General features: G+C 42.8%; 15 protein-coding genes across 16 annotated transcripts; 8 read left to right on the plus strand and 7 right to left on the minus strand.

Moving 5' to 3' along the window:
- The first annotated feature begins 23,482 nt into the window (after positions 1–23,482).
- On the plus strand, positions 23,483–28,047 carry LOC128306172 (elongation of very long chain fatty acids protein 4-like). Its single transcript, XM_053043730.1, has 4 exons — positions 23,483–23,720; positions 23,796–23,958; positions 24,933–25,104; positions 27,530–28,047. The coding sequence occupies exons 1-4, from the start codon at positions 23,536–23,538 to the stop codon at positions 27,871–27,873; spliced, it is 864 nt and encodes a 287-aa protein (XP_052899690.1). The 5' UTR covers positions 23,483–23,535; the 3' UTR covers positions 27,874–28,047.
- Positions 28,048–29,378: 1,331 nt separating this feature from the next.
- LOC128306156 (dehydrogenase/reductase SDR family member 7) lies at positions 29,379–31,910 on the plus strand. The gene is made up of 6 exons (XM_053043729.1): positions 29,379–30,044; positions 30,126–30,275; positions 30,345–30,700; positions 30,783–30,896; positions 30,983–31,149; positions 31,315–31,910. Exons 1-6 carry the CDS (start codon positions 29,918–29,920, stop codon positions 31,367–31,369), a joined length of 969 nt encoding a protein of 322 aa, XP_052899689.1. The 5' UTR covers positions 29,379–29,917; the 3' UTR covers positions 31,370–31,910.
- A 566-nt stretch (positions 31,911–32,476) lies between these two features.
- Positions 32,477–43,356, minus strand: LOC128299215 (serine/arginine repetitive matrix protein 2-like). Its single transcript, XM_053035106.1, has 5 exons — positions 42,567–43,356; positions 35,654–42,503; positions 35,508–35,575; positions 35,301–35,429; positions 32,477–35,230 (listed from the first exon to the last, which is right to left on the minus strand). The coding sequence occupies exons 2-5, from the start codon at positions 42,273–42,275 to the stop codon at positions 35,060–35,062; spliced, it is 6,990 nt and encodes a 2,329-aa protein (XP_052891066.1). The 5' UTR covers positions 42,276–42,503; positions 42,567–43,356; the 3' UTR covers positions 32,477–35,059.
- A 1,961-nt stretch (positions 43,357–45,317) lies between these two features.
- On the plus strand, positions 45,318–47,581 carry LOC128296856 (WD repeat-containing protein 43). Its single transcript, XM_053032363.1, has 4 exons — positions 45,318–46,598; positions 46,664–46,899; positions 46,970–47,119; positions 47,196–47,581. Exons 1-4 carry the CDS (start codon positions 45,414–45,416, stop codon positions 47,506–47,508), a joined length of 1,884 nt encoding a protein of 627 aa, XP_052888323.1. The 5' UTR covers positions 45,318–45,413; the 3' UTR covers positions 47,509–47,581.
- A 415-nt stretch (positions 47,582–47,996) lies between these two features.
- LOC128297250 (probable global transcription activator SNF2L1) lies at positions 47,997–50,296 on the minus strand. Its single transcript, XM_053032861.1, has 2 exons — positions 49,854–50,296; positions 47,997–49,775 (listed from the first exon to the last, which is right to left on the minus strand). The coding sequence occupies exons 1-2, from the start codon at positions 50,294–50,296 to the stop codon at positions 48,197–48,199; spliced, it is 2,022 nt and encodes a 673-aa protein (XP_052888821.1). The 3' UTR covers positions 47,997–48,196.
- A 1,683-nt stretch (positions 50,297–51,979) lies between these two features.
- On the plus strand, positions 51,980–54,079 carry LOC128298893 (probable global transcription activator SNF2L1). The gene is made up of 2 exons (XM_053034705.1): positions 51,980–52,422; positions 52,501–54,079. Exons 1-2 carry the CDS (start codon positions 51,980–51,982, stop codon positions 54,077–54,079), a joined length of 2,022 nt encoding a protein of 673 aa, XP_052890665.1.
- An 82-nt stretch (positions 54,080–54,161) lies between these two features.
- LOC128298902 (probable global transcription activator SNF2L1) lies at positions 54,162–56,255 on the minus strand. The gene is made up of 2 exons (XM_053034713.1): positions 55,813–56,255; positions 54,162–55,734 (listed from the first exon to the last, which is right to left on the minus strand). Exons 1-2 carry the CDS (start codon positions 56,253–56,255, stop codon positions 54,162–54,164), a joined length of 2,016 nt encoding a protein of 671 aa, XP_052890673.1.
- Positions 56,256–56,794: 539 nt separating this feature from the next.
- LOC128306188 (chromatin-remodeling complex ATPase chain Iswi-like) lies at positions 56,795–61,141 on the plus strand. The gene is made up of 3 exons (XM_053043731.1): positions 56,795–57,013; positions 57,245–59,827; positions 59,895–61,141. Exons 1-3 carry the CDS (start codon positions 56,960–56,962, stop codon positions 60,345–60,347), a joined length of 3,090 nt encoding a protein of 1,029 aa, XP_052899691.1. The 5' UTR covers positions 56,795–56,959; the 3' UTR covers positions 60,348–61,141.
- A 1,027-nt stretch (positions 61,142–62,168) lies between these two features.
- LOC128299455 (chromatin-remodeling complex ATPase chain Iswi-like) lies at positions 62,169–66,276 on the plus strand. Its single transcript, XM_053035431.1, has 3 exons — positions 62,169–62,307; positions 62,602–65,184; positions 65,252–66,276. Exons 1-3 carry the CDS (start codon positions 62,254–62,256, stop codon positions 65,693–65,695), a joined length of 3,081 nt encoding a protein of 1,026 aa, XP_052891391.1. The 5' UTR covers positions 62,169–62,253; the 3' UTR covers positions 65,696–66,276.
- Positions 66,276–68,634, minus strand: LOC128299456 (proton-coupled amino acid transporter-like protein CG1139). Its single transcript, XM_053035432.1, has 7 exons — positions 68,574–68,634; positions 68,394–68,456; positions 68,155–68,305; positions 67,965–68,086; positions 67,583–67,909; positions 67,291–67,503; positions 66,276–67,214 (listed from the first exon to the last, which is right to left on the minus strand). Exons 1-7 carry the CDS (start codon positions 68,603–68,605, stop codon positions 66,797–66,799), a joined length of 1,326 nt encoding a protein of 441 aa, XP_052891392.1. The 5' UTR covers positions 68,606–68,634; the 3' UTR covers positions 66,276–66,796.
- Positions 68,635–70,592: 1,958 nt separating this feature from the next.
- On the minus strand, positions 70,593–75,929 carry LOC128298312 (proton-coupled amino acid transporter-like protein pathetic). Its single transcript, XM_053034062.1, has 6 exons — positions 75,853–75,929; positions 75,082–75,313; positions 72,560–72,681; positions 71,633–71,959; positions 71,341–71,553; positions 70,593–71,263 (listed from the first exon to the last, which is right to left on the minus strand). Exons 1-6 carry the CDS (start codon positions 75,927–75,929, stop codon positions 70,831–70,833), a joined length of 1,404 nt encoding a protein of 467 aa, XP_052890022.1. The 3' UTR covers positions 70,593–70,830.
- Positions 75,930–84,758: 8,829 nt separating this feature from the next.
- Positions 84,759–86,076, minus strand: LOC128298266 (uncharacterized). 2 transcript variants are annotated; one of them, XM_053034011.1, is made up of 4 exons: positions 85,970–86,076; positions 85,780–85,908; positions 85,458–85,553; positions 84,759–85,380 (listed from the first exon to the last, which is right to left on the minus strand). In XM_053034011.1, the coding sequence occupies exons 1-4, from the start codon at positions 85,983–85,985 to the stop codon at positions 85,010–85,012; spliced, it is 612 nt and encodes a 203-aa protein (XP_052889971.1). In that variant the 5' UTR covers positions 85,986–86,076; the 3' UTR covers positions 84,759–85,009. The 2 variants fall into 2 exon arrangements, with proteins under 2 accessions (XP_052889971.1, XP_052889973.1); XM_053034013.1 differs by lacking the exons at positions 85,780–85,908; positions 85,970–86,076 and adding an exon at positions 85,652–85,701 and having other exon boundaries at positions 85,458–85,574.
- A 403-nt stretch (positions 86,077–86,479) lies between these two features.
- On the plus strand, positions 86,480–89,409 carry LOC128309378 (ATP-dependent RNA helicase ddx24). Its single transcript, XM_053045748.1, has 5 exons — positions 86,480–86,732; positions 86,811–87,368; positions 87,430–88,019; positions 88,076–88,245; positions 88,319–89,409. Exons 1-5 carry the CDS (start codon positions 86,532–86,534, stop codon positions 89,317–89,319), a joined length of 2,520 nt encoding a protein of 839 aa, XP_052901708.1. The 5' UTR covers positions 86,480–86,531; the 3' UTR covers positions 89,320–89,409.
- Positions 89,354–90,854, minus strand: LOC128309379 (sister chromatid cohesion protein DCC1). The gene is made up of 3 exons (XM_053045749.1): positions 90,838–90,854; positions 90,081–90,755; positions 89,354–89,999 (listed from the first exon to the last, which is right to left on the minus strand). The coding sequence occupies exons 1-3, from the start codon at positions 90,852–90,854 to the stop codon at positions 89,432–89,434; spliced, it is 1,260 nt and encodes a 419-aa protein (XP_052901709.1). The 3' UTR covers positions 89,354–89,431.
- An 8,354-nt stretch (positions 90,855–99,208) lies between these two features.
- Positions 99,209–103,793, plus strand: LOC128298911 (mucin-2-like). The gene is made up of 2 exons (XM_053034723.1): positions 99,209–100,540; positions 102,255–103,793. Exons 1-2 carry the CDS (start codon positions 99,209–99,211, stop codon positions 103,791–103,793), a joined length of 2,871 nt encoding a protein of 956 aa, XP_052890683.1.
- Positions 103,794–141,038: the final 37,245 nt, after the last annotated feature.

The following is a 141,038-nucleotide window of genomic DNA, read 5'->3' on the forward strand; positions in this document are numbered from 1 at the left end:
GGCACTGCTTTGCTTGTTTTGGAGATAGATCACTTTTGGACGCGTGTACTAGAACCACCTAGAAGGAACGATATTCACCGGGTTATTAGCACGAGCTCGAGTCCTCCTCCTCGGGCGGCATTCATTCTCAACTAATCGTCACTTCCGATGGATGTCAATGTAAGGCGACGCGCTTCGCTGTAGCCTGAGATCGCCACAGCACGTGTCGGAAATGGACGCTAATCAAGTCGCGTACTGCACTGCCCATGGTCACACTTGCAGGGCAACGGTTTATCATTGCTGCTCTGAAGTTTGCCGACTCTTCTAACTTGCACTTTGCTGCCCGCATCCAATTTATGCACGACCTGCCCACTGGCTGGTCGATGCGCCGTCCCAGCTACAGACACGACGAAGGAGTTGTGCACCGTCGTCGATCTACATCTCACACTGGCCGATCATGATGGGAATAGACGATAAACGTTGACATGACATCTGTTACGTAGCGACGGCCTGCTTACATTCTCCTCCTCATAAACACTAGACGCGTTGTTTATACTGCACCGGCCGATGATGAAGCACGGAGACACTGCTTTCGCACTGCCAAACGAAATCATACGTGTATTACGACTTCTGCTCCCATCGCTGACAAACGACCAGTGACGCTACCAAACGACACCTTTTTTGCCGTGCTCGCACAGTGGCAAAGTGAACATTTGCATAATTTATCGTCGCGCTAGACACAGACGGGTAAATAATAACGAGGATGTCCCTAGGGTGTCCTTGTCCATTAAAAAAAAAACAACCGGTTGATGACCAGTTTGGTCGTTGGGCGATGTTGGTCTGTCGTGCAGGTTGAGAAAATGAAGTGGTGTGAAGTATTGACAATTAACCCAACCCTATGCAACAGGTACTGGACGTACTCATCTCCAGACATTGGGCGGAGAGTTTACGAACTCCTTGACACATCCCACAGCAAAAGCGAGTTAGTGCCACCAGAGGATGTTGAACAAATTTGTTAATTATTTGGAATTTATTGGATCACACTGGGATTGCGTGCCCGATGGAGATGGAACACTCGTACTCAAGGTGCGGTTGTACAGGTGTGATCGTATGAGAACGTTGGAACAGACGCCTACTTGGTTCATATTTTATTTTGCCCATCGGTTCGACCGGTTACCCTTTTTGGATTTAGTTTGGTTTGACGTGAAACGTCATGATTCCTTTATGATTTTATAAGCCATTTTGTTAGTCACGTTGAAGACTGTAAAAAACCCGAACTAATGGCGTCATTTACCGTGTTTTATTTCACCAAACGTTTTTTTTAAATCATGCTCCTAGCAATTGTTCATAACCTTTAAACATCTACACCGAGTTTGTAAGGAGTTATTTTTAGTCGTAATCGTTTGGCCATTCATTATCTCACGTATGTGCGTACAACATCCATATTCCAATGCCATCCTTTAAAAGAACGACCAGCTACGTGACTCTTAAGCCCTTGTTTTGACCAAAGGAAAACTTCCAATAACTTCCTTCCAATGGGATGCTACAAGCTGTAGACTGGGGAAGCAAAACCACAACACGCTTTCATTGTTGGGACATGTGTTTTTGCCTTTACAACCGCCAATAAGATGTCGTCCGCCCCAACTACCCAGGCACGCAACGCCTTAAGTTATGCAATGTGGTTGTATTAAATGGTTGAAGCCATCTCTATTAAGGAACATTTTAGCGGGTTAGTAGTGGCAATTTATTATCTTAAAATTAGTTAAATTAGTTAAATTAGTAAAATTAGTCTTAAAATTAATAAGATTCGATTATGCATTTTGTTATAATTTAATGATAAATTATAATTCATTTCGTGGCTTTGTCAATGTTGCGCGCCAGCAAAATATAAACGAAATAAAAAGCAACAAAAAAACCCCCAAATCATTCCAGATCAAAACGTAACCAAAAATGTGGAATAATCCATCACCTTTTAGATGATTTGCCTCACACTTTGCTGAAGCTTCCCGCTTCACAGTGTCTTCAATTTCTAACGCTAATTATATCCCAGGAGATTGCTTTCTTGCCTGCTCGTACCCCGTTCTGCCAAAGGATAGCAGCACAGTTTCCACTGCTTGCGAGCCAGTGCAAGCCGCCAAACACAAACCACTCTTATCGAATGACAAACCAATGGTCGATAGCTTAAGGGAAAAAAAGGATGTAGAGTACACGATGGAAGCGACAAATCGGCAACGACCTTTTTTTTTTGTTCGATTCCTCTCGATGTCTCGACAAGCAGGACAGCAAATCGTTGGATCTATTTATCCTTTAGCGAATTGAGGGGAATCGAGTGCTACACACTAAAGACACTTGATTTATCTCACTTGAATTAAAATCATTAGCCAAAAAACAATGTGCTTCTACTCGCTTTAAAGTAACGTAATGATAATGATGACACTGGTTGTTTTTTCCCTCGATCGATTAACGTTACAGCTTTGTAATGTTTGTTTGTTTTGTTAGATGGAGTTTTTACAATTCTGTGACGGTTACAACGGCCACTAACTCTAGCGGAAGGTAACCGATCCGGAAACACATACAACACGCAGGGAAAAATAAAAGGGAAACAATAGCAGCAACAAAGCAAAACAACACAAAAACCCGCACATCCGGAATTATCGAATCGGGTGCCTGGGAGAAAGGTCCAGCAGCACGGCAAACCATGGTCCCTATTTATAGTGCACCAATCAATACTTATTATATCAAATGGTATCCCATTTTGCGTTCGATGCACTATTCTGCATTCGGTCGACGATTTTAGGCGGCCGTTTGCCGATTGCGTTGCGTTATACACATTTCTTGGTCTTTTGTATGAGAAAATGTATCGATAACGATGTAAAAAATTAGAATTTAAATGTGAAGCGTGTCAGTGGAACATTATTTCAGTTCGAAAAATGTACCAAAAGGGTAAAAAACGTTAAAATGAGCTTATAATATTTTAAAAAATTTAAATTTAATAAAGGATATATTTGTTTTTTAAATTTTACGTTACAATAAAAATTATCAAACGTTGTCTTTTTTATGCATTTTTGCTCTTTTTTTCCTCCATTTTGCTTAATGATTGTAGAGATACCCGTTTTTAGCATAAACATTAAGTGTCATTAGCGGCATATTTAGGTTTATCCGTTTTAAATTAGGTTTCCGCTCGTAATTCCATGATTAGCAACGCAACAACGAACAAATAAAACACCAACCACCAGCAGCAAAGGGTAAACTGTGAACAAATCGCTAGACAAACGCGCCTTTTTTATGGACCTTTAGCCGGAAGTAGGTTTCGCGCCTCAACACCCATTTATCGACGGCCTGTAGTTCCTTTACCCTCTTTTGTATCATCCCATTTCCCACCGTTTCACCGTTCGGAGTTCGGGGATTAATAAGGCGAGGGAAAGCAAACGCCTCGGCTGTGGCCGGAAGTTCTCAAGCACGGTTCATCAAACAAAACACGCATCCGTATGGTTTACCGCTGAATACACACCACAAGGAAATGGAGGGAAAAGCAACCTTTGGTCAGCGAACGAAATCACACCGGTCAAACGCACCAGGCGCCTCCATCAACCACGAATGGCACGAATCGATGATAATATTTAATTACCGCCTGCCGCTGACATGCGAAGGTGATCAGCGAGTGGGTTTGATTTTCATAATCCGCTCACTTATATCCACCATGTACATATATACGCACACACACACACACAATGATAAAAACCAAACACGCGTCACGAGAAATTATTTTCCATCCGATGGCAACAAAGCTGTATAACATATTAATAACAACAAATAACCACCCCCCCCCCCCCTACAGGGTTCGTTGTTTTTCACACACAAAAACACGCGCACACACATACACACAAGCACACATACGATAACACACTGAAGAACTGTGCGCGCTCGATTTCCGAACGGATAAAACGTGCGAACCACCCGACGTACGGCCAACGACTGAAAAAAAGCTTCGCTAGTGTTTGTTGTTTCAGCGCGAAAAGTCGATCGGGTTTTGCAAACTTCGGCACTCACTTCGTGAAGGACCGGGTCGGATCGGGTCCCGCTGATGGAAAATTTTCCCACGCACACGCGATCAGTCGCCGCCGTTGGTTCGTTCGTTGCTTGTGTTTGTTATTTATTTATCATTCCTTTACCATTTTGTGTCGGTGGTGCAGAGACCCCGTGCAAAATGTCGTTTGATCGTTTGGCACAACGAAACGGCTGCAGGTGGAATTCGAAGCAATGGCTGGTGCACGCTTCAAAAGTGCATCAACTTGTGAATAGGGGAAATTTTAGACTGAATCTTGTTTTTTTTTTCTTGTATTAGGTTTGTTTGGGTCTTTTAATACAACGGCACGTCCTTGCTAGGTAAGCAAGGTAAGCACAGGGTTCGTGCTGGCAATGCTAACAGCAGCAAGCCCGTAGGACCTCGCCGTACCCTGTGTCATGAATGAAAAATGTCCCACAATGTGACCATCGCAAATGGCCATCGATTACTGTCAGCCGGGCTGGGGCTGCTCCGTTTCGTGCATAATGCGCTACGGGCACACAGCAGAAGGGAGAATAGGCAAAGCACAACGAAGACACATTATCATCAAGCTTATTGATTACGATCAGCTGACCCACGGAACAGAACGACCCCAAACCGACTCACTCGCTAGCTGTGGTCTTGATTTTCTTTTTGTGCCAGCCCTTATGCACGTACCTTAGCAGCATTGATTGGGAACAAATGGGGAGACAGCCTGGCGTCGGATGGAATGACATTGCGTGACTCCATGTACACAACGGATCCTCTTCCGTATTTTAATAAGCATTTGAACTGCCAACCGTATGGCGGGACGATAACATGGCCGCCACTTAGCGCCAAGTCGGAAAGGTAAACAAAATACCGGGCTGAATTTGATTAATTATGAAGTCATGATAAACAAATCACGATTGGGGTGGTAACGAGTGAGAAGAAACGAATTATGTATTGCATCATCATAAGCTTGTTCACAATCCAATCATTTAGCTGTATTTGCCTTGTGTGCGTGTGTGTGTGTGTTTTCGTGTGGACCATTTGAATAAATCTACAATCAATTAAATCTCCGTTGCAAAGTAAACGAAAGAAAACAATTACAATTACCCCTGCAACTGCACTGATCCGTTTTCCGTCAGCATACCCAAAGAGAACAATTAGACTTTCAACGGCCAAAATTAAAGAGTGCTCTTTCTAACCGCTGTTGCTCTCCTGCTTGCTCTCTCGCCGAATCGAAAGCTCGCTCGATGACTGAACGATATTCTCATGCTGTTCGCTTCTTCGGCGTCATGCGCTCTCGCTCGTGCTCATTATTGGATATTGCGCACACACATGTGCATTTTCTTCGTCAAATTTGCCGTGTGCAGGAGTACATTTTTGCACCGGTTTTTGATATGAGGAACTGGATGATTTTGCAAGCGCGCTGATGTTTCGGATGAAAATCCTGTCATAAGTTATATGGAACGATGTGTAGAAGAAGGTTTAATGTATAATTTTTACTATTCCAAACATTTATGCTTGTAACACTAAACGGTGCCATTATTACAACGAGGTCATTATGGCAACGAACGGTACCGCCATGTATATCACAAAAGGATCGGTTGCTTTAAATTGAAGGATCTGTATTTTGCATCATCCGAAAAAACAAGACACTACACAAGCAACCAACTCCAGTGATTACATCGCAAGTGTTCAAACGTTTTTATTTTATCAACATGAGTGATTTGAACCGCAACGCCGGCACTATCGACTAGCTGCAGTCTGTCTCGGATGGCACGGATGGTATATGACACGAACAATATGCCCCGTACATATCCGTACGTATCCGATGCCTCCCTACTCCATTCGTTTCAGAATGCTGGGAATTGAAGATCTAAAATCACTCCTCTCACATGCGCAAGCTATTTTCATCGCTAAGATTCTCCTCAACAAAATATATGCCCCATCCTTACTATCTATATTCATTCCGGCGGGCCTTACCCTATACGGCCAAAATTATCCTTTTCTGCGAGCTATGAAATCATTCAACTGCTTTTTTATCATTTCGATTATAACATCTCGATATCTGCTTTTCGGGCCCGACTAATTAATGACTCCTTATAATTATTAGATTTAAGATTAGACTATAAGATTCCTTTTGTGAAGCCTTCTGAGCGGACAAATTATTTTCCGTATATGTCTGAACAAATTATTTCCTCTTAACACTATACAATCATTGTATATCGAGCAAAGGATAAACCCGTGACCTGTCGAACGGTGCTGATCTTCTGTGTTTGACCAGTTCACTTTTGTGTCACTGCTTCACACTGTTCAGGACGACTGAAGGGACGTCCTCAGTCTGGTAGTTGGCGGTCAACTGCAGTGGCGGAAATAACATTGGAATCTTACGTATTTTCTGGCCAAACATAACATGTTACTTTGCGCACAAATATGTACACATTTACATTAGCTGGAGACCACAGCAACGTGGTCGCAACGGTGCGTTTGTGAACGCACCATTCATCTGTTGCTACATTGTAATATCTAGAACATAATAAAACTATCTTTGAGATTGTCTGAAATATCTTAAACCACAACAACTACAAAATGCAATTGTTTTTTGTTCAAGTTCCCATAGCTGGGGTTTGTTAAATAAATGATAGAGTTCAGTTATGGGTTGTTTTCTGAAAAATGGTTTGCTGAACAACAAATCGACCGCCTGATGCAGATCGGTAGAATATCGTGCCATAGATGTCGTTATGTAGCCTCGCGCTTCGTATTATACCTTCCAAGGATTATTAAGTCTGCGCGAAGAATTTACCGGCGCAAAAACTTCTCTACTTGTGGCTTGTACTCCAAATTTACATTTAGGTCTTGATCAAAATTCTCTAGCTGTTCCTCCGTTTCTAGCCGTGCTAATTCAAAATCCGAACGAGGGAGAAGCCCTTCATCTGGCCTGGTTGATGTTGCAAATTCTTCATTCGCCTGTCTTTGCGAGCAGCGCCTCTTTTAATACGGTTGTTCTAGAAACGATCCATCTTCCACAATAATCCACGGAACGCCGTTGACAAAAACAGTTTTTATTTCCATTTCGACAATTTCACAACAGAACACAACCAACTCGAAACTCAAGGAATACACTAAAAAAAGACAACAATTGAAAAAACCACAATAAAACAATATCATTTGACTAACTACAAAATCGCAACATATTATTGCGCACACACATTACGCAACATTTTGATGCATCCTCGAACCAAAACCATGACTTCAACGCAGCGGATTAAGATTAAAGTTTCACGCGCTGCGCGTAGAATAAAACGCAGTAGTTAGCAACTCTCTGACACGCTATCGCCGTAGCATCATCTTCAGACGAGCGCCGCAAACACTCATGGTAAGAATCCGTTCAATTCCGCTTTCTCTTCGATGGTTTCCTTACAGAAATACAGACCTGAGCAGGTTGGCAAATATCACAATAATGTATTCCCTTCACTTTCCCCACACACAGCTGTGATATGTGGTAGCAGTAGCAGGACGACAGAAGGGCACATTCCAAGCCAAAGAATAAATGCTAGGGCGAAGAGTAGAGTAAAAAGGACAAATAGTACTGATAGACACGTGTATCACCTCCTCCACCACCTTAATTTATTTTTTTGCCTTTCGCTAAATTTCCGTTCGTTAAATTTTGCAAAAGCTAAAAAAAGCGCTTTAGCCAAGCCACACACCTCAAAACGCGACCGAGTTGAGGTCAAACCTGCTTCCTTTGGCACATAATCAAGACCGAAACGCGACGTCTAAAAACGGTCGCGATTAGTTCCAAGTTTTGGGTCGCGCGACCTTTTGGGTAAAAACGGTCGCGATTATAGTTCCAAGTTTTGGGTCGCGCGACCTTTTGGGCACTCTTTAATTTTGGCCGTTGAAAGTCTAATTGTTCTCTTTGGGCATATTCAAAAGCTTCCATGCAAAGCACGCATGCAAAGTTTCGTGCAGCTTTGAAAGCTGTCAAACTGCTCGAACGTACTCGACTCGAACATGCGTGTGGCAGTGGTGTCAAACGTGTAATAGATTTCTATTCATTTTTTTCGGTGATAAATACGGTGGTTTTTTATGATAAATATAAAATCATATTTATAAAGAATACTTTAGTGAAACAAAGAAAACGTATGACAAAAAAAAATTAATATGATTCGGTTATCTTACGTAGCGAGGGTTTACCAAAGGATTGAGCAGGCGAAGAAAAATCACAGGTTTTTTCGAGTAACGAGACAAAAATCAAATTGATGGTGGCACCATCAGCGGCCCTGCTAACAAATCTTGACTTACGCTGGAGGGATGTACAGATACATGATCAAACTTTCAAAGTTGTAAAAAAATTCAATTTTTCCTTACATTTTTGCTTTGTCTGTGCTTGCATCGATTTCAATACTTTTGTATTAAGATGTATTCTTACCGAAGATCTACCAGGGGCGCTTTTCGGTGCTTTTTGGAGCACGGGCTTTAATTTTGACACGGATCATGATAGTTAATAGTCACAATTTATTTTAATATTGGCTCTAGAGTATTTAAAATAAATCCAAAATGAAGAGTAATTCATTTAAAATCTGGATAGGGAAAATTCATACATCTTCATTCTACAATTTGTCATTATTTGAACTTAAAGTTTAAACTGACTGATCTGCTAAAGGGCCCCAAAAACTGACAGCACCAAACTGGGCTGTTAGAAGTTCTGTTAGTGTTGAGAACGAGACGATATTTCTGTTACGAAACTCATTTTGATTATTTTGATTTGAAAGCAATGCGCTTAACTTGTAACTTGTGGAAGGATCGTTATCGTTTGCCTAAATAAACATATGAGCATCGAAAGGCACGATTCACGAAACCGGAAACAAACGCGCGTGCATAAGGTAATGGGAAAATAGCGCAAAAGCAAGAGCAACGCAATGAACCAAACCATACGAATGCAATAGCTACATGTGGTCAAGCCATAAAAATAGGTAACGAATGTTTACAGGATCGGCCATAAAAGAGGCTCGTTCAGGCAAAACAAATTGCTAGACAGATAGGATATGTGCTTCTAACACATGTTTAGGCAAAACACTGAATCCTTGATGGTTTATCAACCAGATAGCACTTGACTTAGGCTAATTATTTGTTTAGGATCAAAATAAGAATATCGCAGGAAAGAAAAGTCACGATCGACTTCACCAATACGTTTCAAAGTTTCAATACTACATTTACCAATACATTGTTATCAAACTAGTATATAAGAAACGAAATTTTAGAATAAATCATCCTTTTTACACCAGACACAGAACGATCGACTTCGTCTTTGATTTGGTAGAGATCTTGACAGGATTCGAGAACGGATGTTTGCCCGATGCAAGTTGCACTTGGTCTTCTCCGAAGTAATCCATTGAAAGAAACCTCCGCCTGTTTAAAGCGTTTAGTCTTGGTTGGAAATTGGTTGTAACCAACAAGGGTTCATGAACGGATGTTTGCCCGAGACGCACTGCGTTTTGGTCTTCTCTGAAGTAACCCTCGAAAGTTACAATCTTTTGAGTCTCGAGAAAGGGATCCGTTTTCGCGATAAACGTACGCGACCGAAGTACCTTCGCACTGTAGGTCGCAAACTAACAGTTAGTATCCTTTTGACTACACCCTATGCAATATAATCCATCGCATTAGGGTCCGACGAGCTGGGTGGCTTAACATTTTATACTACTGCAGTTATAAAAGTCCCCGGAAAACCATTTTTGTTCCAGAGGGTTTCCAGAGGTTTGGCTCATTCATATATTCCTTATTCAGTTAAATTCTCATGATTATTTGTTTTTATAATGCGCCATACCATATCCAGTTATAACAAATCATTAAAGATTTTTGTGTTTCACTATCAACATCCCAACCCTCAAAAGAGATTTTACATGCAATCCGGCACGATGTACCAAAATGCGTTTGACATCACTGGTTAAAAGCGTTTTGAAATTTGGATGCATGCCACTGTCCTTTGCAGTGTTGCTAAAAAGAAAATTAAATTCTAATTGCAAAAATATGCATGAGATGATACATTAAATTTATTCACAAATGGTTTACGTAAGAGCTTAATTGTTATTATTATCATTTAATCTATTATATCAGTTCTTCACCGTATTATTAGCCGCCTATGGCAAGAAAAGGGTTACATTTTCTCGAGGCATTTACTCCATGTCTTTATACAAATACTAAACCAATAAAATCTTCCTCCGATTCAACACATTTATGGCCGTATGCTGCTTCCTTCCTCCTCTTGCAATAGACTGTCACGACGAAAGTAATACCGGCCCGTTGGTAAAAGTACAAACACAGCTGACCCGCTGACAAATGGGAATCAAACCGTCGTGACTCGGCACCCATTTCGCACTGAACATCGCTTGAACGCCACTTTAGCACGTCGGCTGGCTGGCCGGTGTACACATTTGCATGACCGAATGCAAATTTGTTCTGCCGTCGAAGAAAGTGACCGACGGCTGGACCGATCTGTGTAATCTGCGGTTCGTTTCGAGTGGTGAAAACAGAGCGAATTCCACTCCATTGTACTGGGAGGTTGCAGAGCACGATTGAGAGTGTAGCTGTTTCTGCTTATGTTTATGTTTCACCCGCACGCATTCAAGATGCAAGCTGTAATTTGATGCAACAAACAAAAAAACGGTGAGCGAGGGAAAAGCTATTGAATGAGATGCAGTTTTTTTTATTGCTATTCCCATTTCCATCAATAAGTGAAAGATTTATCAATGAAAATATTAACTTTAATTCTCCTCCATGCAATATTATTTTAATTATGTTAAAAGTGTATATACCAGAAGTTATATACCTTTGCTTTGTTATAACAAAGTGCATTTTTTCTTTACGAGACTTGACGGTGCATTTCAGTGTATATGAATAATGAATGATGGGGTTTTCTTCTAATTATCTCTCGCTTCATACCAAGTTTATCATCAAAACGCTGATCTGTCGTTTTAATTTGTCCAGCTGATCCACCAACGACAGACAGCGACTTCCTATAACTTTCCCTGTTCGAAACGAATGACATCCACTTCCGGCGCGCAATGAGTTGGTGTCGATCGAATGCCGTCAAAAGCGTCCCATTGAAAAGAGACCCACGGACAAAAGAAAGGCAAGAAAATCCGCACCCACCGAAGAGAAACGCCACACATGTTGTGCACATTCGTTTGTCCGAAGGAGCGTTGGGACTTTGTTAGTTTCGCGGGCAGCTGACGTTGCCTGGCGGTGCATTCGGCTGTGGACACAGGCCAACATTTCAGGTACCTGCCACTACATGATGCTAGAGAAAATCAATCATGAGACTTTACTAATGGATCTGTCGGGGAGCATCCCACCGCCCCATCGCACGTAACCAATTTGAAGGCACAAAAGCTGTGCGAATGAGCCGCGGATGACGTGGACAAGAGGATCGGAGCAAGTCTCATGGGAAAACCCAAGGGGACTATTACAAAAAAGTTGTGAAAAACATATTTTCATAGATTGAAAAGATAGTAGAAAAAGGACGTTTAGCTCATTAATCGTTGCATTAATATAAAAATTATATTGTTGTTTCCAGAAGAGGACCTTCAAACTCCTAAAAGCCATGTAATTGTAAGTCTAAACACTGATAAGAGTTCCGATGGTGGTAGGTGGGTTTGTATAAATGAAGAATGAATGTTTATCGATGATTGAAAGGCCACTTGGATGTGAAATAGAGTTGGATTACATTAATTAAACCTTCTTTTAAAAGAACAAACGAGCGAAACATCTAACTATGCTACTGCAGTTCGTGAATAGTCCCTAGGATTAAATATCTATATAGAAAGGTCATTTTAATTATGCTTAATTAATTTAGTAACAGTAACGCAGGTTGAATGCAAGGTAACGCAGTTTAAGCGGAATGTAACGTCGGTGAAGCGAACTAGAACTGCTGGTTGAGTGAACTTCTCGTCGCATGTAGAAGTATTTAGGAGCAACGATCTAGAGCGGAAATTTGAACGACCTACATGAACGAGAGCAATGATGAGAGAATCATTTTTCCATGAATGACAAAAGAACGTTCGTTCGTTCAGTTCTTCGTAGTGAACGGATCACTTTGCTCATATTCTATCAACGCTAATAATTGTTCCAATTGTGTGGAATCGAAGCACATTTTAACTCAAGATGGTCAAACAGTCAAAAGTCAATAATACAGAGGGAAACGATACTTTTGTTAATCCTATGCCATTATTTCTGTATATTCAAATTAAACTTTGAAGACGTAAAATTGTAACAAATAAAATAAAAGAAAAATTACTCCATTTAATTACCATTTATAAAAAAATTACTAAGTAACTCCAATGAATTCATTTCATTTATTACTGCGTTATGACGGCATTTACCGTATGTGCCATACGGTTTCTACTGGATTTTGAATAATTCGTGCGTGGCATTTCTCCTTTGCATTTTGCCTTATCCCGAGCTCAGTAATAGTTCCGATCAATACCGCGCTAAAAGTTAACTTTTCTCTTTTTTAACATAACTGCAAAAATCCTACAAAAATTAATGCAAAACAGAAACAATCGAGCGGCATACTATGCACCGGCGTATACCACCCCGATCTTGGCGTAATTATTTTGCATTTAACCTTTCGCACTTGATGCGCACTTGATGCCATATTGATTCAATACCAAGCCACCGGCGCTGTCCTTTCGCATTACAGGCGGTTCACACATTCACTCGATTGCACTTGAACTTCCGAACTTGTACGCCTTCATCCACCATCCTTGTCTTCAAAGACCACATGTCCCTAAGCGTCCACATGGGGAGAGAGATAGAAAGAGAGAGAGAGAGAACGTTAAAGAGAAGGTATCTCTTTCCGAATTGTGCTGCACAGATGCACAAATGCATTGCGGACGGTAATGCCCACGACCCACGCCCGTTAACCACCCATCAATCATTGACCCAATCCCGGAGTGCCCAGTGCCTGCAATGGAGATATACAAATTGCTCTCCGCTGTGCTGTGGTTCTTGTAAAGCCACCGGTTTCCTCGACCCCACGGTCCGGATGGTTCAAGTGCAAGTGGTGAAGGAATCGGTTTCGATCGTGACGCGTGTCAAGCTAAAAGGGGAATTATTTCTCTAGCGTAATGTGGCACCCGTAGGCGTTTTGTGGAATGTGTCATTGAAGATGGACGACAGGTGAAGAATGTACAGATCATTAGTTCGTAGTGCAATTAATAATTATTCAATTTTCTGGGCAAGAAATACATTTAGATTAATGTATAGTACATCTTTGAATTTTTGTGAAGATAAAACTAAAAAGTGATCGCTTAGTGATTATTTTTATGAAATAATTTCAATTTGATTACATAGAAACATGCAACAATCTATTTAATAGCATTTATGTTTGTTGCTGTGAACTTTCGAGTGGCTGTTCATGTAGAATAGCTTCAACCATTTCCTGCATAATGATTTGCTATTATGTTCAATCTGTTGCAAAGTTGTGCTGATAAGGAAGACGTGTTTAGACATTTCCTTTTGTTAGACAATCAAACCGTTGACCACTGTGGTAGGATATAGAAAACAACACCCACCCCGCAGCAGCATCTTATGGTAGCAAAACATATTTCCTTTCTGCCTGACATAACGAACGGCACCATACATTGTGCACGGAGTCTTCCGAACCATCGATCAAAGCAATCTGCTTTGCCGTTTCCATCGAGAGTGAATCAAAACAGTCCACTTTTTGCGGTGCGGGCTACCACTATGCAATTGTGAAACCGCATGTGAAACACACAAAGCTTTTAACCATTTCCCATCACTTTCTTTTGATTTTGTGTACGTAAACAATCGAATCAAGGAACTACCTCGTTTCAAACAAACGAGGTTCGTTGCCTTCCCGGTCGTTGAAGTTTTTTGTTGTTATCATTACTGCTTCAAACGCGCGCGCGCGCACACACGCACACACACATACAAAGTGAAGGTCGACCACTGTGCAGGAAGATGAAAATTAGTCTTATGCTTCGATTAGTCGCGAAACTACCATTAATCGAATCGTAATCTCGACAAGCATCAAGCCCTGCATATGGCTGATTGTCGCCGAACGTCCGCTTGCATAATGCAACCAGCCCGCTAGTATGCGTGAGGGGAGTTATTTTTTTGTGTTTGCAGCTTTATTACCCTGCCAGGAGATTTGTGTGCTCGTTTGAAGTTTCTTCGTTTGTTAGCCTTCTGCTTTAACTCTTCTAACGCTTTCAGCACTCTGGCCGAGTAGTAACCTTGCATGCGATAATCTCTAATGCAGCGTACGAAGAATCACAGCACGGGGGTGTACGTTGTCTCCGCCGTTGCACCGGGTACTGTTGATGAAGGTATTTAGTGATCATTTGCTTGCTTCCTTCTCTCGATCCTGCTCGGATAATGATAGCGCGCACGTCGTGTAGTCCTTCAATTAAAAACAATACGTACAGCATGTTACTGGTGGTGTTGCCGAGTGTAACGAGGAAGAAGGCAGGCATGAACAAGCTTACGGTAAGAACAAAAACTGCCACCTCCATATCAAACCAGTTTCGCCCAACGATGGTAACTCTCACCAGCAAAGGGGGTGGGGAAATAAAGACTTAAGTCGAACTGCTCAAGGCAATGCCGATATCAATCAAAATCTCGTCAAACGATGAAGCAGCATGGTTGTACATGGGTTGTTGTTTTTTAATTGTGTTTTGTGCAGGGTTCAATCGATTTGCTTCATATGTCAGCACACCTAACATTGTCTCGTTCATTATGGACCAGTTTTGGACCACCTGGTTTTCACAGGAAATTATGTACATAAAAATCAATAAAAGCTTTGACGGATGTTTTAAACCAACGAACTAACTTGTGTTATCTACCATCTACTGATCTTGTTGATCCCAATGATCCAGTGGTATTCTCATGAGGTCATCATCGTACACGTTTAGTCCTTTTAAACGAGCTCATTTCACGCTTTTTTTTATCGTACTTTAAAATTGAGCAATAAAAAAGCCAAATGTTATCATTTGTTGAGCTATTTTTGACTGCTGACCGTGACAGCTCATAATACAGGATGTCTAGATAGTCCCACCAATAGTATGACATCCAACATCTTGCTAATGGAGCTTTGATTTACATGGCTGACTAAGATGTTCGATGCAGGGTTCGTTTTTAATAGTAATCGTTGAACATCAAGGATTAAGGATCTGTCAGGCTCCCTTGCTTTACGCAGCTATCACATAGATCACGGGTTCGAATTTTCAGGACACTTCACGGAATCAGTGTCAGGTCTCCATCAGGAAGATGGAGCAACAGTGTTAAAATAAATGCCTCAAAGGAACTCTACTGTCCATGCTATCAAAGACAACACTACATATACCCCTAAACGGGACGCAAAGTCCTGCCGCATCTGCTGAACATAGATTCCATAAAACCGAGGAGTGTGGTGAGAACAGCCAAGGAGTTTGAGTTTGGATCGAATGTCCTCTACTACAGGACCGATCTCCGTCAACGTCATATAGCGGCATGAGTTTGGAGTTTTTCAGTGAACTACCTTTTCATCACGGTGACTTCGCTACTTACACCGAATTAGGACAGAACATCGCGAAAGGTGAACGTGCCCACTTCCGTAGCTAGAGAGCTTGAACAGTACATTTTGTGACGGCTCATGTTTCATAAGAGCAATATTCATATTCATATGACGAAATACCTAGGGGTTTCTTTTGACCGCAAACTTGACATCCATCTGCATCATCAAGAAATCATCAATAAATCTTATAAAATGCTAGGTTTCTTCGTAGGCCGTCGAGAGTGTTCTCTGACCCACATTGCCTCATCTCTTTGTATAAACTACTAGTAAAATAAAACTGCGCAATGTACTGTTATAAGAAAAATTATCTTAGGAGATATCGATTCTCCCGAAAGGTAAATTATTAATTAAATTCCGGAAGAACTATAGTCAATGTCCAATGCACCTGTTCGTACTATAAGATGCTGACGCAGATGTGCGTATAGTGATAATGATCCTATGACTGCTACGGGCTGCTAGGTTTAATCAACTCCACCCAACTCCAATCAGTTTTAATTAACTCCTAATGCTTAATTAAGTGATTTGTGCTGCGATATATATATATATATATATGTTCCTGTTCTGTTTCTCTTAGCCCCATTCTTTAGTTATACAAATGACAAGGTCGCTTGTTGGCAAATAACTACGATTTTTTAAAAATATAAATATACAAACAAAAAGTACCAAACAATGTCTCTCTTAGCATAAGAAATTAGTAGTTACTTCAATTAGTTTGTCATTGAATAACTGCAATTAGCCTTATTTAATGGCATTTTTTATCCATCGCGTGGATTTTGTTATTTACCTGCCACCTTGCCAGGATCTCACGCGCATATGTTTGTTTGCGTGATCGAATTGTTTGCTTGTATTTAACCTGCCACACTCATAAAACAGTCTCTCCCGCGCCACTACTAACGATAATCTGTTATTTACGGTTCGCGGTGAAACTTTTCGAACCCTTCGATCCTTTTACCGATCCCCCCCCCCCCCCCCCCCCCTCTGTGTGCCGCTTCTGCTTTAGGGCGTAAAGGTCAAAGGGCAGTGCGATAAAGTGAAACGATACACACTGGAACCTGTCGACGGCATGTTGTGGTGCGTAAGATTTATCGGATCTTAGCGCTCAGTAACCCACTTTCTTCCTGATATCGGTAAATGTACTAATCTTGTCGAATTTATTTTATTTATTTATTTTGGACCACTTTTAAAGGTAAAATTTGACTAAAGGCAGATAACTTACTGATCGCTTAGTTGGTCTAAAAATTTTATCCCAACAACACTAGCTGGAATATGTGGTGTTTGTTTCATGGATAGTGTAATAAATAGCACTTGCTACCGCTCAATTGAACACATCTTAATACATAATAACATTAATTTGGAATCTCAATTAGGTAAAGAAACGCTGAAACGATCCATGGGAAGCGAAAATGGAAGAAAAAAAAAGCACAACAGAAAATCAGCGCGTAAAGAAAACAAAGCAAAAAGCATTAGTGAAGATGACCCACTGCACCGTGGCCCGGTGGACGTGCAATCCGTCTCCGGTACGCATCCGGTCGGCCAAAAAGGGCCATGGCAGCAAGGCAGGAAGAACGATGTACGATTTCTTTTGCCCCTGTGACACACCGGTTTTCGCTAATGATGTGGGGTGGCGTGGAAGCCGCAAACATGACAGGAGTTTCACCATCTTTTGCCCCCAACTTCTTCCGAGCCGAATGCATCCTTTTGTGGCGCTCCGGCAGCGTAAAAAGCGTGTGGCAGAAGGCGTAAACTGTGAAATTTTCACTTTCGATTAGCGCAGTGTCGATGCGGGCGAAAACAGTAAGGAGGAAAAAAAAGGACGAATATATGCAAGGTTTTTAATAAAAAGAGTGAGAATTTGAATGTGGTATTCATGAGTTTGATAATATTTTAAAGCTTAGGACTGTTTACAATGCAGTAATTTAAGTATTATAACATGAAAATGAATTTATTAGAACTTTTTAGAATACATTAATCAATGTTCTTTATGTTCAATGTTCTTAAAGGATGCTACCACTTTACCAAACACTTTAAATTAAACTACAGCCCAAACAAAACCCTATTGCACGCACATTGTTGTGCAGTTCGCCATTCCATACGGAGTTAATCAAAAATTGATCACGACCAGTGCGCGCATCCGGATTGCGTGCGCAGATTCTTCGCCGTAAATTTTCGCCCGATCAATTACTTACACACCCATTATCGACGAACGGCATGCAGATCGGGCAGACCGGTAACGCAATCCCATAGCCGAAGCCTTCCGCGTCGCTTATTTTTCGGTAAATGTTTTAATTTTGTGCGAAACATCCTCAGCAATCACTACGCAGCATAAACTATGCACCCATTAGCGTGGTTGAAGACGGAGACCGGCCGGAGGGGCAGCGAAGGATCATGAACTTTCTTTTTTAAAACGTACATTGCTTTATGTCATCGATCGTCGTCACGGTGATTAAGCTGAGGGAAATTTTGCGCTTTTACAATCTCAAGGTAAAGGTTTGGCCAAGGTTGTACGTTATTTTGAAGGCGTGTTTTAGTTGTTGCTAAACTTTACGTACTTATTCGTTAGCTGATTCAAGTAATTAAATTTAAAAAGATTATATGACTGTTTTATAGGTTTTTAAGCATAGTAAGCACTAAATTCACAAGGAAAGGTCGTGAAACTGCTGGCGACCTTCCGCAAAACCTAGCCAAGCCGCCCAAGAAGCATTAGAGCGAACGGCACCCGATTAAAGTTGATTATAGGAACTCTGTATATTATCTTCCGTATCCAATCTCCATCTGGGTCAAAGTGAACAGGTATATCGAAGCTCGACTACAAAGTGCAAAGGGCACTCCTTATGCGCGGTCAGTTGTCCTTACGAGGAAGGGACAGAACAAATGGGGGTTCAACCAGTGTGGGAAGCTGGTTTAATTACAGGGGAGTTTTCGCCTTAGAATGCGGACACGCTTAATTGCAAGAACCGGTTGTAATGGACTGCATGGAATTCTTCCTACCTGTTTGATAATTCACGTCCCGGCACGAGGAAGAAAGTACGTATTTCTTAAACTAAAATGCGAATTAACAACAAAAAATTAGAATTTAACACTAGAAAGACCAACAAGCCATTCAGACTTGATAAGGGGTTTAAAACGTTGCGTCATTTTTAAGGTCCAAATGGTCCAAAACAAAAGTTTTTTGCAATTAATTATATTTTAGAATCAATTAAAATATTCTAATTTTAGACTTTTTATAACGAATTGAAGTACAGGCAGTCCCTGAGATACGCTATTATAGCGGACCGCTATAACACAGGTTCTGCGTGAGTTGAATCCTTGTGCAATTTCGTTTAAAATTCAAAGTCACAGAGTCGACTTCCTTCTCTGCACTTAATTTATTCAGCAAATCAGACGGCTTTTAGAAAGAATACATTTAAATAAGTTAAAAACAAATGTTTTATATGACAACGGAAGGGATTTTCGACCAATTTTTCACCTTTTTGCTTAGATGTTAGATGCTTAGATGTTAGACTCGGCTGTCAAATTTTCAAAAACCACTTATCACCGAATCCGCTTATAAAAGGGATGCATCCTCTTCTATAAAAACCTGTATTAATTAAACCTAAGAATTTCAGCTTGTTTTTAATGATATTAAATGATAATTTTAAAGAGTCATTAGGCACAGGAATAGTTGATCGGTTAATTTTGATCGTTTATGTTGTGTTTTGTAGTGTTCAAAGTTCGAAAAAAGTTGATTCGAAAAACCGAACATCAAGAAATTCAAACATTTATATTTTTACGGATTAAATTTGTGACACCATGATAACTTCAACTTAATCACATAGTAGGATATTCCTTAATTGTGAATATTCCTGCATTACATTTATTTTACAACTTTTACAACCTTATATTAATCTACAAAAAAAAAAGAATGACCATTTTCTATTGCAGGGTTTTACTACAGACAGAATATGGCGAGTCTAGGTTTAAACATAGATAACCGGGAGGATTGATAGTGAAACACTTAAGACTAAAACAAGGCCGTTTTGCTACATTTAAATAATTGCCATTATAATGAATAACAAATTATTTAAATTATGCTTTATATCCGAATCTTGTTAAGAACCTCGATCTCGTTTCGTCTGCCAGATGTGCTGCGTTGGATTGCAGCAATAATAAAGTAGCATTAGCCAGATAAAAGGTATGGATGGTACATATCAAGAAGAAAGGTAGAAAGGTCTGCTTTAAGCACTTTGGAGATACAAGACGAAATTAGTAAATGAATAAATAATTCAATGCAAAGGTAAATCAGAACCTAAGGGCAAGAAACCAAAGCTTGAAAATTCCAAACACAATCCCCATCTGGAAAAATTCCACCAAATTGCATCTTTAGCTAAATCACTTACTCACTTAAATTCACTTTACTCCAGCATTTTCAACAGCAAAAGTAACTTTTTAGTAGCTCTCTCAGCACAACATTAAGGCAGACAGCTTGCCATGTTTAACCTGTATGACCTGTATTTAGCATGCGTTTAGATTTGTTTCTATTGTCGCTTGAATTTGAATTGCTTTTAAAAGCCGCAGACGGTAAATGCCCTGCTTAATTGTGGACAGCGTAATTAAAACTTCACTAAAGAAGTAAATAAAATAGATAAATGTCAATGTCGAGAGAAAAAATCATTAAACCCTAATTTATTGCGGTAAATAGTTTAACAAACTTTTAAATAAACAGTTATTTGTCTTTCTACTCGCAAAATCCCGTACGCCTTGATGCTTGTGCCAATATGGCGTTTGCTAAACACGACGCTTTATTGGTGAGCGATTTGTTGAACGTCACTTTGGTGAAGATCGCAAATTAATCTTTCGCCAGTGTGCTTAGAAATCACACATTTGGCTGTGCAGCCGGTACATGCGATCACCGACAATGTTGCCCCTGCCCAACTGTTCTGTTGGTTCGCTCTGGGCAGACAATCGATTTTACTATTATTTGTGTTTGTTAGCACACAGTGGGTGAGTTGTGTAGATCGAACAACTGAGTTGGGCTTTCTATTGGTTTCGTTGTCGAGGAACATATTTGCTCGATCGAAACTTGTGCACACCGCTGTGTCGCACCGTTTACGAGTCGATATCCACCGGATCGGTTGCATCTTTCCAACCAACAATTAACCGTTTTATGTGCATCGATCACACGCACCGATCGACTCCTGGCGGCCCCATATCCCTACCGCCGCATGCCATCTCTCAGTGACATTTGCCGTCTCACTTGCACCGCGGGTCCGATCGACCGGCACCACTGAACAAGTGTCGTATGTCGTACCGGTGGTGCGCGGGTCACGACACCATGCAATCGCACGTGCAAAAACGAGAGGTGCGCTTAAAAGTGCAAAAATAATAATGCATCGATCAGGGAAAAATCGAGGTGGTCCGTTCGCGCTTTCCTGTCCACACGCGGGCTAACGGTGGTGTCATTGTTCCTACGCACGCCGAACCGTGCACATCGCGAGTGTGGCAGGTTGACTGTTGTACCGTGGGGCTATCGGATAAAACAGAACTGTTGGTGTCTGGTGGGTATCATACCGAGTGAAGTGCCGTGCAATCTGCAGATGTGGACCTACGAAAATTACGCGTAACTCATGGTGTTTTACCTAACTATCGCGCGATCGTTTCCTCGTGCTGAGTGATTGCTGAAGGTGCGCAAGGCCTTTGGCGTAGTGAACAATTGCATTTAATTTAAAAGGATTCTAAAATTCCCTTCAATCCCCCCACAAAAAAGGGCTCCCCCATTGAGGAACATACAAAGTGTTACCTGCGAAAATTAGTTCGCGTTCGCGTGTTTACCGCAGGCGGTAAAAAATCCAATCACAGCAAAAAGGCGCCCGTGATACCCGAAAGTAAAACAGGAGAAAAAACAACTCACCAAGCACGCCAAATTCTTAGCGGCGTAGCGTCGGGAAAGCTGGCACACCGGCGCTAGCAAAGTCGTCGTGGCATTGGCCGAACTGTTGACGAAGTTTGCTGACCGTTTTCATTAGCTTTTGACGTGCGACAGCCGTGGATTTGGCTGAGAGGCAACTGGCCAACTATACACCAACAAATGTAAGTGACGTTTGATGATTGTTAAGTTGCTAATAAGTGAGTGTTGTTTCATAGAACAATGCTTCATCCGAGAGAAGACTTCGATCACGCACTATAGTCATAACTATTTAATAGCATTTCGAGTATCTACTACTGTGCAATGGTTTAATATTTAAAAACACCTTCATTATTAAAGAATTTCATAAAATATTCAGCCTTGTATTGTTGGGATTTCACTATCGTAACATTCTCGCTGCAGTTTTGTCCTTCATATGTTATGTGAGACATGTAGTAAACGAATCTATTTGGGACTCTTAATCATGTAAATTATATTCAAATGCGCTGAAAGGTGTTTAAATTCATGGTCAATAAAAGAATAATTTTTTTTACTTTTTCATCATAAAAGCCTTAAATATTTTAAATATCGATTTAAATATCGAATTTTAATTTTTTTTTTAGCGATTTAAATATCGAAACAGTTTTGAATTGTCTTATAGTATGGTTAAAAGCAATTATTACTAATAAAAAGCACAACATAATTAGTAAAGTGATAATTCAACATTTATGTAATGAATATTAAATGTGGAGATTATAATACCAGTGTTATAGTTATTTAGTCAAATAGTTTTTAGATCAAATAGTTATTTAGCACTAGCTCGTCCTTATGGAAACAAAAGAAACCTTTATCTAAACGAATAATCTGAATATAAAATCACATCAATTTTGAACATTTCAGATAAGAAATGTGTATAATATAAAGAAAGTTAAGAAAGCTATTATGAAGGCTCGCCTTCCTATAGTAAACCGTCTATGAGCTGAAGGGGTTCTTCTCAAGGTATTTCCTCCCCGGCTTTTGCCTTATCACAAAAATATTGACATCTTAATTCCAGGAAGCAAAAACAAATCGTTTAACAAAAAAATTATTAAACGTTGCAGGAATAAATGATAAAGTATAATTTTTCTCTTATTCAGAAATTCAACTGATAATTATTAACATATTGTAGGATTTATAAAGCAATGTTCAAATAAATATTGGCAAGTAAAATACTACCGAAATAATTGACTTGACTGTTCTGTACAGGCCAAACACTAGAATGAGATGACTAGCAAAGGAATATAAGCAACACTCAAACGTTTGTTCAAGGAGGCTCTGGACAATTGATACATTTTTTAAAAAAGGACCTAGGGAACTGATATTTTCTCCTCTCATGGTTAACGACTCTCCGATATTGTTGTGTAGGTGAAAAGGCTCAATGTTATCGTTTGAAACTGAAACCACTACACGGCGGAAGTCACCAAAATACCAATCTACGTTTGTTGGAGTTCAAAACTAAAGAAGTCTCGCTAATTATGTGATCATGTTTTTTCACCCCAATGAAAAAACGTCTAAAAGTGTAGTGTAATGTTTGTAGTATTCCAGTATGATAAAGAATTTGTACACGTATTGAAATTATCAAGCAAGTGGCATATAACCGTTATGAGGATTGTTTCACCTCCTTAAGAGAAGAACCTGGTTCTTGACTCCGACCAAAATGGCAAATTTCAATCACTAATTCATCCCATTCAATATTTCGACAACTTCGGAAGCAATGGCATATTTAGTCATTGTATTTAGCCAGGAAATGGCCAAAACAATTTCCAAGAACACATACTAAACCTGTAATGATAATTGCCCATTGCTTACAGCTTAGTGCATCATATTTTTCCACCCATTCAAATGGTTCCTTTTCAGCTGATATCGTAATACACAACATATTTCAAAACCTCATGAACTTCTCTTCTGTTCTTACTAGATCCGGTTTTGAGTGGACAAAAATCAAAAAAGCAAAGTACAACGTCACCACACGTCCTCTAACCTTCCCGAGTCATCAAACGGCACGAATCTCATCAACACCCCACCATGACCTCCTCCAACATCAGTGAAAGCATTCCGTTCTACGACGTGTTCGGATATTACGAATGGACGTTAACGCTAGCAGATCCCCGCACGAAAGGATGGCCGATGGTAGACTCGCCGATCCCCACGCTGACGGGTGTCTGCATATATCTGTTCCTCGTGTGGATTGGTCCAAAAATAATGCACGAGTAAGTTCTAACCAACCGCTTCACAATCGGTTCCACCCATCTGACCGATGTCCAATTTCCATTGTCTCCCGCTAGCCGGAAACCCTTCGATCTGACCACATTTCTGGTGCCGTACAATTTGGCCATGGCCCTGCTGAATCTCTACATCTGCCTGCAGCTATTCGTCGGATCCACCATGCGTCGGTACAGCTACATCTGCGAGCCCTGTCGGCAGAGTTTCCATCCAATGGAGCTTCGAGTAAGTAGAGCAGTGCACCAACAGGGGGTTTTCCCCCCAAAAACCAAGACGCGTGGTTGCGTGTGTCCATATCCGGTATTTTATTGTCGTCCACGAGTTGTCACGATACCTTATAAGGTCAGGACGGCATGGTCATGGATCCACAGCCCATCAAGTTATCAATGACAGCGATCAGTGCGCGGTGGTGGTGTAGATCGTGCCGACAAATTATATCTCCTCCCAAAAACTGTCTCTCTCTGAACTGACTGAACAAAGCGAAAGCTCTTAATTATGGTTCCTGTTCTCGTCCCCGTCCGAGGGTGTGCATCCTTCGGACCGTCTGGAAGGACTTGCCCGTAGTTGGCCGAGTGAAACGAGTGCATGATTTATCAATTTACCGCCCATAACAACACACGGCCGCCCTTTGACATACATCTACCACGCATTCAGGTGGATGTTTTCTTTTGATTTATCTGGTCAAGCGTCACACTCACAGCGAGCTTTTTCGGTTTTACGTCTCTTTTTACGGGCTTTCCACTCTTGTTTTGGGACGCTGGAGAAACCGTTAAACAGGATTGTGGCGTCTTATCTTCCAACTCGTAGCAATTCTGTTTTCTTTTGAATCAAATATTCTTTACTCTTTTCCACCAATATCCGAGATCCTCGCCCGAGAGCAAGTGAATCTTTCCAACGCGACCCGAGTAAATACGGCGCAGCGAAGATTTCACTTTCATTGGCAAACCACGACCCGTGAGTTTGCGGTTTTCGCTTCGGAACGGTTCCTGATCCTGACGGACGTTAATGTTTCGATACTCGCCTCGATCAGCTGGTCGAGCGCATCGGTTTCTCTTTCGGTGCTACGTTTTCATCTTTCCTTCGGTTCATTATTCATTCCCGGGCAATGGATGTCGGTTGGAATTTATTGCCCTCTGGGTACTCGGACTTTAACTTGATGCGTTTCTCAATACTTTCCGGTTCGCTTCTTCCATTCGCAGATCGTTGATGCCGTCTGGTGGTATTACTTCTCCAAGGTGCTGGAATTCTCGGACACATTCTTCTTCATTCTGCGCAAGAAGGACAACCAGCTGACGTTCCTGCACGTGTACCATCATAGCACTATGTTCTCCTTCTGGTGGATCGGCGTTAAGTGGGTTCCAAGTGGAAGCAGTAAGTACAACAGATTGGATAAAAAGTGTTTTTGAAAGCGGGATTAGTTTCTCCACCTTTTTGTTCTGCTACTGGTTGGAAAACACATTGTACGGAATGCATTCCTTTTGGACAATTTGGCTCACAGGTGTTTTGAGTGGAAGAGTGATCTAGTATGCCTGTGGAAAGCCAGCACTCTATCGCTTACCTTAATGTCAAGCCAACTGACGTTACTAAGCAACGTTCTAGTTCTAGTGTTACTAAGTTCAAACTTGGGTAGAGGTATGGAGAACTTCAAATCTGCAATCACCAACCTGTGTATCACTTCTATGAACATCAACAAGCTACCATTATTTAGACCTTTGTCTATCTCCCAAAGTATGAAGAGTCTTAGGAGATTTTCATCATCTGGCACAATGCTGGCTCTAATACTGTGTGCTATCGTCCTGCTCAAAGCCATGATTAGGCGCTTCAATCAATGTTCCTGTCAGTTCAATTTTACAATGTCCATGTCCCAATGGCTTTGGGTTTAATGTAAATTCAAGTGACTTTGTTATTATATGAGTCAACATTGTCGTTCTCGGTGGACGAATTAATTAACAAACACTAAATAAGCCTCTGACATATGACGGGAAGATCATTCGGGCAAGTCTGATTAAGTAAACCAAAAGTCCTAAAAGATCTCTTGGATATTATATGCATTTTCTTATGTTGCCGCCATTTTATCTTGTATCTGCTGCGTGGTGACGATCGAGATCTTCAAAATCTTTGTTGATATCTCCTAATTACATAATATTGATTAGACGTACCCGTCTACGCGATCATATTGATCTGCAGATTTTTGATCTTAGCAATTATTTTTGTTCGGTTTAAAATTAAACTTAACTAAACATACATGGTAAGAGATGTCTTAATGAAGACATATCTTAATTCTTACTTTATTCCCAAAATACATTGTGTTGGAATCGATATTGCTAATGGATATTGATATTATCCATACTTTTCACATTGTCCTATGTATTACTTACTCATCTGGAGCTACAACTGCGTCGCGGGCTAGGCTTGCAGCAGGAATTCTATATACCGCTCTAAGATATTCTATAGCAGGAATTTAAAATGTGCATCTACCAACAGCATGTGAATGCTTTTGAGATAGAATTCCATTTAAAGGATTTTTGACAAATATTTGAACGTTAAACTCGACAAGCTAGTACTTCCAAGGCCATTCCATTGATGGATTGGTGGTCCTGGATTAGTTCTTATCTGGTTGATCGATCATACTTTATGAGGATGAGCCCTCTCCAGTCAAGATCTAACTGTCTAACTGGTCACCCTTATCGAGTTTGACTCCTGCCTGTTTGAGCCTCAAAATGAAAAAATAAAAAATGTGCTCATGTCTTCACATTCGACCGCTCAAATGTTCCATCGGAAAGGACGGAATGGACCCTGCAAGGCAACAATGTGTGAAGGATTTGGGCATCCTGCTTGATTCGAGGCTGTCCTGCTTGATTCCAGACTAGGTGCAGGATGCTTGGGTTGCCTCTCCCAGATCACCGGGATTCTCAAAGATCCATCAACCTGTACGTGCCTGCCGAGATGCTCCGTTCGCGGACTATGCTGTATCTCATCGATTTAATGCTGTTTGTGATGTTTTCGACCCAGAGATCTCTTCGGTTGAGTTCATCAATCGTGTTAATGTCCAGCGTGCATTCTTCTCCGTCCGTTTGCCTTTTTGTTTGTTACATTTACATTCCGTGGATCCTTTTTGTAAAAGTCGCCACCATTCCTCGGTGCATTTTCCTCGAAACTAATTCAATGCTGAATTTAATAAAACTGTTAACATCTTGTAAAACATCAAACATTAATGAAGTTCATCGGTCAGCGTCACTTAATTAATATAACACAACCTCTCCATGCCACTTCGTCGCACCTTAATGGTAGCTTAATGGCACAGTAGGGTGGCTTCGAGAGGCATTAATCCTTCCCTGTTCCACAAACGATCAGAAAACAAATGAGCCCTCGTTATGCGCACAACGCAGAAAGACAAGAATGAGGTAGTCAAGTACATGCACATCGATTAAATATTAAAGTACGTACTATCAATGGTCATTTATTTAAAAAATACGCCTTTTTAATACGCATTTTTGGATCCTCTGACATCGCATATCCCGAAAGTAAATATGGGCCCGTTTACATCCATTTGCATTTTCGTTCCCCTCGTTCTCTAATGAAATAAATGACACACCATTCATCCGCAAACTCTCTCCCATTACGGGCGGTTTGGTGCCGCAAGTGTGTTGCCAAATTTGTTGGCGGTAGTTTTGTTTTATGAATCGATTTACTCGCGTATAATAAGCATAATTACCAACAAGCGCTGAAGCAGCGTGTGAAGATTGTGGCTCAGCATAACGCTTTCAACCGTTTCCTTCCTCCCTTTTGCTTGCAGCATTCCTTCCAGCGATGGTCAACTCGTTTATCCACGTGCTGATGTACACGTATTACGGTCTGGCCGCGGTAGGTCCGCACATGAACAAATACCTCTGGTGGAAGAAATACCTGACGATCCTGCAGCTGATACAGTTCACCGTCGCGATGATCCTCGGCATCAACGGCATCATTACGGGATGCGAATTCCCACTCTGGATGCACTACACCCTGATCGGTTACATGATCTCGTTCATACTGCTGTTCGGCAACTTCTACGCCCAGGCGTACATGCAGGGCAAACCGATCCAACAGTTCGAGATCAACTGCATCGACATGGGAGCGATTAAGAATAAGTCCGAATAGGACATGTGGGGACCGTGACTCGGTTCGTGCCGCACTGTACTGTATCATATAGCTCTCAGTCCTTACCGCTCCTCCAGTTTTTACGGTTTTTGCTGCATTTGTACATTTTTGCTCACGATGTATCTTTCGTAAAAAGGGTGTTTTTAGGTTTAACGCTTACACTTTCTGCTCAAATTCTGCTTCGATTGTTATTAGGAAATAAAGTCAAACTTTTAAACAAACATAGTATTAATTAAAGGAAAAAAACATACCTTCTCATAATTGTTTTTCTTCACTACAAATTTGAACAAATCCGAATTTTAACGTTTCTCACTATTTTCGCTCGCGCTAAAGCTATTCGTACTCGTCTTATGGGCTACTGATCAAGAAGTTTCGGGCCAATTTAAAGATAAGGCTATATAAAATTATTTCAAAGGCAATACAACGGAAGATTTAACCAAAACGACAACCATGAAATTGAAGATTATGTGTACAGGGTTTTTTTCATATACGATCAACGTTTCACCTAACTGTTGCAGAACTGCTGCAAGGTAGTGTCAAGAATTAAACGTATTTTTTGTGAACCAATTTCATCATTTCTTTATGAATAATATGTAATTTAGTTAGTTTCCTTTGTTGATTATCTTTGTTAACACTACAAGTTATTTAATGTTTATCGATGTCTTAAGATTTAAAGGTGAAAGTAATATCTATACTATAAATTTAGTGAAAGAATTGCAATAAGTGAAATGAAAGTAATGCAACTCCTAAACAGTTTTATAACTTTGCGCCAAATACTTGGTCTGCCATGTAAAAAAAAAATCACGCTTTTAAAGTCATGTTTGATAGAAATGTGCCCTTTACTATGAATCATAAACTTACTTTGGATCGAAATCCGAAATCAACAAGAAATTAATTTATAATTTTTTACTTTCTTTGAACGATAGATTAAAAGTTCACAAATGAGAAAATATCCTCAACTGGCGTATATTATCCAGTGTCATTTGAAGCAATTGTACTCTCCTCTTTTCCAACCAAGTAGCAAACCGAACCGTATCTATATTTCTTATCTTTTTCCCTTCTGGTATTTGTTTTGTGCTTCCAAAGGGTAATGAAACGTTATCAAATCAAATAAAGCATTTTTGCTGAGCAGTAGAGTACGAGTCGGAAGTATAATCAGTTTTGGTAGAGTTTTGCATTGTGTTTTAATATTTCTTCATGAAAAAGTTTTTTTTTTCAACCCAACGCAGAGCATTGTTGAGCAAAGACGAACCCTGCATTGCAATGATCATGATCTTGACAGCTACCGGGTGAGGCTGTGGTCGTAGCAAAACGCATTTTGGCAGGCTGCATTTTTTCAAAAAATAAACTATTTGCATGTTTTTATAAGTAATATTCACCACTTTTCCGGCGCATTTACATTAACCGTAAATGTATGACCATTTTTGCCATTAATCCACTTGACAGGTGTTGCATGCGTGAGAACAATATGCGCATAAATGATTCATAACAAAAGCGACCGTCCCACCTGTTGGTTCATCTTAGCAGTGCGTAAATCGAACAAACAATAAACACTCTATCGAGGGTGTGTGAGTGTGTGTTTATCTGCACCGTTTCCTAAATATTTGAACCGGTCACACCGGTCCACATGCGCTAGCAGAGGGAAAACAAGTGCGCGCGTACATTGCCATTGGCGTATTCCTGCGGTTTTTATCAAAAGTGCATTAAGGGCTTTTGCGGGAAACCCCCTATATCCCCCCTCGCCCGCTCCCGTCGTCTGGTGACAGAAAGAAAGTGCGCGAGTGCGGTTGTCGTCGTGTGATATCGCTGCGTAAACATCGCGCACGGCCTTTGCGAACTCCTCGGCGCACGTACGGCAACCGTTTTGACAGCGCTTTCCAGTGGGTTGACAATAGCAGCAAGAATTCGGTTTTTGGTGTCGATCGACCGTCCGGGTGAAACAATAGAGGGAAAGGAAAAGATTCACCCTCGAGAAGGGCGTGTTCTGGTGTGATCATATCGACGTGTGATTCGCGTGTGTTTGTTCTAATCTGATAAACAGAAGATGGCTTTCTTCTTTAACTTTGTCGCAATAAGCTTCTTCGTGTACCACCTGGTCCGGCTGATTATGTGGGCCGTGCTGGATTCGGATATCGAGCTGTTTTTTCTCTCCAAACTCGGCAAACCCATTTGTAAGCACTTCCGGGCAGCAAATCGTGCTCACTGTGTATAATGTCTATTACTAATTTTCCTCTTTAAACGCTTTGCTTCAGCTTCACTCCGAGGGAAAGTGGTTTGGATTACCGGAGCGTCAAGTGGAATTGGACGGGATTTGGCGATCGCACTGGCAAAACATGGTGTAAAGCTGTGCATCTCCGCTCGTAACATATCCGAGCTATTAAAGGTGAAACAGGCCTGTTTAGGTATGTGCCGATGTGCCCCTTTTTTGTGAGGAACAAACATGTAATCTCCGGTTTTATTTTTATTATTAGCAATATCGAACGGAAGCCTCGGACCGAACGATGTGTACGTGCTGGAGATGGATATGCTGCACCTGAACCATCACAATGATTACTTCAACATGGTGCTCGATCACTTCAAAACGGTGGACATACTGGTGAACAATGCCGGACGATCGCAGCGGGCCGAATGGGCCTCGATCAATATTAAGGTCGACCGGGAGCTGTTCGAGCTGGATGTGTTCGCGGTGATCAATCTGTCCCGCGTAGCGTTGAACTTTTTCGCACGCAACTCAATGAAAGGCCATCTGGTGGTGACGAGCAGTACGGCCGGACTGATTGGTGCACCGAACTCGGGAACGTACACCGGTGCCAAACATGCACTACATGTAAGCCATCATTATGTTCCTCTGTACAAATGGCGCTGAAGGTTAAATATTGTATTTTTATATGCTCGTCCCCCGCTTTTAGGGCTACTTTGAGGCACTGAGAAACGAATTCCCCAACGTTCACGTCACGATGTTCTGTCCCGGACCGACCGCGACAAACTTCTTGCAAGAATGTTTCACCGATACACCTGGCGCGGTAAGTACTGAGCGAATCATTTTCGATAAAGGTGTCCGCTGGATACGCTCTCACACTCTCACCATGCAAATTGTGTCAACTTGTAGAAATATAACCAATCCGTTCAACCGACCGATCGTCGTATGACGAGCGAACGCTGTGGACACCTGTATGCCTTGGCAATCGCGAACAAGACCCATCTCAGCTGGGTCGGAACGTTCCCGATTAACTTTCTGCTTTACATCGGCTGCTACTATCCAAACCTGAAACGAGTGTAAGTGGAATGATATATTAGTTAAAGTTAGCAACTTGACCACGTAAACAATATACCACGTAAACAGCACCTCATTTAACATAATCCCGGGGGTGTTAGGGAAGAAGTATAATTTAATCATGCCCTTTTGTTTCTGCTTTCATGTCTGCTGGATGGTTTTCACAGTCTGCTGAAAATTGTTGGCATGGAGCGTCTGCAGCGTGTTCGCGATAGTCGGTAAATTGGCGCTAATGAAGATTTAAAATTGAAAAAAACACACACACACACGCACAGCTGCTGTAACAAACAACAAACGGTAAAGAAGCGGTCAACATTCCAGCCATGCCCCGACATCGCCAACGTTCGTTTCTCGTGTTGCATCCTGCATCGCCAGCCCACATCAACTCAACGTATGCAATTCTAGTGCAGGCCTTCATTTATGGCATTTACTCGATATTTTCGTTTCGTATTGTGTTGCCGTGTCGCCTATTCGACATCGACTAGAACAATTTACTCTCTCGTTATGTCACGATATTAGCGCACTGTGTTTGTGTCCACATTGGTTTTGCGTTTTAACATAATTATTTAAACACTATTATTATTAACACTAAATGTAACAAGGTTATATGTTTGCATCGTTTCGTGTACAGGCAGCTTAACTCGCTTAACTGTGTAGATTGAACATGTTCTTTCGCACGCTCTTTGTTTGTAAAATACTGCATACACAATGCTTTTTAGAGAAATATATTTATGTAATAAAGTTATGAAGTTTCTTTTTCACACAGTTATTCACGTTTGTTTGTTTAAATCTCTTCCCATTGCTCCATTTATGTTATTCTACTGGTAGTGAGGGACAAAACATGTTTACCATCAATTGATTTACACTGAAATAAAGATAAAAAAACGAAATAAATTATTATATAATTCAAATTCAATTCACACACCCCATAGATTTTGGTGGAATTTGAAACAATAATCCACAGAGTGATAGATGCTATCAACGCTAACAGTAATCGAATTTTTGTGGCCAGCTTATCAATGGAACAACAAAAACAGGGAACATCAAAGAACGGAATATTTGTCGCATGGTACCGCGAACACAAAGACGTTCTTCAGTTTGTTTAAAATTTTAAAAACAACCTTGATACGCGGATTTCGTTTCTTCATTTTGCTTAAATAGTAGCATGTTTTATTAAACCAAGTTTTTTTTCTTTCCAGTTCCAATTGTTTCGTGACTCTATGGTAGAGAAGATTACAGTACCCTATATGGTGCCAAACTGCTGCCGTACCAGAACACTGCCTCATTTCACATGCATATTCTGCTATTTGACACCGTTCACAAACGGCATTTTCGTTTGTGTCGTCTTTTTTTTTTGTTTTTTCTCATATTTACTTGCTTCATCACTGAATGCTTTTTCGAATAATTCCAAAGAGCAAATGTATTGGGAACATATTAGAAAATACGGCCCGCGATCTCTAGCAATCGCTCATAAATATAATCTCTATATCCGGTTAATCCACACCCAAAACCATCAGTTCTCTTCGCAACGGTTGGGACGCTCCTCTCGCTGGTGAGCGAATTAGGATTTAATCGCATTATTGAAGCCACGACAAGCACGCACAGAGCTTTGTTTTGCCTACAACAATGCGAAACCGGAGACACCCCCTATGATTACCGTCTACTACTTAACAGCGAGTACACTACCTGCCTTGGCTTATCACTAATTATGGTTAGCGCTAGCCAAGATGAATGTGAATGTGGATGTGTGTGTGTGTGTGTGTGTGTGTACTGTGTATCTTATATGCTGGCGCGTGACTGTGTGCAGTAGATATTATTGGTAATAAATATGTATATTAATCCTTTTAGCAGGGTTCGAATTATATAGCATAGAGAGGTTCTATCTGGATTGCATTACTTGCAGGGTTGTCCAACACGTTACTGTTCGCATCCTATTATCACACACCCACCGGGAGGAATCTATGATAAGCGGCTCACGCGCCGCACCGGTAGCTTTTCCATCAACCATCAGCTTCTTCGTCTCATTTTGTGTGGATGTGTAACATCTTCGCTAGTCTTTCTCCGCGCCACAACAGTTTACCCTTTTTTTTTTAGTTTGTCTATAATACAACCAATCTATAAATATCTTAAATGTTACATCTGTTTTTTGTTTTAATCAGAGCACGGTGCAGTTGCATTGCTCGCGCATAATAAAGGAAGCCTAAGACTACACCGTTTCAAATTCCTATCAGCCATTTACAAAGGAATATGAAACCCTTGGCAATCGAAATCGGTCCAATCGGTCAATCGATGTTACTATATAGTGCCGAAACACATATAAGGTTTGATTCTAGGGTTACACCTTTCATATACGCGCTATCCATTTTCCATACTTACAGTTCGTTCTCTAGTGGGCAACCTTCCTGTGCAACCGTCCGCTACATAAGGACTGGACTGGGGGGGAGAGGTTCTCTATATCCTACCGTCATTATTTCTATTCACTAATGTTACACGCAACAGCACATTCACTTAACAGACCTTGCGGCTTTTTACCATGCATAGAAAGTGTGTGCTTTGTGTTTAATATTCGTTTGTTTGTTTACCTTTTCTTCTATTCTTACTTTTAAGCGGTAATGCTTTATTTGGATGCACTATATTTTGTTTTCTGCCGGTCGCGCGTTTGCGTCTAAAACAGTGATTTTTTTTTCGTTATGCTCTTAAATTTATCTGAAGTATCTGAAGCATCTCAAGGGGGTTAATAACGTTCAAGAGAGTACACACTATACTCAATTGCAGGACACATGTGTACAATCACTGCTAAACTTTCCATGCACACCATTGGTTGAAACGATCTTTTGCATCGGATGATCGTTCCACTACAAGAAGTTATTGTATACGATCATACTGGTTCTCTTCCGTAAAAAGTCTACATCTTCTTCTTAATTAACTGATACTAACACTAACGCATGGTTAGAAGCCCCAAAACCAAGGGATGGTGTGCTAAATCACGCGTTGTACGGTTATATACTACTGTGTTGAACGGTACGTAAAGTCACCTACTTTTCTGCAGATGGATTTTTTTTTTATGCTTTTCCCCCAGTAAACCAGACAGAACACAATCGAATCCGCCACATGAAAGTACACTTTACTGGAGGGGAGAAAAGATGGATAGGCGAATTTAAAACAAATCAATCTATTCATCATCGAGAGTGTTGCACGCGCAGGGCACTCCCGTGGCTCCATCAATATCATTGCGCAATGCGAATTGTTTTCAAACTTCCTATCCTACGACACTTCAGCTTACATCTGTACACAGATACACAAACCTAACGACAGGAGAGGTTAATAAAATACGCACTATAAACTAATAAAAAAATAAGCATAATCCTAACACTAATGATTACCAACATTAAAATTCCTAAAGTACACCGGGCCTTGATAAAAAAAAAACCGGTCTGTGTTTTGATAAGCAATTCGTAATTTTTACGCCTCGTTTCGTTCGCTGTTTTACCATAATAATTTCGTCTCGCGAACGATATTGCGTGTCACTGCCCTCTTCGCTATCCCTATGCTGTTTTGCCATGTGGGAATAATTGTTAATGATTTTGCTAATTTTGTTCAGTTCCATGTATAGTATTATTTGACTCTATAGCCAGTGTCGGTCTGGGCCCTGGCTTGGCTGGCTTGACTGGTGCGCTCTATTTATTACTCTCGACTGTACACACACACACACACACATGCATAGTTGAAAAGTCTCAGGTATGTGTCATTGCCTACACAGGTCGGTAGACGATGTAGACTGCTACTGACCTTGGTATTGAGTCATACGCTACCGACCAACATCATCTGCACACCGGGTTGACATTTTTCTTCCCCATTTCTGTTTTAGAAACGGGACATATAGACACCGCCTTTATCCTTCTTTATCCTGTTTTAGAGTATGATTGCATTGTTGTTTGCCATTGGTAATCCAAGCTGACCAATGGCACCACCACCGGAACCCTTCTTCGATAGGCGCCGTTTGGCGCGTATTTTACGCACGTACGCCTTGATGAGCTTCTGTATTTTAATGGGATTTATCTCCCCGGTGCGGCTGTGGCAGATCTGCGGAAAGAGAACCACGACCACGTGTTACATCGCCACATAAAACACCAAAAAAACCACAAAACTTTACCTTCGGTACCGCGCGACGCAAAATATCCTTGTACTCGTCCTTATTGATTTGCTTCTTGTTGTAATACGGTTTGATGACCAGTTTGACCTCCTCGACGACGCGCTCGAGCCGGTTGAGTTTCTTCAGGTACTGCAATACAATTACGCAATCGAGCGGAACATGGTCAAAAGTGACGCATTCGTATCACTAAGTTAATGCGATATTTACCTTCTCCTTATCCGACATCTTCGACGGATCTTCGTCATTAGCAGTGTCACCTTTTTGGTTAGATTTGCCTTTGAAAGAAAAACCAGCAAACAACATTATTACCTCATTTGTTACTTTGACATATCCGACTTGCGCCCGATACGTACCTCCCTTCGAGCGTTTGTGTTGGCCCTTCCGACTGCGACCTGCCTTACCGCCGTGATGCTGGTTCGGTGATGATCCAAACAGTGTATCAAACTGGTTGGTTGATTTTTTGGCCGCTTTCGTCGTTGGCATCGTTTTGGACGATCGACCCCCGGGAAGCTGCGTGTTCGCGTTCAACTGATGCTGATGATTTGCCTGCTGTTTGCTGCCGGATTGCGTGTGCAGCGGTGGCGAATCCAGTATATCCATCCCCGCACCGCCGGGTGGTTCAAACAAATCGTCAAAATCGCTCGCACCCGGCGAGTACGGAGAATCGGTCGGGTTCATGAAATCACCGAACTTACCACCGGGCTGACCTTGGCCGGCGGATCCGGCCAGTGGCAATGGCAATTTCGAGATGAGATTATTGTTCGGCCCGCTCGATGATGGTACAAACTCGTCAAAGATCACGTCCGAATCGGAGTTGGTACCGGCCGGATCGGGTACCTTCGCATTCGAGTTAGACGCCGTTCCGCTGAGCACGATGTTGTTGAGCATTTGAACTTTCCCAGTGTTACCATTGCTGCGTCCTATTAGGGACTGTGGAGGTGTACGAGAATGTACCACATCCGCTCCGTTTCCGACGGTACCGCCGTTCATGGTATCACTTGATCCAACAGCACTGGCAGCGGTGGCACTGTCCATCATCATCATGCCACCCTCTGTTCCAGAACCAGACGCTGGACCGTCTCTGTTCGTCGTTTTCGTTTGCTCTTCATCCGATAGCCTACCGATCGATAAAGCATCGGATCGGTCACGCGACGAACCACCGGGAGTCGGTGAAGGCGAAGGTGATTTCGTCGGCTCGAACGGATCGTACACGTCGGGCGAAGGTGATTGCGGTGCCGGTTCCGGTGGCGTATTCGGTCCTACAGTGGCTATTGTTCCACCTACACCGCTGCCCGCTCCGTAACTCATCCCCTGTGACGGAGGCACATCACCATCTTCTTCTCCCATCGTTCCTTCACCCGCTACCGTACCTTCTTGCCGTTCCGGGGTGTCCTCTTTGCCTTCGTCCAAATCACCCGGATCGTACAGTGGATTGACGGGTCGAACGTTGGTAGACTTTGTTTTAACCTGCATCGAGAACTTTGGTGCTTGCAGTGTTTTCAACGATTGCTGATTGCTGCCTATTGCGGCACCACTGCTGCTGGTCGGGAATCCTGGTGGAGTCTTCGGTCCGAACATGTCATCGACGGGTGAGCGGCGCTCTGGTGGCGTTTTGCGCATCGCTCCACCATTAGAACCGGACGTACCAGCTGCTGTACTTCCCACCGACAGTCCACCCGCGCCACTCATCGAATTCGGCCCTTCCATCAAGCCGAGCGATTGGCCAAGTGTACTTCCAGCTGCTCCACCACTTCGTAGCATTACGCCAACTACATTGCTGTTCTTCTCCTGACCTTGACCTGCGCTTCCTGCTGCATCAATGGTTGCGCCAGCCGGAGTACCTCCCGCAATACTACCGACAACTGCACCTGTTCCACGACGATCTTTGTCTTTTTCCGTATCGCTATCCGATAGCACGATGACAGCTTTCGGTGACGGTGTCAACACGCGGAATGGGGATCCATCCAAATCGATAATTACTACCGGTTTCGTTGGAATATCGACGGCGGGACGCGTACGTTGCTTTAGCCGACCATCGAGTCTCTTAGTCTTTGGTCGCTCACCTTCTGCTGGGCGCTGGCGTTTACCAGAGGACGCACCGGAACCGGTCACGGCAGTAGCGTCCTTTTGCCGTTGCTGTTGCTTACCACCGCTCGGTCGCTCAAGGCCATGATGATGATGATGATGGTGATGCCGCGAATGCTCGGTTGCCGAAACGTTCGCCGAGCGTGTCTTATCTTGTCCGCTCGTATCCTTACCAGATCCCGTGGCCACCACCGACGACGCACTCTTATCGTTAAAGCTAACACTTACAAGAATATTATCACCCGATGTAAATACTTCCTTCGAGGGCAGAGTGGCATGCTTCTCGCGGGCCTCCCGTTCCCGGCGCCTTGCCTCCTTCCGGGCCTGCTTGTTGCTGCGCCCCTCCCGATCCTTGCCACCGTGCAGGGCTTCGGCCTGCTGTTTCGCCAGCGCTTCCTCGTTCGTGAGAATGACCGTCAGATTAGCCGCGGCCGAAGCAGATGAGGCCGGTCCGTTCGTTTTCGCACGAGCGCTGGACAGCGGTGGCAGTGGTGGTGGTGTCCAGGAACTATCGCGATGTCGCTGGCCTCCTCCCTTGGCAAACCGCTCGGTAAGTATGCCGGATGCGGTTGGAGGTGCTGTTGGTGGTGTGCGTGACCGCGATCGTGATCCCAACGGCGAAAGTGATCTTTTTCGCTCTTTCTTTTTCTTTAGCTTCTTGTTCAGGTTCTTCACCGGCGGAGGTGTCACACTGCGACGGCTCTTGTTCTTCTTCTTATTCCGGCCAAGGTTCCGTGCCGCTAGGGATGTTTTGTGCCCGCGGCCACGACTTCGGCTGCGACTGCGACTACGACTCCTACTGCGACTGCGGCTTCTGCTGCGACTGCGGCTTCTGCTGCGACTGCGACTCCTGCTACGGCTAACAGATACCAGTCGCTTCTTTCGTTTGCCTTTCTTCTTCGCTCTTGCACCGCGTCTTTCCGGTGGTGAGCGTGATCGCGACGGTGTAATTGATCGTCGAAAGCTTCCTCGGCGCACTGCCGGACGATGGTGCGCCGGTGGCGAATGAGAGCGCGAGCGGGATATAGATCGTGAGCGTGGAGAACGGGCAAAGCGACCACGGAGTGGTGATGATCGCGGGGAGGGTGATCGCATGCCGAGAGGTCCAGAACGTCCAGCACCACCACCTCCTCTCGAACGGGATCGCGACCCTGATGACGATCGATGAGGCGACCGACGGAATGGGGGTACTGGAGAACGTACCCCGTGTGGCGGTGACCGTCCACGGTGTCGTGGAGGAAGCGCAGGTGATAGGGAGCGCCTACGAGCTGAAGGAAAGCCGGAAGCGGGCCCACGCGATCTTACTGCCGGTAGTGGTTCGGGTGAAAGCGAAATAGACATGTTGCGTCGTTCCCGTGACCGGCTGCGCGACGGAGAACGAGTGCGTGACCTTCGCTTCGGTGTAATATCTCTTCCGAAGGGATCTTTATAGATACGGGGTCTTTTTTCTGCAATTATCGACCGGATATCGTACCGTGGCAACTCTTTCCGCTTCGGGCGACGTTGTCGATTCCGACGATCGGTTGATTTACTGTCTTCAGCACCGCTTTCCCCATCGCCATCTCCATTGCGAGCGTCTCTTTCCGTATCACCGTGCTCGTTAGTATCATTGCCGCGTCGCCCTCGGTCCCGAGACGATCGTTTTTTCGTATCCTTTTCACGATAGTTGCGCTCACGTCCTTTTTTCGTGACTTTCTTGAAGGAGGCAAGTTGCTCCTTCCTTTTCGACGATTGACCACCTTTTGAGGTGGAAGGACCACTGCCTGCATGATCTCCAACTGCCGCAGTTGCATCCGCAAAAGCTGAATCATCTTCGTCAGAGATCATTTCTGTATCCATTCCATCAATGCCGGCCGAATCAATAGCACTGCCCTGGCTGCGAAAACGAGACGATGAATCCAACAAGGCCGTACACTCACCGGAAGGTCCCTCCCCGGCATCGATTAGCTCCCGACGTTCTTGATATTTCTCATCCAGGCAAGGCGTATAGCTGCGATCGTCCTCGGTCGCTCCCATTAAACCGGCCGGTGCACCAAAGTTGGCCGTAGCGATTGCTGACGCGGCTGCCATTGCTGCCCCCGATGCTCCCAAGGCCGCCACGAGCGATGTCGTTAATGGAGGGGTCAGGGCATCCAACCCACCAACTCCTCGGCGCCCATCCGTACCACGATTCGAATCTGCCTCAATCTTCTTCAGCTCATCGTCACTATCCGAATCAAATTCGTCACGCGCCGGTGTACCTTCGTCGTTTTCATCCACGTTATCCGCGGTACCAGGCGTACTGCCAGCTGCTGTTGGTGCCGGTACCATCTCATCCTCGCCGTTCACAGCAGGTCCAGTGTTGTTTACAGAACTTTGCTTCGGATCCGTGTATGGTTCGCCATCCATGTCGTCGTCATCGAGCTGTACCAAGTCTTCGTCCCTTTCGCCAGCAAATCGATCGTCCTCTTCATCATCTGTGCGCTGTTCACTGTCGAGCGGATCGTATGGTTGATTCCCGTCAGCGCCACCTTTCGCGTACTGCAAAGTTTCCGACGAATAAACTGAGAAATTTGGACAGTTGTTTTCAGATGCGGCTGCCGCACCAGTTCCCGCATCACCATCCACATCATGATGGGAAAGCCCTTTCGGCAGTAGATTACCGGGAACAGTCTTGTTTTCCTTGGATACTTCATCATCCTCTTCATCCGTTTCGTCATCTTTTTTCAGCTTGCTGCTCGACGCTACAGCGGGCGTGGTGGACGTTTTGCCGCTCATGGAAGAACCTAGTAATGCGGTGTCGGATGCACCGGTGTAAGCGGTTGATGCATTAGTATTTGTGTTACTACTGCTTGCTCCACTCATTCCAGCACCACCAGTACCATTGGTGACGATGCTGTTCGAGGATGAGTTGGACCCGGGTGGGCCACTAGTGCTTCCGCCATTGCTTCCACCGGCTGAGATGGATTGGGTAGTCGTACTGCTACCAGGGGTATTAGCAGCGACATTTACTGCTCCCGTAATAATTGATTCTCTCGCATTTCCGCTCGGTCCAGCAGGTCCCCCTCGCCGACAATCCGCGTTTGATGGATCAATGGGGAAAACAATTTTTCCACCATTGATGCGCACGTTTCGTAATCCGTCCCTCGAATGCCATCGCTCTTGGCTCTCAAGTATGCTACCGAGCAGATCTGATCCAGTCGATGCAGCTTCTCTCGGTGAAGGCGTGCTGAAACTTTCGAAACCACTCTTCAATACTCGCCTGCGTCCGAGCACATTTCGCAAGCGCGAACTCATCGCTCCACCTGCGATCAGTGTCGATCCACCTGTACCGCCCGTGCCACCCCCAGTGCTACTGCCTTCCTCTTCGTCGTCGTCATCGCTGAAGTAATCCAGATCATTTCGACCGCCGAAAATCTTCAGCGGCGTTATACCTGCGCCGATGCGTTGTCTCTGTACGGAATCCGTCATTGCATTTGTCGATCTCAAAAGATCACCATTTTCGCCGTTGGTGGCCAGAGCAGCTGCAGCAGCAGCGGCAGCGCTACGTCGTCTACTTCCACCCATCCCTCCAACGCCGGAACTTTTCCTTCGTTTCGCTCGTTTCTTACGCAGTTTTCGCAGTGTACTGTACAGTTTTTTGCGCTTAATCGCAAACTTTTGTCCATCTCCGGCCCCTCCTACACCGGTTCCGTTATCGTTGTCATCCACGTCGTATTCAGAGATTATCATGCTGAGAATTTTTCGACGTGTACGGCGCCGCCTCTTCCGCTTAACCGTTTTGCGAGCACGTGGAGGAGCGGCAACTGCAACTAGACTACTGCTACTGCTACTACCACCGTGCGCCGAAGAACCAGCAGCCAACCGACGTACCCTTGCCGCCACCGTCGACGGCCCAGCTCCATCCGGTGAACTTTGGACCATGTTCAATCGCACTGCCGCAGCCGCACGCGTAAGGATTGCCGCCCTAATACGCTCGCTTTGACGTGTCCGCACAATCCGTAATGGGCTGTGAATGCGTTGCCGCAACCTAGACTCCCGCATACCACCGATCTCGTTCAAATCATCCAGCAGATCCTGCAGCTCATTGTCGTCCTCGTCCGAGCCAGACGCAAAGCAACAATCGCAATACCACGAACCGGATGGGATCTCGAGCAAAGGCGGATTCAGACACTCCATGTGATAGCCGAGATTGCATGAGTCGCACAACAGCATCGTCTCCTCGCTGTGTGCTTGTCGGCACACTTCACAGTACGTTAGTTCGTCTTCTGCCGGAACGGCTAACCCGGTACCCTCCGCTTCCACTCCATCCACCTCCCCTTCGACCGGCTTCGGTTGGACGCGATACACCCGTAGAACCTCCTTTTGTTGCTGTCGTCGCTCCAAATCCGCGTAAATGTTTATCAACTCAAAGCCTTTCCGATCTATCGGACAGGTGGATACGTTGCGCGACCATTCCTCTATACACGGGGCGCAGAATACGTGTTCGCAGACCTCCGGTACGCCGACTTCCTGATTGTGAAGCGACAGCAGACAGATGGGACATTTTTCACTATCGTTGCTGCTGCTGCTGCCGCTAGATTCGTCCGAGGCGTAACCGAGCTTACTGGCTAACACGGCCGCCACTGCGTCCTTGTCGCCCTTTTCCAGCAGCTGCTCTTCGTCACTGTTCCAATCAGATTCCCACTCCGAGCTCTCCGACGCCAGGTCCATCTTAGCGACCGGTACTGTCCGGCGTCGGCTAGGACCAGCGATTGGCCCGCTCCCACTGCTTTCGTTATCACTGTCCTCTAGATTCAGTACATTACGGTTTCGCAAACGCCGACCGGCCCTAGTTGCCGACGTTGTTGACGCTGATGCGGCGCTGACCGAAGTGGTCGGTACCAATTCATCCTCCGTATCGGACGCCATGTTCCGATGCTAATGTTGCTGTTGTGTTGTTAAACTCTCCACTGCTGCAGCCTACTTCGTTTCGATATAGTGCCAACTATCACCCATCAATGACATACTAAAAGACGATGGCAGTGGGAACCTGAACAACTCCGTCCATGAGTGATTTCCTTGCGTTGTTTGTGAGATCTTCTTACTTTTCCTTCCACGTTCCAATGGCTCCCGATACCTTCCGCGATGCTGAAATAGCTGGGGTGAAGGTTTACTTTTCTTTATGTGTGTGTGTGTGTTTTTTTTTTCTTTCTTTCTTACTTTTGGCTTCCTACAACGCTTGAAACAGCAGGTTGTGTTGTTGCTTGATCGGTTGTAACTGCACTATCATCATATGCCCGGCCAGCAGCGCCCTCATCGTTCCCTCGTAGACCAGTGAAGAAATATGGGGTTTGGTTCGAAGGATGGCTGCACTGCCGTCTAGATGTGTTGATTACGGCGTGCGACGTCTTTGTAGTATCTCTGTAGATGAGTATGCTCAAATTTGCCACTGTTGCTCCTCTTGATTTCGCGACTTCGGTTAAAAGTTGATCTCCTCGCTACTCTCTCGTCCCGGCTTCCTTCCCACAGGTGTTGATGCAAAATCTTTACCCTTCGTTGCACGGCCAACTCGACTGTCCAAGTTCTGATGCTGATCTCACGCGCTGTGCGTGTGTGCGTGTGTGTGTGTGTGTGTGTGTGTGTATTGAGCTAAGAAAAGCACAAGCAAACAAGCGTGAACTAGAACCTAACAAGGAGTCCGTTTTCGATGAAACACACAGAGCACAACAGCAAACGCACACACATATACACACGTACACGGGACAGGCAGAGCGGAGCGCTGTGCTGGGATTTTGCAGCCGACTTTTGACCGTGTTACACTGGGTGCCCTAGACCCTCAACATGGTCCTGGGCAGCGTTGGCACGCTATATGACCCTTCCGGAACGGGGTCGAGAGTTCGACGCAGCCGCTAAGATTCACCAAGCACTGTAAAATCCAGCCTAATATTGGTTCCGGAACGACGGGAAGATTTTGGAGCAAGACAAAAATGGCGATTTGGTTGTAGCACCGACGATCAGACGTTTTGTATGCGCGCACACACACATACGCACTCAAACATATCAAGCAAAGCCGACGAAACGTTTGCTTCGACAGCCGACAATCAGACGTTTGAGCTGTCAAATCGGATGCACTGTGGGATAGTCCTTCGCAGGTTCACAAATTTTCCTTTTCCATCTATAATTTGTCTGGTTTCTGTACAAATACAAATTAAAAAATGCTACATCATTTTGACTTACAGAGTAGAAAACTTTTTACTTGCTTGAACTAAACTATTCTTTTTTTGTTTTATTCGAACGGCTAGGCCGCATCGATTTAATTTTTACCACGAACCCGGTTACTCATCGATTGCTGCGGAGGTTTGGTCCCGATGGGATTTTTGCCTCGGCCCTGTCGTGTGAAGATCGCTGCCGTTACCGCTTAATTTAGAAATCCATAGTTTTACCGGTTTGTTGTAGTTTTGAGTCTTTTGAAGAGTAGAGTTTGAAATTTAGCGTTATTAGTGAGAAGTTGTTTGAAACAGTGGAGGATCAATCCCCTTGGAGGTCCAGGGCGGAATTATATTTGGGGCCTATAATTTTAAAAACGATGAAGAAGGGGGGGCATTGAGGCCCTTGAAATGAGAGAAAGCGAAAAGCGCAGTAAAATTCATCCAATCATATTACTCCACGTGAATATGCCGCATATTGCATATCCTGGCGGAATATCGCTAATTCTTTGATGCATTGTGCTGGGTGACTGTTCTCCAGCAGAACTGTGTCGACCAGTACAGCAAGGTTGCAATGCAGCGTCTGAAATATACGCGAGAACGTTAGGAACAACTTCGAAGCAAAATGTATGCGGGGTTGATAGATCTTGCTGGTGCTCAACAAACCGTAGCAGATCTGCAACCACATTTGTCCAATTTTTCTATGAAAGTCCCGGTGCAAGAGGCGGTTCCTGTCGCGCGTCGATCGATCGATCCACAAAATATCTTTCGTACGAATTGCTCGTGGACCATCATTGCGGGCGGATCCTTCATCTCGCTCAAACTTTCCGTCGGCTGGAACGAAATTCCATACAAACCAGCTGTTTTCAGATTTCCGATACCAGGAGAGCATGTTTTTCAAAAGATAACATGTATGTCCCCATATTTTGTCAAGTGGGCCATCACTACGCATACTGTGTCGGTTATGACATTATTGTGACAATCGAAATACTAAACACAATACTCCACCACAATACTGTTCCAAAACACGCAGGCAGGACATTTTACATTTTTACAGTGTATTGGTAGCGCAGCCGGTCTGCAAGACAGGACCACGGAAAAATTTCATCTGGACCACCAAACCACGGTACACAGCACTGACTATCCCACGGGTAAATAAAATAAAAAAAGCCAGAAATGATAGGCTTCAATATCCTGAGGATGTCGTGCCGATAAAGAAGAAGTAGTTTGAGTACACTGCATACTTCTCTTGCGTAGCCGTGTAATCGGGCCGATATAGGTTGTCAAATAGAAACAAATATTTTATATAACCAAGGATATATAAAATCCAACGATATTTTCGATTAAATTGTTTTCTTTTTTAATTAGATTTTGTGCTATAAATTAACTCTGCTGTAAAATTTCCAATAGTCGCACAATCGGCACAAATTTGTTGGGACCCCAAACACGGCGAGGCCCTAGGCGACCGCCTACCGTTGGATCCGCCGCTGGGTTGAAAAGAGAAAGTGAAAACGGGTTGAAGTTGTCATTGCATAATGCTGCTAGAAATTAGAATACTACAAGACTTCCAAGATTAGCCCTTGCAGAATATAATATGTTACATTATCTGCATTTTTTATGTTTGAAAAAAAAAAAAATAATTCATAGCGCAAAATAGGGAAAGAATTTTGACTTTCTTAGCGTGCTGTCATAGCATGCGCGTTGGGTCATCGAAACCCACTGTGTTGTATTTTGACATTGAACAGTCCACACAAAAGCACGAGCACGTTGTTTTCGGCATTTTGAAGAGGAACCCCACACATTATTTACAAAGGGAAAACACTTTAAATTACACATCAATTACAGGTGTAAAAATCTCAATATGTTCAGCATGACGCGTGAATTTTCCCCCTGCGGGAAATATAGCGGCTATATTAGCCAACAGGGTACATTTGTCGTGCACGATGTGGAAACGAGCGCCCTTCATCAGGTATATACGCCGAACATGCATCTGAACGTTCCGTGCACCAGTTTCGCCTGGGTTCAGATCGGCGATGCTGAAACGAAAGTGAAGAAAAAATCGAAAAAAGCGCGGGCGAGCTTGGTGGAAAATGGAACCAGTGTACAGCTGTTAGTCGCATTCGGCACGAGTAAGGGTGGTGTCGCGTTTTATAATCTTGCAACCGCTACCATCGAGCGTACCTGCAAAGGCGATGGCCATACCGCTCCCATTACGGCGATCCATTACAATGCGCGTCACAACCCAGATGCACTGTACACGGCTGGTGCCGATGGAAACGTTATCGAGTGGAGCATTAGCCAGTGCAGCCAGCAAAGAGTGTACCACATTGGTGTGGAGAAGTTGACATGTGTTTTGGCACATTCCGGTACAATTGTAACCGGTGCGAAACAGCTCAAATTGTGGAGCATCGAAAAGGATGCACTGGAGCGTACGCTTATCGGGCATACATCCAATACGCAGTTGTTGCAGCTGGTAGCACCGGATGCGGATAACATTTACATCTTATCGGGATCAGTGAACGATCGTAATTTATCCCTCTGGTCACTGAGCGACGAGGAGAGCAATGCGCCGGTAGCAGCCTTCGCACTGGACGATGTGCCGGAATATATTTCACCGAAGATGGTCGACGGTAAGCTACATCTGATTGCCGTCTCTAGGACTGGCATTGCACATTATTTCGTGCGCGATATGGGCAAATTGAGCGTAAAGAAACCGTACCGAGCGTCTCACACGTTCGAGGTAGCACTGGACATGGTGAGCACGAAGAAGCAAGCGGTCGATCGGTTGCCCGTGTGTATGGCCACCGTTAAGTATGCGGCACAGCAGGATCAAATACTTCTTGGGTATGGTTCAGAGTGGCACGTGCGCTTCGAACATGTTGCCATCGAAGAGGACGTCAAGATAAACGTGATCATCCGTGAGCCTGTGAAAGTGATGGAAGGCAAAGCAAAGGAAGGAGAGCATAAATCAAAAACACCTACCATCGATGCAGCCAATGTGGAATATATGAACGCCGCTAATGCTAGTAGAAAGACCGTCAAGGAGGTAAAGGAACCATTCCATTTCACTCTATTCATGGCCATTACACACGTCCTTCGTATACTTTATAGGTGGAAATTCCCATGGAAGTTCGATTGGAAAATCTATCGACGCCCAAGACAAGCTCAAAGAATATGATCCATTTGCTGGTGCAAGGACTGCACAGCAGGGATGCGACTCTTTTGCGAAATGTGTTTGCAGTGGACGATTCAGACATGGTTCAACAAACGCTTGGCCGATTGCCTCCCCAATACGTGAGCCCGCTGCTGAACGAACTGTCCCATATGATGCAGATGAAAACGATGCAGTACGACGATGCATTCTCTACGACGCACGATTCATTGCTAATATGTACCTTTTTTTTGTTCATTTTGCAGCGTTAAAACAGCAGTGTGCTGGTTGAAACATTTGATCCACTTACACGCGAGCCAGCTGATGGCCCTGGGGTCATCGAATCTGCTTACGAACTTTAGCACTTGCCTCGGCATCATCGAGTACCGGGTGGAACACTTGAATTCCCTTTCGAGGTATGTACGCTAATGGTAGGACAATCGAAAGCTTCAACGCAACGAAACATGTACATATCTGTTACACTTCTCACAGACTACGAGGACGATTAGGGTTACTTATCGATCAGATTGATCGGAGTAAAAACCGGGCAGCAAATCTGGACGACAGATCCAACATGAATGTGCTGGTGTATCAGGAGGGTGACGATTCGGACGTGGACTCCATGCTAGAGAAAGATGATGCCGATCTGCCGGGTTCGTCAAACGAGGAGATGTACGACGACGATGACAATGAAGCCGACGGCGTTGAGCCAGGGTATGTTAATGGAACTGATTCTGGGGTTGATCAGTACCGGCGTAATGGGTATTCCAGAAAGAATGAAGAATCGATGGAAGTGTCCGATTGAGTGGAGTAGCTGCGAAACATCCTGTTGACAGCATTTTATTTTACAATAAATATTTATTGTATGCTGTATATGAGTTGGAGGGGTGAGGTAGAGATAACTGATTGTACCTTTGAAGACGTCCAAAATTTCATCTCTCTCGAGCCAAAGCTAAGCACCGACAACCGCATAGGTGTTGAGATACGCGCTAGAGTTCTGACTGTCGACCGAGCCGATACACCCTTCGAAACAAATCGAAGCTGAGACTGAGTTTCAGTTAAAATATATATAGTTCCAGTACTCTCATACGCTTCTGAGACATATACTTTGCTCAAAACTGAACCTATTTGGTGCAAGGACTGGTCAGATTCTACAATGACGAGCTCTAAGAGCATCAGTAGAATGAACGCAATATCGTAATAGTGGAAAATCAATCCTTCTGCTGGCGTTCGTTCCTGAGCGCGACGCTGTACAAAACACGTGATGAAATTCTACAGCACATTGGATTATGTCGATAACGTAATGAGTATTTATTTCCGCTAATGAAACACAAATCAACAAACAGTTCATTTCCAGCGGTTTTACATTTTACACAGTAACAATACAATTGGTAACAATCAAAGTGAATGAACAGTCAGTGGCTATTTTGCAAAGGATGACCAACGAGACTATTGGAATGATAATTTTTATGAGACAACACACGGCCTGGTGGTCATACGTAGGACGTTTGATTGATCAATGGTGACTGATGGATGCTGTATCGTTTGCGCTTAGCCGTGATGGGAACAACAGTTTCCTCTTGTTTTCGCTTGTTAGATATCTTGGCGGGATTCAGCAGTGTGTTAAACTGCAGATCGCATGGAATGCCGGGCACTACGATCTCGCCATCTTCCTGCAAACCATCCGTTGTTGCAAATGGGTCATCCAAATTGCCCATTCTGTCAAACAGCTCATCCACCTTCTTGTCTATTGCCACCGGATCAACCAATCCGTTTGCCATAAGCGATGTACGCTGATATTCAAAGGCAACCGTTTCTAACTTTTTATCCGGCTTAGCCGTCCCCCTTATTACCGCTGCATCTAGCAACCGTTTGCGGGTGGAATGATGGTACAACAGCTCGTCCATACTTCCGCGCACGAGTAACCGTAACACGTGCACCTTCCTCTTCTGCCCGATCCGATGGGCGCGGTCTTCTGCCTGGAAGTCCATTTGTGGATTGAAATCCATGTCGTAAAAGATCACGGTGTCGGCCGCTACCAAATTTATGCCAAGACCACCGGCTCGTGTCGACAACAGGAAGACGAACTTACTCGACCCGGGACTATTAAACTCTTCCATCTGTGACTGGCGACTTTCGTGACCGGTTGATCCAGTCAGTACGCAGTACTCGTACTCGCGCCAGTCAAGATAATCCATCAATATTTTCAGCACTGTGACGTACTGGGAGAATATTAATACTTTGGAACCGCGCGCCTTGAGCCTTGCCAGCAGCTTGTCCAGTAGGATCATTTTCGAGCTAAAATTCACGATGTCGTCCGTCACATAGTCCGTATCCATATTCTCTGCACCCGGTACCAGGTAAGGATGTTGAATCACCTTTCTCAAGTGCGGAAATCTGGACCCGATTCTGAACCTTCTGATGTGTCCGTCACGACCGACCTCCTGCAGCTCATTTTGCACCACCTTATGTGTCCAAAGACACATTTGCTCTGTCGGTGGCACATAAATGTCGATGTGTACCTTCGGCGGAATGGAGGGTGCTACCTCTAGCTTGGTGCGGCGCAGCAGCAAAGGTCGAAGGAGATTCTTCAACCGAATCGTTTGCTCGTTTCGGGGGTCGACGCAGTCCTCTACCGTGAACCAGGAGTCAAAGTTGTCGGCGCTACTGAAGAACAGTGGCATAAGCAGATTTAACAGCGCCCATAGCTCGTGCAAATTGTTGTGAACCGGTGTGCCGGTTAATAGCACCATACTCTGGATTTGATATGTTCTAAGCACACTAGCAAACACGGTATTTTCGTTCCTTGCCCGATGACCCTCATCAATTATGGCATAGTGAAAATTAATGCGTTTGAAATGCAGCTTATTGAAAGTGACAAATTCGTACGTTGTAACAGCCACATTCCACGAACGTTTCCGATCGCTCAGCTTGGCAAGGATCTCTTTACTTTGTTCGCCAGTCGCATGTGCCTTTAATACTTTGGCGGACGGTAGAAACCTTGCAAATTCATTCATCCAGTTGAACAATGTTGAAAGGGGCACCACAACAAGAAACGGTCCTTTTAGTTTGCTAAAATCGTAACGGGCACATCACACACCTATTAAAAATGGTTTCATGGGATGAAAAGTTTTCATGCTGAATACTTACCGTACGCTCATCAGATAACCAATCATAGAGATGGACTGTATAGTTTTGCCAAGTCCCATCTCATCGGCGAGAATGCCGTTGAGATTGCTATTGTACATAGAAATTAACCAGTTCAGGCCACGTATCTGGTAGTCCCGCATGGTGCCGTTGATGTAGGAAGGTGATTCCATAAAATCAATACCATCAATAGCATTGTTATTGGCGATGTCCGCATTTCGCAGGTTTTCGATGCTTGCCAATTGTTTTCTTCCAGTCGTACCACGGTCGGCGGATGGTTTCTTTTTCAGGTGTGCTTGATTGAATTCGGCGAAACCGGCTAGCTTTCGTTCGAGTGCTTCCAGTTGCATTAGACGCTTTCGTTGCAACTGTTCCCGGAAAACCTTTCTTTCCAGCTTGTCCTCGTCGATGTTTGGCGAAGGAGGAGAAGTTTTACCGGAAAGCATCTATAAAAAATACACGAATAACAGAAAGAATGTTTCACCAATTCGTAAAATGAATGAATTTATCATTACTAGATATTTACCATGTTATACGGAAAGAACAATTGTGCCAGGCGCTTCCTTACATGTACTATCACGTACCGGAGTTTAACGACACCCGTGCCAAGCGACAATCAGTTGGCGCGTAAACCGTGCAGGATTTTCAGACGATTGGATTGCTGTGCTAATCAGACGTTTCGTTTAGCCGAATTTCACCATTTCGGGAAACCTCCAAACACAACCTGTTTTCAGTAGGATAGGTAGCTCTAGGAAGCGACTGATTGATAAATTTGTCAAAAGAATAGATCATAGTCTCCTTCGTTTAAAAGATTTTTTCTAGCGTACTAATACAGTAGGTCGCCGCTTTACGCTAATGTTTGGGACCGAACGTTTTAGCGTATATCGAGTTTTCGCGTATAACGAATTTCCTTTGACATATCGTTTATACTACACATTGAAGAGGTGAAGAGTTGAAGAGTTAACATAAATTAAACACCAAACAAAATTATGTATTTAATCAAAGCAAGTTAGGTGTTCTTTCCAGAATAATTATGACTACTTCATTACTATGATAAAGAAACTAATAACACATTTAAATAATAATGTATAACTCATTACATTTATTTCAGAAATGTTCAATGTTGTACGTTAATACAAAGCTACGATGTTTGAACAAAGTTATCCATTAATAGTTGTTTCTTAACAGTTTTCTTTTCATTGTATGTATATGTTCTTATTAACCTCTATTTCCTTCCTAACTCGATTGCTTACATTTGTTGTGTCTTTTGTTTGAATAATGGTCCGCACAGTTGATTGTGGACGTTTTGTTTGCCGGGCTATTGCTGCATAATTTTTTCCTTCCTCGAACATTTTTATGATTTCGAGCTTTTCTGCAATTGATATCGCACACTTTTTTCGTACATTTTTATTGTTTGCTGCCATTTCCGACGCTACAAAACTGCTGCTTTGAGATACTAAACTTTTTTTAAAAACCAGTACAGCTCGTGAGTTGATCAGAAAAACAATCTAAAATTTCTTTGAAATCCAGTTCGTTACAGGCTCATTCGTTTAATCATGCATGTTGAAAACTTCATCCACCCAAAACAAAGCAAAATTGCCCGAGTAGAAATCAAACAACAATGATAAACGCTATGACCTGTCACGTTTTCAAAAAATCGCGTATTGCGAAATCGCGTATATCGAGTATGGCGTACTGCGGCGATCTACTGTATTTAATTTTTTTAGCGAATCTATTACCAATTATTAGTACGCTAGAAAAAATCTTTTAAACGAAGCAGACTATGATCTATTCTTTTGACAAATTTATCAATCAGTCGCTTCCTAGAGCTACTTATCCTACTGAAAACAGGTTGTGTTTGAAGGTTTCCCGAAATGGTGAAATTCGGCTAAACGAAACGTCTGATTAGCACAGCAATCCAATCGTCTGAAAATCCTGCACGGTTTACGCGCCAACTGATTGTCGCTTGGCACGGGTGTCGTTAATCTCCGGTACGTGATAGTACATGTAAGGAAGCGCCTGGCACAATTGTTCTTTCCGTATAACATGGTAAATATCTAGTAATGATAAATTCATTCATTTTACGAATTGGTGAAACATTCTTTCTGTTATTCGTGTATTTTTTATAGATGCTTTCCGGTAAAACTTCTCCTCCTTCGCCAAACATCGACGAGGACAAGCTGGAAAGAAAGGTTTTCCGGGAACAGTTGCAACGAAAGCGTCTAATGCAACTGGAAGCACTCGAACGAAAGCTAGCCGGTTTCGCCGAATTCAATCAAGCACACCTGAAAAAGAAACCATCCGCCGACCGTGGTACGACTGGAAGAAAACAATTGGCAAGCATCGAAAACCTGCGAAATGCGGACATCGCCAATAACAATGCTATTGATGGTATTGATTTTATGGAATCACCTTCCTACATCAACGGCACCATGCGGGACTACCAGATACGTGGCCTGAACTGGTTAATTTCTATGTACAATAGCAATCTCAACGGCATTCTCGCCGATGAGATGGGACTTGGCAAAACTATACAGTCCATCTCTATGATTGGTTATCTGATGAGCGTACGGTAAGTATTCAGCATGAAAACTTTTCATCCCATGAAACCATTTTTAATAGGTGTGTGATGTGCCCGTTACGATTTTAGCAAACTAAAAGGACCGTTTCTTGTTGTGGTGCCCCTTTCAACATTGTTCAACTGGATGAATGAATTTGCAAGGTTTCTACCGTCCGCTAAAGTATTAAAGGCACATGCGACTGGCGAACAAAGTAAAGAGATCCTTGCCAAGCTGAGCGATCGGAAGCGTTCGTGGAATGTGGCTGTTACAACGTACGAATTTGTCACTTTCAATAAGCTGCATTTCAAACGCATTAATTTTCACTATGCCATAATTGATGAGGGTCATCGGGCAAAGAACGAAAATACTGTGTTTGCTAGTGTGCTTAGAACATATCAAATCCAGAGTATGGTGCTATTAACCGGCACACCGGTTCACAACAATTTGCACGAGCTATGGGCGCTGTTAAATCTGCTTATGCCACTGTTCTTCAGTAGCGCCGACAACTTTGACTCCTGGTTCACGGTAGAGGACTGCGTCGATCCCCGAAACGAGCAAACGATTCGGTTGAAGAATCTCCTTCGACCTTTGCTGCTGCGCCGCACCAAGCTAGAGGTAGCACCCTCCATTCCGCCGAAGGTACACATCGACATTTATGTGCCACCGACAGAGCAAATGTGTCTTTGGACACATAAGGTGGTGCAAAATGAGCTGCAGGAGGTCGGTCGTGACGGACATATCAGAAGGTTCAGAATCGGGTCCAGATTTCCGCACTTGAGAAAGGTGATTCAACATCCTTACCTGGTACCGGGTGCAGAGAATATGGATACGGACTATGTGACGGACGACATCGTGAATTTTAGCTCGAAAATGATCCTACTGGACAAGCTGCTGGCAAGGCTCAAGGCGCGCGGTTCCAAAGTATTAATATTCTCCCAGTACGTCACAGTGCTGAAAATATTGATGGATTATCTTGACTGGCGCGAGTACGAGTACTGCGTACTGACTGGATCAACCGGTCACGAAAGTCGCCAGTCACAGATGGAAGAGTTTAATAGTCCCGGGTCGAGTAAGTTCGTCTTCCTGTTGTCGACACGAGCCGGTGGTCTTGGCATAAATTTGGTAGCGGCCGACACCGTGATCTTTTACGACATGGATTTCAATCCACAAATGGACTTCCAGGCAGAAGACCGCGCCCATCGGATCGGGCAGAAGAGGAAGGTGCACGTGTTACGGTTACTCGTGCGCGGAAGTATGGACGAGCTGTTGTACCATCATTCCACCCGCAAACGGTTGCTAGATGCAGCGGTAATAAGGGGGACGGCTAAGCCGGATAAAAAGTTAGAAACGGTTGCATTTGAATATCAGCGTACATCGCTTATGGCAAACGGGTTGGTTGATCCGGTGGCAATAGACAAGAAGGTGGATGAGCTGTTTGACAGAATGGGCAATTTGGATGACCCATTTGCAACAACGGATGGTTTGCAGGAAGATGGCGAGATCGTAGTGCCCGGCATTCCATGCGATCTGCAGTTTAACACACTGCTGAATCCCGCCAAGATATCTAACAAGCGAAAACAAGAGGAAACTGTTGTTCCCATCACGGCTAAGCGCAAACGATACAGCATCCATCAGTCACCATTGATCAATCAAACGTCCTACGTATGACCACCAGGCCGTGTGTTGTTTCATAAAAATTATCATTCCAACAGTCTCGTTGGTCATCCTTTGCAAAATAGCCACTGACTGTTCATTCACTTTGATTGATCAATGGTGACTGATGGATGCTGTATCGTTTGCGCTTAGCCGTGATGGGAACAACAGTTTCCTCTTGTTTTCGCTTGTTAGATATCTTGGCGGGATTCAGCAGTGTGTTAAACTGCAGATCGCATGGAATGCCGGGCACTACGATCTCGCCATCTTCCTGCAAACCATCCGTTGTTGCAAATGGGTCATCCAAATTGCCCATTCTGTCAAACAGCTCATCCACCTTCTTGTCTATTGCCACCGGATCAACCAACCCGTTTGCCATAAGCGATGTACGCTGATATTCAAATGCAACCGTTTCTAACTTTTTATCCGGCTTAGCCGTCCCCCTTATTACCGCTGCATCTAGCAACCGTTTGCGGGTGGAATGATGGTACAACAGCTCGTCCATACTTCCGCGCACGAGTAACCGTAACACGTGCACCTTCCTCTTCTGCCCGATCCGATGGGCGCGGTCTTCTGCCTGGAAGTCCATTTGTGGATTGAAATCCATGTCGTAAAAGATCACGGTGTCGGCCGCTACCAAATTTATGCCAAGACCACCGGCTCGTGTCGACAACAGGAAGACGAACTTACTCGACCCGGGACTATTAAACTCTTCCATCTGTGACTGGCGACTTTCGTGACCGGTTGATCCAGTCAGTACGCAGTACTCGTACTCGCGCCAGTCAAGATAATCCATCAATATTTTCAGCACTGTGACGTACTGGGAGAATATTAATACTTTGGAACCGCGCGCCTTGAGCCTTGCCAGCAGCTTGTCCAGTAGGATCATTTTCGAGCTAAAATTCACGATGTCGTCCGTCACATAGTCCGTATCCATATTCTCTGCACCCGGTACCAGGTAAGGATGTTGAATCACCTTTCTCAAGTGCGGAAATCTGGACCCGATTCTGAACCTTCTGATATGTCCGTCACGACCGACCTCCTGCAGCTCATTTTGCACCACCTTATGTGTCCAAAGACACATTTGCTCTGTCGGTGGCACATAAATGTCGATGTGTACCTTCGGCGGAATGGAGGGTGCTACCTCTAGCTTGGTGCGGCGCAGCAGCAAAGGTCGAAGGAGATTCTTCAACCGAATCGTTTGCTCGTTTCGGGGATCGACGCAGTCCTCTACCGTGAACCAGGAGTCAAAGTTGTCGGCGCTACTGAAGAACAGTGGCATAAGCAGATTTAACAGCGCCCATAGCTCGTGCAAATTGTTGTGAACCGGTGTGCCGGTTAATAGCACCATACTCTGGATTTGATATGTTCTAAGCACACTAGCAAACACAGTATTTTCGTTCTTTGCCCGATGACCCTCATCAATTATGGCATAGTGAAAATTAATGCGTTTGAAATGCAGCTTATTGAAAGTGACAAATTCGTACGTTGTAACAGCCACATTCCACGAACGCTTCCGATCGCTCAGCTTGGCAAGGATCTCTTTACTTTGTTCGCCAGTCGCATGTGCCTTTAATACTTTAGCGGACGGTAGAAACCTTGCAAATTCATTCATCCAGTTGAACAATGTTGAAAGGGGCACCACAACAAGAAACGGTCCTTTTAGTTTGTTAAAATCGTAACGGGCACATCACACACCTATTAAAAATGGTTTCATGGGATGAAAAGTTTTCATGCTGAATACTTACCGTACGCTCATCAGATAACCAATCATAGAGATAGACTGTATAGTTTTGCCAAGTCCCATCTCATCGGCGAGAATGCCGTTGAGATTGCTATTGTACATAGAAATTAACCAGTTCAGGCCACGTATCTGGTAGTCCCGCATGGTGCCGTTGGTGTAGGAAGGTGATTCCATAAAATCAATACCATCAATAGCATTGTTATTGGCGATGTCCGCATTTCGCAGGTTTTCGATGCTTGCCAATTGTTTTCTTCCAGTCGTACCACGGTCGGCGGATGGTTTCTTTTTCAGGTGTGCTTGATTGAATTCGGCGAAACCGGCTAGCTTTCGTTCGAGTGCTTCCAGTTGCATTAGACGCTTTCGTTGCAACTGTTCCCGGAAAACCTTTCTTTCCAGCTTGTCCTCGTCGATGTTTGGCGAAGGAGGAGAAGTTTTACCGGAAAGCATCTATAAAAAATACACGAATAACAGAAAGAATGTTTCACCAATTCGTAAAATGAATGAATTTATCATTACTAGATATTTACCATGTTATACGGAAAGAACAATTGTGCCAGGCGCTTCCTTACATGTACTATCACGTACCGGAGTTTAACGACACCCGTGCCAAGCGACAATCAGTTGGCGCGTAAACCGTGCAGGATTTTCAGACGATTGGATTGCTGTGCTAATCAGACGTTTCGTTTAGCCGAATTTCACCATTTCGGGAAACCTCCAAACACAACCTGTTTTCAGTAGGATAGGTAGCTCTAGGAAGCGACTGATTGATAAATTTGTCAAAAGAATAGATCATAGTCTCCTTCGTTTAAAAGATTTTTTCTAGCGTACTAATAATTGGTAATAGATTCGCTAAGAAAATTAAATATTATTCATCCAATAATTTACATTTGGCAGCACTGCGACGTTTCGATGTAGTGATGGCCCTAACGTCTTGTCTGTCAGTTCCGAAGACCAGCTGTCTGAATATTTGACAGTTCTGTCCTGTAGTGTAGACAAGGCTTTCGCTATACATTTGCAGATAAATAATAAGAGCATGAATGTTGCGTTAACATTTCGTTGACTGCCGCAGGAAACAAATACAGATGATTGCAAAACACCGGCATTGATATTTTAAAGTGTCTATACAATTACCCTTAAACTAAGCAAACATCATGTCGAAGGAGGAGGAAAACGCTGTAAAACCGTCCGACGCAAACGAAAACTCGGTAAGTGTGGCTCGGGATAGGGTAATGATGGAAATGAAACAATATTCTGGGAAGGTATAGCTGCCTCCAAAACGAGAGCGCTGCACGCGCACCGCAACTAATATGGTTCGCACGAGAGAAACAATACCTCGTCGACGATTTGATAATTATCAAATGCGTGTGTTGTTTTACGGTGCCAGGATTTTCGTTCATCTATGCATTTTATTTCCTTTCTCGTTCTCTTGAGTTTAGAATGGATCCAACTCCGACACCACCTCGTCGAACACAAAGGAACCGGACTATGATGCAACTCTGAAGACTGATCGCGGGAAGCGGTTCGAGTTTCTGCTCAAGCAGACCGAAATCTTTTCCCATTTCATGAACACGGCACCAAGCAAGAGTACACCACCGAAAGCGCCGCGGGGCCGCAAGCCGAAGGTGGATAAAAATGCTGATCCAGGTGACCATCGGCATCGCAAGACGGAGCAGGAGGAAGACGAAGAATTACTGGCGGAAACAACCCAAAAAACGAAGACGCTGTTCCGCTTCGAGGTGTCTCCACCATACATCAAAGCCGGTGAGATGCGTGATTATCAGATCCGAGGCCTGAACTGGATGATTTCATTGTACGAAAACGGTATCAATGGTATCTTAGCGGATGAGATGGGTTTGGGTAAAACGTTGCAGACGATTTCGTTGCTAGGCTACCTGAAGAACATTTGCAATAATCCTGGACCGCATATAGTGATCGTACCGAAATCGACTCTCCAGAATTGGGTGAATGAGTTCGAACGTTGGTGTCCTTCGATTCGGGCGGTGTGTCTGATCGGTGACCAAGAGAAGCGTAATGCATTCATTCGCGATGTGATGATGCCAGGTGAGTGGGATGTTTGCATCACCTCGTACGAGATGTGCATACGTGAGAAGGTCGTGTTCAAGAAGTTCAACTGGCGTTACATGGTGATCGACGAGGCGCATCGCATCAAGAATGAGAAGTCGAAGCTGTCGGAGATTTTGCGTGAGTTTAAAACGGCCAACCGATTGTTGCTGACCGGAACTCCGTTGCAGAACAATCTTCACGAGCTGTGGGCATTGTTAAACTTTTTGCTACCGGATATTTTCAACAACGCTGAAGATTTTGATAGCTGGTTCGATGCGAACCAGTGCTTGGGCGACAATTCGCTGATCGAGCGGTTGCATGCCGTGCTGAAACCGTTTTTACTTCGTCGACTGAAGTCTGAGGTCGAGAAGCGACTGCTACCGAAGAAGGAGGTGAAGATCTTTGTAGGACTGTCGAAAATGCAACGCGAATGGTACACAAAGATCCTGATGAAGGACATTGATGTGGTGAATGGTGCGGGCAAAGTAGAGAAGATGCGGCTGCAGAATATTCTGATGCAGTTGCGAAAGTGCACCAACCATCCGTATCTGTTCGATGGAGCAGAACCTGGCCCACCGTACACGACCGATTACCATCTGTTGGAGAACAGTGGCAAGATGGTGGTTCTTGACAAGTTGCTAATGAAGCTACAAGTGCAAGGATCGCGGGTGCTGATTTTCAGTCAAATGACGCGTATGTTGGACATTCTAGAAGATTTTTGCTATTGGCGAGGCTATCAGTACTGCCGGCTCGATGGAAATACGCCTCACGAAGATCGTTCAAACATGATTGCCGATTACAACGCCGAAAACAGCACCAAATTCATCTTCATGTTGTCGACTCGTGCCGGTGGCTTGGGCATCAACTTGGCTACCGCTGACGTGGTCATAATTTACGATTCCGATTGGAATCCACAGATGGATTTGCAAGCGATGGACCGAGCACATCGTATTGGGCAGAAGAAGCAGGTGCGAGTATTCCGACTCATCACGGAGAACACGGTAGAGGAAAAGATTGTAGAACGAGCGGAGGTTAAGCTGAAGCTTGACAAGCTCGTAATTCAGCAGGGTCGGTTGGTGGACAACAAGACAAACCAAATAAATAAGGACGAGATGTTGAATATCATCCGTTTCGGCGCGAACCATGTGTTCCAGTCTCGCGACTCTGAAATCACCGACGAAGACATTGACGCGATTTTACAGAAAGGTGAAGAGAAGACGCAAGAACAGATGGCAAAGCTGGATAAACTGGGTGAGAGTTCGCTACGGAGTTTCACTCTCGATGCGGATAATCTCGAGAATCGATCGTTGTATCAGTTCGAGGGGGAAGATTATCGCGAGAAGCAAAAGCTGCAAACTCTTGGTTCTTGGATCGAACCGCCAAAACGTGAGCGGAAGGCGAATTATGCTGTCGATGCGTACTTCAAGGAAGCATTGCGTGTGGCAGAACCAAAAGCACCGAAAGCGCCACGACCACCGAAACAACCGATCGTGCAGGACTTCCAGTTTTTCCCGCCAAGATTGTTCGAGTTGCTCGATCAGGAGATCTATCATTATCGCAAGACGGTCAACTACAAGGTGCCGAAGAACTCGGATCTTGGCTCAGAAGCGAACAAAGTGCAACGTGAAGAGCAGCACAAAATCGATGAAGCAGAACCGCTGACGGAAGAGGAACTGGTCGAGAAGGAATCACTGTTGATGCAAGGCTTCACCAACTGGACGAAGCGTGACTTCAATCAGTTTATCAAGGTGAACGAAAAGTACGGTCGGGATGATATCGAGAATATATCTCATGAGATAGAGGGTAAGACACGGGAAGAGGTGATGGAATACAGTACGGTATTCTGGGAGCGATGTCACGAACTACAAGATATTGATCGCATAATAAGTCAGATTGAGCGTGGGGAGGCAAAGATTCAACGGCGAGCCTCTATCAAACGTGCGCTGGACAGTAAGGTACGTTATCTTGATCTTAATGTCGCTTTGGATAGTGAGGAGATAATTAATTTCATTATTATTTTAGATGGCAAGATATCGAGCTCCGTTCCATCAGCTGCGCATTGCATACGGAAACAATAAGGGTAAAAATTACACCGAGGAGGAAGATCGTTTTCTCGTTTGCATGCTGCACAAGCTTGGATTCGACAAGGAGAACGTGTACGAAGAGCTGAGAGTGGCAGTCCGGTGTGCACCACAATTTCGGTTCGATTGGTTCCTGAAATCTCGCAATGCTCTTGCGTTGCAACGTCGTTGCAATACACTCATTACACTGATCGAGCGCGAAAACCAGGAAATTGAAGAAAAGGAACGATTAGAGAAAAAGAAGAAAACAGGTGGTAGCAATGTGGCTGGCATAGGTGGTGGCACTGTTGCTGGAGGAGGCGGAGGCGCTGCAGTACCAAAACCGAACCAGAAGCGCAAATCCGATGCCACTACCGTGTCGAACGATAAGAACAAAAAGAAGAAAAAGTCCTAAGTAAAAGAATAGGTCCTCAAACAAGAACACAGTGCGAGTAATTAGAGGGATGCAGTCGGAATGTAAGAGTGAAAGAGAGTGGAAACGAACGAAAATGAGGTACATACATTCCGCAATCAGGATCAGGATTTTTATTTAATTTTTTGTGTTTGTCGCAACACAAGTATAGTTTGACCGTAGGTCGTGAGTACGACATTAACAACCTTCATCCTGCACAAGCTACGACATGAAAAAAAAATCAAATCATTAACACCCCCAATGGCGTATTGCAGACTTTTGCAAGTTGCAGTCTTCTCAACCGTAAGGATTCTTCATACATCTCTTTCTTAGTTGATAAGTTTTACTCATTTTTTACTATACAATATGATATAAAGGTATGAATATCCATAGCGATTGCGTGTGTTTATAGTGCGGAAACAGTTGTTAGTGATACGTACGTTAGTTGTGGTGTTCATAAGAAATGTTAATCCTGTGTGATGGAAAAGACAGTTGATCCAATCCAGTATTGATAAAGTTTTCAAGTAACTTAACCCTATCTCGTAACCGAGCGGCTGGGATTCTTTGTATAATGATTCTTAAATAGGAATTAAACAGAAAAACTAAGTATCAAACCTCCTCAAGCTCTATCTATAGTGCTTTTTAATAATTAGACGAACTTTGACTTTGAGTTAAGATGCTACCGCCAATACTACTTACTCTTTGCGTGTATTTATTGTAAGCTTCAGTAGAGATTATAACGCACGTGGCTATGGCGACGATAAGTCGTGTAGGTTGATCATGATCGTAAATAAACATTTGCCCAGTCATAGCAACCCGAATGCCAAAATATATTCCGTTCTTTGTGAAGTTGTCCCATATACAGTAATTTGTGTGGTTTCGGCCTTAAATTCCGAATGAAATATTATACATTTTTCATGTTTGTAAAGTTAATATCTTGCGTGAATGCAATCTCCAAGACTGCGTAAAACGGTTCACCAAAGTAATCGGTCTGAAACAAGTAGTAGCAGTTGTTAACCAGTTAATCAAAAATAGTTGCAGTGGGGTACGTGATATTTTCTGCAAAAGCAAATTGTTAATACAAATAGGATGTGTTTTGCTCTTTTTTGTGTGCAATTTTTTGTACGCGAGCGAAGCTGATTATTACTATATAGAACTTACATAGTTCCGATACTCTCTCATACTCGACTCGAAACATGAACTTTGTCCAAAATTAATGAAACTCTATTAGCTGCGTTCGAGAGGAAGACATATTTGGCCCCGTATGTGTGCAAGGATAATGGAAAAGCGCGGTTTAGATCATTCCAACAACAGACCAAAATCGCGAAGTGGTTGTAGCGCCAGATAAGTAAATTGTTATTTGCGGTTTGGGCCAAAATTTTAATTGCTGCTTGTCTTTTAAACGAGGTTTCATTATGGATTTCAAACGAGCGATTCGTTATTGATCGTTGATATTTACGTCTCTGCAGATTAGATGTCGTTGATGAGTCAGAATAAGTATGTTGGAATCTTCCTCTACTGAGTATCCTGATAATCCTTTCCAAGGTGTGTATGTTTGCCACATATAACTAAACAGAACGTATTTTATGCAATTTTCGCGCGTTAATTTTATCAGTAAGATAAACTTAAGTTATACAATATTTGACAACGACACTGTGTAGATTTAAAATATTTAAAATCGACAATACACCATCACCAATACCGGATCGGATTGGATCGGATCGGTTCGGAGTACAATCGAACGGGACGGAATGTATAATCCAACCGCTCGACCGCGGTAAAATCGACGTGCTGGCAGCACTGTCACTCACAGCCAAAATTCGCCGCTTTTTTGATGTTTGGTTTTTGTGGAGGCGACGAATTTGTGGAGATTTAAATCTGTTTACTAGCGGAAGACTGCCATCAAAACATGTCCAAGGAGGGGGAAAACGTCGTAGAGGCGACCGATACTAACGAAAATTCGGTAAGTACTGTGTGGAACTGGATAACTGTAGTGAAAAACTATCATTGAATGGTGTTGCTATCCCAAGCGGGAGCGCTTGACGCGATGGGACGCTTTTGTCTGACAGATCCAGCATTGGCTAGCGAGCCCCTTAACTAAAGGAAGAGAATGGTTAAACGTTTGCGTTTTGATGCGGCATGGCCGGAAGCAAAAACAATAGTACAGATTAAATAATGTTTTGTTTGTTGCCCTTGGGAACGAGGAGCAGTTGATTTGTTTCCTTGCACTTATGCTTTCTCTTTCTACCGGGACTAGAATGAATCCAATTCCGACACCACCTCGTCGAACACAAAGGAACCGGACTATGATGCAACTTTGGAGACCGATCGCGGGAAGCGGTTCGAGTTTCTGCTCAAGCAGACGGAAATCTTTGCCCATTTCATGAATTCGGCACCAAGCAAAAATAGTCCACCGAAAGCACCGCGGGGCCGCAAACCGAAGGTGGATAAAAATGCTGATACAGGTGACCATCGGCATCGCAAGACGGAGCAGGAGGAAGACGAAGAGTTACTGGCGGAAACAACCCAAAAAACGAAAACACTGTTCCGCTTCGAGGCGTCTCCAATCTACATCAAAGCCGGCGAGATGCGTGACTATCAGATCCGAGGCCTGAACTGGATGATTTCATTGTACGAAAACGGTATCAATGGTATCTTAGCGGATGAGATGGGTTTGGGTAAAACGTTGCAGACGATTTCGTTGCTAGGCTACCTGAAGAACATTCGTAATAATCCTGGACCGCATATAGTGATCGTACCGAAATCGACTCTCCAGAATTGGGTGAATGAGTTCGAACGTTGGTGTCCTTCGATTCGGGCGGTGTGTTTGATCGGTGACCAGGAGACCCGTAATGCATTCATTCGCGATGTGCTGATGCCAGGTGAGTGGGATGTTTGCATCACCTCGTACGAGATGTGCATACGTGAGAAGTCTGTGTTCAAGAAGTTCAACTGGCGTTACATGGTGATCGACGAGGCGCATCGCATCAAGAATGAGAAGTCGAAGCTGTCGGAGATTTTGCGTGAGTTTAAAACGGCAAACCGATTGTTGCTGACCGGAACTCCGTTGCAGAACAATCTTCACGAGCTGTGGGCATTGTTGAACTTTTTGCTACCGGATATTTTCAACAACGCTGAAGATTTTGATAGCTGGTTCGATGCGAACCAGTGCTTGGGCGACAATTCGCTGATCGAGCGGTTGCATGCCGTGCTGAAACCGTTTTTACTTCGTCGACTGAAGTCTGAGGTCGAGAAGCGACTGCTACCGAAGAAGGAGGTGAAGATTTTTGTAGGACTGTCGAAAATGCAACGCGAATGGTACACAAAGATCCTGATGAAGGACATTGATGTGGTGAATGGTGCGGGCAAAGTAGAGAAGATGCGGCTGCAGAATATTCTGATGCAGTTGCGAAAGTGCACCAACCATCCGTATCTGTTCGATGGAGCAGAACCTGGCCCACCGTACACGACCGACTACCATCTGTTGGAGAACAGTGGCAAGATGGTGGTTCTTGACAAGTTGCTAATGAAGCTACAAGTGCAAGGATCGCGGGTGCTGATCTTCAGTCAAATGACGCGTATGTTGGACATTCTAGAAGATTTTTGTCACTGGCGAGGATACCAATATTGCCGGCTCGATGGACAAACGCCTCACGAAGATCGTTCAAACATGATTGCCGATTACAACGCCGAAAACAGCACCAAATTCATCTTCATGTTGTCGACTCGTGCCGGTGGCTTGGGCATCAACTTGGCTACCGCTGACGTGGTCGTAATTTACGACTCCGATTGGAATCCACAGATGGATTTGCAAGCGATGGACCGAGCACATCGTATTGGGCAGAAGAAGCAGGTGCGAGTATTCCGACTCATCACGGAGAACACGGTAGAGGAAAAGATTGTAGAACGAGCGGAGGTTAAGCTGAAGCTTGACAAGCTCGTAATTCAGCAGGGTCGGTTGGTAGACAACAAGACAAACCAATTGAATAAGGACGAGATGTTGAATATCATCCGTTTCGGCGCGAACCATGTGTTCCAGTCTCGCGACTCTGAAATCACCGACGAAGACATTGACGCGATTTTACAGAAAGGCGAAGAGAAGACGCAAGAACAGATGGCAAAGCTGGATAAACTGGGTGAGAGTTCGCTACGGAGTTTCACTCTCGATGCGGATAATCTCGAGAATCGATCGGTGTATCAGTTCGAGGGGGAAGATTATCGCGAGAAGCAAAAGCTGCAAACTCTTGGTTCTTGGATCGAACCGCCAAAACGTGAGCGGAAGGCGAATTATGCTGTCGATGCGTACTTCAAGGAAGCATTGCGTGTGGCAGAACCAAAAGCACCGAAAGCGCCACGACCACCGAAACAACCGATCGTGCAGGACTTCCAGTTTTTCCCGCCAAGATTGTTCGAGTTGCTCGATCAGGAGATCTATCATTATCGCAAGACGGTCAACTACAAGGTGCCGAAGAACTCGGATCTTGGCTCAGAAGCGAACAAAGTGCAACGTGAAGAGCAGCGCAAAATCGATGAAGCAGAACCGCTGACGGAAGAGGAACTGGTCGAGAAGGAATCGTTGCTAACCCAAGGTTTCACAAATTGGACGAAGCGTGACTTCAATCAGTTTATTAAGGCAAACGAAAAGTACGGTCGGGATGACATCGAGAATATCGCACGTGAGGTAGAGGGTAAAACACCGGATGAGGTGATGGAGTACAGTACGGTATTCTGGGAACGCTGTCACGAGCTGCAAGATATTGATCGCATCATGGGTCAGATTGAGCGTGGGGAGGCAAAGATTCAGCGGCGAGCCTCTATCAAACGTGCGCTGGACAGTAAGGTACGTTATCTTGTGCTTAATGTTGCGTTGGTTAGTAAGTAGATAATTAATTTCATTATTATTTTAGATGGCAAGATATCGAGCTCCGTTCCATCAGCTACGTATTGCATATGCTAACAATAAGGGTAAAAATTACACCGAGGAGGAAGATCGCTTTCTCGTGTGCATGCTGCACAAGCTTGGATTCGACAAAGAGAACGTGTACGAAGAGCTGAGAGCGGCAGTACGGTGTGCTCCGCAGTTTCGATTCGATTGGTTCCTGAAATCACGTACTGCGCTGGAACTGCAACGTCGCTGTAATACGCTCATTACACTGATCGAGCGCGAAAATCAGGAACTCGAAGAAAAGGAACGATTAGAGAAAAAGAAGAAAACAGGTGGTAACAATGTGACGGGCGGAGGTGGTGCTGTTGGTGGTGGTGGCGGTGGAGCACCAAAATCGAACCAGAAGCGCAAAGCCGACGGCACTAATGCGTCATCCGACAAGAATAGGAAAAAGAAAAAGTCTTAAGTAGAAGAATGACGCTTTGTAGTGGCACAAGCCGAAGGACTACGACAAATCTTTAAATAAGAGTATAATTTGTGTAACGACAGGGATAAAGTCAGAATGAGAGAGGTAAGAGAGGAAAACTGAGTGCGGAAAAGGGCTATAGTAGTGACACATTCCTTATTCTTGGCGAGGATTTGTTTTGATATTACGTGGTTGTCGTGCACGTTAAGCTTGGCCGTAGCAGATTCTGACATTAGTATTTTCCACACTCAACCTCAAGGATCAAAGTTCCGATTTCTAGCGTTCAATGCTCGATACTCTTTTCTCCCGACATGAGTGAAGAACTTTGTGTATTTTTAAAATTGAAAAAAATCAAATCTTTAGCTCCCCTACATTTGCGATTGATGGCGACTAATTCACGGGAATGGCGGAAAGTGCTACATATATTTGCGTGCTGTAGTGTTTTTTTTATCTAAATGAATTCTAAACACATCTCTATCCTAGTTATTAAGTTTTTTTCGTGTGTGTTTTGTATTGCGAAGAGAGCTGTTAGTGGCAAGTGTGAGAAAAGTTAATAGAAAAGACAATTTAAACAATCCAGTATTGATCAAGTTAAAAAGATCCAGCTTAATTTTATTTTGCAAATGAGTGGCTGGGATTGATTTCATAGTGATTCTTAATTAGAAATGAGGCAACTTGTTGTAATGTGGTGAACCTCAAGGCATTGTGCTTTTTTTTAATGATCAGAAGAACTCTCCATTCTCACAAACGTACACGGTTTACAAGGACTGTCAGTTAAGCTGCTACCGCCAATACTACTTACTCCATGCCTATATTTATTGTAAGCTTCAGTAGAGATTATAACGCACGTGGAATGACGATGATCAACTGCTATAGATTAGTTGATCGTTCTGGATTGCAAATAAACGTACATTCACATAGAACTATGGTAGGTGAAGTTACGGATGAGAAACGTTCGGGGAGAGCAAAATTGAAACCCGTCGAGTTGCTTTCAGGGACTTGAATGTTTGCTTCGTAAAATGGTACGAACCGTTGTTGCCGTCTTTTACTGCGGACCTAATAGTCAATGGTTATGAATCATTTGTATGTATGAGTCTGCTTCTACCCGTAGATATCGACGATATCTTTGATGCTAAAATATGTTCCAACAACGAGAATGAATAGTCCGAACGCCAATAAGAGGACATTTTTAACCAGCCGCCACTGAAAAACGCCAAATGCACCGGGAGAGGACCATCGGAACACCGTATCCAGCACTATCGGCGTCAGTAGACCGAGGGTGGCCGAACAGATCGATCCGACAAGTCCAATAAACGGTTCCAGTTCCGGTACGCCCAGCGCTAGTGCCGTCATTGCAACCAGAATGCTGAAGCGTATTCCGATCTGCGCGATATTGTGCCGTTCCGCTGGGAAGCGATGTTTCACCTTGCGCCAAAGTATGTCCATTGGCACGTAATAGTAGATACCGAGTGTGAAAAGAATGGCCAGTGCAGCAAGCAGTTGTGTCGATAAGGCAAGTCTTAAATAAGAGAGAGAGAGAGAGAGAGAGAGAGAGTATTAAATTGCATTCATTGTCATTTACAGTATTTACTTACTTCTCTTCACTGGGCAGGTTTAACGTCACCGAAGCTCGCGTGCCAGGTCCGTATCGTGCGTAGCCGAAAAATCCCGTCACATTGTACAGGACGGTGATAAAGCTCAGCACGATGCTAAGAACTCCCGGACAGGCCAGAAAGTGCTGCGGGTGTTTCATCTTATTTTCAACCGGAAGCACCACGCCGATCCCTTCCACTGCGTACACGACCGTGCTGTTTTGACGGGAGTAGACGGGATCAGGTAAATTATGGCTAAAAAAATGGCAGAACGTAACCATTTTACTCTACTTACCCAAAGAACGAGGGCAGTGCGGTAATTTCCGGAAATAGTTCGCGCTTCGAAAGGTCTATCGGTTCGCGAAATATGTAGTACAGCGTGATGCCGAACGTAACCAGTATCAGCATGTTGGCAAGGGCTGAAAATGGTACCAGATACCGAAGTTCGCGCACCTGCGTAACGAAGATTAACGGAACCGCCGTCAGCAGGATATAGATACGAGTGTCCCAGTCGATGCCTAGCTCACTGTTGACTACATCTCGCAGCGTTGTTGCAATGAACAACAGGTAAACGCAAACGGAAAAGAAGCTGACGATCAGCAAGGAGTAATCGATGTACGCTCTGATGAAGGAGAAATAACCGTTATCTGGGTTCTATTGTTAAACAATAATCTTACTTGGCCGCATTTCCGAAACGTTGGGTCGCGATCGGACCATGGCGGAAGACGCTTTGGGCAGTTTCCGAGAAGCCGAGTACGGGCACGCGGGTTCGTTTGCACGATTTTTGCGATGTTGATACCTGAAAGATGATCCCCGGTACGATCATTAGTGAGTATCAGCTCATGTAAGCAAAGTTTGGTATCCTACCAGTAGATACACGCAGTGTGCGTAAATGATTCCCACGAGCGTAGTACCGATAATTCCAAATACTAGCCCACCGTTACGGAAGGCGGACGGCATTGCCAGGATACCGGTTCCGAGCGATCCTTTGAGCATGTGAATGATCGTGCCATTGGTACTTTTGTTGTGTGACAGAGAATATTATTGTGTTTCAATACTAAAGCCAAGGGAGAAACTATTATTTACTATCGTCACAATACACTTACGAGTTTGGTTTCTTCACGCGACGATGCCGGAATGGTTCGTATTCGTTGTCTGCGAGTCCACTGCTAAAAGGAGAAGTACCGGTACGTACAAAAGTGAAAGTTCGCGTTGGTTTGTTTTGATTAACAGACCAGAAATAATCTGTCAGATTCGTATTTAGCAAACGAAAAAAAAAATCCTACTTGAATTCGGTGTCGGTCTTCTGCAGCTCCATTTCTCACGCCTCGTGCTTTTCTTTCTTCACGAAACCACGATCACAATGCGATGGAGGGGAGGGATGCACGCTTGTCACTGTGACGTATACACGCAATCTCACGCACTGTTTCTGTTTGACAGTGCCGTTTAAACGATCGACGAGCGAATGGGGAACATGCGATTGCTTGGACGCATCTTTTCGGATAAAGGCGATAGGCGCGCGCGCGCGCTCAGTTTCCAAGATAAGGCAATCGTGATTGTTGCGACAAAAAACAACTAAGCCACACAATGCCAAGTGATTGTAGGGCCTGTGAGTGTACTTGTTCAATTATACTGCGATTGTAGGTGTGTACCAGCTATGAAGTTGAATGTGTATTGCGTTCGTATTTCGCTGGTGGAATACTTCGTACCGGTTTTAGAAGGGAATTCTATTTATTCATCGAACAGTACTCCATCAATAATGGCAGACTCCCCGCTTGATAAGCATTGGAAAGTGTTGATTGGGTGTACCATAAGAGCCGTAACTAAATGTTTGCGACGACAAAATTGAACAAAACTGATCCGGCGTTAGCTACACAGTGTGAATGACGATTATCCTCATCATTCATTAACCGTGAGTAGCACGTGTAGTATAGTCGTTATGGACCGGTAGGAAACTTAATTAGAAAGGAAAATAGCGACAAATTTCGAACGACAATGAAAACAAACTAGTACAGATAATTGAATGCAGTAAAGTTTGCTTGACTCCTATGTTTAATGTTAAATTCATAAAAAATGCTGCTAAGATGTTTAGGCCGGCTTTTCGCCATCTGGCCTTAACCTTAACTAACACCACCCAAAATATAAATGTTTGCACATTTTTCATGAAATTGGCTTCTAAATGTCACTCCATGCTGGCCTCAAAGTAATGTGATTTGTTTCTTTTCCAAACTCCAAATGCCATTAGGAGGGTTGGTGGTCTTCGTTCAAACGTTATAATTAACCATTTTCGAAGTAATTGTTAGAAGTTGCCCCTTCTGGGGTAGCCACATGCGATTGGTCTTAACAAACAAGGAAGGGGTACTTCTTCACTGTTTGCACAATTGTTTCACCGTTTGAGGGACCGAGGGGTCGATCATTTGTCGTTGAATTTCATATCTTTAGATTCTGTTGCGCTTTAGGGTGATTTCTACTATCGGCGCGTTTTCTAAGATTACTACCTGGCACTCTGGCCCTTTTTTAAGATGAGAGAAGACACAAAAGAAGTCAAATCAAAAATGATCGGGCGAATACGAAAAGATTTTAGTTTGTAAAACTTCTTCAGTTCGGAGTGACGCATGCAGCTTGAACAGCGTCTTGAAACCAATTGCCTTACTGTGTTGGTAGTGGCCGTTACAAATTAAATGATAACGATGTTAAATGTTACATGTGCATAGTGGGATTGCTACAAAATACAAACGGTGCTGGGTGACTAGTTACCTCCTCGGCTGGTCGGTGCCCGATGGTTCCATCCAGGCCTTTCTGGCGGACGCATCAACGCCATCACTCCATTTCAACTTTAAGCCTCCTCTGTCCATGTGGTCGACTTACAAGAACTTTACAGGCTGGGTCGTCCGGTGTCATACTCATGACATGACCAGCCCACCGGAGCTTGGCGAGGTGTACTATCACTAGCTGATATGTTATGGGGCTAGAAATCCGTCTGAGAATCAATTTCTTTTCATGGTAAGTGTTTTGATCCAATTCAATTTGAAATTAAGAGCAATCCTGAGGGGGGATTGAAACAACTCTGCTGTGCAATACAGTTTCATTCATGGTGCTATAATTTACTAACAGCTCGGTACACAAACACAACGGAAGCGCACATTATTGTCAACAGATTTATTTTCACACAAAACAGTATTTATCCTATGGCTAGTAAGTATTAATAGCAGAAAAAAAATGCACATCAAACATAAATAGAAATCGATGCCGTTTGTTCGCAGAGCATTTGTTTTCCGTTTTGCATAAATGACCAAACGGGACGCGTGTGTTACCGTTGCAAATGTGCTGCGGCGTTACTATTCGATTTGTATCTTAATTTAAGATACACAACGATAAGTGTCACAATCGTAATATAAATGCCTATTCTCTACCTCGTCGTACCCTTTCACAGTGTGCTCCGCACTGTGTGTGAGTACTGTGTATACTGTTTGTTCCGCAGTTGGTTCGTTTCTAGCGTTCCATTTGTTCCATTTTGTTTCCGTCCCTCCGCATACGATCGCTCTACTCCGTGTGATCGTCGTCGTCGGTGTAGAGCTCGATGATGTCCTTTATGCTGACGTACGCACCCGCCACAAGCGCAAAGATCGAGAACGCGCCGAAGATGACGTTCTTGATGAGCACCCAGCGGAATTTGCCTAGTTCGTTCGGCCAGAGGAATACGGTTTCGACGACACACGGTACAAACAGGCCGAGGCTAGAGAAGAAAACGGCACCGACTAGACCGATGAATGGTTCGAGCTCGGGCACGGCCAGTCCGACACCACCCATCAGAATCATGATACCGGAGCGGAGCGCAATCTGCGAGATCATGTGCTTGTTCTTTGGTATTTTGTCGTGAATCTTGCGCCACAGAATATCCATGGGCACGTAGAATTGTAGGCCGAAGGTGAACAGGATAGCGAGGGCGATTAGAATCTGTGCCGCTACGGCCAGCCTGTGGCGAAACAAAACAGAAAAGGTTTATTTGGGGGCAAATGCATCTTCAGCAGTTTAGTTTGACAGTAAACTTACGAGTCCTCCAGGGGAAGATTGAGGGTCACGCTACCCTTGGACTCGTCTCCGAAACGCACGTAGCCAAAGAATCCAATCACGGCGTACAGCACGATCACAGTGCCCATCGCCGTATTCAGTACGCCAGGACATCCGAGGAAGTGTTGCGGCTTGGCCATGGAGTTTTCAACCGGCATAACTACACCGATACCTTCCATGGCGAAAATGACGGTACTGCAGAATTAGAAGAACACATTGTGGAACGGTTAGCAGAACTCGTAAAGATGGCTATAAAGAGGACGGCGAGTCATACCTGAAAAACAGTGGCAGCGTGCCGAATGAAGCAAACATTGGCTTATCGTCAAACTCCAGCGAATCCTTGAAGATGTAGTACAGCGTGATACCGAACGTGACCACGATGAACAGGTTGGCGAGTGCCGAGAACGGTACCAGGTACTTAAGTTCCCGGATCTGTCCGATCAGCAGGATCGGTATCATCGTCAGTAAGATGTAGATCCGCACGCTCCAATCATTTCCAGTTTCGTGGTTGATAACGTCATGGAAGGACGTTGCGATGAAGACGATGTACACGCACCCGGCACTGAAGTACGTTGCCATCAGCGCATAGTCCACGAAGGCTCTGCGAATTCACACAATAATGGGGGGGAAGATTTCGATTAGTTACGTCAATGAGGACCTTTAAATAACCCAAACAAATCGAAGGATGCGATTAATACGTTGCGACCGGTTTTTTTTTATTGCAGGCGATTCATTTGCACGGATCGAGCACAGTAGATCGGCCCGATCGTTTCGGTGATCATGCTGGTAATTTGATATGCTGACCTTGATAGCAGGGTGCAGGGTCGCATTTTCTATGCCAACCCCTCACATACGTAGCAAAACTTATTTGGTTTGGGTAAACGAATTTGTCGGTCAACAACAGAAGGTCTATGTAAACGCCCGTGGCATTCACCAGCAGAAGATCCAATGGGGCGTGCGTTAAGATGCGCCACAGTGACACACATGTACGCGTACCGCCCGGCGACCGTGTAAACAAACAGACTGGGAAGTCGGTCGTGGATCATCATTCATATGCATATCGGTTGTGTAATTAATTAAAATGCTTATCATCACGTCGCGATGGAGCGATTGTTTTGCGGTGGCTAGTGAGAGTTGCCGATGGGTTGGCGCACTTGCAAGAAAACCCCGACCCTGAAGGCGGGATTTAGCGGGTACTCACTTTGAGAAGCCGGCCAGAGGTCGTAGCTTTGGTGGTCCATACTGGAAGACACGTTCCGCTGTTTCGGCAAATCCAAGCACCGGTATCCTTGTTCTTTGACAGATCATGTGGGATGTTCTCACCTGTAACATAAGGAACACAGGAATTAGTAATTAGCATTAGTAACAGCATTACGGTGTGTCTAGATCATGGGAAGTACGCTGAGGAGCGGAAGTCTGCTGGGCTAGTGTTTCAGTGACACAGTATTGTCGAGTGTGGGACTTATGGGACGGCTTATGGGTCCATAAATACGAGCTGTAGTTTCATTTCCGGAAGCAAAACAAAAATACGGACAGCACGTTCCCGCCGAAGGTTGCAGCGATCGTTTATGGTTTCACGATTCGATTGTATCATGTTGATGTTGTTTAATGAGTTTCACAAAGAGAAGTTCGTATGAAGAGGTCGATATTGGTACAATGTGGGAAGTTGTTTTATTTTTAAATTAAATTCATGAAACCTTTGGAACTGTCGGGATGAAAACGAGTTTTTGGGCGAATTAAATCGGCCTTAATTCAAGCAGATAATTGGAAATGTTGAAGCATAACCGAATGCACCATACAATGAAGGGATATTTTATGTATTTATTCAAATCGTTGAAAGTTTTTCTCGCTCTGCGAAGTCATGCAAATATTAAACATTATTTTAAAAGTTGAGACATCCTTCGACAGTCCACCGTCAGTCTTTTAGTCTTCGGGCGCAAAACAATGAATGGATAGTAGAGCATCGTATGGAAAACGTTTCATTAGGCTTCTCACTATCTCTGTTTTATGTAGTGTTTCTTAGTGGAATATTTACGACAATAGAGTTGTTAAGATAGAGATTGTTGATAAAAAACAGATAATAGAAATGCCTCAATGATGTTGATTAGAAATTGTCTGTCGTTTTGATTAGTTGTCAGTGGGGAACTTGTGGCGTTAGGAAACGCAATAAAGATTAGACGAGTTAGTCTTCAATGGTTCTGTTTTTATGATGAATTGTTTCGATTGTAAACAAATAGTAGCACAAGTAGCAGTGGTAGTTTTGGAGGTAGTGGTAGTAGCGATTTTAATGACCAACACCGCGTTGATAACTAATCGATTAATTTTCCCTCACAGCGGAAAGGTAAACACAATACAATCTTCTTCAAGCCTATGAGTGGAACGATAAATAATGACATTATTAATTATGACACCGCTGCGGTATCGCAATATTGTTTTCAAGCGCTTCATCTGCAAACACGCACCGGCACGGAAGGCATAAATCATGCGGAGCAGGTAAATCATCCTATTGACGCCTAGTTCCCGATAAAGCATACCGTTCCATCGTTCATTAACCCTTATCGCGGCAAACGCGACACACGCGCGAAACCAACTGCGTTAGATAGTGGAAGGACAAACATAAACGTCATCGTTAGCTGTGGTTAGCATCGTTAATTGTCAGTGGATTAGTAGCGGGTAGTATAAATTATCACGGTATCGATCGCATCTTTACTGTGGCTGTTGCACCGTTGCAACATCCGTTTCCCCCCCTGCAAAGGGTCGTTGCCTCTAAAACGGGGGGTTAGTGTTCCTGTCAGCTGACAGGGCCGGTTTTTTTTTAATTCTGTAGTTTACTTCCGCACTGAAGCATCTTCGATGCATGCATAAAACAGCTAGCGGCTTATTCTTGGGCTGTGATAAACGAAACCAATGGAACCCTCAGAAGCACCGTAAGGATCACCTTGAAAAGGGCACGAGAAAGAGGCGTACACAGTGCAGGAATGAACGTCCAAGATCGTACACTTGAACTTGCGAGGCTCGCTACAACCCAAAAGCCAATGAAACTCTCGAGCTTTTGAAGGCTAACTACATTACGGTGCTGGCGGTGCATCGTCCGCAACATTCGACGAAAGGGAATAGATGGAAGATACTTGCAGGTGCCAGCAAAGCAAGCTACTACACTGGCTATTACAATGTTTTTGTTGCAGATGAATCATTGATTGATAAGGATATGAGGATATATTCTGAAATATTGAAATTCTTGGAATCTTTGACGTTAGGTATCTTGTAAGAACTATTATTTCAAGTCAAACTCATATAAAGATGAACTCTATGCCTTGAAGTCGAAATAAACGTTTAAGCGCCATCCATTGTTTGCTACTGCGCTTGTTACCGATGTATGATCTAAACAAAATTGAATGGATGATTGTTTGGCGCAATTATGAATTTACATCCAAAACGACTCCACGTGCCAACGTGTCGGGCGCATCAGATGACTCACATTTCCTCACTGTTGCACAACGACTCATTTCCTTGCCCGTGATTGTATCACGGCCGATTTGATGACTCGCAGCAACAACAACAACAACAAAACTGACCACCAAAAATCAATCATACACGATCTCATCTCCGGCACGGGTCGCGTTTTGCGATACGGCGGAGTGACAATAGCAACTGTTCTACACAATGACCCGTGCTGCGCATCTCGGAGCTCTTCCCTGTATTAAGTCTACCCCATGCACTTACCAGTATATGCACGCAGTGTGTACAGATCAGCCCAATAACGACGGTACCGATGGCACCGAACAGTAGGCCGGCATTTTTGAACGCCACCGGCATGGCCAGAATGCCCGTACCGAGGGAACTCTTCAGCAGGTGAATCAGCGAACCGGCCGTACTGTTTGGCTTCTCGATTTGTCGATGCTCGAAGGGATTGTATTCCGCATCGGAGATGATCTGCGAGTCGGCTAGTTTGGTGCTGGAATTGATAATTAGTAGATATTAAATAGTCGCATGTAAATATCGCTCGATGCGTTGTCGTGAGACGTATTCAATTTGATGTATTGAATGTGAATGGATGTGCTATCTTTATGACAAGCAGGTAGTTTACAACACTCTGCTAAATGAGAAGCAATATTGACAATGCTACTGCTGCCATACTGTTCTAGTAGCTATCGTTATTGATGGCGCAATGGACGGACGTCAAATTGAGTCTTCCTCGTTTATGGTTTAATTGATTGATCAGCCAAGATAACCCGATTTATGGCCAATACTGTGTCAATCGATATTGGTAATAAATTGAAAAGTGACACAGAAACAAGCATTCAATGACAGTTGAGGGATTACTAATGGAAATTTGGATAAATTTGAGGATTTGTGGAATTTTTCACATATTCTTGAATTCAAGTACGATAACTACTCTTCCCTAGTGATAAGTCCTGTGTGTTGCCATGTGTACTAAATGACCGGGCCGAAGAATAAGAGCAACCGCAAGAAATTCTAACGCACAATACTTACGTGGAGTTGAAGTCGCCTGCAGTGTATTCCGGTGCGGATGGCCCCGACGGATCCACTTTCACTTTTTCGTCTCCCATGTTGAGTCGTTGCTGTGGTCAATGTTTTGCACTGATAAAAAAACACAAGAAACAAAGAACGCAACGTCTATGAGCTATGTGGAGAATAGCACAGTAGTAGCCTAAATTACACTTCGCACGCCGAGGTCCTGCCTCTTCACTGTCGTCCTGTTCCAGACACGTAATGTGAGGACCGCTACCGAATAAATCCACGATCAAGCTCGAACGAAGTAGTACCTCAGTTCAAGTGCCGTAGTGTACCGGTGAAGCGATCGTCCGCGACTGTGCACGATTTATCGCCCAGGAGCGTATCAAATAGCTGATAGTAATTGGAAACCAATTGGACAATAAACCACATCGGTCGTGTGTTATCTCCTGCCGATATGTCACGCTGACGGATTGCTAGCATTTCCACCCCCTCCAAAGTTGTACCGGCTACCTGGTCTGATTGTTGCACCCTGCGTGTCCTTCTACGTCACTGATTTTGATCGTCTGCAGCGATGGTAGGCTTCAATGTTGCTGCGTGTGTGTGCGTTTGTAATTTATTTTTCGCAACAATTCAACCAGCTCCCCCCCCCCCACTTGTTGATGACGGTGAAATTCTGCTGTTGTGACGGCGCGGTAAGAATGTACCTTGGAACCGTTCGAGTGGGACTTGTCCGACCACTTCACATTTAAAGTGAGAACAACAGGCCGGGGCTGAGCCGAGAGGAATAAAATCGATCGATTGTAAATAACTGGTGCGTGAATAATAGGAATGCTAATTTAAGTCACACCTCCTTTGAGTATATCCTAGAATTATTGGAATTTTTTGGATATATCTTTCGAAAAGTTCTACGAGTATTGTAAGATCGCCTGTCGATCGGGGAAATGTGTCAATACGTGGGTGTTTCTTCTCAAGTGGGGGAAAGATTTACCATGCATGACTACTTAGCCAGAGATTACTGACACTATCGGGACACCGGGAGCATTGACGTCCATCTGTTTCCACTTCAATGTCAAAAACCCACCAGTGATCCACAGTTGAAAGTCCCACTGTTAGCGGGATGGAATAATTTTAGGCTCGCCTATACCCTGCTGTCGTGCGTTCGAGGCATTTTTGTGAATAAGTACGGCCATATTGACAAAATGAACCAGTTTTACACTGATGGGTCATCTTCTATGGAGGGCACTGGCTTCGGTGTTTTTTAGTGAGACCACCGAAGCATTCTTCAAACTGAGGCATCCATGTTCCGTGTTTAAGGTTGAGTACCCCGGATCACCTTCATATTTTCAGATGTTTAGAATATCGCTAATCTTTTGCTTTGAAATTTCCGTAATTAGAAAACAGATTCAATGGCCAAAACAGGCGTCAGAGAAGGTGTTTTTTTTACAATCGATCCATCTCTTACTAAGAGTTCCTATGCTCTCTACAGCAACTTTTCCTGTCTCGATGGCATTCGAATTATGTCCCGACTGATGTTGAATCATTTCGGATTGGATGCACATCTACAGCGTATTAATCTGGCTGAGGCAAAAGTGTGTGGCTGTGGGGACGGATTTCATGATGTGGACCATCTTACATTGTACTGCGTGGAATTCGAAAACGCCAGACCGCCTCCTTGAAGAGTGCAGTCGTGGATATCGGTAGACTCTCGGATACACCAGAACGAGATGTTTTGGATGGCAGAGACCTGAGATACACGAGGCTTATCTTCCGCTTCGCCAAGGACAGTGGCCTTCTCCGTTGAATCCCATCCTTATTCTCACGTGAATCCTTTCATACTCCATCTTTTATTATTCGTTGTGTGGTCCTTGTAAATGAAAGTTTTTTTGTAGTGACAGTCGCCTTTCAGGACAGCACCAAAGCTGCAAAAGGAAGGCAGACTAGACAGGATGTTCTGTTTTGTCCAGTCTGTATCTATTTATTGTCTATTTTGTTGCAGTCCTAGCCCGATCAACGATCGCGATCGGAACCATATTACCACCGGGAAGGAAACCAAGGACTACCAAGGAAAACACATTCCACCACACACAACGATAGAACCAAATCCAAGTAGCCTAATTGTCGGAACACTGACACGGACGATCCACAGCAACCAATAGAACACCTTCACCCACAATAGCTACAATAGCACAACACACGATCACAATGCCCGAGCATGCCCGGAATAAGGCAAAAGACAAGGAGGAAATGCCTTGAGAAAACCTTGAGTACTCTCCTCAGCCAATATATGGTCGATAATGCGACGATGAACCGTTAAAATGTAACTTTAAAAAAACCCCTGCTGTCGTTGTTTGTCTTGGATGCAGTAAGCAAAACATGTAGACGACACAAACAGCTGTACAGTTGGTTTTCGTTGTGTCACCAGGTTGCGTGCCTAGTCAATGGTGTGGCGCTGAACAGAACTTCTCGGCGAGGCAAAAGACAAATCTGTTAAACTGTGCCAAAAATAGTATGCAAAGTACCTCAACAGATTGTTGCTTTTTCTGAGAATCGGAACACATTATCATAACTTGCTAAAAAGGGAACCTCGAGGAAGGCAAATTTGATAACAACGCACAATTACTGTCATGTGATAGGGAACGATTTTGTTGAGAGATGTATGAATCATTAGATAGGATCATCGACACAGATGTGAATATGAGTAAGGAGATTGAATGATGAATGAATTCTGCCAGAAGCAAAGTTATTAGCCTACAGTCATCTCTCACTGGTTGGGTTTCGATATACGCTCGTTTGAGTGAAATCATTTTGACATTCTTAAGACTATATCGTTTCCATGTAATCTGGACTTCCGAAGTGTCGATCCTTAAGCTTGAAACGTTTAGCATGGCTTGGAAGATGTTGAATAATATTGACAAAACATTTCGAAACCATAAATGATGATATCATGTGCACAGAAACCTGGAATCGATCATGTTCAATCGCATCGCATGCCGATAACACAAACCCCACAAACAGCTGTCTGTGATTAATTAGCACAATTTTAGCGCACATTGTTTGAATGAATGGTGCCGATCATGATCGTCGTGGTTGTAGGGACGGGTTTCACACAAAACGCAAGTGTGTAAAGCTTTTTAGGGTATTTGTTGCCTTGCCATACACCGTTTCTCACTCGATTTTTTGAACTGCTTGCTGATAAGATAGGTGTGTGTCGATTGCGAGCAATGGAGCTCCCTGTTGAACGAACGGAACGGCGTGTGGGAATAAAACAATTGAACAATTTACGGGTGGCTTATTGTTGCTAAAGCACCAGCGGATTTGTGCTACTCGCTAGTCCAAGGGTGGATCCCGTCCCCTTCGGGGGTATCTTATCGAGGAAATTCCGATAGTCGTCCGAGAGTCACGGGACTTATTGAATTACGGCCGCATGGAAGACACAAAGGTGTGATAGCGCAAGCGTCCACAATTTATTTTTCCGCAATTCGTTCCCTGCCTTCCGATTGGATTTCAATTTCGATCGCCCATCAATTGAGGTTGTGAATGGGGCGCTGCGTCAACCTTGTCCGGTGTCCGGTGTACGAAAAGGGAGAGATGACAGAAGGCAGAGTGATAGCTTTAGGTTTTAGTTTGTGATAACGTGCGAGCAGCGGTGAGCATATCAGCCAAGAAATTTGGAGCTTCGCATAATGAGGATTGGGCAATGAGTGCCGTGAGGCGCCATGTGATAAGTGAAATTGGAGCATAGATACTGATCGATAGCTAGATTAGCTGACCTTAACATGGTTGCTCAGTACAGCAGGCAGGCAGTGGGGTAAGAATATGACCCCATGAGAACAGTTCTCCAGACATAGCCACCGAAAAAGGGAGCGAACGTCCATCCCGCACAGAACCGTGATCATGATCTATCTCAATGGGCGATCCAGTCCGAACCAGTTTCCATCCGGCCGATACTGAAGGACGTATCAAATCAGGTTTTTTTTGTTGTGGTCATTGATGCGGCAGAGCAGTTCCAGCAGTTCTCTTGCTCAAGTTCAAAAAGCAACGGAAAATGTAATGGAGGTTGGAACACGCGATCCTTGAACTTAGCCTCAGGGAGGTTAGATATACTTCACATATGCAGGAGACTGTTTTGCTTGGTTTCCTTTCGTTTTTCCAGTCGAAAAGGATTGCATCCATACCGGAGACATTGGAGGCTACTACTGGAGGCTCGTCCAGTAACCCTCCCTATCGCTCTCTTTCTCTTTCTCTATTGTACGCGGTAGAAGGTTAATAATGATAGACAGCTGATGACAATGAGGAACACATGGAAGAATAATGGTGATTTAATGCTACACACATTATACAGCGTTTACATCGCTGCTTCACGGCTGCTTTCGATCGATCAATGGGGAACCAGTTTTGGTCAGCGTGAATTTGTTCGCTACTTTGCTGAAGCTGAACATCATAATTTGAACGGAATGGAAGGGTTCAAAAGCTCGTTGCAGTGGTTTGTAGGAATGAATTTTCGTTTGCCGCTCGTTCATGGCACACATTATAATGAAAGCATTTCTGGGTGTGTGTTACTATTAGGCGAGGATATGTGCAAAAAAAAGCATGGGAGACACCTTTTTTTGCTGCACTGTGTCCATATCAGTGCGCCAGGCAATGTCAGCGCGATCAGTGGTTCGAAGCCCTGCAGCGATTCGGCATGTATGTCTTCGCTGATCTGGAGGACACATTTCCTTCATTTTCGGAAGGTGGTACAAAAACAGGTTCGCCCAAAAGAGTGGAAAGGAAGGAAACGAAATTACCGATCGTCAGTTTTTGCAGTACCTTCCAATGTTTCCCCAATGTTAGCCACCCCCCGGCGGCAATTTCATTTAACATGTCTATTTGGGATGAATGTTTTACAATTTTGTTTTCGGCTACCACTTTCGGAGAAGCGTTGTGGGCATGCGACAGATGCGGGGTGGCACAGCGAGGTTAATTAGCTCCAATCGCAATGTGCCGCGACGTAGTAGCCGCTGGACGGAGTTTAGCGATTTCTGGCATCGAGAGTGCTACCGTGCGAATGAATGGGAAGATGCTTGTGCTTTTTTTTTGAGGTGTTTGATCAAATTAGCATACGCATAAATTAGGGAGATCTTATATGCAAGAGTAACCGTAAGACTCTGGAGATGTTAGGCTCTTTGAACGGTGTATATCAACGATATGTGTCTCTAATTTACTATTTACAGTTAAACTAAAATGTATTCGTCCACCAGAATATTTCACACAAAAAAGGCAAATTAGGGATGTTTTAAGGGCCTGTACAACTAAAGATGGGGTTTGATATCTGGACAAACAATTTATAATTTTCGTTGAAAGTATAATGACAGAACTAAAAATTTAAACTTTTACGTTATACATGCACAAAAAGTATTCATCTAAATGACTTTTGACGCAACTCCACGTAATTAATATCCACGCTGTCATGAGCTAACTTGGTTGATACCTAGCTGCTAGTTAGTAGAGCACATGTCGCTAGATTTTTCATTGTTCCGGTTGTATCCGCGAGGGCTATGAGTCATTGAGGCCCAAAATGACTAAAAAAACGTAGCCATCAAGCAAGAAAACTTGTCAAAGACCGGCATAATTAGTGCAAATCAACTTCTGAAATTGAAAGACATTTGGACAGAACCCTTCTGGGCTACCAAAACGGTGCGAAACTAACATCGAAGTATTAATTCCACATCGTTAATCGAACAAAATCGCCCGCTTATTGTCCAGAAATATAATCCAGTAAAATCCTTGGACCAGAATTTTTAAGCTAAGGCCTGGAAATTCAAGAAAGGGATAACAACGGCAATGGTATATTTCAAGCCCAGTATTCCTATAAAAAGTGTGGTTAGAAGGAGGTAGAAAGTAGGAGTAGCTGGGATAAAATGATGAGAGAATCATACGAACCTTCAAAACCTCCTAAATTTGGCCACGGGGGATCTAATCATAAAAAAGAATTGTGAGAATTATCTTGTTTATTGATTATAGTAAATTCAACATACTTGGTTCACTCTACTCTCGACCATTACGGCGAAAACAGCATACTGCGATGCTGTCGCAATGTCAAACTCGTCATGTAGACGAATACTTTTTAGGTTCACTGTATACTAATGTCAATATACTAAATTCAATGGGAAAGACATTGCGGAACGTATATACGTTTGAGTCTGACTATCAACACGCCCTACTTAGCATCTACCATGGGAGTAATAAAACTTAACGTTTCTTCGGAAACCAAGAACTTGGAGGTAACTTCTCCAAGAACGGTTATGTTTGAATTCATCAATCTGTAGCATACATATTTCTTTACCACGAAAGCCCCGCACTACGTTGCACCAAGCGCCTGCAGGTGTTTCCCTTCTCGCAAACGGATTGCTCCACAAACCGTAAGTATGTCACTGTCAAATATGCACTTTTCACGGTGGCCAGGAAAGGAAATGCTAAGCGCGAACTGCTTGATTATTATGCTTAGTTCAGCGCACCGCGGTGGTCCAGTTTTGCTACCAAAGCAAACACACACGCTAGGAGTGGAAGCGAAGAAGCATTGATTGGCAGAGGATCAATTCATTCGCTGGCGGTTTAGTCAGAAGTTTTTGGCAGTCACCGTTGGATGCGACGCAAAAAAGGGGTAAAAAATTAGCGAATCGAACCCCAAATCGATGGCCAACTAATGGGTGTGTGCTGTTGGCAAACAAACCTGTAACGCAACAACCATTTTTTTTTTGCTGAAGGGTAATAGTGTAACGCAGTACGCTTGCAACATTCGGGGCTGCACCTGATAACGCACAATCGAACATGACGTGTTTGCTGATCAATCGCAATGAGAGCGACAGTTGTGCGGCAATTTTGTTACGGTTTGGAGTAAACTTATCTGTAAAATACTACGATAAAGTATTATTGCACAAAACCATCATCTATTTTAATATAAATCGGGGACAGTTTTTGGACAGCAGAAGGTATACGGCTATCTCATCACCTGATCCATTGGGCTAGACTTTGTGGCTAGACTGCAAACTAGTTGAACTTGACATTCTCATCCACCAATGTTCCGAGGTTTAAGGGAGCAAAAAAACACAGAGAACTGAATCAAAATGCAGCTTGCATGGTGCGTAGCGTTAATCGAGGTCCAAAGACGTCCATACACGTGCAACACACGATTAGGCGTACGATCGATTAGGCGAAGGAACATTGTAAAGCGTGCACTATTCTTGCCCCGCTCCGAAGTGGTGTCGAAGTCGTCGTTGTCAGTTGCCAACATTTTTAATCCAAGTGAATGTTACTCACCAAATAATGTTACACTTTTGCACTGCAGAGCGGTTCTAATACTAAAATACGCACACCCGTATGGTATATTCCTCTATGCTCAATTAACACTTTTGTAGCTCTTATCCCTAAATCACAGCTTTCGACGTCATTCGACTCTAAAGATATGTTGCACTAAAACTAGGCTTATTGCAAATCACTCGTGCACGATCACAGATCAGCGTTTCCTATCGTTCGTTCGGTCCAATCGAGGGTAGAAAAGGGTAATTGTTACTTTATCACGACAAGTTCTTGCACCGTGCCGGTCACAAGAAGCCTCATGCCAGGCCAGGGTCTGCTGGAGGTACGAAACTGAAAGTGCGTGCGTATCGTCGCTCGGTTGGTCGCGAACTGTGCGCGACGTTCGAAGGGGTTCGCTTAAATGTTCTGATCACCCGGCAGTGGGGTGACGAACCTGCCCCAGTGCAGTCAGTGCGCTTTTTTTTTAATCGTTCGTTTAACGTTCAGTTTGCTTTCCACCACTCGTTGCATTCCACCACTTTCGGGTAGTCGCACTACGCACGTGCTCAGCTGCGCTAGGGTTAAGAATCGATTCGATGCGATTTGCAAAACCGTTCTGAAGATCATTCTCCTGGCACTGGCGCGGGTAAATGTACGATAAGTGCAACATAAAACTTGCAAGCAATGTGAATTTTGCCAGAAGGAAGTGTCCAGATGAGGTCAAATCATGGCAATAGCGTGTTGCGTACCTATCAAAGCCAAGGTGTGTAGGTGTCACGCGTGTGCGCATAATATTGTCGTGGGGATTTTAAAAGTCACGGACCTGCGGGAGGCGCGTGCATATCGACAGATGACACCGGTTGTCCTTAGATGCTGATGATGCTGTCGAAAGTCCGACAATGACCTACCGTGCTGGCGGAAGTGGCCTGGTCAACCGGTCGACTAGCGGCACGTGAGGTGAATGTAAACATTGCTTAACGAGTAACGTATATGGATGGATTAGTGTCGTGCGGTGAGTTATTGTTTATCGGTGACAATTCGGCGTTAAGTTGGAAGCAATTAATGTGAACACAACATGTTTACAGTTCGGTGTACGGTGAAGATATAGAAGGAACATGATTCATATGTGGTGGAAATTTTAGATAAAGTAACGTAAGTTATGCTTCTTACCGAGCTTCCATGTCATGCTCTATCCTTGGTTGGTTGGTCCATGAATCTTGGAGGATCTTTAAAATACTTAAGATTCTGTTCAAAAGTTCATTTGGATTCATGAATCTGTATCAGATTAACCCAACACTACTACAGTTTCTTAGATTGTACACAATTTTTAGACAAAATAATAGTATTGTCTTACGTCTTCATAATTAATACCTTTTTATATGACTTGTACCCCCGTATGTGTGGAAATGTACTGCGAACATACAGAGAATTAGGCTCACCAGGCTCCGGTGGACTGGTCACGTCATGAGAATGACACCGGACGGCCCAGTCAAAAAAAAATCTTTTAGCTCGCCGACATGGACAGTGGAGGAGTGGTAGGCTGAAGTTGAGATGGATTGATGGCGTTGATGCGTCCGCAGAAAAGGTCGGGATAATGAAATGGCTTAACTCCTGCAGCAGGCAAAGTAAGTAATAAGTAAGTAAGTAAGTGCTATATTTATTTCAATTTGTCATAAACAGGTTCATACAAAACAAGTGCTCTGATTAATGTTTATAAAGTACATAAAAAACTAATAATTCAAGCCTGAAATACATACATGAAAGTATTTTAACTACTTCATAGACTGCCCAATCCACAACTTTTTGGAATGATTTTGGAATTTGGAAATTATTCGTGTTGTTCTACGATATGATTTTTCTTGTTTAGATGTGAGTTATTTTGGGTAATTAAAAATTATTTGCAACCTGCTTGAATTAAATCCGCGAGAATCGCAAGTGTACTGTAACACCAATTGTACTGATGTAGGAGTTCCGGATCTTGTAAACACTGCACTACCTCTTTTATGCTTGCCAGATTAGCGTCCAAACCCTCCTCAATAATTAATAACTGTTCCTCAACCTCGATTGGAAGTAAATCAAATTGGGCCCGATAGTCGTCAATAATTTGTCTTGAATAGATATGGTCCTTTAGAGCTGAATCTATCTTATTCTTCGTTTGATCAAGAAAATTCGCTCTCGATTGCCGTAGCTCCTCGAGAGTTAGTTGTGCTTCCCGCAGCTGCATCTCTAGGTTGGAATTGCTTCGAACGATCGGGGTGTCAGGATCTTAAAAATTCGAACAATCATTTATTACATTGTTAAAGGTGGAAGGATATCGCATTAGAAAGTGTAACACTTCTTACCTCGTTCTTCATATACTGGCAAGCTAGCCACTGCACTCGGGCCGGCAACTTCTATCAAGGCACCTCGGCTTGGCACGGCAACGGGTGAAGTAGGAGCTGGTGGTGATGGAGTAGGAGCTGAGGGAACACGTGAAAACGTATCAGAAGTGCATCAACGGGTGAATTTCTGTTTTGCGTTAGCAAGCATTTCTTACCTCGTTCGATACTTGGCGCATCTAAAATCGCCGTCATAAAAATGTACGGAGTTGGCGGTAAGGGAGCAGAAACAAGCGAATTACACAGGTGTGTACAATCATATAGTCGCAAATATTAAGATCCTTACCTCGTGCAGAGTCGGCATCGCAGGAACTGTTTAGCGGCAACGGGGTCAAGGATGTGTCTGCGATACGGTTGATGCTGGACATTGGTTTTTGCGATGCGCCAGCTTCCGCTACGATAGAGAGTCCTGGTTCTTTGGAAAAGACCCACAAGTATATAGCACAATGTGTTCTTAATCGCCGCACTTTACTTACTTTCGTTGTTGGACATAGTGTTTAGCTACTGAAAATAAAAACACAACAATGTAAACAGCAGGCCTACCCAGCCAGCCAAATTTCGTTATATTACCCTTCAGTTCCCAGTCAGACTGCGCGCTCCTAATTTACCCATTCGAGCAGTTTGCTTCGTGAGGCTGTATCATTCGCTCGTGTGTAGCGGAAACACCGTGATGACACCGTGATCGAAAAAACATTGTTTTTCATACTTTGATGCTTTTTAAAGGGTTTTAAAAACGTTTAACAACATTTATTCTACTCGTGGTGCATGCTTAGGGAAAGATTTTCTCTTAATTTACCCTTAAATTACTCGATAAAATAGGGGTGATTTAAGGATATTTTAACTAAATTTGGCTCACTGGGCAGCATGACGGAGCAAACTGCTCGAATGGGCAAATTAAGAGCGCACAGTCTGACTGGGTACTTTATAAGATTTTTTTCTGTTTGACATTTCGATCATTTGACATCAGTTTGTTTTGGTTCGGCGTTGATAAAAGCACGTGCGCTACCGGTAAAATCGCAACTAATTCATCAAAAAGCCATGCAGAAACAGCGAAAATTTAATCCCAAAAAAGGTGCTCATATGTACCAGGGTCGTAAGAAAGCCCAGAGCGCATCATGGCAGCCAGTGAAACTGAACGGTCCCGTAATTGCCGACGAAGGTGCAGATTTCGGTGGGTTCGTAGGGCTGGAGATTTTGGAAAACTATTCCGGAGACTTTTTGCGGACGGAGAAGAAAAAGGTAATTACCTTTTTTATGTTTACCAACGATGCTAAACAGTCCGATACGTACTGCAATGGAACTTTCGTTTACTTTCAGAACAATAAAGATGCCGAGTTCAATGGCAAACGTAAGAAATCGAAGCGCAAACATTCTTCAGACAGTGACGATGAAAGTGATTCGGAAGAGGAAAAAAATCGGGTTAAAAGCAAAAAGAAACAAAAGAAAGTTAAAGTAGTTAAACCAGATGCTGTGGATTCTAGTGAAGATGATTCTGGATTCGACGATCATCCGAAGAAAAAGATAAAAGCTACTAACAAGAACCTTGTCACGAAAAAAACGAATACGAGCGGAAATGATTCAGATGAAAATCAGGAAGCAGATACAGTTCCAACCTTTTCAATGCTGTTGAAACCTCCAACGACAAAACAAACACCACAGAAATTAAAGGATACTGTGAAGGATTCCGCCACTACTGTTTCCTCCAACGATTCCAATTTGAAGAAACAAGCAACAAAATCAAAACAAAATGAGGCTGCTAAAGCACCAGTGAAAACTAAGGCAAAGTCAGCGAACATTACACAGAAGAAAACAAAAGAAAATAACACCAAGGCGGATAAATCTGGGTCAGAACCTCATTCGAGTGCGGATTATGCGGTGAGTATTTTAACAAAATTTGAAAGAACTTTAAATTTTGTAAACGTCTTCTCCGATATAGACTTGGATACAGCTTGGTGTTTCGGAACCTATTGTGAGGGCGCTTGCTGATAAGGGTTTCAAGGTACCGACCGAAATCCAGACCCAATCGCTTCCGGTTGCCATTTATGGTCGGCGGGATTTACTAGGTGCTGCGGAAACGGGTAGCGGTAAAACTCTCGCCTTCGGTATACCGATGCTGGAAGGGATTATGGCAATGAAGAAAGCTAAGCAACGGGATTCTGATAATTCGAACGAGCACGAGTTGACACCGCCACCGGAAGATATGGATATCACGGAGGAGGATGAGCGGGTGTTCGCCAAAGAAGGTCGAGCTTTGGAGAAGAACTGTGTCCAAGCCGAAACCGACAAACCATTGTACGGGTTGATACTAACGCCGACACGCGAACTAGCGGTGCAGATCAATGACCATTTGAAAGCGGTTGCTAAGTACACTGGCATCAACATTGCGACCGTTTTCGGCGGATTGGCTGCGGTGAAGCAGGAACGCTTGTTACGCAAGTGTCCGGAAATTGTGATTGCTACACCTGGTCGACTGTGGGAGTTGATACAGAGCGATAATCATCATCTTTCGAAAGTGGGGGATATAAGGTGCGCGATGAAGAAGCGTGTACATCTGGATGAAGTTTTAATAGTGTTCTTCTTAGATTTCTCGTTATTGATGAAACTGACCGGATGCTGGAGAAAGGACATTTTGAAGAGCTGAAGCAACTGTTGGAGCTTATCAATGCAAATGAGGATGCGAAGAAATTGAGGCGCAATTACATCTTTTCTGCTACGCTCACCATGGATCACGAGATGCCAGACCATTTGAAAAGTACGTTCATTTGTGCGATTTCGATCATACGTGTTCTCTATTTTTATGACCCATTCTTTTGCTTTCTCTTTAGAAAATGTAAAGAAATCGAAAAAAGTGTTCAAACTAACTCCCGGCCAACGTATGGATAATCTTATCGAAGTAATCGGTATGACTAATCCGAAGATCGTTGATCTCACACAAGATCATGGCACAGCCCGTACGCTGACCGAGTCGCGTATCTTATGTCAGGCGGAACAAAAGGACTTCTATCTGTACTACTTTCTCGAGCGACATCCGGGCCGCACGCTCGTGTTCTGCAACTCGATCGACTGCGTGAAACGGCTCGTTTCCCTGTTCGACTATTTGGACTGTCAGCCGCTTAGTCTCTTCGGTAGCATGCAACAGCGCCAGCGGTTGAAAAACCTGGAACGCTTCACAGCCAACCCGCGGGCACTGCTCATCGCAACCGATGTGGCAGCGCGAGGCTTAGACATCCCAAACGTGGACCATGTGATCCACTATCAGGTACCGAAAACGACCGAAAACTATGTGCATCGTTCGGGACGTACGGCACGCGCGAGCAAAGAAGGCCTCACGGTGTTGCTAATCGCACCGGGCGAAGTGAGGAACTACATCAAGCTCAACCAGGATCTGGGTCGCACCGAGGATCTGCCGATATATCCCACCTACGAGCGGGTGATGAGACAAGTGAAGGACCGCGTTTTACTCGCCCGTGACATCGAGCGAATGGATCTGCAGCAGCGGCGTGAAGGTGCGTCCCGTTCCTGGGAGGATCAGCTGGCGAAGGAGTTCCAGAGCGAATCAGAGGTGGATAGTGAGCAGGAGGAGGTGCGTCGTTTCGAAGAAACGAAGCGAAAGCGTCAGTTCAGAGCGAAGCGGTTAGAGCTAAGCCAACTGCTTGCCAAACCGATCGTAGATATTCAGATCGAGATGAACTACCCTTCGTTGAACATTGATGCTATGAAGAGCCAACCGACGGAGAAAAATCAATCCGCCATTAGCCTCGTACGCAAGGCAGAAGAGCAACGATTACTTGAGAAAAAGCAGCGAAGAAATAAGAATAGGAACTAACTTCAATCACGATAAAGAGATACGTGTAGAAGGATTATTTTTGTTTTAGTAATAAAATTATAAAAAATGGGAAATTTACATATCATACAATCGAGCACATTTGTTTCTCGGTCTAATGCTTTGACACATACATTCGAACACCCTTCACGACCAGCGACCGCGTGTATTTGGCCAATATGGAGGTAACACCTACCGTGGGTGTTGCGAAGCATTCGATGTACGGTTCGATCTGTTCCAGGTTCCAACGTTCTTTCGTTCGGAACAGCAAATCGAGTCGACCCAGCAGATTCATCGGGAGATCTGCTTCATTCAATCCACGGACACACGGCACTCTACCCTCCCGGTCGATAATACCAATCCCACGCAGATACTGCTCATTTGCCTCGAAACCCTCCGGCAACGATTCCTGCCAGGTGACAAGGAATTCGTCGATGTGAAACTTTAAACCGTGCTGTAGGATCTTTTCGGCAAACAGCGCGCACACGAGATCTTCCCGGTACTGGAACCGGTCCGGAATGCGTTCACTACGGCAGGTGTACACGTCGAATATACCATCCACTACCTCGTACGGAATGATGCCCTGCATCGCTTCTAGCGTGATTTCTTTGTCGATTGCGTCGGGTTCCCAAGAATTTTCCGACACCACGGACAGTAGCAACGTGAGTACTCGGTATTCGTATCTGTAAACATGCGTGAAACATAATTCTCATGTAGAACAATCATTGAAAGCAAAGAAGAAAATTTAAAATTGGACGACATACTCTAGATCCAACATGCGCACACGCTCATCAACCTCAATGGCTCGATATAGTTTAAGCCCTTCTTGGAACTCGTCCTTACTGCACTGCACAGTATCGAGCAACTGATTAAACCGGAACAGCAACGACCGATCGATTAGATGCTCGTTTTCCGGACCCGCGTACCGTGTCAGACGAAGCAGATCGATAATTTTACGATACTTGGGCTTCACTCTCCGCAGCTCGAAATAATCGTGGAAAATCTTCACCACATCCTTCCGTTCCACCTCATCGATCGTTTCGATCGTTTCTGGATCCTCTTCCTCTACGCTGCTGTCCATGGATGTGTTGACACCACTTTTGGGGCTTTTAATTGGCGAACGGCTCGTAGCTTGGGCGAGCTTTAAATCCTTCACCAGCAGCAAGCTGTTCGATATTTCCGCTTCTTTCACCTCGTAGGTACGCGACTCGGTGCAGAACACAACCTTCTCGTTCAGCGCACCCTTGAAGCACATCTCTGTGCCGTTCTTAATCTCCTCCAGTATATGGTCATCCACCTCGAGCAACTTTATGTTGCCTAAATCATGGCCCTCATGCGCCGCAGGATAGTAAATTGCCTGGCCAATGTTGGTGAGATTATTGTGGTCGAGTTTGGCGTGCCGCACAATCGTGCGCACATCGTCAATGGAGCGAGCATAGCTGTGAATAAAAGATAATAAATAAAAGTAAAAATTGGCTTTTCTGAAGCAAGGGTATGAGTTATAAGCAAAAAAGTACACACTCTTGACTGTAAATCATCCTAATAAACTAATATAAGTTAAATCGTTGGAACTGTTTACGTTGGCTGAAAACTATCAAAACAAACGCATTGGCGCGCTTTTCAAACGTCACCGTGTACTGCTTGTAAAGTGGAGCACGTTCGCTGAGTAAACAGGGTGGTTTGTATGATGAAATCAAAATCGCATTTGTTTGAATTTAAAATTTGAATTTTACAATCGATTAAACGTTTTGAACCGAATATCGGAAAAATGTGAGTTTTTATACATCAAATGGTAATTACTGCATTAAATAGCGTAAAAGGGTTGCATGATCAATGTGGGATTATTTTATGATTGTTTTTTTAGCGATATAGCACAGAACAGAGGTGATTGAAATTATTGAAAAATAGGCATTTAAATATTAAAACGATGTGCTTTTTGAATTTTATTGTAACTGTAACTTTGTATATTAATTAAAACAAGAAGAAAAAGTTGCTTTACAGCACTACGTTGATTTAAAGGGTGTTTCACAAACATTTAACGATTATTGTGAGTGATCTTCGCAGTTTTAATTGTATTCTACTAATGCCAAATGTATAAATCAATGATGACCAAACCTATTAGTTGTTAGTAGATGGTGATATTTTTAGAAACGTAATACGATTAATTAATTGCTTGTTGTTGATATTTATGCAGAATTTATGTGGAAAAAGAGTTGCCTATCCTTGAGAAAATTGTTAAACATAAGAATTGAGGAAATTATGCAATCGCTGGCCATTCATCCTCAAATCTCCTTCAATTGCATAATGTCGTTTCGTTTTGTTTCACATGCATCAGCAACAGCAAGGGATGCATTGCACCTGTAATGATAATCGTCCTATCAAATCATCAACCTCAGCGTCAACAGACACATTGCACGTTTAGCGCTGTACCCTTGTCTGTTTTTCGCATAGCTGCTGATAGCCAATGGTCGAACATTTATCATACCGCGGATCAAGCCCGCAAGAATTATCCATGGCTATCATCTTGAATATGGGCTGGAGTCAGTGGCACAGTTGCACACTGCACCCGAACGGGGTTACATCGAAAGTTTGCAAACGGCGTACCATCAAACGACGTCTTCTGAGACCAACAACCGAACCGGGTGACGCAGTCTTCTCTGATTCCTGGCTTTCGTTCATTTTGCGCAACCGGGGCCAACGGTTGCATGCATGGGACACCTTTTACCTTCTCTCAAATGGCCGGCACGTATTTCGATAAGCGTGACGCTTGTTTTAACGTTCGCGGGACAATCGTATCACAAGCAGACGCAACCCACCGTTGTTGAAGCGTGCTGGCTGATCGGTTGGTTTTGTAGCTCCTATTTGAATAGAGTTCGCGGGCGCCCCCGAGCGGCGATCGCTTGGAGGTAGGAAAAGTGTGGAAAATTGCTCATCCCTTTACAAACGTTGCCGGTTGCCGGATGGGATTTGCTGATTTGTTTTCACCACGTTCGTGGCCGAAGACCGGCGCGAAATGGTTCCACGGCCATTGCACAATCGATGGGAACAGATTGTGCTGTGGCACTTGTTGGAACGTTGGGCTTGGGGAGCTGATGACAACCAGAAATGTTTGTGATCTTGGAAGGAATCTAAGTGGCATTTCACTTGCATTGTGGAGTTTTTCCAAGTTCGTCTGACGAAGAAAAAAATAGGCATTCTATGCAAGTTGAAATTGATTTGTAAAAAGTCATCCAAAGTGGAGAGTTTTTCACATTCTAAAGTAAATTAAGGATTATATTAAAAGATGTATTTTTTTTAATAAATTCAAAATTACAGGTTATTTATTCTGATACTTTAAAAAAAGGAAACTACAAATCGCACTGAGGAGTTCGAATCCTCTAGACATATGTTATGATTCGTTGACGGTCACAATGGATGCAGGGTGATGGAAGTTGAACCTTTGCCGAAGACTCCGACCGTAATAGGGCCGCTTGGGAATCACACGATTGTAACATTGAACAACAGTTTGACAGCGGTCATTGCCGGAGAATTCCATCTAGGACACCCAGTTTGAATTCTTGATAGCAAAGAAGTTGTTTGTATGTTCAGAAAAATTGTGATCTTGATATCGCAGAGTGCGCTTTAGGCTCAAAACTACGGAGTAACTAGGGAAGGATTAGGATGTTGGTTTTCCCAATCATATCGGAGGAATGCCTCGCAGAGAAGAAATCTATTTCACCTTGATTGGCATGCTGACTCATACAGTGTAATTCTTTGATGCTGTGCCACGAAAGAAAGCAACGAAAGATCAATCCCTACGTTCCTTCAAAATATTGGCAACCTTCAGCTTTTTATTCTAAGCTAACCGGTTCCACCACTATTGCCCAACAGCCCGTTTCATGTCGAGTAATAGGAGGTAGTACCCCCGGGTGAGCAAGATCCTTGAAGCAAAGAATATTTCATTGCCGTGGAAAATGTTGTAAAATCTACTTTCGTACTTAGACGAAGCAAAAAAAACCGAGCTCAATTTCAATGTACTCAAATTATAACAGGCTGAAGCAACAGGGTGTGTACCGTTTGACCAGGGGCAATTAATCAACGGACATACAAATGAATTTGGTTGCCGTTACAACCGTTTAATGGACACCTAGCGGCGATCTGGATTGGAGTTGGAGGCGCAGGAGAAAAAAAGGGTTCGTTCTTCGAGTGGCCCGCATACTTTCAGTCCCGTTCAGATCCACCCCACCCGAGAGAACTGGAAGGAACATAAAACACCAGCAATCAGGCGACCAACTTTTGTTGCAATATCTACCGCACACGATCGGTTGCCCTGGCCTGAACCTTGGCTTTGGCATCGAATTCGACAACACACAGTAGCCTGGCGGAGGCTGATTGACGGATTAATTTTTCAACCCACCGCGGTGTTTCGTACAGGTGAAATACGAACTCTTTACAACCCGTAACACCCGCCGTGCATGGAACGATACCGTCTCGATACGGCTGTCCAGTGGGTGCAGTGGTAAATCGATTCGTCATCGTTTTACCGAACGAGATGATTGAGAATTTGGGAGTTATTTTGTACTGGCGTTCGCTTGGGGAACTGGGTTGGAACTTTACCTGTTGAAGGAAGTGGTGGGTTATATTCGATTACATCGGAGAGTACGAGACGGCTACACGATACTACAAAACAGTAAGGTTGCACTGGGCACGAGCACGCAGCAACAACATTAGGTCAAAGCGGTAGGCATGGAATTCGGGGTGCTAAATAAACCTTTTTGGAGTGTGCTTCGAACTTTTAAGAGTAAGGGTATATTTAAAGGTGATGTTAGGCGTATTATTCGTTGCTATCTTTTCTGAGTTATCTGAGTGAACTCGTTCGACCAGGTTTGTCGTTAAGTCATGCGTTGCAGACTATGACATTAGATGTGTATTTTAGTTGAATTGATGACTTGGCGTCTCAATGGTGTATTTTAAGCGCCATCGGTCTTCACACGACAGCTCTGGTCTAAAATCCCATCTGGATCAATCCTCCGTAAGCAGAACTGACCTTCCTGCTACAGCTGCAAAAAAGGTCAAAGAATGCCAGAAATGACAGGAGGATCTTCAGATCTCTTGAGGATCATCCAAATTTTGATCTTGATCCAATACTCAACTCTGCAAGGTAAGTGATATTGAGATATTGCACTGGAACTAAAAAAGGGAACTATAAGTTTCAGAAATCAAACAATTCTGAAGAGACATCCACTTTGTTATTAGACAGACAAGAAGATTTCTTAGAAGACAATGCCTAAACGGTATATTTATGCCGAATGTTTAAGAGAATAATGAAGGAATCGTTTGAATAACCCGCTCTATGTATTATAATTCGATATCTTCACTATTGTGTATAAGACTGGAACAGCTCAAAAGCCGATACTCCTCAAAAGATTATTTCAGGATCTCCTCCGAATCCAGAAGACGTTATCTAATGTGTCTAATAACCCATTGAGCATTCCTTAGGGTTATTTAGATCTACCATTTTCTTCATTTTCTTTTCATCATCTTCTTCTTCTCTTTAATGTACAACTCTGGTATGAATAGGGAATCCAGCCTTCCCTAGTTACTCCCCAGTTTTGAGCGTAAGGAGTTCAACAACGGCAACTACTACGGCGGCGGTCGGTGTATTGTTAGCGGCGCCTGTCTTCAGACGACAGGAACTGTCTAAAATCCCACCAGGATTAATCCTTCGTAGTAAAGACTGACTATCCGGCTACGTGGTAAAATAAAGTCCAGTAAGCCAGAAATGGCAGGCATGGCCTAGGAGTAGAGGGTAGATACGCCAAAAAGAAAAAGAGAGAGTTCAACTACCTCTTATTTACTAATAGGGTCGTCAACTAATGGCCATTTGCCTTGGTTTTATTATCCACAGAAATGTGTAAAATTTGAATAATTTATCTATATCGTTTCTTGGCACGTTAAATGTATTGTATACTGTTAAATATTTAATTTACTACTCATTTCTCATACTAATCTGCAACACCTTATCTGAGACTTGAAAGAAAGCTCAATAAAACATACTCAGGCATAATGTTGTCCTATTCTGTGGAAGTAAGCTCTACTTGATGCCTACATCAATTGAAATGATATTTGCATACAAAGCATCGGTTTGCATCACACCTCATCTTTGCGTTAAAAGTGGAATGTAAAACTTTATTGAACATTAGTTTACCCATTTTATAGCTAGCCCATTTCGAACGGTTAAAATCCCATTCGCTAGATATCTGTGATGCGTGTGAGCAGTTTATAGCCTGTGTTACTCGCAGTGTTTTGGCTTTTATCCTCTCTTTTGTGTGGAGGTGTAGAAAGTGCGACTAATGTGCGCTAATGAGGCAACAAGAAGAGATTTTTTTAATCCAACACGTGTGAGGTATGAGAGGATTTTACTTCACCGAGTTTTCCACATGTTCTGGTAAAATTTTACAAACAACACGATTTCAGTTTCATACATCAAGATCAGATTTAAAAAAAATCCATAAAGTGTTTGTGCTGAATATTGTATAAAATGTTATCTTACAAAAAATGACAGTACCTTATGAAATAGGTACGTGATTTAGTGTAATGTCGTCACCACGCCTATGTAAAGGAAATGTGTGTCGGCAATTAATTGTACCGAAAGTGATTGTCCCCTCCTCGGGTGGATCAACCACACCGTAAACGCCCATCCAGTGTGGTTAAAAGCAGGTCAAAGATGAGCCCATAGCCCACGAACCGTCCAATTGTATGATGTCCCGAAATGGTGATCGGCACCATTTATTCGATGCTGTATTGCGCACGGGCAAGTCAATTACACTCACCGCCGTGGTAACGCTCTCCAAATGCCCATTCCCTGTACGTGCCTACCGATGGGTGTTTCTTTATCGAATTGTGAACGTACCGGGAGCGATCGCTGCAAATCGCGAGCTAAATCACCATCAAGGGAGGGAAATAGGCAAAGTGTTCGATTACGCACTGCCCGGCACTGGTTGGCGTCGATCACCTGATTCTTTGCTGCCTGGTTGCTGCTCTCCTAAACGGTTGGGTTCCATCGCTGCCCGCAAAGCGATAAGCATCCACCCGGCCGGCATTATATGTTTCATCCCAAGTTTCATCGCAGTGAGCCACCATGGTATGGGTAATTGAATCGTTTATACATGTTAATTGCAATTTATGATTAAACGTTGGGCGCTCCTCCTGCCGCATTTTCGCTCTTCCTGCGTTTGCGTTGGATGGAAGGATTATGCCAGCAGTTGGTTGATAAGTTTCGCGAAAGGGTTTTGGATAATTTTACGCCTCAATTGGGTATTTGTATTTTTATGGTCTTATAGTCGTAATTCTGTCATATGGATAAATTAATGACAGTTTCGGATCCGGATTCAATAAATAGTGAATCAGATCAGAGTCAGATTGTCAGATTCGATGAATCAATTTATGATTAGTGTTGAATGAACCTGCTACAGATTCGTGAATCTTAATGAATCTTTCAACAGAATCATCGATTTTCCACGACTTTGAATAATTCGTTATTCCTCAACAATTTATGAATCTTCAATAAATTAGTATTGTTACATTGAATTGTACTTGGGTTATTTCATCAGCATAGAAATTTATTGTCAAAAGCTTACTGCTAAAACATGCTAAAATCCATGATTTTCTAAAAAACAGTTCATGATTATTTGTGGATTAAGGAATCTCCGTGTAGTCGTGGGTCTTTGCGAATTTAGAATTTGCGAAATGGAAGGCCTAGACTACTTGAGTTTGTTGTACCGGTAAAGAAGAAATAGTTATAATTGCTGCAAGTGAAGGTTTAGATTCACATGATTTATCAGCGAACAAATACACTCCATAATTTACATTTGTTATTTATTATTAATCTTTTTTTACCAAGGAAACCATTTCATTTGTTGTTATTATTGCCAGAAGACAGCAGTAGACTCCACATTAAGTAACGACCTAGTAATTTCTTTCTCATAATGCTTACCAACGCTATTGCGTAATATTAACTTCATTTATAAAATAAAGGTTAGCATAATACATAATATTCCAAATTTAATCTGTTACAAACACTTTTCAACTAGCGTTTTGCATCTAATGCAATAGACAGCACGCACGGAGAAGAACAAACGCCGGTACGTCAGATGCATCGTCGTGCAAGAGCGGCTAGAGTAACAACAAAAGGAAGCAAATAAAAATTTTAATCGATATCCATTTCCACCATCTAGCTGCATCGCTTATCTCGCACGTTACTTAATAACTCGCACGCACGGGTCAGCGTACGACTCTGGTCAGTTTGCACCAGTAACCGATATTAGCACCGGAGCGCAATGGCTTCGTACCCCGTCGTAGGATATGTATTATGTGATGATAGAAATAAAACAAGAGCAGCGGCAAAATATAATAGGAGTGTACGATAAAAACGCGATTATATCCCTTTCGCATTATGCTAGGCAAAACGATCGTCTGGTTGACGCTGATTATGCAAGGTTTACGGAAAATGCAAAGGGTCATATATTAAGTTGGTTATAGTATTGTAAATTTGATCCCATGCGAAGGATATCGAGTTTAGATGTTCTCTAAGGTTTTAGATATGATTTTAGATATACATCTTACTGCGAGCTACATTTTAGCTATTCGCATTTCGCTAAGCCACGGTTGGCCAACGTGTATCTTTCAGGGTACGTTAGCGATCATAACATACGCTAATGTGATTTTAATGAAGTAATAAAACGGCAATTAGATGCACACGGGTGATCAAAAACGTGTTTATACGCACGGTGTAACTGAATGCTTATGAATTTGTTGCGAATAACTATTTACATTGTATCAAGCCGCTTTGAGGCAGCTGCCGAAGCATTGGCGATGTAAGCTATTCCGTTGGACACAGGGACATGCAATGAAAATGTTGCTTTATCAACATTTATGAGGTGTTTTATAGCATTTAACGAAACATGTTAGTCTTGTGACTTTTACATTCTTCTGCTATATTGCTTTCACTCTTCATCCATCAGTAGGTTGTTGATTCAACATCTTCAAAGCAGTAACAGTTTAGCTTAACCTCTCACACACATGGAGAAATGTAAAGGACCATAATGAGAGGTGATTAACTTATTTTTTACAATTTAAAAAAATATATTCCATCGTGATGACATGAGAAGAAATGCGATCGTCGCTTGTTATCGGTGACACTTTATCAGATATAATTTCCAAACATGCCAGTCACCTTTCGACTGGAAACGAAAACACCGAGAGAACGAACCAATCATTCGTAAATCCGGTGTTTTTATATATCTTTTCCCCTTTTTTTCGTTGTTGCCGTACTGCTGTACCGTGAAACAGGACAAACCGGAAAGTATTCCGTGAGCGTTGGAGAAAAAAAAGGTGAGAAAGGTTCGTTTCGCTCGGCATCTGTTTTATGCAAGCGCAATCAATTAACTAATTAATTAATCAGGATTTTGCTCCAGAAATAGTGAGGTTACGGATAAAATTTCAATCGAGTGTGAGAGCGATCAAATCTGGCTGGGTTCGGTTTTCAAGCGGAAGTAAATTGGGGTGGACATTAATTGATGTAAGATTTCCGTTCCAGCAAGCGGACCCACTGGTCTAGAAAAATTACAATTATTGTTCCCATTTCTTATTCAATGTTATTTAGATATTAAATGAGCTCAAATAAGAAATGGTTTAAAAATGTATGAATACCATTAAAAAACTATTCATTACCATTTCACACTGTTGTCACAGCACGCAGTAATGAATAGCACATTATAGTCGAATTAAGGTTGTCCCTTCAAAATGTAATATAAAGCACAACGAGCTACCATTTTTAGCCATTAGTATCGTTAAAACTGCAACAATGCGTATAGCAATTGGCGTTCTATTTATCACCATTTGTATCATTTACATGGTACAAGCCCAACGTGGCAGAACACATGGATCATCAAAAGATACTACCACCAGTGTACCTACGAAGAAAAAATGGCTAGACAAGTTGAAGACAGTTATCGAGAAGAGAGTTAAGAAGATACTCACAACCACAACTACAACTACTACGACTACAACGAAGAAACCATTCAAAACTACTAAGCCGAAACCTACAAAGAAGACGACCACGATGAAGACAACGAAACCTCCAAAAACCACTACCACGACGCCTACCACAACTACCGTGAAAAGATTGACAACATTGTCAAGAGCTGTGATTACTACGCCACGTATGACAACTACTAGTTTGAAACCGGTTACAACGACAACACAGGAAGCTACTACTTACAAGACAACGAAAACATCAGCAACTGTGGTTCCATCAACGACAGTAATTCTTTCTACGACATCGAACCCGACAACACCATCTTCTTTGATGACCACTTCAACTGTGACGTTGCCTGTTACTACCACCGCGTCTAGGACGACAATTGCGCCATCGGCAACAAGTACTGTTGCGCCAACCACTAGCACTGCTTCCACTACAACGCCTGCTGCAACTAGTACTACTAGTTCGATAACGTCAAAGATAGCAACTACGACTACCACTACGCCTACGGTTCTTTCCACGACACCAGTTACGTCCCCAACAACAACGACTATTGCTCCCACTACTACTAGTACTTCTACTACTGCTCCTACAACTACCACGCCTGCGACAACTACTACGCCAACAACTACAAGGACTACTGCTCCCACAACTACTAGTACTTCTACTACTGCTCCTACAACTACCACGCCAGCGACAACTACTACAACAACGACTACTGCTCCCACAACTACTAGTACTTCCACTACTGCTCCCACAACTACCACGCCAGCGACAACTACAACGCCGACAACAACTACTACTACAACCACGAAAGCGTCCATAACTACTACTACCACAACTACTGCAGCAACAACTACAGCTATTGCTCCTACAACTACTACTCCTTCTACTACTACCCCTGCAACTACTACAACTGCGCCATTTACAACGACTACCACTACTACTCCAAAAACTACTACTACTACCACTAGTCCTGCTACAACTACTACCCCTGCAACTACTACACTTCAGGCTTCCACTTCAACAACGCCTATCTCCAAAATTACCACTACATCAACGCCTATAACTACTTTCATTCCTATCACAACACCATCGGCAACTACCAAACCGTCTACAACGTCGAATCCCACCACAACTACGACTTTAACGACTACAACAACGAAAATGGCCCCTATTAGTCAGGCACTAACAACTACGACGGTAAAGACAATATTGTCATTACTTCCATTTCAAAACCCTAGACCAGGTCAGAGCGGAAATGAGAATGGTAAACGAGCCTTTTGAAGAAAAAATATATAAGGAATAATATGGGAAAGTATATTCAATTAAATGTCGTGGCAAGATTGTTGCACTGTATCATTGGGGTACTTCATTGTAATGTTCACCAGCTAAGCGACAAGTAATAAATACAAGTATGTGCTGCAAATGAGAGGTGGTAATTGTCATAGTTTAAGAAATGTATATAAATTTTATACAGATATAGATATTTTCAAACACTAAAAAATGCTGCATTAATTATTAAGGTTAAGAAAGCCATGTACTTGAATAATTGTCTGTGGATGTTCAAACGTTTATTAGGTTTAGTTAGTGTGTAAGCATGAACAAATAAGTTTTTGAATAATAATACTGAGGTCTGGCAAGTTATGCAAGTTCGCGAATATTACTATATTTCTTGATTGATCTGTAGAATGAATGATGCAATCGAACATGATTCGTGGCAAACAATCGCAACACAATCGATACATCTTAATTCAATTTGCATAAGCTGCTCACCCGGGAGCGAACTATGACTTTCAACTTTACTGTACCTTTCTATTATACTCCTGGATGAGCACCGTTCAATCGTAAAAGAGTCTTAAGTATCTAGTACAAAAAGCTCCCGCGATCATCCCAAAAGAAAAGCCGCCCATTGTGCTTCGGCTACGATGCTTTCTAAACCCACCATCAACGCACGCGAACCCATCTTCGGATAGGCTGGTGCACGTTTTCAATTATTGCTTCACGATAAAGAAGGAAAAAAGATGGTCAGGATAAAAGTATGCTTCATAGGCCAAACAATTGCTGCGGTTTCGCTTCACCACCGGTCAGTCTAATTTCATGCCACTTACCGATTAATAATCGATAAGTTCACGGCATAAATTATAGCGTTCTGCTGGCGCCGTGCCGTGGCTTCTCCTCTATTTTATCTGCTCTAAGCACTTGGTCTATCCACCAACGAACAGTAGGCTCTGCCCTTGTAAGGCTCAGAGAGTAAACTATCCCTATCTTTTGATGGAAGTTGCTTCAACGATGGCTTGTTTGTAAGGTGCAATGAATATAGAAATGGAACATATTTCATTATACAACATTTCAGAGCGAGATTTCATAAGCAAATGTCATCTATGTCGTAAAAACGTAAATGAAATAAGTAAAAAGTGCATAGCATTTTGATAGATTTTTACTGGTTTAGCGAATAATACAAATGAAATATATTGTTTTACGTTTGCATTTTACTTGTACTTACATTAAATAATGGTTCCAAAAAAGAAAATTTGAATGAATTTGCAGTGAATACTTGATCAAAGGAAACGATACAAAACGCTCATTATCTTTTCCATTATAAAGAAAATCATTACCACAATCCAGTAATGTAATAAAAATACCATCTTTTAGTTATTCCGATAGCTGATTGTAAAGAAAATACAGGTACTTAACTACCCCTAACGATATTTATAATGATTCGCTTAGAATGAATTATTTTGCAGTCATTTGTTATTATTATGGTCACGTGGTTAATTGAATTGATTGCTGTTTTTAATGCAGAATAAATGCTATTAAAGTTAAATTAACCTACCCAACTTCAACAACTGGTCATATATATAAAAGCGAGATAACCTGAAAATTCCCAAAGTTTTCGCGGTCGTGTCTTCATTAGACAATGAAGATCGCCCTTGGATTGTTGGTGTTTGCCATATTGGCAGTGTGTTTGGTAGATGCGCACAAAAAAAAATTGAAAGAGGATGACGATACGGTTGCATCGATAGATATTGCCAAGGGATGGATAAAAATTTACTTCAAGATACCACCCGGTGGCCAGAAACTGACCACCACTAAGAAGATGCGCTTTACACCACGTCCCACACTGAAGACAAATAAACCATTAGTAACGAAAAGGATACCTCCGGGTCTAACCACGAAGAGCTCGCAGAAGGCAACAACCAAGCTCCCCATCTTCTATACTATACCGACAATCCGTACCACGTCAAAGTCTGAAGGAACAACTGCAAAGATGGTTACAACTACTGGAAAATTGGTAACAACTACCACAAAGCCCTTGACTACAACCACCTCCAAAACATCAACAGTGGCGCCGGTCTCCACGACTAAAATTATCTCTACAGTTGCCACTTCTACTACAACCAGCCGGCCAACAACTCCAGTTACTACTGTTCCATCAACGACAACTAAACCAACAACTGTTACTATACCGACTACTACCCCTACAACTACTGTTCCAACAACGACGACTAAACCTACAACAACCTCAACGACTGCATCAACAGCTGCTTCCACCACTACTGTGCCTACAACAACGACTAAGCCTACAACAACCTCAACGACCGCATCAACAGCTGCTTCCACCACTACTGTTCCTACAACAACGACTAAGCCTACGACTATCTCAACGACTGCAGCTGCTGCAGTTACTTCCACGACTACTGTTTCTACAACAACGACTAAGCCTACAACAACGGCACTACCGTCAGCTCCGACCTCTACAACAACGTTGTCCACTGCTGCGACTACAACAAAAGCAGCGACAGCAACATCAACACCAACAGCTGCATCGGCTACTGTACCATCGTCCAGTACAACGGCTACATCTGTGACTACACCAACAACTACAGGCAGCGGCAACAAGAACGGTATGTTGTTTTACGCCGGAGGCATTCCTGATACGCCTTCCACTACCACATCCAAAACTACGACCACAGCGGCGACGACGACGACGACGACGACTACTCAGGTCAGTACCACCATCACTACTAACAAAAGCATGCAAACGACTGCTTCATTGACGGATATTGTTGATCCTTTCGCTTCCTTGCAAACAACCCAAACAACCACTGCCATCCCAAACAGAGCTCTGATGCCGACACCTACGACTACGGCGATTATACCAGCTACTAAAGATGTGAACGCAGAAGAGCTTTCTAGCTCGGTAGAATACTATTACGACGATGAAGTGGAGCAGGACGAGGAGGAGAAGGGCCTGCAGATAGTCATCACTACCAAAGGCATAACCAGCAGTCCGGCAATGAGTGAAGATAGCATAAGTAATAAAACAGGCAAGAAGAACAAGGGCAAGAAAAACAAAAAGAAAAATAAGAACAAAAAGAAAAAGAATGATAAGAAAAACAATGGGCTTCAGCGGGGAGTGGATAAGCAATCGAAGACTACACCCGGGAACTAGCTCTAGCTGGTAGCACGTTCTGGTTGAATAAATGGCTCTTATTACTAGCGATGCACAAACAAAAAACCTCATGTCACAGTAATTGTACCGAGCGAAAGGCACCACCACTAGCCGACTGTGCGCCAGGGCCTTTGCAATGGCATTTTTGGCCAGCAAATCGTAAGCGAAAGAAGATCGTCCCCAAATAACAGTTCACTGAGTACGATGAGTTCACTGAGTACTGAACGGTGAATGTAAGTCATGTTTTTGCGTTTGCTTTTTCCCATGTGGACAATGGATTAACACTCCCGGCCCGGACACACTTATCGCGTGGGTAATAATAATGTCCGCTCGGTTTTGTTGCTGCTGGAGAAGGTCTCAACGAAGAACTCGATGCAATCTTCCATGTGCAGATGAAATGCGTTTTTCTTTCGTGGGATGGCAATCGATGGGTTATTTTCCTGTCACATTTTAGTACATTTTAGTTGCAGGGAATTACACTGTCTCCTAGGACAATTTAACAAACAAATTGACAAATTTCGATCTAATAGTTTTAGGAGCTACAAACTTTGGATTTCAGTTTGATGGTAGGTTGATCGAAAAGTTCCTAGTGAATTACTAATTTTGGACAATAGTGAACAACAACTTAAATTTCTCAAATTTGTACTTAGCAACCACAATATGACTTCCCGGTGTCAGGTGTGTCAAATTACCTTAAGTTAGAACAAATTGAAGCATTCCATTATCTGAAACAATTTAAAAGATTAATCAAAGTTTAACGGACACTAATGTTACTAAATGCAAGTTTTGAATATTCACACTCGTTGCTATGACCTCCTCAGGTCAATTCTCCTAATTGTTGTATCGCCATGTCAATTTAAAATGCATCACCATCCGAACCGGTAAACAATGGACACTGGACGGCTCTCGAAATGGCCAGCAAGAGTTGAACTTGATTCACACTTCTTTGACACCGATGTATGAAACAAAACGCTAGATTAAGCGCTGCCTCCGAACTGGCACGGAATGGGTGAATGGGCAAGATAGCGAACTTGCTGGCAACCTTTGCTTATGATCTCGCAAGAAACAAATGGATCAGATTTTCTCCCAACGGCCGAAAGCCGACCGAATGCGAGCAACACCGCTTCCCGATAGACACTTCCCTTGGGTGGGTAGCGTGTCGGGCACCATTTTGTCGCCTACTTGAATGGGGCGCGAACGTGCGCAATACTGTAAATTAATTGGTTATAATTATAATCCGCATTGTCGGGGGGACCGCCTCGTGGCTCGCGGCTCGTTGAAGTTTGTTTCTGTTTTTCTTTGTTCTGCTGAATTTTTCGGCTTCTCCTTTCGTTTTTCACGTGCATAGTCTGTTTTTTTTGTTTCTGCTGTCGTTGCCACAGTCATCATATTTGAATTGTCAGTTAAGTGTATGAGGTGTGTATGGAGTGTTTTTTTTTACCGGCACACAACAACACTCACACACATCGGTCCGCATTATACTTTGCCAGGTGTGCTCCGGTCGCTTGGGAACATGCCGATGTTCACTGTGGCCAATTACGCCATTAGCGTTCATTTGTCATTGTACAGCAGCGGAACGGTTGATTAGATTGAACCACGATGTGGCAGTCGGTGCCGGACTCATCGTATGTTGGGAAATATTAATTTACACCATTTCGTCGCGTTCTGTAGATGATGGGTGATGTTTCACAGTCCCGTATTGTTGTGCATGAAATTCAAGGAAACAACACGATGTGATAAAAACAACAAATGCATTTTAAAAAATGAGAGCAAAATTAAAATATAATCAAAAGCTTTTTTTCCTTCACGGGACAATATGGAAGAGACTTCACATAACGTCGTAATACGTATACAGCTTGAACTACGCTTATATTTAAGCTACTTAATCAAAATTCGTTTACTTTCTGAGATTGTTTTTTTCAATTACACTGAAGCAACTCAATCGGCAAATGTACATACTCTCCACTATACAGTCGAATTACTCCATCCAATTGATTCGGTGCGCGTGTTTCACGGTCCATCAAACAACGCACCTAAGCCATTTGTGGTCACAGCAATGTCAAGAGACAGTGTCAAATCCTTGTGCCGCGGTGATCGTATTTGTCGGCATCGCAAAACGGCGCATTCGTCTTGGCAACTTGACCCTTTCGACGGTAAACGCTATTCGGATGGAAGGTAACGTTGACGTTAGTCGATCGCTTTAGAGCATCCGAAGTCAGTGCGAGAAAGGGAAATAAATTGTGACAGAATAGACTTACAGTACCACGGTCGACAGTACAATCCATACCGATGGAGCGTACATGAGTGACAAACGAACTAATTGTTCTCTTTCGTTCCCCCTGCACGGTGACGGAGGTTACCACCGTGGGCTTTTGGGGACATCGTGCCCGTTTTTTAACACGGAAACCCTGCTGCGTTACCCTCCGCGTTATATCGCGGCCACGGGTCAGGGGACGCGAAGTACCCTGCAAGATGACAGTTTTCAAGGGCAGCTTGCATGCTGCAATCCGCAGGAGGGCTTGTGCAAGATTGGACACCGTGCACCAGTGCAATGAAATCTAAATGGAGCACATTCTTCACCGAAGCCTGGTGCTCGCCCAATGTTGTGCTTGTTGTTTTGCAGTAGCGCAAGGTTAAGGAACGCGCAAAACCTGTGCGTTAGTGTGTACGTGTTGAGTGTTATGTCCCTCTGCCTTGCCATGCTTGTTTGTACGGTGGAGGAGATTTTGGGATAGGTCCACCTACCGCTTTGGTGGGCCGTGTGGTCGGAACCAAATTCCATCATTAGTCACCGGTGCGACGTAGGGCATGCCGACCGTGTCAACAGCGTCATACACACTAACGCCCGGTAATGGACAAGGACCAGTTCGCGCGGGTTCCAATCAAAGTGGTTCGAGGTTAGAACGTACAGCAGGCACTCCTAGCGAGCGTTGCCAGGCAGCAGGACCGTGGTCAGATGCCGAGCGTATGGTATTGCTGGGATCGGTAGTCGTGATAAAGTGAGCGATTGAAGCGGCGGGAATTCAACCTACTACTTCCTGGTATCATTAATCTCACTCGGCGAAGGAATGAAGCGTACGCGTACGGTGAGGGTCGAGGGAATTTTATGGGGTTTAATGGCATCAACGATAGAATGTATGGTGAAGTATAAGCAAAAATGTTTTAACTAGAGAAATCTTTTTCAAACATTGATTTTTTTTCCACAAACAGCAGACACACCTTAAAATTAGATATAGACATAGTCTCTGACTAAAGAATAGAACAGTCAATTATACACTTATTGAAGAGAAGTGTCAATTAATAAATTTTTTGTTAGTTTTTGTTGGTTATCAAACCTGTCCTCTTTAATATGGAGCGTGTAACACATGAACGATTTTCACTTTTTTAGTATTTTAATCGTATTAAAGAGCTACGTCTTTCATAAACAATCGGTTATCAAAAGACTAAAAGGTTTATGAAACAACAACAAATTTTAGTTTAATACCTTAATACCTTAAGAATTATGAAAGTTTTAGCAAAACCGCGGATGTATTTTTGTATGAGGTGAATAATTTTTCACTAAAACTTTGCTGAGATGCACTTTTACTTCTTCTTCTTTCTTTAGCTCCCAACTAGCAACCTTGGAGCATACTGTTGCATGAAATATCAGAGAAATAAGGGAATTCTAATCCTACATTTGTTTCCAAATTATATCGTCCACATTAGATTCAGATTCATGAATCTAATTAAACCTAAAATATCGAATGAATGAATCTGAATCTCTATTCCGAACATTCATGAATCCTCGAGATTTATTATTCTTCTAAGTTTATGAATCTTCGAGATTTATGAATCCTCGAGATTCATGAATCCTCATAAATTCATGAATCTCTTCGAAAATATATTATTGCTGTGTATTTTTATGATTTTCGCGTCTAAAATAGGAAGTATTATACAGAAGAAATTATTAAGCAAAAAAGTTATAAAAAAGCCTAAACGTTACGTCCAGTAACTCCAGTAACAGCTTCTGTCGAATTAAAAAAAAGAGTTTGAAGGTAGAATGCTTTGTTTCGATGGGGACATGAGTACTCGTTGTTCGTCGGGGTCTGTCTTTCTTCTTGGCGTAACTACCGGCTAGATCATGCCTGCTATTTCTGGCTTACTTCAAGACTTAATTTTACCACGTAGCCAGAAATTCAGTCCGGAGGATACGGGGAATTGGTCCGGATGGGATTTTGGTCCGGTCCGTTCATCACATATTCTGTTAGATCTTTACCGTTAAAACTATTGAGATCTATACCTTGATCTATGAAATCTGGATTCAGTTTTTCTGAACTGCCAGCACATGTTTCAAAGATGATTTCCCATAAAAAAACTGCAGCACATTTTGTAATTCTCCTTAAATACATAATGAATTTCGAAAACTGGATATATGTAAAGCTACTGTATATTAAGATTTGTAAAGTCCGTATATAGGAGGCATGGTTTATTTTAAATTTTAACATAATCCAGCCATGGTATTTTTTTTTTGTTTCGTTAGAACGGCCTGGCCGTATCGACTTATTTTACCACGTAGCAGGATAGTCAGTCCATTTGTAAACTCCCTTAACGATAGATAAATGGTGAAAGGTGCAATAAAGGATTTTCCTTAGTTAAGCGCACTCAACTCGTTCCCGTTTTCAGAACGAGCGAGCTGCGAACTTCAACACCATCGGCAGTATAAACGGATAATCATAGTGAGCGCGTTAGTACCTGTAAACGGTGCATTATTGCCTGCTAATTGTACCACGCGATCGGTTCAACCATTTGCTTGATTAGTTTATGATGGCTCGTTCGTTTTGTTGTGCAGAATCAATTCCACCCGTTCGTTCGTCTTGTGCTGTGATTGAATTCAACTGTAGCAACAAAAAACAAACCTTCTGACGCTGTTGTTTTTTTCTTTTCATTCTTGTGCCAAACCCTGCTTTGGTGACGTTTATTTATACGCTCACTGTCATTTACTTTGCGAGTGCGCTCGTTAATATGTAAATTATGCTTCACCGCTACGTTGTACGATACTTCGCCACCAGTTCCGGATACTTCCATCAGACCCTGGGAGTCCTCGGCCGGGGATTCAGGAAGTGCACGGAAGGATTCGATGCGCCGTAATCTTTGTTGCCTTTTTCGGCTGCAAAAATAACGCGCGTAGGATGGGTGCACAAATTGCACCCCGGTATGCAACGCGTGACAAGTGAGCGTGAACGAGTCGCAAGTAAAATAACAAGCCTCACCAACAAAACAGAAAAAAAAGCGGACACAATCACTTTCCTTTTGCTTGTGCGTGCGAGGGTTTTTTTTTAAACTCTTTATCCGCAGACAGAGCTGTTTTTTTGTGTGAGTCGCTCATAAGATTCGTTTCTTGTTTATTTATGCGTAATAGTTAACGGGGCCGAGACCACAGCAGTGCATTTAAATGACGACGGGCAACACGGGCAAATGCACTCGCACACGAAGCGGTTTAGGGTGTCGGAAAGTGAAAGGTCACCGCGTATCTTTACGGTGGCCCCGGACTCGTTACGACTGCGGAGCGGTTTGCGAACCGGTGATAAAAATGTAGTTAAACAGAAAAAAAGAAGCCAACTTGTGGGTGGCACGTTCCGGCTGGCATGGACCAAATTCCGGAAGGATGCCCGACGCCAGTCTGGCGCGCGTGGAAGGCGGATTGGTTTGGTAAAAATAAAAACAGTCATGAGGAGGACCTTCTCTGAATGAATTTTCTGGATTGAATTCGTTTTATCTTAAAGAGTGATAAAAATATTCATGACATGTAGTATAACAACAACCATGATGTAAGCGCACTAAGAAATTAAAGAGAAATATAATAAAATGAGGGATTGTAGTAGTGAATAATTAGTATATTGTTTATTTGTTAAACTGATAATTGTGTATTGCTTCACCCTCAGTATAGTAAATTAGTGTACCTCACGACTATTCTCAATATTGTGACACAAATAGTAGAAGAAGTTGTTATGGAACTAGTACATAAACATGCAGAACCAAGTTGATAATGTTAAGCGAACAAACAACAGATAAATAACATGATTAAATAACATAAATTGAAAGGGAAATTGTAAAAGAAAATTTATAATTAAAATAATAAAAAAACAAAAACAAAACAAACAAATAATAAACAAAAACAAAATAATAATAAAACAAATCGAAATCAAATTTTAAAAAGAAAACGAGATATAAATAACAAAATCAAAATGAAAATTAAACGGTTTGCAAAATGCATTGCCATTAAATGAAAAGTGAAATTGAAATCAAATGTCTATCAGTAAGGGTCACTATTTCATAAAGGAAAAAACATCATCACTGTTCCGGTTGCAGGAGCCATTCGTCTGGCTTCCGAGATCACCGAACCTAGGGCAAGCGCAGACAAGAAGAGTGAAAATCCGCCTACCGGTCGTCTCGCAGGCAGTAGGTCAGTTGCATAATAGGCCATGTACCTTCGGTAACCGTATAACGAAGTGGATATTCATGCCATTTCCTCGGGGCGCGGCCACCTTGCGTACTTACCACGTCCGACCAGCAACTTCGTAACCGGTGTATGTAAATCCCGGGACCGGGAAAGAAAGTAAAAAGAGACGATCTAAAATGCCCTTCGCGGAGCTGGACGTGGAACGGTCAGCCAGCGATGCACGAAACGCATCCGGCAATGCGGTTCGAAACGTCAGAATGTAAGACGCGTGGGTCCGGCTAGCTCCAGTTATACGCCAAGTGATAAAACGCATCTTAAGCGTAGTGTGAAATGTGGTAAAATATCCCACAAGGTGAGTTAAATGGAGCGCGATAGCGAGAGGGAGAGTGTACGTATTGGAAAGGTGATAAAAAGAAAACAGAAACAGATCACCAACACGCAACATTGCAGGACAATTTGGATGGCGATCGGACCGATGTCGGAGCTGGGCTCATGTCATGTGGCCAATATAAAATGTGAAACCCCCCTTCGATTGGAGCAACTAGATTTATTGTAAGGCAATGATCCCTTAAGGATGCCCGGAAAACGGAGTGGACATGTGGCGGCTGAACGGCACGGAGAAAATGGCGTGTACAATCCATAAGGAACAACACGCCACTCCGTCCTGCATCAGAGCATGGTGAGCACAACACTTGACCTGGAGCTCCACGTCGTCGGTTAGTTGGCTGGATAGCTTTTTTCCAACAGGAAATTCCAACAAAACAGATCGGATCGGCTTTGTAGGACGAGTCAACACGTTACGCGTACGTTTTCTCCCATCCGAAGGGAATTGATTTATGGACACACTTTGAACTCGCCATAGGATACGCTATCAATAGAGACGCGTCGGGGGTCCATCCGGTTGCCGCTCCATGTCCATTCGAATGGGGTGTGGTTGTTGTGCGAAATGCATTCGGAAAGTGCATATGCGCGATCGTACATTAAACCATGTAGCGGATGCAATTCCGTAATCGATTGATTACGCTTGGGTCGGATCCGATACGTCATTGGGCTCTCTTGGACGCGACCGGCTGTAATGCTTCAAACGTTTCACCGCAGTGAACCAAGGGCCTTTCTATGAGTGCAAGAGTATAAACACTGGCCCACAGAGTATACATTATGGGAAGAGTGTAATTTGTATCTATTGGACGGTTGGAAAGGTCCGATCAGATGCTGTAAAATGTTTGGATTGCTGCCATTTTTCACTCTGCTTGCATAGTGCGCTAAGAATGATTTTACGTAAATGATTTTAAAATAATGTTTTCTAGTTTGTTTTATAATTACAGTAGCTTACTATTTTTACTTTTTTTTTAAATTGATGTACTTTACTAAATGCATTAATAATTCATTTATTTTCCCATGTTTTCTTTAAGGATATTTAATTGAATAATTAATAAACCTTGGTTCGCTTATAATGTTTTGCTGAATATATTGAACGCTTTGCACTTGGCGATCATAAAAGCATTGCTGGCTTATTCACTATTAGAATTTGGAAGCCAAACAGCACGCTCAGGGACTTAAATGTGTCTATTTCTTAGTGTATATGGGACGTGGATTTTGTTACTTAGCACTAAATACAGCTACACAGCTATCATTCGTATATGGTATATGGAGCGGTTGTATTCTTAATAAGGAACAGCGGTCATTGTAGCATAGTAATCTACTTAAATTAAGTCATTGTAGATTCTGAATTGCTAGTTTAGTAAATCTTCGTTGGTTCGGTCATTTTTCGTTAATTATATCAAACATACATGGCCGCCATTTGCGCCATGGTGATTCAAAAAATGACACTAGTATTCGAACTACTTAAACTGTCTGTTTATGTTCTACTTTACCCCGCTTGATTTCTTTGTTACACTGCCCGATTTATCGTGGGATCTTTCTCTTTATTGGTCATTCTTTTGATTCTTTAAAGATCATCTACGATATGCTTCCCATGTACTGTACACATTCTTAGTAACTTTTGTGTTCGGGTAGGGAAGTTTAGTGATATTACATAAAGAAAACACTTATAATATCCATAAAACATTGAACACAAATAACATAATAAAACACTATATTAAAACATACATTAAAAACATAAACTTCTCGCGCACACGCAAACGAACACACCACGCACGTCTCCTCTTGTCGGCAGCTTGAGATGAAGTCCCCTTTTTGGTGCCAACGTCCTGGCCTGCAGGATGACATCCAAAATGGGTGCGCCCTTATCCCGTTGCACGTGGGACAGCTGACACCTGTCATCAAAGGACTGTCGCGCGACACGAGCGACCCAGATGACAGTGTTGCGCGTCGGTCAGCATGTCCACAACAGTAACACTTCAAATTTGACACCTGTCAGTTATGTCAGTTTGCTGTATGAGCAGTATCAAATGGCATTCACTGGTTCGTGGGCAATCAACAGCAAATTAGTGAATGTTTACTGTATTTGTTTACTGTAGGTTAATTTATTCTACTTTACCAGATACTCTATTCTACGCACGATTTCCGATGTGGTTTTATCCGCAACTTTTAGATGATAGACTAAATTTCGAGGCACAGGGTCATAGTACTGTGTGCTATATTGTATCTGAATATAAATTAATCGCCTAGGATTTTCATTCTTGTAGAATCACTTGAATACTTATAGAAGTGTGGATAATTTATATGCGAGCTCGGAAAGATCAAATCAAAAACATTTCAAATAAATTAAATTAGTGTTGGGCGGATCGGATCGGATTCTGGGATTGGATCCTTCATTGGATCAATCCGGATTAAATCCTAAATCCAGAATCCTCTGGATTGGAATCCCAAACAATCCTTTTCGATCCGGTCTGTCGAATCGGGATCGAAATCCAAAACAAGAGTCTGAATTCGGATCCTTCAGGATCCGGCTTCGTCAATACTAGAATCTGGGAACGAAATCCAAAAAAAGAGTCCAGATTCCGGATCCGGTTCTGTCATGATTGGAATCTGGGATTGTGGTAGGGATTGTTTTCGAATGCGGATATTTTGTGATTTATTGTTTTTTTTATTATGTTCCATGTGTAAGCATTTCCTATAAGTTAGGGCAATTTATACGGACAGAAGAAATAGGCTGCTCCCAAAAAAACTGAATGAAATATTATTTCTAATGCATAATTTAAGCGAGGAAGACATAGAAATAATTGGATATTTTTATTTGTATTTGGATTTTTATAGCTTTGGTTTGTTTTTTTTTTTAAATTAATGCATTTGGTTTAAAACATATTAATGGAAAAAATCATATGATGTATTTGATGATCTTGAATTGAGTAAAACTTGAGTAATTAATTTAGTTTCCTATTTAAGAAAACTAAAACGAACAATTTCAGATGTCCATTCCTACATAAAATTGTGATAAGCTGATAATCTGCTGATGCTGAAATGATAACCTCATGAATGTTGAGTAATATTGAAATCGATGCTGAAAACTCGGTACATCACTAAATTGAATGTTAACATACTTAAAATTGAAAAAAAAACCCATTCACTAGCTATGGTTGTGTTATGCAACATACAGAATCAAATAATTCATTTGCAAACAAACACCATTTAACCTTTATCCTTTGGCGGTGTGCATCACGTCTGGCACGGATTACGTTGCTATAATTACCACACCGGCAAAGTGTTGATTGATTATTTATGTAGTTCACCTGCGCCAACCATTTCTCACCTTTTGCATTTGAACTGCATTTGAGACCTTACAATTTACACTCTCCATTGATCTCTACCACAGGCGCACAAGGCAAAACAATCCATGCATCCCATACTCCAATAGCACCATTAATCATCACGGCCAAACCGCAATGCGGGAGAATTACTTTCACTCTCTGCTGGCTGGCGATGCAGATTTTCTCACTTTGATTGTTTTGTTGTTAATCTTTCCCCTTTTCGTAACCCCTTTTCCGGCCAGGGCAAGAGCACTATGCTGCCGTTGATGATTTTATAAAACTCTTTGTGGTGTTTTTTTTTCTCGGAGGGATTGAAGAGTGAGAAGAAGCTTCAGGAAAAGTGCATTCAGTGTATGAAGTATGGGGCCTTCCGCTTCGAATTCTGTTCCCTTTCTAATGGGTCTGAATGTAAGAAACGGTTAAATCGAACCTAACGTAGAGCAACTTCTTCTGCTTCTTGGTGTGACAAATCATGATTTATGTATCGAAACGATAAAATATAGCTCGTCTTTCTTTTGCACAATACGCACCAAAACCCACACACCCAGCGATGCTGCACGGTTGCGGTTTTAAGTGTCGGTGCGTCGCTTTCGTCATCACAATTTCATTGTGACCCATTCAGGCACCCTTGTCCGATCCAGGTAATCAGATTGAAATTTGGTCTTCTATTTTGTCACAGAGTGAAAGCTTGATCGTGATCGTAAGCGCTGCAGTAGCAGTAGACAAGAGGATGCACTTTTGTTTTGGGATTTGGAAATTCTCCACCGGTTGTCAACCCCTTCGCTTCGGTAAGGGTGAAAAGTGCAGCGTGGTGTGGTTTATGTAATGCGGCAGCAGTGAGAGAAGCCATGCAACTGCGTTTGTGGCAGATTGGCCAACGGCAGATGGGTTTGTTCGTGAATCTGATAAGCTATACGTGTAAACGAAAACGATCATTGCAGTTGCTATTGACGTGACGCAAATGTGCATCGTAATGAGATGTAGGTTTTTTTTAATGCTTTCTTATGGAGCAGACTTGGCTGTTAATGGAAATCCTAGTTAAATTTGAATTTGAATTTATTTGGAAAACTGAAGTACAGTAAAAATTTGGCCGGATAAATGATAAATGAATTTATGGTATAATCCACCTGCATTTTTATTATTTTTAACATTATATTTACAGCAATACAGAAAGGCCTGGAGTAAAAAATAGATATAAATATATTACATTTACTGTTTTTAATATTTTGACCATTTTTAATGGTAATATCATAAAACAAACAAACAAATGCAAAAAAAGGGTTTTTGTTGTTTATTATTTTCTTTTTCATACTTCATACTACTTTTTATTATTATTACTATTATAATCTGTTATGATTTTCCCGAATAAAAAATAACTCAAATTTCGTTAGCAGTTCATTTTAGTTTTGAATATTAAATTAAACAAAATAATAACGAAAGTATTAGAATAGTCATGTTGTGGTTCATGTAAAAAAAATAATTTCATTTGAAGGAGTTCAATAATTCCTAGTAATTCAAAGTAATTCCTAGGCAAAGAAATGAGGAAAACGAAGGAAACTTGTCTAGTTAATAATTATTAATATATTATTTTTTTTAATTATTAATATTATATGATATATCAATATTATTATTATTATCGTTCAATATTGCATAGTTTGGTTTAAATTGGTTTAATTATTAAAACTAATTCGAATATCATAGAATTTTTTTAGATATCCATCCAGCATTTTGTTCTGAAATCATTTACCTTACAAATAATTATCTGTTTTTTCCAATGCGTACGATGCTCCCGTTTTCGAAATTTCATCTTTTAATATAGTGGTGCATCTTGTCTACCAGAGTCACTATTTGTCGATAATAATAATCAATTTTTCTAAAATTTTAAACCTAATCCTAGGTTGCATCTTCCACCTCTTAAAAGTTCTGTCTTTTTCAATCTGGATTTTTGTTAAAATATTACACGTAATAAACTTTATACTGCGAACATAGATGAAGAATAAAGGACATAAAATGTGCTTGTTCAAACACCAATATTTTACATGTCGACGACTTTTTTTCCATATTAGATGGTGATCAGTTTGACATTAGGCGCTTGTGCGTTTATATGTTAGATCTGTTTGAAGGAAATTATGAAACCTCGGTGATACTTCTCCTTTGCCAATCATATTGCTCTCACAGTCTTACTGCATTCGAATGAAAACCTTCGCGTGTGATAACACTGTGCATGGCGCAGGGAGTTTTGCTTTTATTTTTCCTTCCTTTTGATGATTGCATCGGTGCAGCATCCGTTACGCTCATAATTTGCATCGTGTGTCCCACCATGCCATGTCGCATCAGTCTTTTATTTTGTGTTTTTTTTCGGACTCGGCGCCTTTATCACTGCCACACCGCATGCCGTGCAGGTTAGGTGCAAATTATATACCTGGATGCAGGCAGGCAGCCAGATCCCAGAAAGTCGTTTCGTCGGATCGTTAGGAGCTAAAAAGTCAGGGCTATAATTACGAGGACACCATCTATCATCATTCGTAAGGTGGTTGTTTTTTGTAGTTTTATTTCTTGCTCGTTGCTGTTTCGCTCGGTATCCCCGGGTTACAGACGGTTACGCGCTTTTCCCGGTGTGGATTCTTGTTGACAGAAGCGACAGAAAGCAAATCTCGGCCCATCCCTGTCGGGCAGGCCTTAGGACGCGGGGTGCATTGCAACGAACTCTTACTCGCTCTGTAACCACAATCGTTTGCGTACCGAGCAACTGTGAAGGGGTTCCCATTTTGCTCAGGGCGTATAATTGATGGTTCATTTAGTCGCTGACGCATTATGAACGGGCTAGGCGGGAGAAAAGGGACGGACAGTAGATAATCCCGGGCGATAAAAAAAATCACTGATCACTGATGGAAAGAGAGCAGGAAAATCGATCATGACTGAGCCTCCGGTTTCCGCGTCCGTGCATTCCTTCGGGGAGTGGCGTGCCTCGAATCGAAGGTGTCGATTTGACTGAAACGTTATGCAAAAACCGTCTATGGACGACTGACACACTGACCGGGTGAGTGACATTAGTTTGTTGGAACAGAAAATACGATCGACTGCTCTTATAATGTGGGTTAAAGTTACATATTTCATTTTCGTACGGAGGATATTGTGCGTTTACAACTAGGTGGATTACATATGGTTGAAGTGACGACTATGTGATGGGAATCTAATATAATTCCTTTTCTTGCATATACAGTGATGTACCGTAAAGTATATTTAAAACTTCCTTGGTATTTTTCATTTGACATGCGTTATGAAAACAAGAATTTTAACCTAAGTGGAATCTTTTCCTCTAAAAGACTTCGTTTTTTCTTCTTTATCCGCATAACAAACCCTAACAAGTCAAGGCCTGCCATTTCTGGTTTTCTGTGAGTTTATTTATTCGTAGCAGAAGAGTAAGTCGTGCGTGGAATTGGGATTTTGATCCGGTTTTCTCATGTGAAGACCGGCGCCGTTATCATCATGCCATCGGGTCATCCCTAGAGAAACTAACTCGAACAAATCTAACGCTAAGGTGATTACTACTTTCAGTTTTTCATCATGTTTTAGTGTAAAATCCTGGAAAAATGTGTAAGATCAAACCTTCTGTAAGATTGACAGGAATTACTAAATAATTAATTAACCGATTTATTAATTGTGCCCTTTGGAAAAAAGGACATTCAACATTTTTTTTCGTTAAAAATAGATGTAAGAAATAGCGAGACGGATGGTGGTGTATTGGTAGCGACGCCTGTCTTTATATGATAGGGCAGGCCCAAAATCCCATCCGGGTCAATCTCCCATAGGGCTGACTATCCGGCTACGTGATATAACAAAGTCTAGTAAGCCAGAAATGGCAAGCATGACCTCGAAGGTCGTTACACCAAAAAGAGAGAGAAAGAGAGAGAGAGAATGAGAGTGTGTGTGTGAGAGAGAGAGAGATCTGCTTCTACCACATTTCATCAATAATATTTTGTTACATAAATTTTGTATATTGTTTTTTAATTTAACACTTTAAATTTAACTTTCAAATAGTATAGCATGGTTGGTGGCCTTCGGTAAGATGCTGTTCTTAGCCATTTCAACATAATTTTAGCACCAGAACGTTCAGTCGTTTCTTCTAGGATATTCCCTTCTGATTAGATACGGTTGATATCTACTGAATTCGTTTCAAAGTTCATTTGTTCAGTAATTTGTTAGTTGTTTGGCTGATTGCTCAACCTACTGGGAGAATGAAAAGATCACTTAGACCTCGATGCTCATATTTGGATTCTGTTGCACTTTACGCTAACATCAGTTAGCATGTTGATTAAGCAGACCCAGACTACTGTTTGGAACTCTGATAGTAGCACAGGATAAGTAATAGCAGTGAACTCTTTTCTTAAATGGTTAACATCAGTCTTATTTATAGAGAATGCGTTATTTCTTATGTTTCGAGTGACTCCCAGTTACTGTAGCTTAAAACCACTTGCCACTTGCGTCGGATGCTTCTATTATGTCTGTGTTGTCTAAACTAAAATTGTCCTTTTCTCCAAGGCCTGATGGTATACCATCTTGTGTCATCAAAAATTGTTGTTCTGTGTTCTCTCCTATCCTAGCAGCACTTTTCAACAAATCGCTCACCCAAGGTTATTTTCCTAAACTGTGGAAGACAGCATTTCTTATACCAATATTTAAAAAAGGCAATCGATCCGACATATCCAACCACAGAGGAATTTCCATCCAAAGTGCATGTGCTAAAGTATTCGAGTCTTTTGTCTACTCCTCAATACAACCTTGTGTTTCGTCAATTATATCCCAACATCAACATGGTTTCATGCCAAAACGTTCAACTTCGTCCAATCTTATGTGTTTCATATCCTTCCTTTTTTCACACCTTGTTGCTGGTAGGCAAGTTGATACAATTTATATAGATTTCCGAGCAGCTTTCGATAGCATACCACATAAACTGTTAACGTCAAAACTAGCCAAACTTGGATTTAAAGATCCTATGCTAAGGTGGATCTCATCCTTTCTATCTAATCGTAAATATAGTGTTCGCGTTGGTAGCTCTCTGTCCTGTGAATTTACTGGTCTGTCTGGTGTTCCCCAAGGAAGCGTCCTTAGTCCTCTGTTATTTATCTTATTTATAAATGACTGTATTAATGTTTTACCCCATAACGGACACTTGCTATATGCCGACGATATTAAAATATTTCTTCCTGTGTCTTCGACAAATGATGTATGTCTGCTTCAATCCTACCTTGACTCTTTCTGTTCATGGTGTGTGGCTAATGGGCTTGAACTTTGCGCGCAAAAATGCTATTCTGTATCCTTTGGACGTCACAACGCTAGTAAAACAACCACTAACTATTCACTTCTCAACTCTACCATACAACGAGTGTCTCTTGTAAAAGACCTCGGCGTATGGCTTGATGAGTCATTGTCCTTTAAGGTACATATAGACAGTGTGGTGGCTAAAGCTCGCAAAGTTCTAGGGCTTGTATGTCGGCTCTCAACGGATATTCGTGACCCTCTCTGTCTAAAGGCGCTGTATTGCTGCTGGATTAGATCTACTATTACATATGCCTGTGAGATCTGGGCTCCTGCCGGTGTCACCGCTCTTCAAAGAATAGTTAACATAGAAAAAAAGTTTACTAGAATTGCAATCGGATCATTGATTCGACACTCCAATGTTCCGATGCCTTCCTACGCCGTTCGTTGCAGAATGCTGGGAATTGTAAATCTAAAATCACTCCTCTCACATACGCAAGCCTTTTTCATCGCTAAGATTCTCCTCAATAATATTGATGCCCCATCCTTACTATCCAAGCTTAACCTATATGTTCCTTGTCGTCGACTCTGTTCCCGTCCTCCTTTTTTTTATCATTTCGATTATAACATCTCGGTATCTACTTTTCGAACTCGACTAATGAATGACTCCTTGTAATCCTATATGTTTAGTCTGTTTCCTCCTCCTCCTCTGACATGTTATTAGATTTAAGATTAGACTATAAGATTACTTTTGTTAAGCCTTATGGGCGGACAAATTATTTTTCCATAAATAAATAAATAAATAAAAAATAAAACCAACCCTCAAGCTAAAAAGTTAGAATACCATTGCCCTTGACAACGAGATCTATGGTAACCATCCAAATCGCGATCTACATCGGTAGCGTACAGATTCCAAAGTCTGTTAAAACATTTGCAAAGTTATCTCAGAAAGTCAAGACTTAGCTCGGGGTCTATTCAGCTCGAAGCAAAGAAGAAAGTTGGATCTCTAATCTTCAAGTCTAAACGTTTAACGCAACCGTTTTCGACATGCGCAGTAATTTAAGATACGTGGATCAAACTGGACATTATAGCGGTCCGCCATAATAGAACTTTACTTATGTGAAATCTTTGTGTCTTCATACCTTTCGTTTTATATTGTGCAAAATAGTCCGGAAGAGGGATCTGTCCCTAGGATTGTAATCATGTCCACAACAAAAATATCTTGATTTTTTTTAAATTGAAAATACCCCATTTAGATCATTACTTTGGAAAATGGTCCATTCCATGTCGAATTCTATATTACACGTGTTAGCGGAATGTAAAATTATGCCCATTCACCTACTGGTATTCCAAAGGCGATCTAGCTTACCTTTCGATAAATGCTCCCCGTACGCACGGTAGGGACAATCCGGAAATATTTCACAAGCCCGGTGTCAACGATTCGTGATAAAGGAAAACGAACTACTAACGGATATTTGCAACGACCAAGCCATGCGACAGCACGGTGGCAGTGGGTGCACTGTACAACTGCGTTTAATTAATAAAACCCATTTGATCCAATTTAAAATTTATTTCCACCTTGTGACACGCCACCGTGGTGCGATTGGGCGGCTGGCCATCTAACACATCCGACTGGACGAACCGTTGGACGCCACACCGTTACCAATCGCACCCTGTTGCGAGTGCGTGTTTTATAATCGCACGCAAAAGGGACCGGGAACCTACCACGCTACGTGCGAATCGCGATAATGTCATGCACGAGACCCCCTGGAGCGATCCAGAAACGCTTCCCGGCACGTAGAAGACGGACGCGTCTGCGCACCGAAGAGCAGGGCAGGTTTCTGGGCTCGGGCAGTACACGCTTTTGGTGCTGCGCTGCAAATCCGATTGCATGCGATAGGCATTAGCGACCCACAGGAAGCTTACGCTGCCGCTGTGCGAACGGGCACGAAAATGGAAAACACAAAATTGAACAAAAAAAAAAGCGGAAGATTGAAACTATTTCAGATAACATTTGACAAATGAAGAAATATAATCATAATATGCGCACTAGATAAGAGCGCCCGGTCCTGCCGTGCTGGTGCGTGAGATTGCGCTGGGAGACAAATATTCTCAAAACCGCCCGTGCACAGCCGAAACGGTGGCAGGGAGCGTACGCGTGCGTTAGATAATGTACCTTCGAGATATTTCAATTAAAGCACGAAGCACTCGGTACCGATTTCCTGCGTTTTGGATGGGGTTTGCAGCTTTTTGTGTGTCACTATACTGGGCAGGTTTGAATGGATGTCGGGAACGAAACAGTGCGCATTCGTTATATGTTTGTCGCTGTTGGCGCGTCCCATTTACGTCATAATCCGTCGAACAGTTTACTGCTATGTAGCTACAATCTGAGACTAATGGAATTAAGTTAGAGCGTTATATTTTCGTAACGATAATTGCTAACTCTTTGGTAGTTAATTTTGGAGCAGATAGAATAGGTCGAAAAAGCTCCATGCTTCACCAACTTCTGAACAAAGCTACTCGATCAGTCTTTCCAATTCCTTTGCTAAATTTAAGCAATCACTCTACTGTATTTTGTTTTAGGCCTTTTCATTGGACCACAACCAACTACTGAAGACTTTCTTCCATGGGCGCATCGTCTACTACGCCTGGTGTTTCAAGGAATCTGAGCACCAATAATACCTCAAGAACCTCACCAATGTAATGGCAGGAATAAGTCTGATTGGGCCTTCGTCATCAAGGATGACCCCAAAAAGATTATTTCAGCAGTAGATCCAAAAGACACAAATGCGGTAAACAAGTTATCTAGTCTGCACACTCTTGGGGTTGCTTTTTGGTAAAAGTTTTATTATACATGAAACGCACTTTACACTGAACTTTAACTTATACATAGATAAAATACTTAATGCTAACAAAATGCCATACTAACGTAACGCGGTAACGTACATATAACGTACTCTGACACGTCTGGCAGTCCTATATGCCCGCCTGTCTTGGACGGTACGGGTGGAGTAGATCAGAGCGTGTGAAGAAGCAGAGTTAATCTCGAACTAACTGAGCTGTTTCGTGAAGCAGACATCCGGACGATGGCCAAGTGATGAAGATGCCGGACTCATGCCCTGACAGGAAGATGCCTGTCCGACAAGAAACTTAGGGGAGCGCAACACTGGATCAAGTGAAGCAGCCTGTCGGTTACTCTGAGAATGAGACATGTCGGCTACTCATGTTGGCAAAATTAGCTTTACTACGAGTAGATCAAGAAAGAGAAGAAGCAGTAGAAGGACACTAGACCAGGATCAGCATCATATGAAGTATCGGTCCATAGTGCGACAACCAATAGTTGAGGCCCCGTTTTGCCTTCAAGGAGCTCGATCAGCCACTGCTTTCGCCTATTAAATTTGGCGTCAGTCACAAAATTTGCTAATATTTGTCCGTGTTGTCGATGTAGTTGCTGCTGTTGTTGTAGCGATAAACGCTTCACGTGGCAACACAGGTGAATACTACTGATGTCCAAGAATACTGAGTTTTAAAATCAAAAGGGAAAGTGGGTATCCAAGCAATCTGATCCAATATCCAATATCCAGCTCCTGAATGCACTTGCAGATTTAACGTAAAACGTGAACCTTAAAAAGAGATTAGAAATGGTTCCAAGAAATGGTCCCAAAACAGATTCCGATTGACAGATTCGGATTAAGGTGACAGGTTCAACTACTTGAAACCCCTGAGCGGTATGACAGTTGAGACCCTTGCCGCTCGCAGTACGCTCGCCGATCTTCAGGGATTTACTTACCTCACATGAGAAGAGGCGACTACACACACTTTTATTCTTTAGCTTTTATTCTTGCCGTAGTATCCGCCAATGGTTGTTGGTAAGTTTGTCACTTGAAGTTCGTGACCCTAAATAACCGCTTAGTCTGAATATTTGTAGATCCATCTCTGCGTAGCAACACTTTTGTACGGACGATAAACGTAAACAATTCTGCATCTAACTGTCAAATAAGTTCCCAAGGCTTCTTGTCATTTTACAATGATTGCATCGACCTGTATCGTATACTGACTTTGTTGAATAGTTTCAATAGCGTTCTTAGCCAGGTTCGACAGGAAGATGCATAGGAGGATTTTTAACACCGTATTTGTGGAAGGACTATAGAGATATTGATGCGTGAGCCAGTTAGGTAGGAATTTTAAATTGGCAGACGACGGCGATTGACTGTGAGCGGTCTAACGAAATCCCGTAGCACGCCGAGATTGCGCAGCATTTGGTAGCGCCTGAAAAGTAAGTAAGTATATGAATAACTTGAAATAGCGTATTTATAGTATATGATTCGCACAGATTTACCAAAAGTTAGAATAAAGGAAAATGTATTTTTTTGTGGTAATACTCCGCAATCAAATAGTTTGGACAACAAACATTTCGATAACCAATTACAATTGGTGCTGAAAGAGTGTGAAAAAGAGTAATATTGTAAAGTTACTATTATAACAAAATGTGAGCGAAATGCATTTACTGAATGTTTACTAAATGTTTGAGGCATATGATTACGCTTGTAAATTAAATAAAACCCAAAATAAATACGCTGTAATCCCACAAGCTTTCGTTACTCATAGTCGCAGAATAACGCAAAATCGTTGAGCACATGTTTGCCTTTTACAAACTGCCGCCATCATCTCTGGCTAGGGGTAGGTGTTTTGCCGCTTATTTCCTTTCCGAGCTGCTTGTTACCAATAGCTCTTTCCTCTTTCTCCGTCTTATTAATGTTTATGCTTCCGAACTGTCCAAACAAACAAACGACCGACACATTCGTGCCATTCCCGGTGTGACGGTCTGAACTGATTGCGTTTTGCTCCGCAAGATAACCATCGGCACTGTGGCGATCGTGAAAGTTTAACCGGACCAAGCGATATTAATGGAAGATGGCCATATGTATGAGCGGCATTCTAGTGACTGATTGTAATCCTTTATATCTGACTGATTTTGATAGGAACTCCTTGTTCGGGAAAGGAATAATAGTTGCTGTTTTATCAAAAAAAAAAAATTTGCTCTCTCTATGACTGGGTACAGTTAATCAGGCGACCCTTGACGGCAAGCTTAAATGAAAGCGAAAAGTGAAATGTGTTTGTTTCGTAATGTTTTTATGCACAAGCTTTGTCGTTCTCATTTATACTCGTGTTTTAAATAACTGCATAGAGCAACGAAACTTATTAAACGGAAGGATTTTCAATTACTTAAAATAATAATTGAATCAGTTAAACAATTGATAGAAAGAATCAATGGTATCTCAGCATGAGCTCTGGCCGTAACACAAACATTTGCAGTCTTAATGCGTGTTTTCCCCAAAAGAGGCTAGTCAGTGTCGCCCTTTCTCCCACACGGAAATGGACACAAATTAACTCAACTAATTGCCTGTCGTAAATAAGGGTATCGATATACGCGAACCGAGTCGTAAAACGGAACCGTGCAAAGCCGTCCCAAAATAATAACCATAAAGTTTGCTGCCAGTTTCAATTCGTGCCCCATCAAATGTGAAGTTTTGGTACACCGGGAACTCTTATGCATGGTCAAGTGAATCACACGGTTTTACGCGCGAGCTATGGTTTTCGTTTTTCTGATCCTCGTCACTCGTCACTGAAAAAAGAATCCAGTCTGTTAGTCAAGACGAAGTGAAGTCCAAATCATTTGGAGAAATAATACTGTCCACCTACACTGACATTTGCCGGCCGGTTGGAGAGCCAGTCCTATGCCACAATCGTCATAAATTAACTCAAAAATCCATCAGTTCCTTATTGAAGAGCGGAAACGAGGGAAACCAACGGCGTAGCAAAAGGTTGCCAATAAACGGCGCAGAGAGAGAGAGAGAGGGGAAAACATCAACGACCGAGAGTTCGTGCCCTTTGAAATGCGCACAAAGTGTAGGCATTAGGACGGTGTCATATCCGATCGATTGATGGGAGGAAAGAAAGTTAATGCCGTACGGAACATGGCTGGGCATGACCTTTCCACGGCCGAACATGAAGCATTGCTTTGTTGTGATACTTCCCCAAAGATGTAAGTGTTGAAGCTGTAATGTACTTGTGATAATGAAATAATGAATTTCGTAACGATGTAAAGGAGGAGTTTCGTAAGGTCTCTTTATGTCGCTATCAGCAACTTTAGACTTGACTAAAAGGGGCAGGGTTCATTAATTGCGCTTCGTAATTTAATTGTTAACCAGAAGCTCCATGCTGACCTTAAGTATAGCTATTATTCAATGGCAAACGACCAGTCTTCTCTTGGATCTGATGATAGTTGGAGATCCTTATATCAAAAGCCAACTCGTTGGTAAAGGGGACTTCTTTTATTGGGCTGCTATCGGGTTTCTCTTATCGGGCTCTTATTGGGATGCTATCGAGCTGCTTTTATAGGGCTCCTATTGGGCAGCTGTCGGGCTCTGTTCTAGAGCGAAGGAGGAAGGGGGAGGTTCTCATTCAGGAGGCCCTTTGTGGTTACCTTTAGAGCGCCTCTAAAATGCGTAAAATCGTCGCTTTTGGTGTCATCATAATTCTTATACTCATACATAACAGTTCTTTGGAGCACTCCACACGACGGCCGAGGCGTCTAAGATGTTGCAATCAATTTCTACATTAGGATATTATGGATACATTAGGATATTCAATAATAACTTTGGAACTTAACTTCAATTAACTTCATAAACTTTGGAGCGTAACTTCAATTCAATGACGACTTTGGAATAATAAGAACATTTGGACCCATTTTCTGTAAATATGATGAAGTAAGCGGCTAGTACGACCAGCCTATGAGGTACAGGCAGTCCCCGAGATACGCTATTATAGCGGACCGCTATAACCCGGGAAAAATCCGCGTAACTCGATTTTCCGCGTAAGTCGAATCCTGGTGCAATTTCGTTTATACCTCAAAGTCACAGAGTCGACTTCCTCCTCTGCATTTAATTAAGGCAGCGAATCAGGCGAGTTTTAGAAAGATTACATAACAATATGTTTAAAACAAATGTTTTAAGTGACAAAAAAGATATTTTCGACCAATTTTTCACCATTTTACTTAAATTTTGTGCTATAAACAAGCTCAGCTGTCAAATTTCCAAAAACCGCGTATCTCCGAATCCGCGTATAAGAGGATCCGCGTATCTTGGGGACTGCCTGTATACGATTAACGTAATAAACTCGCATTTAGAATGTAACTGAACAATCCACTCTGTTTAGTCTTTATAGGTCGTCCATTTGGACAGAGGAGGTATGGTAGGCTGAAATTGAGATGTAGTCGTTTATGTGGCCATGATGGTCCGTTCAGCTGGGACGCCGGAATTAGAACTCAACCCATAGCAGTTTATAGAGCTCTTGTAATAGACCAAGACAGCAACAAGTAACCGCGTCGCCTGATCAAAAGTAAGAAAGCTATAGCGAATTAGGTAGTGTTGAAAATTACTAATATTAATAGATACAAAATTCAGTAATGTCAGTAATAAAATTAGTACAGACAGTTCCCGAGATACGCTATGATAGCAGTCCGCTATAACCAGGGAAAAACTCAAATTTCCGCATAAGTCGAATCCTGGGGCAATTTTGTTTATACTTCAAAGTCACATCCTTCTCTGAATCTAATTAATTCGCCGAATAGAGCGATTTTTATATTGTTTTAGTATTAGTTTATTTTGAAATAAGCTAGAAAGACATTTTTTATGACCAAAACAGGATTTTAGACCAATTTTTCTCCTTTTTGCTTAGGTTTTGTCCTATAAACTAGCTCATCTGTCAAATTTCCAAAAACCGCGTATGTTCGAATCCGCATATAAGAGAAACCGCGTATTTTGGGGACTATCTGTATAACAATACTATATTTTCCCAGATAAAAAGCAGGTAAAGTGTCTAAAGCAAACTCTGTTATCGTTGGATTAAAAATAAATTGCTTTGTATTTGAAAATAGATTAAAAAACACGAACAGAAAAAGAGAATTTGGGCAAATTGATATTTGAACTTCCAGTTCGTTGAGCTTATTCGAACCACACTATTTACTTTGATTAATAATAATTTACAAATCATCAATTAGATTGTTAAACGAGCGAACTTTTGAATGGATTGTATTCTCAAATTATTGACCACAAGGTCTTATGGAAAGTTCTATTAGATTAATTAGTTGTTGATTTTGCAAACATAAATCTTCTAACACCCGGATCATTAAACACCAGACAAAGTGGAAATATTTAATTCAAAAACATCAAAAATTCTCATTAATTAGAACTTTAGAAGGTAATTTAACAGGCACCCATAACAGTACCATAAATTTTAACAAAATTCTGTATTTATTCATCAGACATTTTTTGTCCGCACTTCAATTAAGCACAACCACTGCACTGTAAGTTAAGCCAAGAATAAAAATAAAACAATTTCACACCCCCAATTAATTCAATTCGCTCTGCTATATGCACACTGGAGGCGAAAAACAATTTACCAGTAACGAGCAAAAACATCAAAATTCAGACAAATAACAACTGTTCTGTTTTCAAACCGGGTGCAATTCGTGACGGATCACTTACCTGCAGTACGGAGCGAATTCCACTTCCTGTGCAATTGAGCTAGAGCTGAAGTGTGTCCGTAACGATCGAAATCGTGATTGATTTGAGTGTTTCTCAGATCAGGAAACCACTGAACTTGATATTGGATGGGTTTACGAGGCTTGGACTCGCACTGTACAGTACGGCTGGAGGCATACGACCTCTTTAGTTTTTGGCGCAGCGGGCAGTATCCGATCGCAATGTGTCGTGTGGTGCAGTCACTTACGCGATTTTAATGCTCAGTGACGCCCGGAACGTGGCCCGAATGGTTTTGCTGGATGCTGGTGATGTTGTTCGATCGGTGTTTAACATACATCGTGATCAAACGATACCGAGCGTGGCCTGCTACCGGCACGGACTCATTCTTCGGAATTTCCAGCTAATGCAGGCAATCAGCGATGGATCGGCTCGGGGGCTCGTGTGTTGCAACCGGGCTCACCACTTACGACCTTTAGGGTCGTCGAGTGGCCCTTTTTTGGCCCCTGGCCAATGTTTAGCATGACTGCAGAAGTACTTCCATTAAAGGGTCCTGCACACGTCGCACAAGCAGCAGCGAAAAGATAAGTGTGAAGCATGTTTTACGAAGGTGTTCGTAAATGATTTAATTATCGCTGGTGGTGAAGCTAAATGAGATACACACCGCCCAAGCTTAGCTAATTTGCTTAATTCATTTTGTTTGACTTCTTTATCAAGAGCACAAGAAAAAGACATTGCCACAATAATGTATGCATTTGAGTGGATTGCAAGCGCTACATACCAGTGCTTCGCCTCATTGCACCAGACCCCACCTAACAGCGCTTAATGAAGCCCGAAAATTGTCGAACACACAAATGCCGCCCGCCGTGTATTGCACGCATCGTGACCTAGTGGGATATTGGCGTCGGACCGTGCGACACATCGGTACCGATTTGCAAATATGATTTATAGCGCAATAGAGCCATCGCCTTTCGTAGCCTAAAGAATGGGTGCAACATGGACGGTTTGTGCGTGCGTCGCCAATGGTTTGCATTCGCATTCTGGCCATATTCGACGCGTAGGTGTATCGAATTTCTTTTGCGCGACCAAGCTGCGATCGTTTGAGCGCCGTCGACGTTGGCGACAGACAGACCTCGGGGCTGGGCTAAGAGTCGTAAATTTTGTGCGAAAATTGCTTTCAAAGTGTGATTTAAAATTCCACCAACGGTTCGGTCACGCGTGAGGGATGTTAGGCTTTTTTTTATTCGCTGGAATAGCCTTGGGTGGTAATGGCGCTCCTATCGGGACTTATCGTTGTAGTGGTTGTATGACTGATTCCTACTAGGGAGGTTACTTAGAACTAAGAGAGCTTGATTTTCGCGTAGCATGTTCGTAGAACCATGTGAAGATGAACTAATTTTAAGTCATTTGTCCGTGCGTTAAGGAATGCATCGATGGTCCAAGATTCTGGCAAATTAAGGATTTCTTCGTCCTTCGTGAGTACACTTGTGATAATTTCGACACTTTAACACTTGCAACTATACCAAAATAAAACACACTATTAAAACACACTATTTTGTGCTTCAACCATTATGGCTTCGATCCGATTTTCATAAAGCGCTATGCATGAATAACAAACGCAAATACCGAAAACTCAGCAATGTCCGGTAATAAAAGACGATTGTTATTGCCTTTAGTAGAGCTGCTGGATAGCTGTCATCCCTGATAGTTATTCTTCGAGAGAAACGCATCAAAGATAGCCCATCAACAAAGGCATCAGAATAGCACTACCTTTTACTCGAAGGACATCCATATAATCAGTGCTTTTTATTCATTATTACATTTATGATGGCTCTTTGCCGTATATTGCGATATATTGGCGGAGATTTCCCCAAAACCAATGTAAATTTGTAAAAGTTAACAATATTTTCAGCATATTCGTGAATGTTTTTTGTTGAGTTTTCTGTCAGTTTTAGCCTTAAGAAACAGATGATTTTCCTAATGAAATCTTAAGAAATTTGGATAATGTTGCAGCATGTTTGAAAAAGTTCAATATTTGAGCCATTTTAACATAGAATGAGGCCGTTTGCGTTTTAAACTATCCGTAGTTACCAGATAATGTTTCGTATTATTAGAAATATCTTAGTTGCATGTAGTTTGTCGGAAGGGCATTTTTTCCACTACCACCCCTAAAAATTACTTTAGGTAAAATTTTACTCCAATTGTCGATATAAACCTAGAAATTTCAATTACGAATGTGCTTCGTAAGGTGAAAGGAAGTTTCGGATCCTTGAATACTAATTATTTACGATATGATATGAGGAATACGAATTCTAAAAAAAAAAACAAATATATAGAATTCGGCTAAAATTTGAGTAGCGTGAATTTTTCTGGCACGGATTACTCGCGTATCTCGAGGAAATGTTGACAATGACAATGAACAATTACGAAGAGTAACTGCTCTAAAGCGCTACCTTGCGGCAATTCCATTGTGTTTATGGTAATACTGTAGAAACAAAACGTAGCAATATTTACGTTTATTGATCGAAAAACATAAAAGTTTTAATCGATTGAGTAGTGTCCTTGGCCACTCAGTAATTGGTAAGTATTGCCAGTTTTAAAATAAAATTCTTTAATTTTAATTTTAGTTTTAAAATAAAATTTTAAAATAAAATTCTTCTTGCTGTATAGCTGAGCAAGGTTCGTCGTCTCATGCCGCATACAGTCTAGTGTTAATGCGAGCCAAGTCGATTCGCTGTCGTGTTGGTATTTTGCGGCTTTAAAGCACTTTAAACATCGGAAGCACAGTTGTACCAGCCAACGGTGACAGACGCGTTAAAACTGATGCGTGGGGTATATTAGTTAATGGGTTTTTTTTATTCCTAATGAAAATGCGTCGCACCACAACATTGCGTGCTACGTGCGCACGGATGTGGCAGCAAATGAAACGAGGGCAAAGGCGAAAGAGTGAAGAAATTATTAAAAATACACACGCGCGAACGATTGATGGCGAGCAGGAAAAACAAACTCACCGGTTAAAAACAGCTCCCGACATGCGTAGCCAAGGCGGCAGCCGAACGGGTCAGCTCACCAGCGGTGGTACCCGTGAGGGAATAAGACCGTGCAGTAATAATAAGCAACGGAACGATTTCTTTAGGAAATGAGTCAATTTAGACCCGCATTTAGGTCTCGTTCGTTGGTCCTCTCCGTCCATCGGCCGTCCAGTCCGGCATGCACAGATTGTTGGTTGATGTAATCGTGGATCATGCGCTGATCGATCGACGCCCATGCCCGTGGCACCGGGAAGAGAGTTTTCATCTCTGGTGTGGATCGGTGACGAAATCGGTAGCACGGTAGCCAGGGCTCGGTAACGGCCGGTCAGAAGGCAGGAAATAGTGTAGAATTAGTTCGTAATTTGCATTCAATTGATTGTGAAACTGGGTGGACCGAGAGGTTACATCAAAATCTCGCACCTTTTCCTGTGTTACATGCGTCAGATACGATTAAGGGCGTTGGAAAAGCCGACACCGACGCCAATCCCGACACCATGTAAAGGAGTTGTTTAAAAAAAATCCTTTTTTTATAGTTTATAAGGGAATTTCCGATTGAAATATCGAGTGATAAAATGAAAAACTTCCCGTACTTCTTTTGAACTTTGGTTGTAATGAAGTACCAGAAAAACAAACTACTCCAAACCTATTCAAATCGAACGAAAATCGATAATCCGCTCAACGTAACGATTGATCGTGTGGCGCCAGCTCCCTTGCCTCACCACCTCTCGGCCGGATTAGATGCGACTCGCGCATAAATCATAATTACTGTCCATTTGGAAGAGTTCCCAACTCAACAAGCGGCACCGTGCGTCGTCTACAACATCGGTCGATCTCCCGTTTCTGCGATCGCGTTCTACGCATTGGCATTGGCTTTTGGTTATCCTCTCCTTTACCAAGGGCTGGCATGTACGACTGCTAGTGAGTGGATATTTTTCGGTTCACTTTCCAACCGATACACACCAGCAATGCCACACGATGTTTGCCCGATAGATAAAACAAGGGAGCGGTTAGTGTTAGCCTTTTTTTTGTGTGTGCTGCTTTAACGGGAAGGACAGGTCACTCGTGCGAGGTGAATGGGCGCCCAACTCCTCCATACGAAGATCCGTAACTTTTACGTGCCCGTTTAGATCGGACACCAATCGAATCGGTTTACTTTTTGTGCGACCCCATTCCGATCGGGGCGCTAATGCGTTCGGTGTTTTGGTGCCGCGCTGGAAGCAGAGTCGCTGACTAATTGCAAGCCTGTGTTTAATTGCAGCCGTTTGCCGGCTGTACCGTGCAGCTTAGCTGTAAAGATATCGGCGCTGCCCTTAGCTGCAAACGCGAAGGAATCGAAATCCTGATTTATTTTCACGAATCATTTGATTAAAATCAATCAGTGGCTATTAAAATACACCGTAATGGAATAATGTGCATTGGCTTTATCGAACGCACCCTGCATCAGTTGACCTGGCCAAAGCAGTACTAATCTATGGTTTTGCAGGTCAGTAAGATCGCACGCGGGCTATGGATTTCCTCCTGTAACGGTGAACGCCAACAGTTTTTCTTTCATCCTTGAGTGGGAAGATTGATACATATGATAGAGCTAGTTAAGTATTTTCTACGATAATGCGGTGCCATTTATTTAATGGCCGCTGTGCGCCGTTGTGATTCTAATTGATGCTAAATATGATATTAGTTTGTTGTTGCATAATTAATCCAATTTAAACGATGTCGAAACTAAAACAAACAAGCATATTAAAGGGACACTGGGCGTGATAAAGCAGGTTGTTATTTTAGATCAAGGAGCACAATATTTTATAATATTTTTCTATTTTGCTTGTTATTTATTTCAGTATAGCGGTCTGACCATGCATATGTCTCATTACTTGCATAGATGTATTAAAATTACACAGGCAAATCAGGGGCATACGACGCAGATATAATTGTTCTTTAAACATACACGTGGACCATAAAAACTCAAACATCTGCACCTAATTTGAAAATTCGAATCTTGGGTTTCAACTCGTATTTTGTTCGAGTGCGCTCGTTACGAATATGGTAACTAAACCGCCGAGCTCATAACGGAATGCATAGGAAGACGTGTTTCAATAAGACAAAAAAGTCAACACTCCCTGTAGAAGCCGAACAGAGATTAGTTCTTAGTGTAGCGCTCTAAGTCAAGGAATCACTGTGTTGTTGAAAAGTTGGCTGGGTATGGTGGTTTTGAAGGTAGGTGTTGGATAGTATATCTGATGATCTTTCGCTGTGTTGTGTGTCTCCGATGCTTAGAGAGCACCAAACAGGACTGCAATTTCAAACTCCACCATACAATAGCTCAGAAAATAAATTTCATGCTGGTCGTGTCCAGAAATTCATCACCTGGATAGTAAGATTATCCTTCACAATATTACAAAAATCAGATTAGACTTGGAGCCTGACTCCTTCACATTAGGATTCAAGACTAGTGTTGGAAAAATCAGATTCAGATTAATGAATCTGAATAAATCTTTGGAATTTATAAATCCATTCACAGATTTACAGATAAATCTACTAAAGATTCACAAATCATCAAGGATTTTTTGTGAAGAACTAATTCTTAGTTTTGGAAATTGTAAGTATTTTAAAAACAAAGCCGATAAATTGTATTGTGTATTATGTAATTAATAAATATATTGTTGAATTAAATTATCCAGGACTGATACTTGCAAAACAAATTTCCAAATTACAATTGTTCAATCTGTACTGTTCGATAAAAGTTGAACAACTTATTTTATTTGTACAAAAATACATATTTCAGAGGAAAAAAAAATCTGAAGAAATGCAGAAAATCTTTGAAGATTCATGAATCTTTTAAGACTCAATTTCTGATTTGAAAGACTCCTCGTTATAGACTCACATGAATGATTCTTCGCAAAAGATTCATTAAGTACAACATTATTCGAGACCGTACAAAGTTTTCTGTGAACATTGAAAGTCGGTTAGATCGCGAATAAAGTCATTCGCGTACAAGAGATGACATGAGTAAGTCGGTAGAAGAGAAGGCTAGTCATTCATATCTTGTCTTATTCATCATGGATATTTTAGTATTATAACACATTGGCTAGGAACAATAGCATGAAAACAGCCAATAAAATATATAATCAATAAATATATAATTTCAACAACAATCGCTCGTTACTATATTGATAATTCATTATCTGCACGGTATTATGATGATCAGTCTGCATTAAGCATCTTAAACACAGAAATAGACGAATATTACGTAAAAGTTGATAGTTGATCATGGATGACATTTGATGGCAAGAACTAATTCTCACCGACATATTTACATTCATATCCTTCTCAATGAGTATCTTCGATGAGAACCAAATAAATTGCTGAACTGCTGATGTCGTAACCGCTGACAATTAATTGTGCAAAACATTGTACAAACTTCCCAGCATTCGCAAGCCAATCCGTTCTTGTTCACTCTTTACGTTCCACTCCCAAAAAGGGGATGATTCGAATTGGGATTTCGCACACTTGCCGTACATTGCACTTCAGTGCACTGTCATGATCGATTTCCCACAGAAGGGATCGATTTCCCACAGCAACGAAGCAAACTCAGAAGGCGTGAGATGGGTTGGCTCATTCAAATTCTCTCATCGCGAAACACGATCATCGATCGGTGCTCGGTGAGGTGCAGCGGCCCATAGCACCCCAAACTTTGTGATTTTGTTTAGTGTAAATGGTAATTTTCCCTATCGATCTTCCTTTGCTTCCTTTCCTCGGCATATTAGCTTGTGTGTTTCCAAGAGACGCAAATCGGAGGCCTGCCGGGAATCGGAGTAATCTTGCTGAAAGTAGGTCGCCCTTTAACCGAATGATCGAACCAGGATAAACAGCCGGGAATCGACAATGGTGTGGGGGGATGAAAGTCATTAGAAGAAATAAAAAAAAACCCTTGATGGGTTTGTTTTCTTGTTTTATACCAGCGAGCAAACAACACCACTATGAATGCCGTTTTATGTTTCTACTCCAAATCTACCGAACCGTTCCCTGCCGGTGCTCACCGCCGACCATTTGCACGCCCACAAAAGCATAAAGAGCAGAGCCGCCTAACGACGATCCGATGATGATCAGCTCTACCGTCACATCTGCATTTCTTCTCGCGGAACTTTTCTTCGCCTGCGCAAGTGACATAACCTTCGACTGCTGTAGGGAGGGCACTCGAGGGACAGGAATTTAATGTACGGCGCCGTGACGCAATCCTCATCGCAATCCTCGATCCTTCGTCGACAATCACGCGGAAGATCGAATTCCAGATCGATCCGTTGGTCAATTGAGCCAATGCACGAGTCAAAGATGTGACTAAGATGAAGCAGAGGAGACAAATCAATTGCAATTGCTGGAATGGCAGCTGGATGGACAGTTTGCCTGTGTCGTAAGAACGTGATGAAATTGTAATTTCTGGATATTCCTTGCAGAGTTCGCTATTGCGTTGATTTGTTGAATGATAATATGAAAGAAAAACTTAAAACTTCATTCTACTGATTATAACTAATAAGTTTCAGCTGAGTCCTATGGAGTATATTGATAGACAGCAATTTGTTTATCTCTATGTTGGATCTAACCGATCACTTGCATTGCGCACTTAGGCACTTTGGGATGCTCGTGCTCGTGAAGATAATATAACATTTTCTAACATATCGGTTGTCGTACAATTGGAATAAATCATGATGGTTAATGTTTATAATTTACTCCAATTTAAACTCTACAAAATCGATTAAATAAATTTTTTTGTTTAGAAATAATGTTCAAAGGCAGGTTTGAAAAATTCTTCTTCTACTACTACTGTTTGACACCGAAACGTCAAATGTCAAATGTCCAACCTAGCGATTAGAAGATGACAGATTGGAGAAAAGGAGGAGTGTAAAAAGAAGAAGAAGAGTTTTTGAGTTGAATATGAGCACGTGTCTTATTCGGTTCGCTCCAAATATCTAAGCATTTTGTAAATTGAAAAACGGAAAAATATACACAACGTAGGGTCAAAGACATTTTAAGTCTATCATTTATTTTTCGTGTACGATCACGGTACAAAACAACAACTACTACTACTATTGCTACTACTACTGCTGCTACTACTGCAACTACTATTTCTACCACTACTACTACTACTACTGCTTCTAGTACTATTACTACTACTTCATTAATTATTTTTTCTTTAGAAATTCTTCAACCTCAAATAGTCTGGGTCGGTCATTTTTGAATTTAATTTTTTTTAACGTAGCTCGATAATCCGCCCTGCGCGTGGTGTGAAACCGACGCTATTATTTAACACCTCATCGATGCACCGTTTTAACTAACATTTACAGTCGAGTAAAACCAGGATAAGCTGCCTTTGCAGCTGATGTAGATGTTCGGTAACGGATGTTATTACTTCCAAACTCAGCTTAGCAAGGATTAGATTTGTAGCCAATGCTGTGGCCGACAAATATTTTCTTGATCTTTATTATAAACTATTATTAAACTCGTAACCGAAGGAGCAGACCTTTTCACGTTGGCTGTTGGATCCAGACTGAGTTGTGCAGACTGCTAACGCTGCACGGTCTGTATGTGTGTTGTATCCGTGAATACAATCCCTTGCATTGTTTTCAGTGCAACTGCTTGCGCAGTTGCGCTTGTAAGGACGGGGAACTGTATTCCAGGAATTGCTGTCGTTGTTGGGGATTGCGACTGTTCTCTATGTGCTATTGTCCTCTCTTGTTCTCTATGTGCTGATGCGTCTGGGAGTTGTGGCCGGTTCGCCACAATACTCTCCCCTATGTTTTTAAGAACCTGAGTGGGATCCTCACGTGTCGTCCTGAGGATGTAGTGCGAGGTTCCAGTGAAGGTTTACCAGGAATATCTTGCTGTTGTTCGTTATGTACGAATGCTGCTTTAAGACGGTCGATGGATATGGATGAACTTTTTCCGTTGATGTCTACTATGAAATATTTCTTTTTTCGCCGAATGACGCGGTAGGGTCCATCGTAGGGTGGAGTTAAAGGCGGTTTGATGGCTCCGGTTCGAATAAAGACATGTGTGCAGGTTTCCAATGATTTTTGGACAAAAGGTCGCTGTGTAGAATGATGGGAGGTGGAAGTTGGCTTAAGCTTTGCCATTGTCTTTTTTAGATTTTCAACGAAATCTGTTGTTGGCTTGGTGCTGGAGTTTTCGTTGGTGGCAAAGAATTCCCCTGGTAGTCTAAGCGATGTACCGTAGGTTAATTCAGCTGCAGATGCTCCTATGTCGTCTTTGCATGAAGTTCGCATTCCGAGTAATACTATTGGTAATGCTGATGTCCAACTGGGGGTGTTGTGACATTTCAAAGCTGTTTTGAGCTGGCGATGCATGCGTTCTACATGTCCATTTGCTTGAGGATGGTACGGTGTAGTACGCAGATGGTTTATTCCAAGAAGATAGAGAAGTTCTTTGAAGAGTTCGGATTCGAATTGTCTGCCTAAGTCTGTTGTTAGCTTGCTTGGTACGCCAAATCTGGCGATCCAACCGTTGACAAACGCTTTTGCTACTGTTTCGGCAGTGATATTTGGAATTGGCATAGCCTCGGGCCATCTGGTAAACTTGTCTATTATGGTAAGACAATATTGATTTCCCTCAGATGGTGGCATAGGTCCAATAATGTCCATATGAATGTGTGTGAACCTATTGTCTGGCATGGCTATGTGTTCGATCGGTGATCTGTTGTGACGTATTATCTTCGACTTTTGACATGGAATACAGTGCATTACAAAATGTTTGCAATCACGCCGTATTGCTGGCCATACGTATGAGTCGGATACGAGTTTTGTTGTCGATCGAATGCCAGGATGAGATGCACCATGAAACTTTGATATGATCTGCCTGCGAAACTCTTTTGGAATGAAGGGTCTGATTTTCTGGGTGGATATGTCGCAGAAAATTGGTGTCGATGTTAGATGCGTTTGGAATGTCTTTAAGCAAAGCGATGTGTTCGGGTCTGTCAAAAGATGTTGTAACTCTGGATCTGTTCGTTGCTTTACTGCTAGGTCTTCGAAATCTATTGGCTGATTATCGATGGATTCTAAACGGCTTAACATGTCTGCTACTTGATTTTTTGCTCCGGAAATGTGTCTGATGTCCGTGGTGTATTCGCTGATGAAGCTTAAGTGACGTTGTTGAGTTGGACTTGCACGTTCCGGACGTTGTTGGAAAGCTGTAACTAATGGTTTATGATCGGTAAAGATGCAAAACTCACGACCGTCGAGATGATCTTTGAAGTATTTCACAGCTTCGTATATTGCGAGAAGTTCTCGATCGTAAGTGCTGGCTTTCTGTTTGCTTGCGCTTAGCTTACGAGAGAAGTACGCTAGTGGTTGACGTTCATTTTTCCAAATTTGGTGCAATACAGCTCCGATTGCGTTGCCAGATGCGTCTACTTCCAACGCTAATTTGGCATCCGCACAGGGGTGAGCGAGTAGAGTTGCACTAGCTAAATCTTGCTTGCATTGGTGGAAAGTTTTTGTTGTATCTTCGTCCCATGTCAATGGTGTATTGTCGTTGCGAACATTTCCTTGCATCATGTTTTGGAGGATTTGTTGGTTCTTCGCTGCGTGCGGTATGAAGCGACGATAGAAGTTTATGGTTCCCAGGAATCGTTTTAACTGTCTGGCTGTTGTTGGCTGTGGGAAATTTAATATGGCTTCTACCTTCCTTTTTGATGGTTTGATTCCTTCAGCAGTAATCAAATGTCCGAGAAATATTACTTCATTAAGTCCGATTTGACATTTAGCTGCGTTGATGGCTAGTTCATTTTCCTTTAAACGTTGAAAAACCTTACGAAGATGTTCTTTGTGCTGTTCAATGCTGCTAGAAGCGATGCACAAGTCGTCGACGTAAGGGAAAACAAAATCTAGATCGCCTAAAATGTCGTGAAGATGTCGCTGAAGTGTCTGACCTGCATTTCGGAGTCCGAACGTCATGAATTTAAATTCGAACAATCCGAATGGTGTGGTGATAGCGGTTTTTGGAATATCTTCTGGTGCGACCGGAATCTGGTGATAAGCGCGTTGTAGATCGATGCACGAGAATATTGTCTTGTTGTGGAGAATGTTTGAAAAGTCCTGGATATGAGGTATTGGGTATCGATCTGGAACTGTTATAGCGTTTAAGCTCCTGTAATCGCCGCAAGGACGAAATGTTCCATCAGCCTTCTTGACCAGGTGTAGAGGACTGGCCCAAGAACTTTTGGAAGCTTGGCAGATTCCTTGTTCCATTAAGAATCTAAATTCAGCTTTCGCTGCTTCCAGCTTATCAATGGGTAAACGACGTGGACGACAGAAAACAGGTTGGCCAGTAGTAATAATTTGGTGAACAGTTTTTGCACTTGTTTGTTTGCGATTGATATTAAGCATGGTGATGTCTTTGTACTCACTTAATATTTCCGCAAATGGTGATGTTGAATCATACGATTTGATGACTGGCTCGGAAACGCTGCTGATGTTTGATATCTCTAATCGTGTGGTGTTATCGATGATTTTGTTTCGTCGTATATCTACCAACAGATCGTGGTGGCTTAAAAAATCAGCTCCGATGATGGGTGATTTTACATCTGCTATGGTGAATAACCAGGTGAACGGACGACGCAGGCCAATTTTGAGTGTAAGACGTTTTGTGCCGAACGTTGCTATTTTTGTTCCGTTTGCTGCGAAAAGATGTTCTGATGAAGGATTATCGCGTTCCTTTAGTGTTGGCGGAATAACGGAAACGTCTGCACCTGTGTCAATCAGGAAGTTTTGGTGTGAAGCTTGGTCCAAAATATGAATACGGTTTACCTGTTCAAGTTTAGTGCAGCTAGGCTGCACACCACTTAGTTTTTTGGAACCGAAGTGAATTGGCACTTTTTTTCTGGATTTTGATGATTCTCACACTTCTTTGCTGCACTACCATAGCGGCGATGGTAGTAACAGATGAAATAATCACGCTCTCGAGACTGGCTGCGATAATTTCCGTTGTGTCTCCCCGGATGACTGTTTCGTCGATTCCATGGGCGCCGATGCTGCTCTCTTAGTAGATGATCAAATTTCTTGCTTAAGGCGGCGATTTGCGATTCCAGTGATGTTTGATGTTGGATAGGTGATGTAACTTGTACGGAATCTATTTCGTTTCGGGGGGCTTCCATGATCTTATCGGCAACCTGGGCTTGTTCGTCTAAGGTAGCCGTGGACATGGCTGCAAGAATAGAACGAACTGTCGATGGTAATGCTCGCATCCAAATATTGGCCAGGATTTTGTCACTGCATCCTACTCCACCAGTACGTCGCATCTGTGTGAGGAGCGAACTAGGTTTTTGATCACCCAAAGTTACTCCTTCTAACAGGGTGGAAATGCGCTTTGTTTCAGATGGGTGGAAATGAGCCACGACGTCGGTTTTCAGTGTGGAGTATCGGGTCTGGGTTGTCATTTCAGCACAACGAGAAATGGTCGAATATACATGCTTCGCTCGAGTGCCAAGTGCTACTATTAGAGCGTTGAATTTAGTTTTGTCTGCTTTTATGCCGTTCACTTCAAACGCTGCTTCGAGGCAGACAAACCATACATCCACGTCATCGCCGTCGAATGGTGGATAGTTTATCTTTAGCAACTGTAGCTGCGGAGAAACTTCATCCTTAGTCAATGTATTTTCCGGATTTTTCGTCGCATTTTGGGTGTCCTCTTGGCTCGTTGATTTGGTTTCCGGATTCATTTTCACACGTCAGGTTACTGGCAGCGTGGTTTCGCGGGTACACGGTTGTGTTTGTCGGGCGCGGGACGTGTTTTTTTTTTTTTTCGGGCGCGGAGCGCGATACGCGAGTTGGCTCGTTGAACGCACTGCGAGGGTGCTGCGTGGGGCACCGTTCGTAAGGATTGCCACGTGAAACACAGGATCACTACTATAATATCGTGGAAGATCAACTATGTAGCTTGTCGGGGAACACTAATAAAGTTTGTCAGGGGTCACCAATGTAGCCAATGCTGTGGCCGACAAATATTTTCTTGATCTTTATTATAAACTATTATTAAACTCGTAACCGAAGGAGCAGACCTTTTCACGTTGGCTGTTGGATCCAGACTGAGTTGTGCAGACTGCTAACGCTGCACGGTCTGTATGTGTGTTGTATCCGTGAATACAATCCCTTGCATTGTTTTCAGTGCAACTGCTTGCGCAGTTGCGCTTGTAAGGACGGGGAACTGTATTCCAGGAATTGCTGTCGTTGTTGGGGATTGCGACTGTTCTCTATGTG

The sequence above is a fragment of the Anopheles moucheti genome, chromosome 2 (genome assembly GCF_943734755.1).
Source record: "Anopheles moucheti chromosome 2, idAnoMoucSN_F20_07, whole genome shotgun sequence".
NCBI lineage: Eukaryota > Metazoa > Arthropoda > Insecta > Diptera > Culicidae > Anopheles > Anopheles moucheti.

Excerpts from the sequence above, each read along its gene's own strand:
- LOC128298312 (XM_053034062.1), bottom strand. The coding sequence starts at position 75,929 with ATGGGAGACGAAAAAGTGAAAGTGGATCCGTCGGGGCCATCCGCACCG. Across the intron at positions 71,960-72,559 it reads CCTCTGGCCGGCTTCTCAAA|AGCCTTCGTGGACTATGCGC; the intron begins GTGAGTACCCGC and ends GTGAATTCGCAG. Across the intron at positions 71,264-71,340 it reads AATCTTCCCCTGGAGGACTC|GCTGGCCGTAGCGGCACAGA; the intron begins GTAAGTTTACTG and ends GTTTCGCCACAG.
- LOC128298893 (XM_053034705.1), top strand. The coding sequence starts at position 51,980 with ATGCTTTCCGGTAAAACTTCTCCTCCTTCGCCAAACATCGACGAGGAC. Across the intron at positions 52,423-52,500 it reads GGTTATCTGATGAGCGTACG|CAAACTAAAAGGACCGTTTC; the intron begins GTAAGTATTCAG and ends TTACGATTTTAG.
- LOC128298266 (XM_053034011.1), bottom strand. Across the intron at positions 85,554-85,779 it reads CGATGCCGACTCTGCACGAG|CTCCTACTTCACCCGTTGCC; the intron begins GTAAGGATCTTA and ends CATCACCACCAG. Across the intron at positions 85,381-85,457 it reads GCCAGTATATGAAGAACGAG|ATCCTGACACCCCGATCGTT; the intron begins GTAAGAAGTGTT and ends CGAATTTTTAAG.
- LOC128298911 (XM_053034723.1), top strand. The coding sequence starts at position 99,209 with ATGGTACAAGCCCAACGTGGCAGAACACATGGATCATCAAAAGATACT. Across the intron at positions 100,541-102,254 it reads AGGCACTAACAACTACGACG|ACAATGAAGATCGCCCTTGG; the intron begins GTAAAGACAATA and ends TGTCTTCATTAG.
- LOC128299455 (XM_053035431.1), top strand. The coding sequence starts at position 62,254 with ATGTCCAAGGAGGGGGAAAACGTCGTAGAGGCGACCGATACTAACGAA. Across the intron at positions 62,308-62,601 it reads CCGATACTAACGAAAATTCG|AATGAATCCAATTCCGACAC; the intron begins GTAAGTACTGTG and ends TACCGGGACTAG. Across the intron at positions 65,185-65,251 it reads AACGTGCGCTGGACAGTAAG|ATGGCAAGATATCGAGCTCC; the intron begins GTACGTTATCTT and ends TTATTATTTTAG.
- LOC128309379 (XM_053045749.1), bottom strand. Across the intron at positions 90,000-90,080 it reads GTGCGCATGTTGGATCTAGA|ATACGAATACCGAGTACTCA; the intron begins GTATGTCGTCCA and ends GCATGTTTACAG.
- LOC128299215 (XM_053035106.1), bottom strand. The coding sequence starts at position 42,275 with ATGGCGTCCGATACGGAGGATGAATTGGTACCGACCACTTCGGTCAGC. Across the intron at positions 35,430-35,507 it reads AGATGTCGGATAAGGAGAAG|TACCTGAAGAAACTCAACCG; the intron begins GTAAATATCGCA and ends ATTGTATTGCAG. Across the intron at positions 35,231-35,300 it reads TGCGTCGCGCGGTACCGAAG|ATCTGCCACAGCCGCACCGG; the intron begins GTAAAGTTTTGT and ends CTCTTTCCGCAG.
- LOC128306156 (XM_053043729.1), top strand. The coding sequence starts at position 29,918 with ATGGCTTTCTTCTTTAACTTTGTCGCAATAAGCTTCTTCGTGTACCAC. Across the intron at positions 30,276-30,344 it reads GGTGAAACAGGCCTGTTTAG|CAATATCGAACGGAAGCCTC; the intron begins GTATGTGCCGAT and ends TTTTATTATTAG. Across the intron at positions 30,897-30,982 it reads TCACCGATACACCTGGCGCG|AAATATAACCAATCCGTTCA; the intron begins GTAAGTACTGAG and ends GTCAACTTGTAG.
- LOC128306172 (XM_053043730.1), top strand. The coding sequence starts at position 23,536 with ATGACCTCCTCCAACATCAGTGAAAGCATTCCGTTCTACGACGTGTTC. Across the intron at positions 23,721-23,795 it reads GGTCCAAAAATAATGCACGA|CCGGAAACCCTTCGATCTGA; the intron begins GTAAGTTCTAAC and ends GTCTCCCGCTAG. Across the intron at positions 25,105-27,529 it reads GTGGGTTCCAAGTGGAAGCA|CATTCCTTCCAGCGATGGTC; the intron begins GTAAGTACAACA and ends TTTTGCTTGCAG.
- LOC128297250 (XM_053032861.1), bottom strand. The coding sequence starts at position 50,296 with ATGCTTTCCGGTAAAACTTCTCCTCCTTCGCCAAACATCGACGAGGAC. Across the intron at positions 49,776-49,853 it reads GGTTATCTGATGAGCGTACG|CAAACTAAAAGGACCGTTTC; the intron begins GTAAGTATTCAG and ends TTACGATTTTAG.
- LOC128306188 (XM_053043731.1), top strand. The coding sequence starts at position 56,960 with ATGTCGAAGGAGGAGGAAAACGCTGTAAAACCGTCCGACGCAAACGAA. Across the intron at positions 57,014-57,244 it reads CCGACGCAAACGAAAACTCG|AATGGATCCAACTCCGACAC; the intron begins GTAAGTGTGGCT and ends TCTTGAGTTTAG. Across the intron at positions 59,828-59,894 it reads AACGTGCGCTGGACAGTAAG|ATGGCAAGATATCGAGCTCC; the intron begins GTACGTTATCTT and ends TTATTATTTTAG.
- LOC128298902 (XM_053034713.1), bottom strand. The coding sequence starts at position 56,255 with ATGCTTTCCGGTAAAACTTCTCCTCCTTCGCCAAACATCGACGAGGAC. Across the intron at positions 55,735-55,812 it reads GGTTATCTGATGAGCGTACG|CAAACTAAAAGGACCGTTTC; the intron begins GTAAGTATTCAG and ends TTACGATTTTAA.
- LOC128309378 (XM_053045748.1), top strand. The coding sequence starts at position 86,532 with ATGCAGAAACAGCGAAAATTTAATCCCAAAAAAGGTGCTCATATGTAC. Across the intron at positions 86,733-86,810 it reads TGCGGACGGAGAAGAAAAAG|AACAATAAAGATGCCGAGTT; the intron begins GTAATTACCTTT and ends GTTTACTTTCAG. Across the intron at positions 88,246-88,318 it reads GATGCCAGACCATTTGAAAA|AAAATGTAAAGAAATCGAAA; the intron begins GTACGTTCATTT and ends CTTTCTCTTTAG.
- LOC128296856 (XM_053032363.1), top strand. The coding sequence starts at position 45,414 with ATGTTCAGCATGACGCGTGAATTTTCCCCCTGCGGGAAATATAGCGGC. Across the intron at positions 46,900-46,969 it reads ATGCAGATGAAAACGATGCA|CGTTAAAACAGCAGTGTGCT; the intron begins GTACGACGATGC and ends TTCATTTTGCAG. Across the intron at positions 47,120-47,195 it reads CACTTGAATTCCCTTTCGAG|ACTACGAGGACGATTAGGGT; the intron begins GTATGTACGCTA and ends CACTTCTCACAG.
- LOC128299456 (XM_053035432.1), bottom strand. The coding sequence starts at position 68,605 with ATGGAGCTGCAGAAGACCGACACCGAATTCAA. Across the intron at positions 68,457-68,573 it reads AAGACCGACACCGAATTCAA|CAGTGGACTCGCAGACAACG; the intron begins GTAGGATTTTTT and ends TTCTCCTTTTAG. Across the intron at positions 67,910-67,964 it reads CGTTTCGGAAATGCGGCCAA|AGCGTACATCGATTACTCCT; the intron begins GTAAGATTATTG and ends CTCCTTCATCAG.